Genomic DNA, 139,128 nt, shown 5'->3' with positions numbered 1-139,128 from the left:
GCAGGCTTCCTGGAGGAGGGGGGCTGGGCAGGAAGGGTACCAGGGAAGATCAGCCTGCAGGCTCTGGGATTCCTCCATCATAGGGACGAAATGGTGAGGGATTTGGGTCAGACTCCAGTTTAAACATCCACAGTGCCTTCAGCCTTCAGTGTCTAGTCAAGGGAATGGGGGCAGTGCACCAGTGGGTGTCCCCATAGCCTTGTCACCAGGAAGGCACAGTTAGGGACCTATCCATTGAGTGGGACCTATCCATTGAGTGGGAATTCAGCAATGTGGAGGAGGGCTGTTGCGAAGGGAAAGGGCAGCGTCCATACTCCCATTGCACCTCCTGCCCAGGGACGTTAGAAATGCCCCCCCCCCCCCCCCCCGCCAGTACACATACTCCCACCTTCACCCCCCAAATGACTTCCTCCACTGTCCCATCTTGGATCACATCACTAGCCCCAGCTACTACAGCCTTGGAGGTTAGTAATCTATCTCCTCGGGGACTGCCATGAAGCACTGGTGCCCAGCCCACGCCCCCAGCCACCTGCGCCCTTGGGAGCAGGCGGGTAGTGCACCTCTGTCCCGTCTACTCTCCTGGGCTGCCTAGCAAGCTCCTTTCTACCCTCCCCATCCTCTCGCAACTCTTTTTCCCGTTTCTCCCTGCCCCTTGTCAAGAAGTTTTATCCCGCCCCACTTCCAACCCGACTGGAGAGGGCCGCAGCCGTCCCTTGCTCTGCTCCAGCCACCCCTTCCCCCGCCACCCCCCACCGCACCTCCCTGTCCTTGCCTCGCCGCCCAGCGCCCCCTGCTGGGCCGCAGTGTCTTCTCTTAGCACGGAGCAGAGGGACCCCCCCACTCTGCCCCGGCCCTGTCCTGGGGAGCCTTTTGTCTGCGGGGCTCAGTCTTGTTTGTTGCCTCTACCTTCCACTTGCCCCTGGTGGCCACCTCCACGAAGAAGGAAATCCACACGCACACATTCCGTTTCAGTGAAATTTGCTCTTTATTTGGGGACCAGGGTAAGACCACACACAGCCCGCCAGCCCAGGGGCTGGGGACACGGAGAAGTGGAATGAAGACCCCATCCCCATCCCCATCCCGCACCCACACCCCAGGCGCAGCAGGCAGGGAGAGGAACCCAGGGTCCAGGGTCAGGAGCAAGCATGCAAATGAGGTCGGTGTAGTTAGCATATCTCCCAGGAGCCCTTGGGGTCGTCACCACATGTACTCGCCTCCTGGCCTGGAGGAGGGAAGGGAAAGGGCTGCTGAGAGCGCGGCCTCAGACCTGGGGTGGCGGGGCCGGGGTGGGGCTCCGTGGGGCGTCACATCCCGGACAGAGCCCGAGGGGACAGGATGTGTGGCCGGTGGTGCTGGCGTGGGGGGCGCTTTTACCATGACTTGGCCCGGCGGTCCTCGCCGTCGGGGAAGAGCAGTTTCGAGAGCACCGCTTCGGGGCTGTCGCGTTTCCCGTACCTGGGGGTGGGGCCATAGGGGGCGGGGTCAGGCGGGACACGCCCCCGGGCGGGCGGGGCGGGAGAAGGGGCGGAGGGCGGGAGCCCCGGGACCCCCGGGACCCCCGGGACCCCCGGGACCCCTGGGGCCCGAGCCCGCGGGCGCACGCGCTCACCGCTGCCGAGTGACCAGGTTGAGGTAGTGGCGCAGCGACGCGTAGTAGCGGCTCAGCTCCTCGGGCGAGGCGTCTTCGCCGGGAGCCTCGGGTTTGGCGGGGTAGGCGTGGACCAGCGCCCCCAGGCAGGCGAGCAGGGCCAGCAGCACTGTGGCCACGGCGGGCCACGGCCTGCGCACCGTCACCATCTGGAGGGGGGGCCGGGGTCGTGGGTCAGGCCCCGCCTCGACCCCCGACGGCGGGAGGCTGAGGCTGCCCTCGGGCCCACGCTCCCAGGCCTGTGCAAGGCTGCTACCGGATCAGGGCCCAGCGGCGGCCCGCTGTGTGTTCTCTGGCCCTGCACCGTCTCTGCCTCAGTTTCCCCATCTGTCAGAGAGGGCATAAGCCCTGTCCGCCTCCCCAACCCCCACTCGTACTGCCCAGAACCGTTGCTGGAGGCAGAGGGCTATGCTGGCCGCTCAGCCCCAGCTTTCACCATCCCAGCCTCAGTTTCCCCACAAAATCGCCAGGGCTCCCCCCGGTACCAGGCTATTCCCCGGCACTCACGGCGAGAGCTCCTGGAGCGGAGATGAGCAGGTAGAAGGCGAGTGGAGTCCCAGGGGCTGGGCTGCTGCAGGTCGGGCTGTGGCCTCCTCTGCTCAGCGCTGTCCCTGCGGGGCTTATATCTCAGCCTGGGAAGGGAGGGGGAGCTGCAGGGGGTGGGGAGGGCCCGTCCTCCTCCTTGCCTCCACCCCCGCGGATCGCTGAGCTTACACCCAGACAGTGCGTGACCACTCCACCTTGCAGGAGATGACGGGGTAGCCACCAGACTCAGACTCGGACTCTGGACAGAACTTGGACCCCATCTTCACCCCACAGCCCCCCAAGAGCAGCTGTAGCCTCCTGGGGAAGTGAAACATTTGTATCTAGACTCCTGGGGCAGCCCCTAGGACCAATGAGAAGATTCCATCTTCCCCAGCCTACCCATGGGTGGGGATGAGGGGCATCAGCGGGACACTACCTGCAGCCAGTGGGACCTGTGACCGTCCTATGGAAAAGGCGGCCCTTTCAGCCTTCACTCTACAATTCCTCGGAGACGGGCTGAGAAGTGGCAGGTCCTGGGGGAAAAGGCTCTTCCTACTCGAGGCAGGGTGGAAGCTGTGACTTTGGCTCTTGACCTGCTGTTTATGATGTCCTAGAGGAGAGGCCTCTCTCTCTGGGCCCTTCTCTGTTAAAGAGTTGGGGAGAGGGCTGAGAGGAGGCCGCGGCCAGGCCCCAGCCACAGAAGCAGCTGAGTCTGCCACCTGTGCCTCCAGCCTGACACACACAGACCCAGGCCCAAGCAGAGCTGGCATAGAGACCCCTTCCAAAGCAGTGCACCCCATCCCCACCCAGGTGTCACTCAGGGCACTGGTGTCTTCTGGGGTTAAGTGATGCCAGGGCTGCCCAAGCACGTGCCACTGTCCTCAGCCCATTGCAGTCTCTGGGGTGAAGATCCTCACTCAGGGCCTTTGAAAGAAAGGGGAAGGGACTCTGTTTATTAGGCACCTACTGTGCACTGGGCAGTACAGGATCACAACACAATGGGCTAGATTTATTCCCATTTTACAGATGAGGAAACTGAAGGTCTGAGAGAAAAGGGAACCCAGGATTCAAACAAGAAAGGGTAGGGGAGACCCCAGGAAGAAGCCCTCTCAACTGAGGGGCAGAATGGTTCACTACCCAGGATAACCATAGGGCTCAGAAGTCGGGCATGGGAGTAGGGGAGCGGAGGCTAATTGGGGGCCTACTACCCTCTCTGAGAGGCCAGCCACATCAGACCCACATCAGACCCACCTGTCCCCACTGGGAAAAGAGGGTTGTTGGGGGAGTCTCCCCATAAAGCCCTTTCCAGCTCCCTTTCCCCCAGCCTGGCCAGAGCCTCCAGTGCTTCAGAGCTTGCATCCCATCAGCACTTAAGGGCAGGAGGGGCCATCTTGGTTCTGGGCCAGCCCCTCCACCCTCCAGGACAGATGGCCCTGGGTGTTATTTTTAGAGCTCTCTCAAGGTGGAGAACCTAGGGCTCCCTCAATCATCTTTTTATAGGTTCAATCACCTGCACTCTCCGGAAATGGCTCCTTATCAACGAGTCAGGCCCCAGGGGCCCTGCATATCCCAAGAAAGACCAGAGCAGCATGCTGAGCATGGAGGCAGAAAAAGGGACATGGACCCTATATTCAGAGGAAGAAGAAAAATCATTCACCTGAGGGGCAGGACATGGCCCTGTTCTCCAGTAACCCCAGTCTCAGAGGAGAGTCATGGCCACATCACTGGGGAGCCCCAACCCAAGGGACGAGACACACCACTATCCCAGTAGAGCCCCAGTCTGGAGAGTTCCCAGGACATAGATACAGAAGAAAACAGAGGGACAAGCCTAGGTCCAGTTAGGGGAGCAGACAGCAAAAATAATAGGACACTCCTCCAGAAGCCATGGAAAGACAGAGGCAGGTGCCCACCCTCGAGATAGAGAGGACAGCCAGGGTGGCATTTTGGGGCAGTTGTGATCCCAGGGGTCAGGGCCTAGACAGGGACCCTGCAGGCTAAAAGGAACAAGGAGATCTGAGAGTGGGGGCCATTTGTTCTTCTGACACTGCAGCCCTGACTGGGGTGGTGACAGAGGGTTTCTAGTGTACTGATCCCAGACAGAGAGAGATGACAGGGATTGTGAAATGCCCAAAGGGAACTGGTAGCCTCCCTGGAACCTTCTCATGCCTTGGGGAGTAGGGGGTCTAAAGATAGATAGGAGCAGAGAAGCCAGAGTAGAGAAGCTAGAAGGCATGGGGGAAGGTCTAGATTCAGGGTACAGCCCCTAAAGAAGTCACTTCCCTATTTACCTTTAGAGCAACCATGAGAGGGACCAGGAGCCAGCCTCCCAGAGCTCACAAACCTCCCACAGTCCACCTCTCCCTCTGATTCCACTTCCCAATTATAGGGCAAGCTGATTGGTTCATTAATCACCACCTCCTCACTGAAGAGTTTATTAATTTGTTCATTAGTGGGGAGGATGTCTCAGCCCTGGATCAATGAGTTCAGTTACCCCCCACCCACCCACACAGCCACCACCCCTCATTGACTTGTGACTCAGTTGCCATTAGACAGGTCTAGAAGGTAGGGGGCCGGTATTTTCAAAGGATAAACTTCCAAACAATTGTTATTGTAGACTTGGGACCAGCACCTGCTTCCAACTTTTCCTCAAAGGGCAGGGGGGACAGAATCACTGAGGTTCCCTTGATCCCTATTCTCAGAACACTTAGCAAGGCCACTCCAGGGCTCAGGGAGGCCAGGAACTTGGACCCCAGCGGAGCATCCCCCTCGCCCACTCATCAAGATAAGATGGCCCGTGCCACGCATCCCCTGAGACTTAGTATTTTGTCCCCACCACCACGTGCCCACTGTCCCCCCCACACAGAGGCTCTCTTTGATATACCTACCATGCACTGGGCAGGACTAGACCACTGCCTTCCACCCCCAACAAGGCCTCACGCCCAAGGTCCTATGGGCAGCAGGCTGCCATGCCGCAAGAGAGATTCAGTCTCACTCAACAAGCAAGCACTCAGTAAGCCTCTACTCTGCCAGGTGCTATGCTAAGTACAGGGGACAGAGCCGTGAACAAACAGGCAAAACACTTGCCCTCATGGAGTTTACATTCTAATGGCAAGAAATAGAAAATCAATCAATAAATAAGGAAGCATGTAGCATGTGTGATTATAAGTGCTATAGGAAAAAGTCAGGGTAAGGGGGACCAAAAGTACTGTGTGAGGGGCTTATTTTAGGTTGGGCCTCATTTTATCAGATGGCATTTGAAGGAAGTGAAGAGGTAAACCATGAGGCTACCTTGGGAAGAATGTTCCGGGGGTGGGGTGGGCAAAAGCAAGTGCAAAGTCCCTGAGGTAGGAGTGTGTTTGGCAGTTTGAGGATGGCAAGGAGGCATGTGTGGTTGGAGTGGAGTGAGTAGTGGGGACAGTTAGTAGGAGAAGAGACCAGGGAGGCAACGGGGGACTGGATCATGTAGGGCCTTGTAGACTGCAACAAGGACTTTAGCTTTTGCTCAGAATGACATGAGAGCTTCAGTCCAAGGACTTAGGTGTTATTGTTAGGTGTTATTTTTTTCACTTAGTTTTAGAGATTTTTTTTTAAGTAATTTCCTCACCCAATGTGGGATTCAAACCCACAACCCCGAGACCAAGAGTCACATGCTCCACCAACTGAGCCAGCCAGGTGCTCCCTGACTTAGGTTGTTAAGGAAGCATCCTGGCTGCTGTGTTGAGAATAGACTGAAGGGGGGCAAGGTCAGAAGCAGAGAGGCCAGTTAGAAACCTACTGCAATAATCCAGCCAAGACATGATGGTGGTGCAGACACACATATAGACACACACGCTCACACACTCCCCACAGGTGCCGACATCCCACATATGTTTCACCCAAGTACAACTTCCACATATGTCCAGACAGTACTGACAGCCTCTCATCCAGCTAAAAAAAAAAAAAAAAAAAAAATCCCCTGGAGAAAACAGTGGAAAATCACTGGACATCCACCGTAGTTAGGTGGTGGATTTGTCTGCTCTCTGAATGTTAAGGCTGCTCATTTTTTAAGTCCACGTGAAACTGTCCATGCTACCTAGATTACTAGCCGCAGCCCAGAAAATACTGGCTACCGTGATGGTGCTTATCGAAATGCAAGCCTGTTCATTTCATCATGAGTATAAATGTCCTGTTACCTAAAAACACTGTGTGGCTCTTTGCATGGAGTGAAGCAGAGAATGGCGAGTAACCAGTTGACACCACTGAGAAATGGTCATCCCTCCAAAGGGATATTAGCCTCATTCAAGGGAGCTTTGTCATCTGCTCGGATCAATGGTAAGGAAGCAGACAGGGACACTCTGTTTCCCGTGATCTGTCATTGTGTACAAAGCACTGTGAAGGGCAAATGGGACCATGGGTGAATGAGGGAGGTCAATGAGAATGGCTCAAACTGTCACACCACGGATTCTGGTTATATCTAGGGGGTGGCTTTGGGAGGTAGTAATGCCAGGAAAGAAAGGATTTTCACTTATGGCAGGAGTTCTCCTAGGAAACCTTCCCTTACCCAAAGCTGTCGGTCCTTCTGCAAAACGCAGCAACAGATACCTGTGGCATGGTGCATTCCCAAGGTTCAGGCTTCTCTTTAGAACAGGAATCAGCAAAGGCTTTCTGTAAAGGACCAAACAGTAAATATTTTAGTCTCTGTTCAGCCCTTCAGCTTGGCTACTGTTGCACAAAATCAGCCATAGAACTATGGGGCGGGGGGGGAGAATGGATGTGGCTGTGCCCCAATAAACTTCATTGGTGGATATTAAAGATTGAATTTCACATAATTTTCACGTCATGAAATATTCTCCTTTTGATTTTTTCCAACCATTAAAAAACATAAAACCATCTGTTGTAAAACCATTTGTACCCAGGATGTACAAAAACAGGTTTGCGGAACCACGGTTTACTGACCTATGGTCTCAAAAAGCAGGTATTTCGGTTCCCCCTGGGGTTGGGTTGCCTGTTTACCAAGAGTCAGCTGGCTCTCTCGCCTGTTTCAGCCAGGTATACTTGTCATTGTAATCCTATAATCCTATAATCCTATTATCATGTAATTCAATTAAACATTACACAAACTGATGAAATCTGAGTGCATAGAGTCACTTCCTTGAAAACTAAGTTGAGTGCTTTGAATAGACTAAACAGAGAATTGCCAAAATGTTGAATTCGGTGTGAAGAATAACTATAAATTATTCGGAGAAAATTCTTTTAAAAATCTACGTGGATTTTACACTGGATAGTTTCACTTGTGTCCTTACTTTCTCACCCCATTTAATGAAACTGGAAATAACAGGTGATGGATTGTGGGAGTGATTAATGCAAAGAAGATAAGGACAACTCAAGTCAGGAGCCCAAAGAGTGCCTGGTGCCTAAATGTGTATCTATATGTTTGAAGTCAAAACAAAATGACAAAGGCATATGTTTCTATTTTTATGATTGTCCACTCCAGCCAACTTTTTGTAAAGACTGACCAGTGACCCAGTCCTGCTTATATCTAGACAAGGGCTTCTCCATCACTTTACCTATTTTCTGTATAGTTTGAATTTGAATGTTTTTTTTAATTTAAATGTTTTTATAGTGTGTATATACCACCTTAATAATTTAAAGAACTAATAAAGGGGGTGCCTGGGTGGCTCGGTTAAGAGTCTGACTCTTGATTTCAGCTCAGGTGATGATCTCAGGGTTGTGAGGTCAAGCCCCACACTGGGCTTGGTGCTGGGCGTGGAGCCTGCTTAAGACTCTCTCCCTCTCCCTCTACCCCTCCCCTCCCTGCTCGAGCTCCCTCTGTCTTAAAAAATTTTTTTAATTAAATAAAAAATAAAGAATTAATGAAGCTGGGACATCTGAGTGGCTCAGTTGTTTAATCATCTGACTCTTTTAAAGTTTTTTTTTTTAAGGTTTTATCTATTTATTCATGAGAGACACAGAGAGAGAGGCAGAGACATAGGCAGTGGGAGAAGCAGGCTCCGTGCAGGGAGCCCAACGTGGGACTCGATCCCGGGACTCCAGGATCATGCTCTGGGCCAAAGGCAGGCGCTAAACCGCTGAGCCACCCAGGGCTGCCCTAATCATCTGACTCTTAATCTCAGGTCAGGTCTTAATCTCAGGGTTATGAGTTCAAGCCCTGCACTGGGTTCCACATCCAGCATGGAGCTAAGAAAGAAAGAAAGAAAGAAAGAAAGAAAGAAAGAAAGAAGAAGAAGAAGAAGAAGAAGAAGAAGAAGAAGAAGAAGAAGAAGGGAAGGAAGGAAGGAAGGAAGGAAGGAAGGAAGGAAGGAAGGAAGGAAGGAAGGAAGGAAGGAAGGAAGGAAGAGCGAGCCAGCCCATGGGTGGTTCAGTGGTTGAGCATCTGCCTCTGGCTCAGGTTATGATTTCGGGGTCCTGGGATCGAGTCCTGCATCGGGCTCCCCACAGGGAGTCTGCTTTTCCCTCTGCCTAGGTCTCTGCCTCTGTGTGTGTGTGTCTCAAAAATAAATAAAATCTTTTTTAAAAAAAGAAGAAAGAAAGAGGGAAGGAAGGAGGAAGGATGTGATAGAGAGAATAAAGAATTTTCTAAATCACTAGGGAGAAAATGTGGGTGTGTTGTGAATTCTGGAAACAGGTAACTGTGAGGGGCCCTGGGCTCCAGCACACCTCCCCCCCAGGAAGACCTGTGTACACCCCCCCCCCATGTAAATGCTCCCATGCCCCCATGTAAATGTTCGTAGGGATGAACCTCCTGTCTGAGTCTGGAATGTTTCAGGGACCTACAGTCACAGAAAGCCCATGCTGCTGATACAGAAGCTCAGATTCTGGAAGTGACATGATTCTGGGGAGACACAATGATAAGCCAGGCCACTAGAGTCCTTGTATCTGTGACTCCGATGTCTCACGTGGTGCGCCAAGGATATGGTTGTCAAATCAGTGAACAAGTGAGAATGTTAGGTTCAAGTATTGGTGCAGCTGCCTTAATAGAGACTAAATAACAGTAGCTTCAGTGCCATTGAGGTTCATTTCCCGCTCATATAAGGGTTGAGGGGGCAGGTGGCCCAGAGGCAGGGGGCTCTGGTAGTGGCTCTGACCCCCAAAGAGCCCAGGCCCCTTCTATCTTGTTACTCCGAGATAGTTGGTGCATGGTGGAAGAATGTTCACTCCACATCCACATGCTGGCTCATGGGCATGAGAAAAGAGGAAGTAGAGGGCGAACATTTTCCTTTTAACAATCTAATGGGGAAGCTGCATGCACTACTTCTGCTCCTGCCCCAGCTTCCAGAACTTGGTCACATGGTCATTCCTCGGTGAAAAGAAGCCTAGGATATGTGGTCCCCACTATGAGGATATCGTCTTCCTCCACAGTTTTAGCCAACTCTGTGGTGTTTTCCAACCTCAACAACCAATTCTCCGGTTCTCCTGACACCAGGTGGGTACCTAACGATTGGATTCAATTCTGGCACTAACTACCTAAGGTTAGCACAGTACCCAGCACTTCTGGACCCAGTGCCACAGAATTGCCCCCTACTTCAGATGCCATCCAAGGTCCTGGGCCTCCTGTGCTTCTGACCAACTGGCTAGAAATCTGGGACTCCCACGACCTCATCCTCAGGTTTGACAATTTGCTAGAACATTTCAAAGAATTCAGGAATACACTTTCTTTACATTTACTGGTTTATTATAAAGGGTGTTCTAAAGGATACAAATGAACAGCCAGATAAAGAGGTATGTAGGGCAAGGTGCAAAACAGTCCTTCTGTCCTGTGGAACTATGGTGCACAGCCCTCCTTGGAGATGGAGGTGGGGCCGAAAGTTCCAGGTTTCCCATCAAGGCTTGGTCTTTCTGGTGATCAGTTCCGGTCCCCCTCCTGAAGCTATCTAGGGGCCCACTTACCAAGAGTCACCTCATTAAAACAAAAGATGCTCCTGTCACCCAGGAAATGCCAAGGGCTTTAGGAGCTCTGTGTCAGGAACCAGGGGCAAAGACCAAATATGTATTTCTTCTTATGCCCCAGTCCCCTATGTGAATAAGCCCCAAATCTCTATCACTTGCTCCTCTACTGAACTCCTGACCTATATCGTCCTCTTTCCCAGACATATCTATTTGGGTGTCTCCCAGTTAACTAAAACTCAATGTCACCTAAAGAGCAAAAATAATGAATCAACATTTCTCAAGTGCTTCCATTGTACCAGGTCTTTTCACATATTAACTTCATCTTCACTGCAAACATGATTAGTCCCATTTTTGCAGGAGATAGAATTGAAGCACAGAGAGCTTATATTTGTAGCTGGCCCTTGACTTAACCCCTACATCTCTGGGGATCTCTGGTTCCATGAACAAAACCTCCTCTTCTTCTGGTGGGTGAGTTGGAAATCTTGGTTTCATACCACAAATGACTTGAATCACTCTGCAAGTCTGAAGAAAGAGCAATGCAGATCTAAGAATGGGCGGCAGGTCTCAGAATTGGGGAATTCAAGGAATTCTTCAGAAAGGGTGTAACTTTATTCTGTGTATTCCCTTGAAATACAAGGGAACCATAAGAAATGCACAGTTGAGGAAGCATCCACCTTCTTAATACTTGGAGAACACATTTTTATCCATAAATATAAAGTGGGATATGCTGTATATACTGCATTTTGGCTTACATTTGTCATTCAGTGGTACCTCACAGGGCTCCTTCTGTGCCAATAAATATGCATCCAACCCTCTCCCTCAGCACTCCTGATTCTCCTTACCTGCTCTGTTTTTTTCCCACAGTACTTACCACCTTCTCTCATACTATACAATAACTTATTTGTTATGGTTATTATCTGCCTACTTGCAATAGACCAAGTATCTGTGACTCTTCAAAATTCATACATTGATGGGACGCCTGGGTGGCTCAGTGGTTGAGCGTCTGCCTTTGGCTCAGGGCGTGATCATAGAGTTCAGGGATCGAATCCTACATCAGGCTTCCTGCATGGAGCCTGCTTCTCCTCCCTCTGCCTGTGTCTCTGCCTCTCTCTCTGTGTGTCTCTCATGAATAAATAAAATATTTTAAAAATTCATATGTTGAAATATTAACCCCCAATGTGATGCTCTTAGGAGATGGAGACTTTGGTGGGTGATGAGGTTATGAGGACTCATGGAATACCAGTGAGCTCCCTCAGCCCTTCTACCATGTGAAGACATAGCCAGAACAATCTTTATGAACCAAGGAGGGGTTCTCCCCAGACCCTGAATCTACACACACATACACACATACATGTACACTCCTAAAGACAAAAGTGTATTTCTGCCCCATTGCATGCCCTGCAGGCTAGGTGTTGGATGATATATAGGGCCCTGACCACCGCAAAAGGGGGACCAGATCTCACTCCACAGAGCTAGCATGCACCTGCCTCTGAGGCTGCAGAACTAGGGGCTGAGAACACAGGCCAAGAGGACTGGGTTAGCCACTTTCAAGCTGTGTGACCTTGACCAAATTACTCACCCTCCATGTACTTCAGTTTTGTCATCTGTCAGATGCAGATAATGGTATTTTTATTTTTTAAGACTTTATTTGAGTTAGAAAATGAGAGAGAGAGAGAGCAAGAAAGCAGTAGTGGGAGGGGGGCAGAGAGAGAGGGAAAGCAGACTCCCCACTGAGTGGGGATTCCCAACTGAGGCTCAATCCCAGGACCCTAAGATCATGACCTGAGCCAAAGGCAGAAGTCCAACCGACTGAGCCATCCAGACGCCCCCAACTGTGACCATTCTAAAAGCGATTAGGTTCCAGGTGAGATGGAGTAAGCCCAGGCCACCCTGTCTCTCCCACTAAATGCAGCTTCAAACTTGAATGGTGGTGAATGGACAGCCATCCGAGTAGTCAGGAAAGCAAAGAGCACTGGACAAACTGAGGAAGAAAGCCAGAATTCAGAGTGCCACTGAACTGGCGGTGCCATCCCAGTTTCCTCTGGTGGCCCCCAGCCAGGATACAAGACAGCCGGGAATTCAGAACGGGCACTGCCGCGGAGAGGTTGCCAGCAGAACTGCTCTGGTTCTGGGTGGAGGATGCGAGAGGGGGGTCTAACCTCAGAGAGGGTAGTGCAGCCACTGGTTTTGCCTTCTGCATTTTGTCCTGCCTCGGCCCCCAGACAATTCCAAGGCAGTGGCAGTGGTGACAGTAAGCCCTCCAACACACCTTAAACTCTCAGGGAGCAGAATGTCCCCCTCTGATCAAAGAGCTGTGCTTCCAAGAGGTGGGGTGTGCAGCAGAGCAGGGTAACTCAAGCCCCAGTTTTCTCACTACAGAACAAAACAGGGAAGCCCTCAGGGAATGAGAAGCACAAAGGAAATCGCAGACAGGGAAAAGCCACCTCACACAGTGGCTCACAAACTCCTGAGCTCACCCCTCAGCTCTACCCCAATGGGTCTGGTAAACCTGAGCCGTAAAACTAAGGGCTGTTTAGTTTTGTTTTGTTTTTAAAAGATTTTATTTATTCGTGAGAGACACACAGAAAGAGGTAGAGATATAGGCAGAGGGAGAAGTAGGCTCCATGTGAGAGTCCAGTGCAGCAGTCGATCCCAGGACCCCGGGGATCACGACCTGAGCCAAAGGCAGATGCTCAACCACTGAGCCACCCAGGTGTCCCAAATTAAGTTTTTGAGACTGGACTGGAGAATAGACCACTGCTCAAGTCCCAGACCAGCCACTGGATGCTACACACATGCCACAGAGCTAAGCCACACTGCAAAAGCTTTGACGTTGAAATAACACTGGAATGGGATCCCTGGGTGGCTCAGCGGTTTAGCGCCTGCCTTCGGCCTAGGGCGTGATCCTGGAGTCCCAGGATCGAGTCCCATATCAGGGCTCCCTGCATGGAGCCTCCTTGTGTCTTTGCCTCTCTCTCTCTCTCTGTGTCTCTCATGAATAAATAAAATATTTTTAAAAAAAGAAATAACATTGGAACTATATAACCCACAGAAGTCTAGTCAGGATTTGCAGCCTGAAGCCACCTGGGTCAGTTGTCAGCTAAAACAAAATTGCCCACATTCTCTGAAGAACTAAAACAATAGCCAGATTCTTTTTTTAAATAATTATTTTGTTTTTTAAAAGATTTTATTTATTTATTTGAGAAAGAGAGAGAGCCCAAGTGAAGTGAGAAGCAGATGCCCTGCTGTGCCTGAAACCTGACATGGGGCTCGATCCCGGGACTCTGGGATCATGACCCCAGCTGAAGGTAGACCCCCAACCAATTGAGCCACCCAGGCGCCCCTACCCAGATTCTTAGAACATAATCTTTTTATTTTTCAAAAAAAGATTTTATTTATTTATTCATGAAAAACACACAGAGAGAGGCAGAGACATAGGCAGAGGGAGAAGCAGGCTCCCCACGAGGATCCTGATACGAGACTCAATCCCCGGGCAGGGATCATGCCCTGAGCCAAAGGCAGAGGCCCAACCGAGGAGCCACCCAGACGTCCCAAAACATAATCTTTTTAAATATTCAGGATACAAGTGAGCATTATGCAGCATACTAGAACCAAGAGATTCTTCAACTCAGACAAATGCAAATGCCAAGATGACAGAGGCTGGATTTCTCTGACAAAGACTTCAAAACAGCTATTTTAAATGCTTTGGGCAAATACTCTTTAAATGAATAGAAAATATTGAAAGTCTTAGCTATTAAATTAAATATATAAAAAAAAGAACCAAATGGAAATTTTAGAAATAAAAAAATAAAATAACCAAAATAGAAATTGCCTGGATGGGGGCAGCCTGGGTGGCTCAGTGGTTTAGCGCCTGCCTTCGGCCCAGGGCGTGATCCTGGAGACCCAGGATCGAGTCCCACGTCAGGCTCCCTGCATGGAGCCTGCTTCTCCCTCTGCCTGTGTCTCTGCCTCTCTCTTTCTCTGTGTGTCTCTCATGAATAAATAAACAAAATCTAAAAAAAAAAAAAAAAAATTGCCTGGATGGGATCAGATAGCAGAATGGATATTACAAAGGAAAGAACCAGTGAATGTGAAGATAGAGCACTAGAAATCATCCACTCCAAGTCACAGAGGGGGCACCTGGCTGGCTCAGTGGGTGGAACCTGCGACTTTTGATCTCAGGGCCAGGAGTTCAAGTCCCACGTTGGGTATGGAGATTACTTAAAAATAAAATCTTAAAAAAAAACAAAGAAAATAAATTAGTGAAAAAAGGACTAAGCGGGGACACCTGGGTGGCTCAGCAGTTGAGCATCTGCCTTCAGCTCAGGGCATGATCGAGTCCCACATCGGGCTCCCTGCGAGGAGCCTGCTTCTCCCTCTGCCTATGTCTCTGCCTTCGCTCTGTGTCTCTCATGAATAAATAAATAAAATCTTGAAGAAGAAGAAGAAGAAGAAGAAGAAGAAGAAGAAGAAGAAGAAGAAGAAGAAGAAGAAGAAGAAGAAGAAGAAGAAGAAGAGGAGGAGGAGGAGGAGGAGGAGGAAGAGGAGGAGAAGAAGAAGAAGAAGAACAACAACAACAACAACAACTAAGGGTATTTGCTGCCAAAAGATCTGCACTAAAAGAATTGTAAAGGAAGAGGCAGACAAATGTCTAAGGACATTGGCATTGTCTTCTGAAGTTCAACTTGAGAACCTTTCAACCCTGTATGACCCAGAAACCCCTCTTCAAGGCATTAATCCTACGGAAATGAATACAATGTCCACATGAAAACCTGTACATGAATGTTTATAGCAGCTCTATTCATAATTGCCCCAAGTTGGAAACAATCCAAATATCTGTCAGTGAGTGACCAAACGAATAAGCTATGGTACATTCGTATATTGGGATATTTACTACTTTGCAATTAAAGAGGAATGAACCATTGAGATGCAGAATAAATTGGATTAATGTCAAAGGCATTAGGCTGAGTGCACAAAGCCTATCTCAAAAGGTCATATACTGTATAATTCCATTTATATGACATGCTCAAAAAGATAAAACCATGGTTGATAAAGAACAGATCAGTAGTTGTCAAAGATAGGGGTAGGAGGAGGAATGGCTGCACAGGGATAGTGCCGGGGAGCCCCTCAGAGTGACGTAACTATTCTATATGATGACCCATGGTAGTGACCGCAGAAATCTATGCATGTGTTAAAAGTCAGAACTATAAACCAACCAAAAAAAAAGTCAATTTTACTGTATGTTAATTTTTAGAATCATTTCTTTAAAGCTACTGTGTCTATTAACACAGTGCCTGGTAAATAGTAAGCTTTCGAAAAGTATTAAAAATAAAATAAATTCCTGGCTTTGTGAACCTGAGACACCTACCTGTATAAGGAACATATGAGAACTGCCCGCTGGGGGGCTGCTCAAAGAGCAGGAGAATATCCTGCTTCACCAAGGTCTGTGCTTCTGTGAGGTCACCCCCTAGGTGGTGTCCCCAGGTTCTGTGCAAGCAGAAGGGAAATAGCACAAAAAGTCATGATCACTCAACACAAACAACTCCCAGGAGGGGGAGAGGTGGGAAGGGGAGGACTGTGGGGAGCAGGTCCAGATGCATTTAGAGAGCATGAGGTCTCCTAGAAGCTCAGAGTTCAGTTCTAGAACCAGATAAATCCTGGTCCAAATTCTGTTTCATCTGCTCCCCCAGCCTCTGTGGTCAAGTGATTTCATCTCTGAGCCTCGGCTTTGTCATCTGTGAAAAATAGATCATAAAACTGCCCGTAAAGGCATATGATGATTTAATGATATGGTGCTGTAAGATGCTCAGCACCGTTGCCACCTCATTGTAAATGCCCAATAAAATGCTACATTTTATGGTTATTCTTTGTAATGAAGACATTGGCAGGATATACCCTGAATGTGAACAGGGGGTTACCTTTTGTGGAGAGATTTTTTTGCGCCACCCAGGGATCCCTTTTAAGATTTTAAAGAAACTATACGCAACGTGGGGCTCAAACTCACAACCCTAAGATCAAGAGTCGCACGCTCTACAGACTGAGCCATCCAGGCACCCCTTGTTGAGGGTTTTTTTAATCTCCAACATTTCATTATGAAAATTTTCAAAGTTACATCAAAGTTGAAAAGATTGTTCAGCAAATGCTCTTCGTAAGATCCAGAATGCTTTTTCTTTTCTTTTTTTTGCTTATCCATAGTTTACATTTGTCTATGATAGACGTATATTACTTGGGTAATGGAAAATAAATACAAGGAAGGGAGGGACACCTGGGTGGCTCAGTGGTTTAGCACCTGCCTTTGGTCCAGGGCGTGGTCCCTAGAGTCCTGGGATCAAGTCCCATGTCGGGCTCCCTGCATGGAGCCTGCTTCTCCCTCTGACTGTCTCTGCCTCTCTCTCTCTCTTCTGTGTCTCTCATGAATACATTTTTAAAAAACTTTTCTTAATTAAAAAAAAGAATACAAGTAAGAGAAAAGAAAAAAAAGTGAAGTAGAACAGGACCCAGGTCGGAGTCCCTGGGCCAAAGTCACTGCCTCCCACTGATAGCCTTGGCTCTGCCATCAACTGTCTTTAGAATCAGCCCCACACCTAATTAGAAATTCTTCCAGCCATTGAGCTATTTGCCCATATATCACTCTTACGTCCACAGGATGTCAGGTGAGATTTTGCCAAGTGCCTTGCTAAAGTCCAGACACAAGGAGCCTGTGGCACCTCCACCTCTAACCAAGTAATTCCATTAATGAGGCAAATTAGATCAACCCAGAGTAATCCGTTCTTAATGATTTCTGATCATGTCTTCCTTTCCACATACTTGCAAACTGAGGGTGGTGGAAAAGGTGTGGATCCTGGAGACAGACCGTTCTGGGTTTGAATCTCACTTGCATTTCTCAGCTGTGTGACTTTGGGCAAGTTGCTTGATCTTTCTGAGCTTCTCTGCAAAAAGAGAATAATAAAGCCCATGTCACAGGCTTCTCTTGATAAATAAAATAGCAGATATATCTGGGTCTCCCTCCCCATCCAAACTGTGGTCTCCTCGAGGCCAAGGCCTGGGCTTCTTATCTTTGCATCCCACAGTGCCCAGCACAGAGGGGGACCCTCACCCCACCCCCTGCCCCCAATATCCCTTCCACTCCTCACTCTACTTCTCCACCCCCAGCATCTCCCCACCCCTCTCCACATCTCTTACTAACTCCCTTTCCACACATTGTCCTCTCCTCCCTCATCCAGAGCCTCTCACTTCTCCCTCTCCCTATCCCTTACCTCCCCTGCCCAGCCCAGGTGACAGGCTTCACCCCTACTCCACCCCATGTCCCCTGTGCAGCCCGTGGCCTGCTCCACGGCCCCCATGGAGTGATAAAGTGGTGTCAACTCATTTGCTCAATCACTTGTTAGCAGCTCCATTAGTTCTGAGGCTCCATGGAAAGCCATTACTGTGACTCAGTCTGTGTCATCCATGCCCGGAGCAGGCAGGTGACAGCAGACAGAGGAGAAAACACAACATGACCCACCATCCGCCCTCCTGGCGCCTCCCAGGCCAAGGCCCAGGCCGGCTGCTCTGAAACTAGGGCTCCAGAGGCCTCTCCCTGACATCCCCTTGCTCCCACGGGATCCAGGGAGGGGGTAGGCAGTGCTGCCCCCAGCTGGAGGACACTGGCCTGAGACGGGGCACAGGTGCCACAGACTGGTCCATTCCTCAGCATGACAAGTTCGTGGCCCTCCCTGCTTCCGCCCTCCTTCACCCCTCCAGCCACTTTCTCCCGCCTCCCTCCGCCTGCCTCTCTCCTCTGCTCAGCGCTGGGGTCCCCGGAACCACAGCCCAGCCATCCCTCCCCTGCCGCTGCCACAGGGGTCTTTCTGCTCGCAGGCCCCGCTCCAGGCTGGGGCTAATGGGGAAACCTCGTACAACTGCTGTCGCAGACCCAGGGCTCTTAAAAACCATCACTAGCTGAGAAGGAGATTCTCTCTACAATAAGCGTTCTTTATTTATTTATTTTTTGGTTTATTTACTTATTGAAGATGGAGAAAGAGAGAACGTGGAGTGGCGGAGAGGAGCAGAGGGAGGGGTAGAGAATGCAAGCAGCTTTTCCACTGAGCAGGGAGCCTGCTATGGGTCTCGATCTTATGACCCTGATCACAAGGAGAGCCAAAACCAAGTCAGACACTTAACCTACTGAGCCACCCAGGAGCCCCTACAATGAGATCTTGGGATGCCTGGGTGGCTCAGCGGTAGAGTGTCTGTCTTTGGCTCCAGTCGTGATCCCAGAGTCCTGGGATCGAGTCCCACATCAGGCTCCCCCCCGGGAGCCTACTTCTCCCTCTGCCTATGTCTCTGCCTCTCTCTTTGTCTCTCATGAATAAATAAATAAAATCTTTTTTAAAAAAGAGTTCTTAAGCAGGTCCTGCGATGGGCTTTAGGAATCTGTGAACCCCTTGAAGTTGCATGACAAAATTTGTGTGAAGGGACATCGTTCTGAGGAAGCCCATCGGTGGCTTCCAGGAATATTTAAAGCCCCTCCATGCTCTCCCCCCAGTCACCTCCCTCTCCTGCTGGTGAGGCCTGGCAGCATTGGGAATTACACCCCAGACACTTCGTTTGGGTTCGTCCATCAGAGAGAAATGCAACACGTCTCTACAATACTTTGCTATTTGTAAGTCACACACTCAGGATTTTTCTTTGCTCCTACAACAGTAAAGGTAGGAGGAAATGCTACTTGTAGAGGTCACCCCCATTCCCACTCTGTGGCTGGGCTCCCCAAAGCACAGCCCTCAACATCCTGCATCCGAAAGACAGAGGTGCTTGTCCGTCTGCCCGCTGCACTGTGGGCACCTCACATGCAGTGTCCTTGACTTACTTCTCTGCATCAGAGTCCCCAGTCGAGTGCCAAGCTGGAGAAGAATGTTTGTTGGACAAAGACATGAAAGACTCTCTATTTCACAGACAAAGATATGAGACACAAAGAGGTAAGGTAACTTGCTTCCATGAGGTCACCTAATCTTAGTCAGCTAGGCCTGAGTCTCTGAAAGGCCTGGCTCTCTGGTCCTGGGCTGATGGGGTGGCTTAGGATGTGTTCTCTAACTCTTGCTGGTTATCCCCAAATCTATTCTTCTCTTCTTCATTAGTCAGATAACCTCAGACTTAGCTGAAACCTAGCCATCCAGAATTAAAAAAAAAAACAAAAACAGTCCCAATCTCTCTTGCAATTAGTTATGTAGATGGGACTAAGTTCTGGCTAATGAATTGCAAATGAAAGTAATATTTATAATTTCCAGGAAGTGTCATTAAAGGCATTTTAAGACACCATAATAGTATGTGGTATGTTTTTGGGGTTTTTTTCTGCTTCATCCTCCTTTCTGTTTGCTGGAGAAAGACCAAATGGTTGGAGCTCAAGCAGCCATTTTGGACCATAAGGCAAAGGACACATCTTAGCCAGAGTGGAAATCCTGACAGGCCCTGGATACCTGACAATTCACTACCACACCTACCCTGGATGCCAACTTCTGGGTTTTATATATAAGACAATAAAACCTTGTATGTTTACAGCAATCATTCTCACCTCACAACTTGTTAGAAAGATACATTCTCAAGCCCCATCCTGAACTACTGAATCAGAATCTGGGGGTAAGGACTGGGTTTTAACAAGGCCTCTGCTTGATTCTGAAGCACACTCAAGTCTGAGAACCACCAGGTTGAGGCATTATAAATTTCAGTTTTTCTTTATTTTCAGCTGGACCTAATCCCCAGTGATAAAACATCCAAGGGGAAACAAGACTCCTGGGCAAGGATGGCATCTGCCTATACAGCATCTTTGTGGAAAAAAAAATTTTTAAGTACTCCCTTCTCTAATAACAAGAAAAATTGTAAATGTAGTTGACTATAATCCCATGACTTGAGCAACTAGAAGTAGGCCAAAGGGGAAATGAGGACGTTGGCATCCAGATGAGGCCTAGGGATGGGAGCGAGGGAAGAGGAGAAGAGGAAAAAAACAGGGCAGAGAGAGTTTAGTCTGTGACAGAGAGCTTAAATTCATCCAAATGGTAGTTCTATAAATGTGTTTTTTTAAGATTTATTTATTTGAGAGAGAGAGTGTGTGCATGAGCAGTGGGAGGAAAGTGGGGGAGGCAGAAAGAGAATCTTAAGCAGGCTCCATGTCCAGTGTGGAGCCTAACACAGAGCCTGATGCAGGGCTTGATCTCATGACCTTGAGATCATGACCTGAGCTGAAACCAAGAGTCAGACGCTTAACCAACTGTGCCCCTCTATAAATCTTTTGAATTTTTTTCAACTTTTTTTATTGGAGAAACTATACATTGCTGTGAACAAACTGCAACTGCTCAGTTCAATGGGTTTCCACTGACTAAACACACCAGTGTAACCAGCATCCAGTGTAAGAGATGGAACACATTGCCAGTCTCCCAGAAGTCCTCCTATTACCTATATGCTAGTACTTGGCGGCCTTGCTCCCAGGCAGGAGTCAGGCAAAAAAAAAAAAGGTTTAGCCAAGGTTCTGGCAAAAGCAGGAGTACTAAGAAATAAAGCAGATTTGGGCATGTGGCAGAAACAGGCATGACTGGACAGAACTAGACAGTCATTCAAGCTAATGAGATGTCAGTAAGGCTTAGGTTTGAAGCTGGGCCAAGCTGGATTCTGGGCTCCACTGGGAGCCTGGGCTCCTTCCCTGCTCTGGGGGCAGCTGTTCATTTTGTCTTAGAGAAGATGGTTTGTCCTTCAGAAAACCTTGGCATGGGCTATCCTACGAAGGAAAAGGATGGTGGTGGCTCCAAGTCTGTGGCCTCCTGCAGTATGTTGAGATCCTGAAAGCAGCTGGGAGGGGAAAGCAGGGATCTGAGGAGAGTTTGGGGGGCAGAGCTGACTGCCTTGGGATGAAGGAGGCCGTGAGAGGTTGTGGTCACATCCCAAGGGCTCTCCCAGTGAGGCCCCTCTCTAACTCAGTCCCCAGCTCTGGAGCCTGCTCGGTGTCCCACAGCCCCCAGCCCCACCGGGACTCAGATGGCCTAAGCCCCCACCCCCTGCTTCTGGGACCCTAGGAGTCAGGGAGCCTGTCCCCAAGGGAAGGAGGGTGAGAGCTGGTAGGGAGTAGGGGATAGGTCCCTGGGGCCTGGCTGGAGGCGACGCCGCTGGCTGGGAGGGCTGTTGCCCCAGGGGCTCTCATCACAGGAAGACTCCTTCCGATGCCCACCTGCACCCACCGCCCACCCTCCCGCACGGCGCGCACCCAGCTCTCACCCGCTGGGCCCTGGAGGCCGCAGGCGGACCCGGCGGGCAGGTCCGCCCACTCCGCGCCCTTTCCCAGCCCTGCCCCCACACCCGGGCGGCCCCTCCCGGGGTCCTGCGCCCGCGGCGGCGCGAGGCGAGCGGCAGGTGTTTGCACAGCTAAGTGGCGTCTGTGTACAGAGGCGGCGAGCGGCCGCGCCGCGCTTATCTCCCGCAAACACATTATCTCCCGCACCAGCAGCAGCGCGCTGCGCCGGAACCCCTCGCCCCGCCGCGCTCATCCGGCCGGCGCTGATAAGGACCGGAGGGAGCGGGGGACACCGCCACTTCCCGGCACCCTGCCCGCCTCCGATCGCCCCGCGGATCCGGAGAGGCGATGGGGTCGCTGCGAGGAGGGCCCCCCCCCCGGGGAGGCCGGAGAGCCCCCGCGCCCTGCGCCGCCGGCTGCCCGCCCCTCCCCCCCCAGCCCTGGCCCCTCCCCTCCCGGGCCCGGCCTCGGCCACCGGGCCTGGCTGCCCGTGCCTGTCGGTCTGTCTGTCAGCCCCGGCCTCCTTCCCCTGCTGGCGGCGACACTAGGGAGCCACCTCTACCACTACTACTACTAGTACTACTAGGATCTAGTTTGACCGAGGCTTAACTGGGGCGCAGGGCTGCCTGCGAAGCATTACAATCACCCGACTTCATTTTCCCAACAAGTTCTCCGCCTCTCGGCGAGGGAGGCACTGTTACGATTCCCATTTTGCGGAGGCGGAAACTGCTGACTTCAGTTGCAAACCTTAGCGTACAGATTTGAATCTGGCGCCTTGTGAACCCAGAGCCTGCACCGACCTCCTCCCAAGAGACCAGCGGGTCGGTCCAGCCTCCTCGGTTTACCGAGGAAGACACTGAGGCACAGCGGCAAAAGGAGCTGGCATCTGGGTGTCAAGGCACGGAGTCGGCTCTGAGGTCACTGAAATTGATTGCCTAAAGTCTAGACTGGGACCTGGCCAGATCGTTAAATCTCGATTTTGCTCTTAATTAAATCCAGTCTGGTTGCACGAGGCGGTCGTACTGGGCATGACTTTGTTCTCCTCCAAACTTGTAGGAAAGCAGTTATGTGACTTTTACGATAAAAGTGAAAAAGCCCTTCTAAATACATAGAAATAATATGACAATAAATGGAATGAATACATTAAAAATGTATAAGTTAGACTACATTAAAATATAACATTTCTCTATATAATAAAAAAACTGAATTAAAAGAGAGGCCTCAAACTCAAGAAACATAATTGCAACATATACAACCAAAGAAGCATTAAGATCTGGAATATGTGGGGACACCTGGGTGGCTCAGAGGTTGAGTGGCTGCCTTCAGCTCAGGGCATGATCCCAGGGTCGCAGGATCAAGTCCCACATGGAGCTCCCTGCAGGAGCCTGCTTCTCCCTCTGCCTGTTCTCAGCCTCTCTCCCTGTGTCTCTCATGAATAAATGAATAAAATCTTTAAAAAAAAAAAAATCTGTAGGGCAGCCCTGGTGGCTCAGCGGTTTAGCGCCGCCTTCAGTCCAGGGCCTAAACCTGAAGACCCAGGATCGAGTCCCACATCGGGCTCTCTGCATGGAGCCTGCTTCTCCTTCTGCCTGTGTCTCTGCCTCTCTCTCTCTGTCTCTCATGAATAAATAAATAAAATCTTTTAAAAAAATCTGTAATATGTGAAGAGTACCTATAGATCAATAAGAAAATGACCCAGACCCCAGTTTCAAAAAGTGAGCAAGGACAATATGCAATTGACTAATAACAGTGAGAAATATTTATATTATCACAATATTAATCAAAGAAATACAAATTAAAAGAGGTACTTTTTTCCAATTAAAAAATTGGGGGACAAAAATTTTGTTTTTCAACGATAACACCCAGTGCTGCCCAGGCCATGACCAGCCCCATCTCGAACACTAGAGAGGAGACTGTAGGAGAATTTTCAGAAGGCTGCTCTAGCATCATGAGCATCTACCTTTTATCCAGGTTCCCATTTCTGTGAAGGTAACCAGTAGATACATCCAGAGTAAGTACAAGAATACTCAGCAAAGCAGCATTTAACAAAATACACAGAAAAGGAGAAACAACCCAAAATCCCCAAATATCCAACAATTGGTAAATTATAGTATATATGAAAGATGTACTATATTAATGGAGCCACTAAAAATCACACTTTAGAAGATCACTGAATGACATGGAAATAATTAAGACATATGCCTACAGGTGGAAAAAGGCTGAGTACATAAAAATAGTACATACAGAGTGGCTCTGAATCTATACAAATATACATGTCTATGTCTATACGTGAAAGGAAATCCCTCAGAGAAATTCTGTACATAAAGATGTCAAGGATAGTCACCTCTTGGAATGGAACTACAGGTGATTTTTTTCTTTATATCGTTATGTTATTTTTATAGTTTGCAACAGATATTGCTTTTATAATCAGAAAAGTTTTAACTGAGAAAATTAAAAACAAGAAATAATTAAAATAAAATAATTAAAAATAAATATATAATCCATAAGACATTGTTCTCTTTATTTTCTTGGCACTCTAGCCCCAGCTAGGGAACGATATTTTTGAAATTTGCTCAGGGGGTGGGAGACCCCACTTCTTCCTCGTGGGATCCCCCCTGACTTCCTGAGAGCTGGCCCTAGGCTGGCCTGTCAGCAGGGACATCTACCCTAGTGCATGAGTGTGTCACCCAAACTCCACCTGCTGTCACCCCTTCTTTCCTGCCTGGCCTCTGCAGGGTGAGAATTTGTCCTGTCCACCAGCTCCCTGTCCCCTGTCTCCCTATCTTGTCAGAAGGCCCCAGGACTACAACTTTATGTCTTCCACTGTCACCTCCCTGCCCCAGAGCCAAAGCCTGGCCCCCTCTCCCCAACCCCTCCAGCCTTGATTCAGGAACAAGGTCCAAGGAAGGACCAGAGCCCAAAAGGGCTGTGGTCTCAGCAGGAAAAAAGCAGAGGCCAGGCTCTGTGCCTAGGAAGAGCAGAGATTCAAGATTGGCCAGGAGTAGGCAACAGGGAGGGCCCCTTGGCCCATAAAGAGAAGTGAGTGTCTGGGTCTTTTTCTCCTGAAGACACCCAAGTATATGTCCACGAGGTGAGGCATTTGGGGTGTCTAAGGAGGAGGCTAGCTGCCCCATTAGTACGCATGGTTTACCCCAAGACCGAGTTTCTTGCAGCATAAAGGAAAGGATCCTTTGAGGACTGTGGCCCCAGACAAGCCTAAACTGGAATCTCAGTCTTAAAGCCCATTGATTTTACCTTTCTGAGCCTCAGTTTCCATCATATGTAAATGGGAATAGTATCCTTGCAAGGCCATTGGAAGGAACACAGAAAATGGAGGAAAAAACTATGAAACCATACCTGGGGCTGTAATGCCTGCCCCAGGACTCGGAACCACCATAAGCCACCATCAGGGGAGCCTGCATGTTCCTGCCTCTTCACCCTGCCACCTGCTCATAAGTGGATGGATTCTCCAGCCCAGCTGCCATAAACCACTTTTTTTTTAATCCCAGCTCAGTGTGTCTGCTGCAAGCTGGGCACACTGCTAAGCATGTTACATTTACGCCCCATTGCAATCCTATAAGGTCTGCGTTATTAGCTCCATTTTACTGATAAAGAAACTGAGGCTCAGGGAGGTTAAGCAGCTTGCCACAGGTCCCACAGCAGGTAAGTGGATACCACAGCAAAAGCTGAGGCCAATCTGGCCCTTGGTCCGAGCTCCTTCCTCTGTCTCTGGCTACCCTCATGGAGCCCGATGGCTGCACACTCCTCGGGCATCAGTGTCCACTCCCCTGGTGGTCAGCACAGACGTGGGTGACTCTGAAGCCACATCTCTATTACTAATATTTCCAGACTGGGCAGGGCTCTCCCCTCCTCTGCCCTTATTAATTTTACCAGGAGGCTCTGAGAAAACCAGACCTCCCTCTCTCCCCGCACCCCTGCTGCTCTCTGGCTTAATTACTTCTCCTCCTGGCTGTAATGAATGTCTCTGAACCCCTGAGACAGGAAGCTTCATCAGGAAGAGCCGCCTTCATGATTCAGCCCTGCCTCCCCCAGCCCTGTCCCTTCGGACCCAGACAGAGGCCCAGCCTCAGCCTCATCTCCAACCCAGCCCCAGCTTCAGCTACAGAGGGCATCTCTGGCTGGGAGACTCCCTTGGCCCCTCAGCCTCCCTGCCCCCCATGGATTGCAGGCCCTAAAACTAGACCATAAGGGGTCTGCCCCAGACTTGGGGGTGGGGTCTAGATCGTTGAACCCTCATCCACAATCTGCCCGCAAACATTGGAGCTGACGGCTCAGCAAGGCAACTCCTCCTGGCTTCCTGTGTACCCACACCCCCAGAGGTCAGCACACAGAGGGTGTTCTTTCCTCTTATTCATTCACCCCATATTCCGGGAGCACCTACTCCATACCAGTCCCTGCTCCAGGCACCTGGGGATATAAGAAAGAGCAAGATAGACAAGAGGTGAGCTCTCTGGGGATTTATGGTCCAGCAAGAATACAGCCCAAAACAAGTGAACAAGCACAGAAATACAATTACCTTTGACCCTGGAACAACACAGGTTTGAACTACATGGATCCACTTATACGTCGGCTTTTTCAATAAATACAGTACAGTCCTGTAAATGTATTTTCTCTTCTTTATGATTTTAATAACATATTCTTTTCTGTAGCTTACTTTATTATTTTTTTTTTAGATTTTATTTATTCATGAGAGATCAGAGAGAGGCAGAGACACAGGCAGTGGGAGAAGCAGGCTCCATGCAGGGAGCCCAACGTGGGAATCGATCCCAGGTCCCCAGGATCACGCCCTGGGCCAAAGGCGGCACTAAACCGCTGAGCCACCCGGGCTGCCCTGTAACTTACTTTATTGTGAGAACACAGTATATAGTACATCTAACATAGAAAATGTGTGTTAGGGTATCCTAAGAGAGGGTCACCGGTGTGGGAACCCCAGAGCCTTCATGTCAGGGAGGAGGGAGGCAGAATGAAGACAGTATCCTCTGCAGCCCCCCGACATTCCCCTTCTGCTTCTCCACCCTCCCACTGGGGTCCCTTATCCTTCCTTCAGACTCCACACCCATCACCGAAGTAATTTCCAGGTAGACTAAAGAGTTACACATAAAAAATAAATTGAGCCACAGAAAATCAGGAAGAAAGCACAACCAGAACTCTTGAGGGAAGAGGTCTTTACAGAGGACTGGACGAAATCACAAGAGAAAGGTCAACAGCTTTGCCCACAGAAGCATTAAACGCATGTGCGTGTCATAAAAGCGCAACTGAAATGACGCATGAACACCCTCTTTTAGCCAGGCTCGCTCCTAATCTGTCCTATATGGAGCCCGGAGGAAGCTTCCCTCCCTCACCCTCAGCCCTCACCTTACCGAGTGTGGGTGGGCTGTCGCCCCTGAATGCTCCCTGGCACCCGGCTGCTGCTCCATCTTCTATCAGAGCCTTGTGAATGTTGGTTTCAATTTTGATCCTCATGGTCTATGGGCACCTTGACATCTTGTTTATATTTATAATCTCCACGCCCAGCACACAGAAATACTTTACGCAAACTAAAATTCATTAAGTTGTTTAGTGGATATCTGCTCTATTTTCTCCTTCTCTGGGTTGTTTTAATTATAGTAAAATATACATAACCTAGACGCGCCTGGGTGGTTCAGTGGTTGAGGATCTGCCTTTGGCTCAGGTCTCGATTCCAAAACTCCCAGGATCCTGGGATCGAGTCTATTATCAGGCTCCCCATGGAAAGCCTGCTTCTCCCTCTGCCTGTGTCTCTGCCTCTCTCTGTGTCTCTAATGAATAAATAAATAAAATCTTTAAAATATATATATACAAACATAGACACCAAAAAAATTTCACATAACATAAAATCTACCATCTTAAGTTTTGAGGAAATGCCATACTGTTTCCATAGCAATGACACCATTTTACATTCCCACCAACAGTGTGCAGAGATGCCAATTTCTCCATATCCTCACCAGCACTTGTTACTTTCTCGTGTTTTTGACCGTAGTCATGCTAACACATATGAGGAAGCATCTTATTGTTGTGGGTTTTTGGGGGTAGTTAATCTCTTTATTAATCTCTATGCCCAACATGGGGCTCAAACTCACAACCCTGAGATCAAGAGTTGCACACTCCACCTACTGAGCCAGTGAGGCTCCCCTTACCGTTGTTTTGATTTGCATTTCCCAATAAGTAGTTTTTAAATAAGTCAAGAAACTAAAAAGAAAAGAAAGAAATCCATATAACAGATATGACAAAGAGTAATAGCTTTTTTAAAAACATATTTTATTTTATTCATGAGAGACACAGACATAGGCAGAGGGAGAAGCAGACTTCCTCTGGGGAGCCCCAGGCAAGACTCGATCTCAGGACCCCAGGATTACGCCCTGAGCCGAAGGCAGACGCTCAGCTCCTGAGCCACCAAGGTGCCTTGACAAATGGTAATATCTTTTATATGTAAAATGAATATACAAATCTCTACATAAAACATTAGGATACAAAAAGATAAGTGGACATGAAGAGACAACTTCGAAAGAGGAAAGGTAACATAAGAACAGATGGCATCACTGGTCACCAAAAAAGACAAAATAGAATACTGTGTTTTACCTGGGAAGATTTCAAAATGTAAAAAATAAATAAAGAGATAAAACTCACTGCTGGCGAGAGTGCTGGCATTCTCAGACATACTCATCCATTCAGGGCGGATGAATGTGTGTTGGGACAACCCTTTTGAAAATTAATTTCCAAAGACTCAGTGGGAATTTATGCACTTTAAACTATGGATTCAGTTTCTGGGCACTTACCGAAATAAACTAATTTCAGCAATATTTGCAAAAATGTGTACCACAGTTTATTTACAACAGTGAAAACTTGGAAGTAGCATAAATCTCTAATAACAGCATATTCAATAATAAATTTTAAAATATTCCTACAGTGTAACACTGTGCAACTGTGCAGTTGATTGTGAAGTTTATGAGATGAGAAGCTGTTTGGGACCTTTAAGTGGGGAAAGCAGAATACAAAGTTTTACCTGCAATATGATCTCAACCCAGAAAAAAAAATAAAGGTAGTGTGTATAAAAATATACAGCAGGGGGCGCCTGGCTGGGGCAGGTGGTGGAGCCACTCTTGATCTCAGGGTGAGTTTCAGGTCCACATCAGATGTGGAGATCACTTAAAAATAAAATCTTAAAAAAAAAAAATACAGCAGACTGGTGGAAGCTTTCTCTGGCTGATGAGCCTGTGGGTAATTCTTTTCCACCTGGGTGCTTCATCTCTTCTCATCATATACCTCTCCCCAAATGGAAAATGTAATCACAATCTTTCATAAACTTTGATCAGATAGTCCCTTTTCTGAATATTTACCCTTAAAAAAAATCATTCAGCAATTTGAAGGAAAATGTTATGCGTGAAGTGCTAATTATGGGGTTGTTGTTGTTTTTTTTTAAGATTGTATTTATCCTTCTGAGCCGGGAGCCTGATGTGGGGCTTGACCCTAGGACCCCAAGATCATGACCTGAGCTGAAAACAGACACTTAACCAACTGAGCCACCCAGGTGCCCCACTAATTATGTTTATAATCACATAAAAGTTGGATGCAAATCGAATGTTTAATAACAGAAATTAATTAAATGAACAAGGGAATTTTACCCTTGTTGAAATCTTTGTCACTAAAAGGCACAATTGAGAAGTGTGACAGGTTGAATTGTGTACCTCTCCCCCCAAAAAAAGATATGTTGAAGTCCTAACACCTAGTACCTCAGAATAGGACCTTATTTGGAAACAGGATGTTGCAGTCTTAATTCGTTAAAATGAGGTCATCCTAGAGTAGGGTGGCACTTAATCCAATATGTCTGTTGTCCTTCTAAGAAGAGGAGACAAGCCCAGGGAGAAGGTAGCCATCCAACCCCAAAGACAGAGATGAGTGGTTCATCTATAAGCCAAAGAATGCCAAGGATTGCCAGCAAATACCAAAAGTTGAAAGAGCCAAGGAAGCATTCCCCCATATAGGTTTCAGGTGGTCCTGCAGTCGTCTGGATCTTGGACTTCTAGCATCCTCACCTGTGAGGCCATAAATTTCTGCTACTTCCAACCAACCAGTCTGTGGCACTTTGTTAGGGCGACCCTAGGAAACTAATATAGGATCTAATGTGAAAAACTTTCCTGACATCTTAAGTGAAAATCAGAAAAATATTTGTAGGTACACAATGACACAGCCAATGTTTGTTTGTTTAATGTACAAGAAGAGCATGGAACCACATGGACCAAATGCAAAAGCAGCTATCCAGTAGTAGGCTCGGTAGGTTTTATTTATCCAGTTTTATATTTTTATAATGGGAAAAAAAGGGGGTGGGTTTTTGTTGTTGTTGTTGTTGTTATTTTTTTAAGTATACCCTGAATGTGACCACCAGCTCCTCTTTTCACTCCCACTGTCAGACCCCTGGTCCTGCCTGGGATCCCCCATGCCCACCCATCCGACCCACCCCTACCCTTAACTTCCAGGAGCCCAGTTGAGATCGGGTCCCTCATTCCTCGAAGTCCTGCAGTGGTTCCCCGGGTCTCCTTACCCTGCACCCACTCCACTGGCCTCACGACCCACGGCGTTGCCCTTGCCCGCCCCTGCCCTTGCCCTGCCACACCAGCGGGTTCACGAACATCGGTACTTTCCCTGGGGTTTCTCAGTCTGACCTGCAACCACCAGTGAATCAGTAAGTCGGGAGGGAAGTCAGCTTTCTCCCCACGAACAAGACCAAAGGGAGAAAGAACCCCTGCAGTGGGAGTGGAAGCCAGTCTGTGAGGCTGGGACTGGAAACCCCGGCGTCCGACCCCACATCAAGGCAAGGGCGGAGCCTGCCCCGGGTCCACTGGCCCAGCACCCTGCCCGGTCCACAGTGGGCGCTCCCTTCGGGTGTCCCGACTCAGGACGCCTGAACCCCCTCCTCCCACCTTTGCCCCCCAGTAAAACCTCCCAGTCCTCCTCCTCCCCCTTTGGCTGCACCCTCACTCCCAGAGCTGGTCTACACGCGGGAGGGTTGGAGGTGTCAGGATGCGAGAGCAGCGCACGAAGAGGGGGTGGCTCTGGAAGGGCGTGGGCTGGGGTGGGGCAGCCAGAGTCCGGGGCGGGCAGCAAGCCTGGGCACGAAGGGACCAAGAGCCTGCCCCGCAACACGCGGCCCCGGTCCGGTTCTCGCTCGCCCCCGGCACCGAGAGCTGTAACTTCGCAAGGAGCGCACCCGGCCTCGGGCCGCCGGGCCGACACCGCCCTCTCGTGGCAATATAGGTGTAATTACAAGCTGCAGCCGCCCGCGGAACAGCGTCCTTATCCGCCAAGGACCGTAGAGCCTGACGGTAGAGCCCTGAGTTCCCGGAGTCCAGAGGGCGGGCTGTTCAACCTTAGGACAGTTTCCTAAGCCCTGATACTCCACAATCCCCTGCCTCCACAGCAGCTTCGCCTTGGGACGTGCACATATTAGGATGAGGCCATATGAAACTTCCATTTATTGACTTAACAAAAACACAAAAACATACGAAAGATACACATAAGCTCAGACCCACACCTCACCCTTCATACATGCCAAACCCCTCAAACACACACACACACACACACACACACACACACACACTCACACTCACCTCTACACATTCCTCTTTCCTCTGTGGAACACACAGTTGACTCTCTCCCCAGGAGCTCTCAGCCATGGGACTGACCCAGAAATACCACCCAGCACTACACCACCTTACCCATGAGTCCCACACGACACTCAGCCTCCATGGAGCAATAAACACAACACCCCTGAGTCCAGCTCCACCCCAGGGTCTTCACCTCTCCCTCCACATCTTCCCTGGCCTCAGACTCACTAGGGATATCCCCATATTGAATGCCTACCTTTCTTGACCTCTAGAGACCAGCCTACAGACCTGCTCCAGTACTTTTCAGATTTTAATGCCCATAGAATCCCCTGGGGAGCTCATTAAAATGCAGATGCTAATTCAGTAGGCCTAGAGTGGGCCCCAGATTCCGCCTTTCCAACCAGCTCCCAGGTGATGCTATGAACCATGCTTTGAAGAATGAGGCTGGTGGATCCCTGGGTGGCTCAGCAGTTTAGCGCCTGCCTTTGGCCCAGGGCACGATCCTGTAGTCCTTCCAGCATGGAGCCTGCTTCTCCCTCTGCCTGTGTCTCTGCCTCTCTCTCTCTATCATGAATGAATAAATAAAATCTTTAAAATAAAAAAGGAATGCCATAGTTCTCCCAGAAGTTCCTATGGTCTCATCCCAGGCCCCTCCCCAACCATCTGCCACTGGACTTTCCCACCCTACTCCCTCCCCCCACACACACATACACACCACACTGAAATGGGAAAGTCACTGATATGTGAAACCAAAGGCCTTTTCTCAGGCTCTGAGAGGCATCTATGCTGTGGGCTGCCCCTTTCTTCTTGAAACATCTCCACCTATGGATTCTGGGTGACTCCTGGTGGGCCCTCTTCTACCTCTCCATTGTGTTCTCTGCTCTCTCCACCCCCTCCTTGGCAGCTCGTGGCCACACTCAGGGCCTCTCCATCCCTGACCTCTCTCCTGAGCTCCAGGATCCTCTTCCCCTTGTCCACTAGGAAGCTCTGCTTGTACCCTGAAAACACTTTAACTCCACTTGTCTAAAATCTGTCTCCTTGGATCCTTTGTAATAATGGTAACACCTACTTCGTGGTGTTAGTCGGGAATTAAATAAGTGAATACATATCATGTGCTTAGAACAGTACCTGAGGAAGAATTTGCCATCAATTATCTTCAAGACAGTAAGTAGCCTGTCCTGGGACACCTGAGTAGCTCAGTGGTTGAGCATTTGCTTTCAGCTCAGGTGATGATCCCCGCAGGGAGCCTGCTTCTCCCTCTGCCTATGTCGCTGCCTCTCTCTGTGTCTCTCATGAATAAATAAATGTAAAAGTCTTAAAAAAAAAAAAAAAAAAAAAAGACAGTAGCCTCCCCTAAAGACTCCCAGGCCCTAAAGATTGTAGGCTGTAGGAAGACATCCTATTGTAGGGTTATGGACAAATTCTGCCTTCTGTGTATATGTGTCTTTTTTCTTCTGTCATTTCCCAGAGAAGGTCTCTATCAGACACTAACAGGTCTGCAGCATAGCCCTCACACTGCTGCTAGCTCCCTTCTTTTAAAACACTCCCAGGGCAGCAGCCAGAGGAAGAGGCGGAGAGAAGGGAGTCCCCTGCTGGACAAGAGGCTCATGGCAATACCGAAATTCTTAAATCTATAAATTCTATATTTGTGGAGTATTTACTGTTTCACATATTCATGCCTTGCAGGAAAACTACTCATGGAAGGGACGCCTGGGTGACTCAGTGGTTGAGTGTCTACCTTCAGTTCAGGGCCTGATACTGGAGTTCCAAGATCGAGTCCAGCATCGGGCTCCCTGCATGGAGCCTGCTTCTCCCTCTGCCTCTGTCTCTGCCTCTCTCTCTCTGTCTCTCATGAATAAATAAATAAAATATTTTTTTAAAAAACTATTCATGGAAGAAGCAAACTCGCTTTTATTGAGTGTTTGCATGTCAGACTGGTAACTGCCACCTATGGGGAGTTCATTGAATTTTCTCATTTGTCCGATCATACACAGCAGTGGGTAGATAGTATAATAAATCCCCTGTACCCATTGCCTAGCTTCAACAAATATCAACTCCTGACTCATAGTGAGCCTAATTGCATCTGTTTCCCCACACTGCTTTCTGCCCTCCAGGGTTATTTTGAAGCAAATGCAAGACATCTTATCATTTCATCTATAAATATTCAGCATGCACCCTAGAGTACATGGAATAATTTAAAAAACACCACACACAATCATAGCATACCTAAAAAATAATATATCAAATATCCTTTGTGCTCAAATTTTTCCAATTGTCTAATTTTTTAAGGTTTGTTTGATTCAGAATCCAAATAAGGATTAAAAGAGACTTTTTAAAAGATTTTATTTATTTATTTGGCAGAGAGAGAGAGAGCAAGGAGCAGGGGCAGAGGGAGAGGAAGCAGCAGGCTCCCTGCTCAGCGGAAAGTCTGCTGAGCAGGGAGCCCTGGCATGGGGCCCTATCCCAGAACCCTGAGATCATGACCTGAGCCGAAAGTAGATGCTTAACTGACTGAGCCACCCAGGCACCCCTAAAAGACATATATACTTTTGAGGCTAGGCAATGGGTACAGAGGATTTATTATACTATCTACCCACTGCTGTGTATGATCGGACAAATGAGAAAATTCAATGAACTCCCATAGGTGGCAGTTACCAGTCCGACATGCAAACACTTAATAAAAGCAAGTTTGCTTCTTCCATGAATATATACTTTTAGGGGCACCTGGGTGGCTCAGTCAGTTAAGCCACTGACTCTTGATTTTGGCTCAGGTCATGATCTCAGGTTTGGGGGATTGCCCCCCCACCCCCCGCCCCCGTGAGGCTCTGTACTAAGCACAGAATCTGCTTGAGATCCTCTCTCTCCCTCTCCCTTTTTCCTGACTTGCAATCCCTCTCTCCCTCTCTAAAATACATATATACATACATGCATCTTTTTGGGGCACCTCACTGGCTCAGTCAGTAGAGCATGTGAATCTTGATCTCAGGGTTGCATAGAGATTACTTAAAATCTTTTTTTAAAAAATACACCTTTTTCTCTAATTCCACCCTTCTCTCTCCTCCTCTTTTCCTTGTAATTTATTTGTTGAAGAAACCAGGTTACTTGTCCTATAGTTTCCCACGGTGTGGGTTTTGCTGACTGCATGCCCATGGAGAGCTCTTCATCTTCACTGTGATGCAATGAGATTAAGTTTTATTCTCTTTCCCCCTTTATATGGGTGAGAAAATGGGAGCTCAGAGAAGTTAAATACCTTGGCCAAACCTCTTTAGTCAAGGAAGTGGCAGAGCCAGGCCTCCTGACCTCCAGCCAGGGAAAATGGGACTACATCCTTAGGGCACCCTGATCACCACCTGGCACATGGTGTGTGCTCACAAAACTTTATAATCTCCCACTGGGCTCTTCCTCCTCACAGATGAGGAGGGCCACCTTGGGGCTGTCTGAGTAGTCGTAGGACCAATCCCACGACAGGGTCTACAGAGCCAGTCTTCCCTTTCCATAGGGCCCTACCTCTTTCTTGCTGTTTTCTCTTCATTCATTCATTCATTCATTCATTCATTCATTCATTCATTCAGTAAATGTTTACTGGCCACTTCTCCCATGCCAGACACCATTATGGCATGTGAATGAGTGTGGCTCTGGGCCTCTGTACATGGGTAGATGGGTATGATCTTAGGATGTATGTCTGCTTCTAATTCTGTATGTTGGGGATCCCTGGGTGGCTCAGCAGTTTAGCGCCTGCCTTTGGCCCAGGGCGCGATCCTGGGTTTCCCAGGATCGAGTCCCACGTCGGGCTCCCGGCATAGCCTGCTTCTCCCTCTGCCTGTGTCTCTGCCTCTCTCTCTCTCTCTGTCTATCATGAATAAATAAATAAAATATTTAAAAATAATAATAATAATTCTGTATGTTGTGTGTGTGTGCATGTGTGGGCATGTGCACACAGAAGTCTGTGCATATTCATGTCTCCAGATCTGAGTGCCCCCGTTGTCATCACTGACAACAGCTGGGTGTGTATTTGTGTGTTCTCAGTACCTGTTCATGTATATGCTGAGTCACTGCGCATGTAAACGTGCACAATTCTGCATGCCAATGTGTGTCTGAGTGGACCTGTGTCTCTCTGCAGACGTGTTGTGTCTATACATGTGTATCTCTCCATGTGTACATCTGTGTGACTTTGGATGGTGTGGGAATCCATGTATTCTGTGTATCTCTGTACACCCGTGCGTCTACACATCTGTGTTTCTGCATGCATCTTCATGGATGGTGTGGGTTGCTACATTTGTGTACTCTGTGTGTGTGTGTGTGTGTGTGTGTGTGTATCTCTTTGCTTAGGTGCTGTGACTGGAACTGTCAGCTGTCATCCCTGGACCATCACCTCCATGCCCACCTGTCCTGAGTGGCAGCCAAGGAGGGCTCTAGTAGGAGGGAAAGCCTTGGCCCTTCAAACCAGCTCCTGTGCTCAAGGCTGAAGCCCATGCTAAGCGGAAATATCTGGAGGGGTTGGAAGGTTATGTCTGTTCTCAGCATCTCCATGACCCAGGGCCTGGTGAAAAGACAGGAGCCCGATTCTGGGCAAACTGACAACAAGCTTTGCTCTGAAAAACAAAATAACGGCTTGCTTCAGAGGGGAACAAAGAAAATTCAAGCTAGAACCACAGACTGACAACAATATTATAGCCCCTCAATTCAGAGATATGGGGTCAGGTGGGGGTGCTGACCTCACACCCACACTCATCTCCTCTGTGAAGCACTGCCAGCTCTCCAACCAGAGGCTGGCCTTTCCCCCCAGGAGAGGCAGTGGGGACACAGTGGCCCTGGGGTCACTGGGTCTGGAGTTAATCATTTACTCAGGGTATTCCTGGGCCCATTGGCTGCGTGGGGACACGGCCCCCTGGGCTAAAGCCCAAAGCAGTGGGAAGCAGCTCCCCAGCTGGTGTCACCAGCCCAGGGGAAATGGGGCTGATGCTGTTGGCTTCTGAAAAGGGTGGGGCCTTGGTCTGTGGAAGGAGAAGTCAGCCCTGCCCTCACACAGGCCCCCAGTTGGCAGGAGGCAGGACTTAGCCACAGCTGTGGGGAGAGGGCCTGGAAGGGGCCTGCATTTGGGAGAGGAGTGAAGAGAGGCCAGGGCTGGGGCGGATAGACGGAGAGGGAGGAACCCCTGAGCTCAGAGGGGCCAGGGAAGGTGGGAGCTCGGATGAGGGGCTGGGACCCCCTCCTCTGGTAGATTCCGGGAAGTGCAGGCAAGAAGGGCGTGGGCAGCCCTATCCTGGAAAAAGAAGGCCCTAGAGGTGACCCCGCAGAGTAGGGGGTACACTTCCTGCTTTACTCTCTAATGGAACCCAGGATTTCTAAAAAGGAAAATGGAAAAGTCAGTGGCGGAGGTCACAGAGGTCAGCTCCCCCCACCCCCTCTGCCAGGAGTCTTCTGCCTGGGAGGGTGCATGCGTGCATGTGCTGTGGTTCTTGCAGGGGATCCCCAGAAGGGGTTGCAATCCTCACCCAGCATCCTCTGGGATACTCAGGAGAGAAGCAGCTCAGGCCACCACTTGCCATTTAGGCAGAGTCCTCAGGGTCCTGACTCCCCGCACAGGGAGCATAGAACTTTACAGAAAGAAGAAAAGAGCAGTGGTGAGAACTCAAGATACCTAGCATCTGGCCATAACACTAACAGCTATGTGACCTTGGCTGAATCACTGCTTCTCCTCTACAGCGACACAAGTTGGGACTCCAGCACAGTGTACCCAAGCGCAGGATGTGTACAAGTGATAGCATACAGGGTGCTTTTAGGCAGTGAGCAGATACAGTACCAAATAACAATGAATCACATCCAGTGAAAGTTTTCATGTCCTTTTCATTTTTTTAAAGATAATTTATTTATTAATGAGAGACACAGAGATAGGCAGAAGGAGAAGCAGATTCCCTGCAGGGAGCCTGATGTGAGACTCGATCCCATGACCCTGGGATCACAGCCTGAGCCAAAGGCAGACGCTCAACCACTGAGCCACCCAGGTGCTTTTCAAATTGTGTTTAAGAACATACATTTGGGGGCACCTGGGAGGCTCAGTAGTTGAGTCTGTCTTCAGCTCAGGTCATGATCCTGGGGTCCTGGGATCAAGTTTCATATCAGGCTCCCTGGAGGGAGCCTGCTTCTCCCTCTGCCTATGTCTCTGCCTCTGTCTCTGTCTCTCATGAATAAATAAATAAAATCTTTTTTAAAAAATGGGCATAATAATAATACTCATCCTGGCCTCATCGTGAGGATTAAATGAGTTACTATATGTGAAGGGCTCTGCACAGTGCCTGGCATTCTCCATGTATCAAGAGAAAGCCTCCCAGGGTGCTAGAGTAGCTGACATTGGGCCCTTACTGGCCTTATGTGTTACCAAGAGACCAGGCAACACTACCTAACCGGAATTTAATAACAGTTTGTTCTGGATTTATTCTTAAGGCTTTCTTCTGTTTATAGCAAGTGATATTGGTCTTCTAGTTATAATCTTGATAGGGATAAACTTTAAATTTGAAAACTTTAATACTAATAACGGGGATTCACCCTCTGGTTCCCTTCCCATTGGATGGATCTAAACACTGGTCTTGGTAGAAAGGAGCATACATTTTGGGAAAAGAAGGAAAAGGGACACTGAAGCTGTCCTCACAGCACTTTATAGTCTGATATATAGCTTATGGCCTAGTTTCAAATAAGGTAAAATAAAATAAAATAAGGGGTGATTTGTGAATATGACAAAATTCTTCAAAGTGGTACCCAGTGTCTGGAGCTTGGCAAACCCTGGTAACCTCATGATTCCAATCTTTGCGTTCAGATGATAGGAGGGAGGCATCCCCGCCCTCCAGTAGAGTTGGCCCGCCTCCACCCTCCTTCCACTTTTCCCCACCTCTCCTTCCAGTCTCCTCCCTCAATCCCGATAACCTTAACCGTCACTTGCTCTCCCCTCTTGACCTCCTCAAACTCCCCTTTAATCATCCAGAACCTAAGAGACCCTCAAAGCCACCCTGGGTCCCCTGGGCCCTTCCTGGAACCGGCCTTGGCAACAGATTAAAGACGCCCCGCACCCCTTATCTCTGCCTCGTGACCCGCGCGCGCTAGTGGGTTCCATCCCCCTTCCCCAGGGGCGGGGATACTGTTGACCCCGCCCCCTGACCCAAGGCCTGACCCTCTTCAAATGCACCCGGAGGCACTCAGGGCCCCCAGTTCGCGGCCCGCCCCGGCTGGTCCGGCCCCGCCTTGCAGCAGGTTAAGAGCCCCCCCAGGACCCGGAGCTCGGGACTGAAGCGCACTCGAGGGGGGGCCAGCCCGTCTGGTTGTCATGGCGACGGCGCGGTTGGCCTGGGCCCTGCGGGCCACCTCTGCGGGAGGAAGGCTGCGCGGTCCCCGAAGCACCGGGGACGCCCGGAGACTGAGCGGCAGCGCACGACGGCGGGCGGCCAGGGGCGCCAGCCCGGGGCGCCGGCTCAGCACCGCCTGGGCGCCCGCCCAGCCGGTACGAGAAGGGACCGAGGGCGCCGAGGACGACACCCACGCGCCTGCCGCGGAGGAGCCGGAGTGGACGCCGCCCCCCGCGCCCCCGGTCCCCCCCGAGCCCCTCGAGCCCCCCGGGCCCCCGGCAGGCCGCTCGCTGGTGCAGCGGGACATCCAGGCCTTTCTGAACCAGTGCGGAGCCAGCCCCGGGGAGGCGCGCCACTGGCTCACGCAGTTCCAGACCTGCTACCACTCCGCGGACAAGCCCTTCGCCGTCATCGAGGTGAGCGCAGCCGGGCGCCGGCCGTGTCACGGCGAGGGGATGGACGGGGGCTGTACGGTTGTACGGCGACGTGTCGCCAGGCATGGGAGGACCGGCTGCGGACTCTGCGCAGCGGAAGCGGGAAAAGGTGAGATGGTGCCCGGACGAGTGCCGGGACCGGGTGAGGCTGCGCGCTGCTCCAGTAGTCTCCCAACCAGCCCAGGTGAGGAGACTGGGGGCCCTGATCCGCCAAGTGTGATGCGCTGGAGAAATCCCCCCCGCCCACCACCACCACCGCCGCCGCAGTTAGGAGTTCCGATGGCAAGTGGGGAACCTAGACAGGAGCCGCCTGGCTCGCCCCTCCCCCCAAGGAGTCCTAGAGTCCAAGGTCGCAGGGAGGCACAGAGGGAGGAACACCAGTGTGAGATAAGGGGATGGCAAGACCCAATGGGGCAAAGGGCGGAGCAGGTGGGCGCCGGTAGCCAGAAATGGAGCCTGACTGTTCCTGGGGAGGGGAGGTGCAGCGACAGGGCCCTGCGGGCCAGGCTGCAGGAGCAAGCGGTTGTGGCAGGAGTCAGGGCCACTGAGGCCCCCTTCTGAACGCTCACTCCCGCGCAGGTGGACGAGGAGGTACTCAAGTGCAGTCGGGCCGTATCCAGCCTGGCCTTCGCCCTGGCATTCCTGCAGCGCATGGACATGAAGCCACTAGTAGTCCTCGGGCTGCCGGCTCCCACAGCGCCCTCCGGCTGCCTTTCCTTCTGGGAGGCCAAGGCACAACTTGCCCAGCACTGCAAGGTGCTGGTGGATGAGCTGCGGCACAACGCTGCCACTGCCGTGCCTTTTTTTGGTGGTGGGTCGGTGCTGGGAGCTGCTGAGCCAGCCCCTCATGCCAGGTTAGTGCCGCCCGCCCTGGCCCCGGTCCTTAGACCTCACTAAGCCACCTGCCCTGCCCCAGCCGGGCAGGCCTGGAGGGGGCCCTCTTGAGCATCACGTCTGGCCCACAGCTATGGTGGCATCGTCTCAGTGGAGACCGACCTGCTACAGTGGTGCCTGGAGTCGGGCAGCATTCCCATCTTGTGCCCCATCGGGGAGACGACCGCACGCCGTTCGGTGCTCCTCGACTCGCTGGAGGTGACCGCGGCTCTAGCCAAGGCGCTGCAGCCTACCAAAATCATCTTCCTCAATACCACCGGAGGCCTGCACGATGGCACTCAAAAGGTGTGTCCCCTCCTTCTGGGTCCCACTCCTGTGACTCTGTGCCTGGCTAAGCCCCTCTCATGCCCCCTGCTCACCTTCCAGAGGGCTTCAGTCATTCTCCAGCCGGGTGGGCCGGGAATGGCGTGGTGCCGGATCGGAACCCTCCCTGGGTGCTCGCTTCGGCAGCACATATACTAAAATTGGAACCCTCCCTGGCCGAGGACTCCGGGAGGAAGTGCGGGTAGAGGGTCGGAAAGGAAGGGTCGGGGAGGGCAGGGGCAGAGTCCGTAGCCAGCTGCAGGCCAGAGGCTCACCCCCTGGCCCTGGACATAGGTCCTGAGTAATGTGAACCTGCCCGCTGATCTGGACCTGGTGACCAACGCCGAGTGGGTGAGCACCAAGGAACGGCAGCAGATGCGGCTCATTGTGGATGTGCTCAGCCGCCTGCCCCACCACTCCTCGGCCGTCATCACCTCCGCCAGCACGCTGCTCACCGAGCTCTTCAGCAACAAGGGTGAGGGCCGCGCCTGGGGGCGGGGTGGGGGGGGTGGAGATCCGGCTCGGGGAGGTAGGTGGGTCTAGGGGAAGTAGGTGGGACTACAGGCGATGGACCGAAGTTGAGGGACAACAGCCAGCAGCCAGCGGAAAGCATCTCACTGTGTGAAAATCATGTACATATCTATGCAGACCACAAAAATCACTTCATTGTGTAGGTCTTCCAAAGAGGGTCACTGTCCCACCGGCCCCTGTTCCATCTGGACACTCCCCCGCCCCCACCAGGCAGGGCAAAGGCAGGAGCGGACGGGACCTGGCTCTCCGTCCCTTCCTCCTCCATCCTCCACCCCACCCCCAGGGTCCGGGACCCTGTTCAAGAACGCCGAGCGGATGCTGCGGGTGCGAAGCCTAGACAGCCTGGACCAGGGCCGCCTAGTGAGCCTGGTCAACGCCAGCTTCGGCAAGAAGCTCCGGGATGACTACTTGGCTTCGCTGCGCCCCCGGCTGCACTCAGTCTACGTCTCTGAGGGGTGAGCCTGCGGGCCCCAGGCAGGGACCGAGGGGCAGAGCTGGGCAGCTGGGGGCCAAGGAGAGGTCCCAGCCTGCCTCTCCCCTGCTGCGCCAGGTACAACGCGGCCGCCATTCTGACCACAGAGCCCGTCCTGGGGGGCACCCCGTATCTAGACAAATTTGTGGTGAGCTCCAGCCGCCAGGGCCAAGGCTCTGGCCAGATGCTGTGGGAGTGCCTGCGGCGGGACCTGCAGACGCTTTTCTGGCGCTCCCGGGTCACTAACCCCATCAATCCCTGGTAGGTCCCGCCCCTCGGGGCTCTGGGCTGCCGACCACCCCCCCCACCCCCCCCCCCACCCCCCCCACCCCCGCCTGCCCTTCACAGCCACGCCTCAGGGAGCAGACCACACAGGGAGCCTGAGATTTCCCCAGAAGCAGAGCACACTTAAAAGCACTGGGCCCCACAGCGGTGGATTCCTTGAAGACACTCCCCAACTCTCCCAGAGTCCTGAGAAATCCTGACCTTCCAGGCTCTATTCCACCCTCCAGAGTTGCTGAGCTCTGGCCCCCAGCCCACTGCATGTCTAGTTTCCCTCTGCAACTATCCCCTCACCCAGGTCTGTGGGGACCAACAAGAACCCCTCCCCTGAATGCACAGACAAGACTGGAGAGAGCAAAGGACGTCCTCAGTCTAACCTTCCTAGCTTTGGGACTCTGGCAAGTCAACTAACTTCTCTGAGCTTTAGCTGCTTCTCTGTGAAAAGAGCATTAATACTACCAGGCTCTTGGCTGCTGCTGTACGGATGAAACCAGATAATAGCAGGGTGCCTCGCATGTAGGAGGTCCTCAAAATAACCAGTGAATAATGAGCACTGGCCTTGCCCTAAAGGCACCCCCCTTTCCCCACCAGGTACTTCAAACACAGTGATGGCAGCTTCTCCAACAAGCAGTGGATCTTCTTCTGGTTTGGTCTGGCCGATATCCGGGACTCTTACGAGCTGGTCAACCACGCCAAGGGACTGCCGGACTCCTTCTGCAAGCCAGCTTCTGACCCAGGCAGCTGACCCTCACCACCAGCCTGCAGGCCCTGGGACAACCAGGGTGAACCAAAAGCCATGCCTGCTGGAGGAGCTCCCAGGCAGCCACAGGCTGGACCAGGCTTGATGGCTAAGTGATCTGCAGAGGAGGAAGCAACCCCTACTCTACTCTGTCCAGAGGGGGATGCCCAAATGGGCACAAGCACAGGAAGAAGGGTGTGCCAAGACACACACACACACACACACACACACACACACACACACCCATCACTGGCTCCAAAGCTATAACCAGATGGCCTTCAATTTTCAGTCTAGGGATTTGGGAGGTGAGGGTGGGGGGCTGGCCTTCTAGGGCTCTACTCAGGGCTAACCTTAAAGGTGGGCCAGTTTCTGTGGTCTCTGTGCTGTTTCGAGGCTCCCTTGCCCAAAAAGACCACCCCCCATTTGCTTGATATTCCACCATGTATTTTAATTCCTTCGGGTCTTACAACTTTTCAGGAGGCCTTGATTAAAACACAAATACTTGTCTGAGAGTCAGCTCACACTTAAGAGGAAATGAGCAGTGCCCTTCTGGGAGCAAGATCTTAAGGGCTGGAGAACCAGGGGACTCCTAGAGGGAAGAGAAGAGCTAAGAGATGGGAGTGCCCCAAAGATGTATGTTGTCACCGTCTCCCTCACCTGGGTGTCAGCAGCCCCGGGAGGGGCTCCCCTCCATCCCCCAGTCAGACCAATAGCAATTCCAGCTCTTTCCAACCCAGACCCAGACTTGGATGTTTCCCCCTAGGCCCCACTGGAAGCTGTCACCATCTGTGGGAACAGAATATCTCAGCCGGTGGGAGTCCAAAGCCAGAGGTTTCGTGTCGCATTTTTGACTCCCACCATGTGCCAGGCCCATACTGGCCACTGGGCTATTTTCAATCAGGAGGTGCATGGACAAGTAGGGAGAGGACCACCATGGCACAGCAGAGCCACAACAGAACCGACCCATGAGCAGCCTCTGACTTCCTCAGGAGAGGGGTGACACAGCTGTGCGTGGGCATTAGACAGGTCTGACCTGGAATCCAGCTGTGGCTGTGGCTGTATTTGCTATGTGGCTTGAAGTAAGCTGCTCGCCTTCTCTGAGCTTCCATTTCCTCATCTGTAAGATGTAAAACCCTCACATTGAACACTTAACATTAGTTCTCCCCACTAGCTGCCCTCACCAAAGGTTTCTTCCAAAAAACCAGAAGAAAAGGGGAGAAAAAGGCTAAGACACAGGAACTGGGGACAGATCAAAAGCAGACTATAGGGAGGATCCTCACTAGAGAGCCAAAGGCCTGTGGGAACTCCCAGAACAGGGCAGAGGTCACGGGAGGACTGAAGTAGGCCTTAACCAGATGTGGTCTTTCAAGAACCCAAGATCAATCCCAGCCAATGGCAACGTGCCTTGTGGGGAGAACAGAGAAGCAAAGCCAAATGTCTATATAAAATGTTTATTTTTGGAGGACTGTGTGGTCTGGTGTTTGGGAGGGCACTCACCCCAACCAGGCCAACCATAGTGCTAGAAACAGAATGCAAGAGGCGGGGAGTTAGCCGCTGCCTGCCAGACCCCTGCACACCCCAGACTGGGGCCTGCTCAGCTCTCAAGCTGGGGCAACAGGCTAGAGCTGTTTCGGCCCCCAGCATGCCCTGAGAACTCGTGACTTCTGTAGTGCCTGGCCCCTCAGCTTCTTTTGGCCCAATCCACATGTCAACACACATACTCACTCCCAGTCTCCAGAAAGCACTGCAGAGCCTAGCTGACTCGTCAGGCTCAAAAAGGAACTTTTCACATTTGCTCACTTCTGGTTCATGGTCTTCCTTCCTCTGTACCCCCACCCAAGCCCTGTCTTACTCCCTTCTCTGAAACAGGAGACCCAGGAAGCAGCTGGCCTTGGGTCCCTAATAACAAATGGGAAAAAACCCTGGAAGGCATCTTCATGAGGCCTCCCACCACCCCCAAGGGCTGAGCCCAGACCCGGGGAAGAGACCTGCCTCCTACCAACACATACACACAGCAGAGAACCAAACCAACAGAGCAGAAAGCATAAAGAAACAACTGGGCCAGCGAGGAGGAAGGCAGGGTGGCCCTGGGTGACCCCCTGCACCCATCTCAGTCCTCGCCATGCCACTCAGCCATCAGTGGCCAGGATGACAGCAGCCCCGAAGATGCCCACGCTCTCTCCAAGGAGCTTCATCTGGTTCCAGAACTCAACGCGCCGTGTGTTGTGCCAGTAGGCGACATTGCCATCAATGAGCAGCATGACCGGGGGCAGCAGTACAGCCAGGATCTGGGCAGCCAGGGTCACGTAGTAGCCTGACAGGAAGGCCAGGGCCAGGACGCCATACAGAACGAAGAACAGCTGGATCATCAGCTCCCCTCCTGGGAGATGGTTCAGATATGCCAGCCGGTCCTCCTTGCTGTGCTGCAGTGAGTAGGCCTAGAGACACACCATCCTCTAAGTCTCTCCAGCAGGCTGAGAGGAGCCGGTCTGGGGATGGCTGCCCTGGAGATGGCACCTGCAAGTCAGCCTCTGCAAGGTGGGCTTCTGACTCCCATCTCAGACTTGGGGGCTCTCTGAAAATAGGCCCTGCATCTCTCCCACAGACTAAGGAGCTCATGAGGCTAAGGCCTGTCTTTCCTCCCCTTCTAGTCTCAGAAGGAAGTGTGTCTCCACAGCCAGACTAGGGCTCTCACCTCTGAATACAGAACTGCACATGGGATACGATGCCCAGTAACGAAGATGAAGCCAAGTGACCTGGAGCCTGTCCAGGTCCCCATCCACACTGGCTCCCTCTAGGTCCTCCACGAGGGAGTACCATAACTGGCTACCCTAGACAACCCCCACAACTCTAAGTGGTAGATCCCCATCTGGGGTCTGAACCCCACCAAACCTCTCCTTTGTCCCCTCTCCCATTCCTCTGGGGGCTAGAGCCATGAGATGACCAGTCCACTCTGTTCTTCTCTCAGGCTTGGGACTGAATGGTCAATCCAACCTCTTTTCTCCCTGGTGGCAATAATGTTGGGAGAAGGAACTCTCAAGCAGGTCTCAGGAGACTGAAGGGCCCTTGAGGCCCCAAAACTGGCTGAGGAAACCCCAGGAGGTAGACCATCAGGAAGCACATGCAAGGCCTTATTCTGCCCACCTCCCTGGGTGCTGCCAAGCATGGGCTCAAACCTCATTCCCAAGCAAGCACTTCCAGCCAACGGCCCCCCAACCTACCACGCAGATGAGGTAGATGCCCAGGAACACCTGGCCGGTGGACTGGAGGGAGCGGCTGCGGGGTTTCCGGCGGTACAGCTCCCCAGCGCCGCTGGCCAGCACAAGAAAGCCGCCGATGATAGCAACTGTGCGCGAGTACATACGGACCTGGACCGAGGTAAGGGGACCCCAGTCAGGAACTGCAGCCACATTTCTCCTGGCTGTCCAGAGCAAAGAACGGCCCATCTCTACACATCCCATTCCACCTGATGAACCCTCTTACCATTTCCAAGTGTGGTAGACAGGTACAGCAGAGATAGATAATTTTTATCAGAAGTGGAAACTGAGGCCCAGAGGGATTAATAAAATTGTCCCAGGTCCTACAGAAAGTGGCAGAACCCAGATACCAAGAGTTGCCCCCTCTGTACCCCAGGTGTACAGACTCAAATCCCAATGTTCTTTCTGCTATATAAGACAGAGTCTGTCCCATAAAAAACAAACAAAACAAACAAACAAACAAACAAAAAAAACATTAATCTCATTGTCCTGTAGCTGTTCACTCATCTGCCTCCCCTACTGGACTGACAGTCCATTCCTTGAGGTCAGTGCCTTTGTTGAGGATTATCTACAAGCTTGCAGTGCCTGCCATAAGTTCTGGCACTTTCAGGTTTAAATGCTCCACTAGGGATCCCTGGGTGGCGCAGCAGTTTGGCACCTGCCTTTGGCCCGGGGTGCGGTCCTGGAGACCCGGGATCGAGTCCCGCGTCGGGCTCCCTGCGTGGAGCCTGCTTCTCCCTCTGCCTGTGTCTCTGCCTCTCTGTCTCTCTCTGTGTGACTATCATGAATAAATAAATAAAATCTTTAAAAATAATAATAATAATAATAATAATAATAATAATAATAAATGCTCCACTAAATTAAATTTCGTAAAATTGGATGGTTGAAACCGGTACTCTCCAAGGTCCCTTTTGCCCTATAATCTGACATTACTAAACTAATGGTTTAAAGGGTTCTGGGAACTAGTGACCCAGGTACTAGTCTCACCTGCAAGGCTGACTGTGGTGTGACTTTGAGAAAGTCTGTTTCTCATCTTCAGACCTCAGTTTTCCCACTCTGAAAGGCAGTCTTGTGTGGTCTCTAAGGTCCTTTCATTCTTGCAGTCTGGAATAATCTCCACAAGCCTGGGGGTTCTGCATTCCCAGGCTTCACACTATGCACGTGGCTAGCACCATGCATTACCCAACTGCCCGGGCCCGGGGCACTGGCCTGGGGCTCCTCCTCCCCTTAGCAAAGTCCCGCCTCGGGCCGAGGTGCTCACCTTCAGCCAGTCCCCGTAGTGAACGTAGCCCCCGATGTAGGCGGCGTAGGTGCTAATGGCCAGCTGGAGTGCGGCCCCCAGTGCGAACCAGCGCCGCTTCACCCCAAAGGACATGAAGCTGGCGCACAGCACGGCCGCCCCCAAGTCGAAGTACAAGTAGGGTACTGGGATGTCGGGCTTCCTGCGAGCCGGAGAGGGGAAGAAGCAACGAGGACAGAGTGAAGCGGGAGGAGAGCCTTGCGACGACCCCTTGAGTTCCCACAAGCTCCACTGCTCCCCCGAACCGGACGCCCTTCCACGGCCAGGATCCCTGCACTACGCTCGATGCCCACCTTGCCCCAGACCAGAGCCCCTAAAAAGCCCGAGGTCCCAACTCTTCCCCAGCCCAAGGGCCCCAACTTCTTCCCCACCTCACCGCACCCCGTTCTTGGGACGGGCCGTACCGCCCCCCACCGTACTCGGCGGCCGCGTGGGCCCGCTCACCGGCGCGCTTCGGCCCTCTCAGCGTACAGCATGAGCTGGCTGAAGCAGCCCCAGAAGGGGCAGCGTGTGAGCAACACCGAACCCAGCTGCATGATCAGCTGCAGCATCCACCGTCGAGAACCCATCTTCGACGCCATCTTGGGGAAGGGCAGTCCGCTGCGGCGTCACCCCCGACGGGGAGACCGGCGCGGGGAGGCGACACGCAACTTCCGGCTCTCGCGGAGCGGCGGGGGTGGGGGTTGGGAGCAGTATCTTTCCCTCCCGACGGGAAACCATGCTCTCGCTCTCTAGTTCCGGACCGGAGCAGGTGTTCCCTCTGCGGATTTCGACCTTTCCCTCTGCTCATGGCAGCTTAAGGATCCTTCCTCTTGGCTGCAAAATTGAAAACTAGACTAGAGGAAGGAACAGTGGGTTCAGCTTACCAGAACCATGGGCAATAACCTGATGCAATGAAGCTTACTAGTCTTTGCATGCTGCTAGACCTGGGCTCCAGGCTTCAATCCAACCCTAAGGTTCTTTGGGCATGTCACTACACTTTCCAAAACCCATCTGTAAAACGAAGAGGACATTTACCTCACAGTGTTGTTATGAGATTTAAATGTGGCTGTGTTGGTACCAGCTCATAATAGGGGGTAGATTAATGGTGTACACAGACACACAACCCCTCTGCGTCTGTTTGTTTTCAGAGTAAGGCGTTCTCTTGGCTAAGTCACTTGTAGAGAAGTTTGGTCTCCTTCGTCCCCTGAGAGAAGAGCAAGATTAGACCTGGGCACACAGGACATCTCAAATGAGTCTATCCTTTCCAGCTCCAATGCTCCCGCTCTAGCCTGAACTACCATCTTCTGATGGTTTAACCACATCAGGCTTCCAACCGGGTCCCCACCTTCTCCTTTGTCCTCCTTGTTTATTCTTAGCTCCCCTGGTTTATGTTTTCATGACATCAGGTACCCTTCATTTTAATCCCTCAGCACAATGGCAATTATGTATTTTGGATTCTTTCTTAATGACCAGATTAACCCTAGATTGTGAGCTAGGTGAGGGCAAGGATGGTGTTTGCTTTCTGTTTACTGTTATATCCTTGCAGCCTAGTGTACAGGATGCATTCAGGAAATACATGCTAAGTAGATAAATGAACAAAAGATGTTGTCACTAGGTCTTGTTCATAGTAGGTACTCAGTGATTATTTGTTAAATAAGTGGGCAAAAGTTCTGGGCACTCCAGGATTGCCACCACAAAGCCATCTCCACCTATCTTCCTGCACCACCCCCCACTCCTTGCAACACACAAACTCATCTTCCAATACTGAAGTTAAGACTCTACAGGCACGGGCAGCCCTGGTGGTGCAGCGGTTTGGCGCCACCTGCAGCCTGGGGTGTGATCCTGGAGACCTGGGATGGGTCCCATATCGGGCTCCCTGCATGGAGCCCGCTTCTCCCTCTCCCTCTGCCTGTGTCTCTGCCTCTCTCTCTGTGTCAATAAATAAATAAGATCTTAAATAAAAAAAAAAAAGACTCTACAGGCACTCCCACTAGGCTATTTAATTCAGGTCAGTTTGTTTCCAGTTCCCTGGGGTGGGGAAAGGAGCATCCCCACTTAAAAATTCCCACTCAGCTAGTAAAAGCTAAACAAAACACCTCTCACATCTTATTTTTCAGTCACTGGGATAAAGCCTGAGTATAACAGAAACCTGAGGGAGGCATAGATACATCCATACAAAATGTAGGAAATGGGATTGTGTCCATGTATGTAGGGGTGGGAGTGGGGGAAAGCAATCTTCAGATGAAGGGAATGAGAAAGGGCTTGGATTAAAGGCCATTTTGTCTACCTCCCCCCATGCGCCAGTGACAACCACATGAGGTAAGTTTTCCACAGGCCCATAGTACAGAATCATATTTTCAATTGGTTTTACTTTTCCAGTCTCTTCACCCATCCCTGATTCAAATGTGACAAGAACACACAGCCCTCACCGTCACCGGGACGGGGACAGTGTATGTCCATAAAATAGTTGTAGAAGCCTGACCAGGCTGTGCCCACAGGAGCAGTACCACATCCTCATGACTTTAGCAACAGCAGAGGCCAGGGACATGCGTGGGGAGAGGCAGGAGACTGGGATTAACCAAACTTTCCTTGGTACCCACCCTACCCTGACTCTCTCTGGTCTTCAATCTCTGCTTTCTAGTGCCCTAGGCCCCAGAAGATTGTGGAAAAGTACTAAGGGCCAAATCCCTTTCTTGGGTTGGGAAGGATGCAAGCATTGTACTGGGTCATAGAATAGGTGAGGGGTAGGGTCACAGGCCCTGAGAGAGGAAGACAGCCATGTGTCCCCCACAGCACCACCACCACCACCACTCTTCCCACTCCTGCCCAGGGGTGACAACCCAGCTGGACAGACTTCTGAAAAGCAGCCCTTTTCATCTTCTACATCTCTAGCTGCTCTCTCTGCTCCAGCTGCCTCCACTTCTCTCTGCAGCACCCATCTCTCCAGAGGGCTCTCACTGCCCAGCTCCTCTGGAGTTCCACCTGCGCTTGTTGGCTGCCATCTGACCAGCATGGTGCCCAGGATACCTGGCACAGTAGCTGCCTCGGGGTGGTGGGCAGAGCCGGGCCTCCGTACTGCTCAGCACCTCCCCCAATTGCTGAGAGCCAAAATTTAAGTCGGGTCGCCTACATCGGCCACCCACAAGTGCCACAGGTGGTCCAAGCTTCTGGAAAGCACCCCACAGGCCCAGGGCTTGCACCCAGGGGTTACTGGCCATCCAGATGTCCACCTTACCTTGAAACTGAAGCAGGGCAAACAGTTGTCTACAAGAGAGAAGATGTCCAGCACCAACAAGCCACAAAGACCCCAGCCTCCAGCTCACTGATGTCACTCCCAGCCAGAGGACCTCTAGGCCTGACACGGTGGCCAGGCCACATGAAGCAGTTCCCAGCCCACAAGAGGCAGCGTAGACAGACAAGGCCCTAAGCCTGGCTGTGCCCAGCTTGGTCAGCTAGTGGGACTCAGGTAGAGCTGCTCCAGGTTCCGGGTGCGGGTGAAGACCAGGGGCAGGTGGGCCAGTTGGTTGTGGCTGAGGTGCAGCCACTCCAGGAAATCCAGGCCCCCCAGGGCTCCACCAGCCAGATCCCACAGGACACCATGAGAAAGCAGCAGCACCCATGGTCCCCACAGGCCCTAGAAGGAGCCACCTGGCAGACAACTCAGATTATCGTGGCTTAGCTCCAAGAGCCACTCTGCCAGGGAGCTTGGGAGGGAGGCTGAGTGGGTGGAGGCCCCCACAGTCCACCACACTTCCTGCGGCTGGACAGATGCATAATGCTGGCCACCAGATTCTTGGGTAAGCCCATGGTCACACCTGCCCTGTCCTTGCCCCTAAGGGGCTGGAATGACAGTGGCATCAGGCTTGCAGCAGGCACTCATGGATACACAGACCTTCATGCCTCACTCCTCCACCCAGGACTCTGGGAAAGTGTGGGCGTGCTAGGGAGAGGAATAATAGATACCATTCAGGGGTCTCACCATTTGCCATGTCCCCCAGTATGGTCTTAAGGACACCTCATTCCCACAATTCAGCCTGCTATCAAGGCTCTGGCAAGAAGTGTCGCAGCCCGAGACCCCAGCATCCCGATCCCCTACCCCAGCCACCTCTCACTCCCTTATGCCTACCAGGATAAAAAGCCACTGGGGAAGATGGCCTTTTTAACCCCCGGCACCCCTTCTTTCCTCCCACTCCATAGCCACCCCCACTTATTTACCACACAGCCCAGGAGCAACTCTACTTCTCCTCCCCCTAAACATCCCCTGGGTCACTCAACCAACCAACATTTGCAGAGTCTCTGTGCCGCAAGAGGACACAGCCTTGACTAGATCCTGGCCTAATATGGCCACTGAGGTTAGGGCCTCAGGCCATGAAGTTCAACACACTCACCTGTATTCCTGGCATGACCTGCCAAGTACAGCCCCGGCCCAGGAGTGGCAGTGGAAAGAATCTCAGTTCTAGTTACTTGCACTCCTGGCTGCCTGCTGGAACCCTAGCCCCAAGCAGTGAAGAGGTCAGCTCTCAGAGAAGCCACAGCACTGAGGGTGGGATAGAGGGGTGGGGTGGGTTGGGGAGGGTGGGCGGGTCAGATTGAGGACATCTCCAAGGCCTTGTGGCCTTATAACCAGCAGAGCAGAATCCTGCTCTGCCTTTCTAAGAACACCACTCCTCACCCCACCATGGCCTTCTTTTGAGCCCCACACCCTGTTCCATTGCTTGTCAGGATGGCAGCCTTAGGCCCCTTGGAGGTTTCAAGTCACCACACCTCACATCCAGAAGTCAAAAAGGAGCCAGGCATCTTCTCTTTCATCCTATACTGCCTGCCTAAGAAATCTGCCATCATCTGTAATTCACTTAGGTCTTCTCTAGACAAAGGAAGGAAATGCTCTTTCTTGTCTCACTAAGCCAAAGGTCAAAATACTCTGTTCTGGCCTTTGAGGAATGTCCAGCATTGCTGTCTGACACAGTGGGGTCTGGAGCCAGGGTTTCTGTACCCAGCATTTCTACCTTGCCCTAGGAGGCCAACCAAACAAGTTACTTTCTAGGTTCCCCTGTGTGCTCCCCAGCCCCATCCAGCAAGACTCTTAAGAGAATCATCATGGCCATATGGAAGAGATGGTTACCAAGGGCCAGGCACCTCATTAAAGACTTCATTTAATCCTCTACCGAGACACACATTTTAGAGGAAACTAATGGTTGGCAAGGATACAATGGCTGCCAAGTCACCCAGTTAATGAGTGGCAGAGATGAAATCTGACATAACCTAGACCTGTTGGAATCCAGCCATGCTCCTAACCACTAAACCACAGTGCCCAAAGATAGGGCCTACTGTCCCACATGCCAGCCAAACACCCCTCAAAGAAGTTAAGGTCTACAGGTGAGTAACACAGATTATCTCCAGAATGGGAAGAGCAGATGAGCCATCAGCAACCTAGGATATGAATCTGAGCCTTTGATTGATCAGACTTGAGCCTCCCACCTAGCTTTTTTTTAGATTTGAGCCCCTTTGAATTAATTTAAGGGATCTGGTTCAAGGAAATTATAGTGAAAAATATGAAAAATCACTGTCAATAATCTTTGAGGGGTGCCTGGCTGGCTAGGTCACTGGAGCATGCAACTCGTGATCTTGGGGTTTTGAGTTCAAGCCCCACATTGGGTGTAGAGATTACCTAAAAAAAAAATGAAATCTTTTTAAGAAATTATAATAATCTTTGAGACAATATTGCAAACTGAAGGTTGCCAGAGACTTCAGCTCAGTAAAAGTTCCAATTTGCAAAAGTCAGACAAGTGTTACAATAGTTAACAAAACTCAGAAAGTTTCATTGCTTATGTTGTGTTACCTGGAACATGGCATCCGCTAGGAGCTCACATGAGCAGACCAAAAAATATACTCAAACAACTTTAATTCCTTTTTTTTTAATTCCTTTTTTGATAGGGTTACTAGATGAGTATCATAGATAAATATCTGGATTTTTTTAAGATTATATTTATTTATTCATGAGAGACAGAGAGAGAGAGAGAGAGAGAGGCAGAGACACAGGTAGAAGGAGAAGCAGGCTCCATGCAGGGAGCCTGATGTGGGACTCGATCCCGGGTCTCCAGGATCACGCCCCGGGCTGAAGGCGACGCTAAACGGCTGAGCCACCCAGGCTGCCCAACCTCTGGATCTTATTAAAGTCTCTCATCACATCCCTTCAGATAATGAGAACACAGAAGACAAATTGGAAATAATACAACACTGGAGTGGCTAACTATTGGATTAGAGTATCAAGATTTTTTCAAAGCTCTCAATAATTCAGAACAGTTGGCCGAAAAAAGCCATTTCACTGGAGAAGACTAGACAGCTCCCAGTCATATCTATGTGCCTCTCACGAAGGGCTGCAAGGAAAAGGAAACATCCCGAAGAGCAAGGACTAGCATTCTGGAGACCTGAGCTCTAGCCAGTTCTAGAAATGAGCTACTGGTTAGAGGACAAAAGGGCACAGTACCACATGTTGTTTCTCAAAGCAAACAGCTCCCCATCAATGAAAGTGTTCAAGTAGAGACAGTCTGTCAAGGATGCTACATAGAGGGTATTTAAACTGAAAGACAGGGGATCCCTGGGTGGCTCAGCGGTTTGACACCTGCCTTTGGCCCAGGGCATTATCCTAGAGTCCAGGGATCGGGTCCCACGTCAGGCTCCCTGCTTGGAGCCTGCTTCTCCCTCTGCCTGTGTCTCTGCCTCTCTCTGTCTCTCTCATGAATGAATAAATAAAATCTTTTAAAAAATAGAATTAAAAAAAATAATAATAATAAATAAACTGAAAGACAGGGCACCTGGGTGGCTCAAGTTAGTTGGGCATCTGCCTTTGGCTCAGGTCGTGGTCTCGGGGTCCTGGGATTGAGCCCTGCATTTTGCTCCCTGCTCAGCAGGAGTCTGCTTCTCCCTCTCCCTCCGACCCTCCTCCCGGCTTGTACTCTCCGGCTTGTACTCTCTCTTGGTCTTAAATAAATAAAAATCCTAAAAAGACACAAAATAAAAAACTGAAAGATGGGGGCACCTGTGTGGCTCAGTTAAGTGTCTGCCTTTAGCTCAGGTCATGATCCCAGGGTCCTCCTGGGTTCAGAGTCCCGAATCATCAGGTTCCCTGTTTAGCGGGGAGTCTGCTTCTCCCTCTCCCTCTGCTCATTCCCTCTCTCCCTCTCTCTCTCTCTCATTCACTTTCTCTCAAATAAAGTCTTTTTTAAAAGCTGGACTATTTCCATATGAGCTGCAATATCCCTGGCATTTCTAAGTCAGGATATCTGTGCTGAGCTTCTGATACCGCAGGGGCCATGCCTGGCACTGGAAACATCCTCTATTTACACACTGTTCACATACTGACTTCTGGCTTTACATGGCTGCTTATCCTTCCCATAGCCAGGACATCAAGATGACAGCAGGACACTTTCAGAAAGGCTAATCCAAAACAAAAACCAAAGTGTATTTTGATGACAGCCTCCATCTGTATGGGGTAAAGGGTCCATTACTAGGCTCACTCCCTCGCAGACATCCTCAGCCAAATTCCCTTCTCCTCCATAGTACACACCTGATAAATAGCCTTCATTGCACCCAGCTATCTTGATCTATACCTCAGTCACTCGACAGGACTACCACAAAATCACACAATGGGCATCTGGTTACACCCTGAATGTATGAGTACGGACCTCAGCAATCACGGCATTTGCCCCGTGGTTTACTGAACCACAGGACACGTATCCTTTTCACCCTCACTTTCCTGTCAAATCTACGAACTCACAGCAACTGTACGGCCTTCTCCTTCCTTCCTCTTTATACTGGAAGGGCTCCCTCCTATCAGAAGCCAAAATATCCTCCGTGGCCACGGATCTCTTTTCCCATCTTCTTGGAGTTCACGATTAGGTAACAAACTCTTAAACATCTAGCTCCAGCCCGGTCCTCCCCACTGAATCCCAGGCTTGTCATCCAGCTGCCCAGCTACCATCTGCTCTTCAGGGTTTCACAGGTAAGACAAACATGGCAAAACAAGACTCGATTTTTCCACAAACCTCTTCCTCTCCCACTGTTCACCATCCACACAGAAGCCACTCTCAGTTCCTCTCTCCCCCTCACCACCTTGGCCCCAAACCTTACATATCAGCAAGCCCCATCCCTCGTCATTTGTCACCACCGTGTCCTTCCTAGATTACCGCAACAGCCTCTGAGTGCAGTGGTCTTTCTGCCTCTACCTTGGCCACCCAACATCAGACTAAAAGCCCTCACCAGCTTACAACCCTCAAATGGCTCCCCATTGTGGCAAGAATAGATTCCAGTCCCTATAGCGCTGACAAGATCCTGCGTGATCTGGCTCCTGCTCATGAGGCTTCAGCCACCTATCTTCTAGTACTTCCTAAACACTCCAAGCTCTTAGCACCTCAACTTAGCACTTCCTGTTCCCTCTATCCAAGCACTCTTGGCTAGCCCCTTGTTCAGATTTCAGCTTAAATGACATCTCAAGAGACCATCCCAAAATATTATCTTCAGAGCAGTACATGTACCTCCCCATAGTTAAGCATGAACAGCTACTTGAAACTAGGGCAGAGACAAGAATAAAGGGGTGCCAGATGAGAAAAGCCATTACCCCCTCCACTAAAACTAACTGCTGGAGTCAGCATCAGAAGGGTTAGCAGAAAGGAAGGAAAGGTTAGAAGTAGGCCTCACCCTCACCTTACTTTGCCTGTTCAGGAAGATACTTAGTTCTCCTTTAGCCTTTTCGACAAAATTGAAAATGACAAGAAAATGGGACAGGGAGGCCACAACCTGACCAGGGTTGGTCCCTGCTGTCAAAAGTTTGCTCTCAAGAAAACTGAGAGCCCCATTGCTCCCCACTTGCTCATCTCCCATGTCCTCTACCAATCCCTTGTCCTCTTTCTAAGCTTGATTTCAAGTTGTCCTCAAATCCCACTCAAGTCCTGGGTCGCTTTTCATCTGGACTCTGGAAACTCATCTAGTTATTACACTGGTAACTTTCAAATGTCTGCATTCAGTCGTGTTTAACCACTGGGTTGCTAGGGAATAATACAAAAATGAGTCGGTCATTATCCTTGCCCTCCCCATCAGACTGCTCCAGGGAAACCTACACAAAGAACTATAATGCAAGTCATACACACCACGTGATATGAGGGATCCAAAACAATTCTAGGAATTGCCTTCCACTTTGACGAGGATGGCTTCGCAGGTGGCTTTGAAGCAAGGCACTGGAGGATCAGACAGACGAGATAAAACAAGATAGGCTGGGAGTGATCTGAGATCACCTAGCCCCATACCTCTTCTATTATAACAATTCCAAGATGCTAAGATTAGAGTGCACTTCGTCAGCTGGGGGTGAGGCAACCAGTTGGCAAGTATCTTTCTTCTGATATTGTGAAGTACGCTGCATTGAAATACACTGCGTTGTCAGAAGTACAAGGAGTGGGAAGAAGTGCTTTAGAATCTAGAGGGTATGAAAACTGTTAGCCCCAGAGGGTGGGAGGGGGGGGAAACGTTTGCCTTATTTTCTAGCTTTCCTATAATGAGCCCTGTAAGGCTTTTATAATAAAACAGAACAAACTCGTTGTGAAACTTTATTACCCAACAGAAGTCTACGACCAGTGGATGGCAGCCTAACAGCATCCTTTTGTCACTTGTAAGGTACCTGGTACTACTATGTCGAATCTCTTAAGCTTGGGCAGTACACACTGGTGGTTTCGTTTCTCAAAGGGGAATTCTCTGGCATGAGCAGCCTCCAACGGTGATGAAAAGGCAAACCCACCATGTGAACAATGACCATCATCCAACCCAGATGACCAAGCCTAGTTCCCAAACCTACCCCTGCCTCTCTCCCCACCACTACTCACCCCGCACATTACAGGTCCTCGTCTTGTATGTTCTCACCATGGGTCAACAGGATAGTAGACTCTATCCCCATATAGGACTGAAAGCTCTCTACATTTTCCTTTACTAACTAGTATGCCTTGTGGAAGAACAGATTGCAACACACACATTTTTGACTTCAAAAATGTCAAGGAACCTTTACCCTAAATCACTGGATCCCGGCTGAAGCCCCTGACCTAACCCTGAAGGGCCTGAGTAATTTTCAAAGCAAGAAGCTGCTCAGACTCTGAACAGCACTATTTAGTATCAACTCACTGTGGGAATGCTCCTTATACCCTGACTCCACATTCTACCCAGCAGTACACCCAAAAGCATGTGGCAGTGGGGAGGGAGGTCATTGGGTGCCAGGGTGGAGGTTTACGTATACTGGGGAAGAGAAGGCTGCAAGACCAAGGAGACACTATAGAACTACCTGCGCGTGTCATCAGAGATGCAAGCCCTCCGAACCACACTCTTCAGCACCTCAGTGCTCTTCCAATCTAGCAGGAAATTCCTGCGCCTCTCACCCATCTATGTTGCACTCCACACCTGGCAAACAAGTGAGCAATGCACATGCCATTAGTTTAGAAAGTCACAGAGCAGAATTAGGAGCCTATGGGAGGATAAAAGGCTGGGGTTCCATTCCAGCTCTGCCACCATGGGTAGCAGGGGTTCTCAGGACAAGTCACTTAGCCCTGTGGAATCCACTCTCCTTCTGTGAAAGGAGTGGTTTCCATATTATAATCAAAGGAATTTCCCAGGACTCCATGGCAGAGGTAGAGGTGAGATCAGAGACAGAAGGCAGGACTCTTGAGACATCCCCATCCTTGCCCGTTTTATGTTATCGGCCTCACTTAAAACACAATCTAGAGAAGACTTCTGAAACAAAGCCAGAGTTTCTGCTGACCATCTAATCCTAATCTCATCCCCAGAGTCAACCACCCCAGGACCAAGCTAACACTGACAGAGCACCTTCTAGGTATCAAGCATTCTAAAGATATTTAGCCTTCTACACCAACTTTAGGAGATGGGTATGGACTCCATGTTGACAGTGGGAAGCGAAGGCTCACGCTGGTGAAATGACTTACCCACAGTCTCAAAGTGAGGAATGGGAGGTGTGGGGATGTGAGCCCAACTATTTATGCCTCCAAAGCCCTGGTTCTTTCTTCTTCACCGGCCTTTCACACGGTCGTAACTCCACCTCTTGAAGTGCTTAAAGTTCCCCCACAACATTTTATAAACGAAAACTAGAGTCAAAAGTACTCCTATCAGAGCTTACAAGGTCTCTCTTCTTTCTCCCTTTTTTATCTTCTTCAGCAGCTTACACTTCTGTGCAAACTAAATTGAAGGCCTGGTATTTTAAATCTAGCTCTGGCCAATAGCAGGTGGATATAAAAGTCTTCTCTTGTTTTTTTTTCTTCCAAACAGCCCATAACAAACGGCCTCATGTGTGTGTCCATCCCTCTGCGCCCCTACCCCACTCACACATACCTCCCAACCCTGAATCCCTTTCTTGAAATTATACACTTTGCGCTATATCCCTGGGTGAGCTCCAGGGGTAGGAGGAGGAAGGGTAAAGAGTAGGAAGCAGAGAATCTAAAGGGAAAAATTACCAAACACACTTCCCCTTACATCCCCTCCCTCTGGGGTCTCTAGAGCATGTACAAACCTGACACATGAGTGATGGTTAAAAAAATTTGGGTTTTATTGTTTTTGCTAAACAATACTAAAAAAAAATTCATTTTGAAGGCAGGGCTTGAATTATTTAATTTTGATCCATTTATTTAATTAAAAAAAAAAAGGAAGGGGAAAGAGATCATGGCCAAAAAGATAGTAGTTAACCCCCACCCCACCCCCAAAGCTCCAGCCAGTCACATGAGCATCACCCACTTCCCACTAGGTGCCTGATATTCAGCTGGTGGCACACTCTGCCCCACTGGACTGCCCTGAAGACACAGGGACAACGGGTGCCAGTTTTCGTGCTCAGCAGGTTAGTCAAACCAGACAAACTGGTGGGCTAAAGTCCAGAAGTTCTCTCCAGGTTTTCTGCCCATCGGCTGAGCATATACAAACTATCGTTAGCTTGTAAAATTTAAGTGGGGTGGGGAAGGGCATAAAAGCAGGAGGTTGGTGGGAGAAGAGAAACTACAGGTCACCCAAGCTTTCTCCTGGGCTAGTGGCTCTGGATACAGACTTCGAGAGACTGGGAGAGGTGGGCTCCAGGTTTCTTATGGAAGAAAATCATCCTTCGAGGAGGAGCTGAGACGTGCCATGCAAAATAGTTCTTCCTGCAGAGGGCACGGGAGACAGGGCAGCTGACTCTCCCATCTAGGAGACGGGAGAGTGGTGAGAAGTTCTTCTAGTACCATGAAGTAAGACAAAAGGCAGAGGGAGAATCCTGAGGTTCTGGCCAAATCTGAGACTGGTACACACACACAGACTAAAAAGCCATCAGGAACCCTCACAGCCGAATCCCACCTGCAAACACTGGCTCTAGAAAGTGCTGCAGAAGATTCTTGCTGTGAACCAAGTCAAGTTAGTTGCCTGGCTATAGGTGGTGGGGAGGGTAATACGTTTTTATTTTCGAAGGGATGAGGTGGGAAGAGCGGCCATGATCTAGTAAAAAGAGACCTGCAAGAAGCAGAAAATATTTAGAGAACATTTTAATATATATTTTCATATATATATTTAAAGTTAAGAAAAATAAAACTAATTCAAGCCATGCCCTGTGCAAAAAAAGAAAAAAAAAAAAAAGAAAAAAAAAGACAAATTTAAAGTGAGACCTCTGTCTGCTGCTCTAGTCTCAACTTAAGTATCACAGTCAGCTTGTTACTTTTATTTTGGAAGAGAAGATGTAAAAGTTTCTTTCGATCACTCAGAAGGCAAGTGTAGCCACTTATAAAAACAGAATGGCAGGGACAGACTAGGAAAGTGAGAGGTGAAAGGGCAGAGCAGGAAAGGAATTTTCAAAAATAAAATTAACAAGGTGACTGTTCCAGAAGGGGCTGTGAAAAGGACATGGTGGACCGAAGTCTGTTAGTCAAGTAATGATTCAACTTTTAAATTATTCTCTTGTTCTTTTTTGTTGGGTGTTTTGTTTGTTCAAGTCTAAGATTTGGAAATGCTGACTCTGTTAACAAGAGCCAACAGGAAATATAGGATCCCTTCCCTCCCCCGGCCTGCCTCCGCCGAAGCCACCACCATCGCCTCGTTGGCTGGATGCTGGAAGAGTCCTCCATGTGTGTGGACTCAGGATGACAGGGCAGCCTCCTTCTGTGGTTGCTGGGCTTGTGAACGCTGCAGTATCTTTTGGCTTTCCACGTCTCTAAAATGTTTTTCAACCTGAAAGAGACCAGTTCAGCCTAGGTCAGAACAGGAGATGGGCACCAAGGCCTCCCAAACAGTTCACTCTGGGCATCCACAGCCCATCCTGGCTGTCCATCTCATGGACCATTCAGGCACCTCTCCCCTTGGTGTCTGCGGGCCTTCCCAGACAAACGTAGGCAGGGGCCTCTTGTTTCAACCACATATGCTACAGGTTCAGCTAAGACTCTCTAAAAGAAGGTGAACCTATAAACTAAAACACAGCATGAAAGGAGATTATTATGCCCAAACTCCCTCCCCCCTCTTCACCTAAGTGCAGAATAAAAAGCTGACAAGGTATTAACAGTATTAGAATGTTTACATCCACAATGATGGTCTCTCAATGCTTAGAGTGTTCTCACAAATGCTGCCACTCAATCTAGACAGTCACATGATATATGCAAGGTCAGAAATGCCAACATCAACTGATTTATACCAACCAGCCCTTTCTGAGAAGAACCCAGCCTGGGATGAGAGGAACTGTTCAGGCTCAATACCATGGAATGGTCTGGTTAATTCCAAAAAGCCACAGTGCTGAGGACATGGGGCCAACCACTCACTTTATTGCACGCTGCCCAGTGGGTTCCATCCCCACAGGCATGGCCAAGCCACAGTTGCAGAGCACTGAAGCGCAGGGGGCAGGGGGCTAGGCAGAGCTACCCTCAAGTTGGTAGGTCGCACCAGGCAGGGATTAAAGTACAAGGTCCTGCCCTGATGCTGTAGGGGTAAAGGCCAAGGAATCATCCTTTCTCTAAAGGTTCACAGCTCCTTTACTTACTATTTTGCGTACATGGCTCAGTGCACTCCCCTCTTTGCCTTTACAGTTTTCCACTTGATATGGGGGTGTAATAACAACTTCTTCCATGACTACGATGTTTTTTTCTTGCCATTTACAGTCTTTAATGCTGGAAGGAGAAGAGAGCAGGTGAAAGTTGCCTCTTGCAGGCATCCCAAACCTCCTGCCTGATGAATAAATAACTCCAGAAAATTGACCCCCCACTTCTCAGCTCACAGCTCAGGCAATAACCAGATGCCAGCAGCCCATTGGGTGTAGTAGCCAAGAAATACTTCCTGGGCACCACTGGCTAGGAAAAGCAATGACATGACGCATATTCCATTCCGAGGAGAGCCCAGAAGAGTTACTCTGAAGCATTAGGGACAGCCTATATTGGTGGCAGCCTCAGAAGTCTAATCCAAATTGAATTCAAATGAACAGCTAGGAACAGGCCACTAGATTCAATTTAAGTAGCAGCCTAGGGTAGGGGTTGGCAAACTTTTTCTATACAGAGTCAGACAGCAAGTATTTTAGGCTGTAAGGGCCATACAATTTCTGTCACAACTACTGAACTCTGCTGCTGTACCAAACTACAAAAACAGTCACAGATGACATATAAACAAACTAGCAGGGATCCCTGGGTGGCGCAGCGGTTTAGCGCCTGCCTTTGGCCCAGGGCGCGATCCTGGAGACCCGGGATCGAATCCCACATCGGGCTCTCGGTGCATGGAGCCTGCTTCTCCCTCTGCCTATGTCTCTGCCTCTCTCTCTCTCTCTCTCTCTCTGTGACTATCATAAATAAATAAAAAAATAAATGTTTAAAAAATAAATAAATAAATAAATAAACAAACTAGCAGATTTGGCTAGAGTTTGCCAACCTCTGACCTAGAGGGAAATAGCACCTTTAGAAAGACAGGAAAAAGAAATTCCCCATCTTACTGTGATCTATACTCTGCCTCCCACCTCCTAAAATGGAAACTGCTCCTCAAACTGGCCCTTCTCAATTTTCAGACAGCTGGGCACTTGCCAGACTGGGAAAACCCATTCCAGTTCACACTTGGGGAAACGCAGGGCAGCTGATATTCTTCAGAGTTCCTTCACATACCTGTAAATGTTCAGATACTCATTCCACGGCCTCAAACAGCTCTGATGCCAGCTGCCATCTGTGCACCAGACCCAGGTGGTTAAATAGGGTAACAGAAGGCAGCAGGGGGGAGGGGGAGTGTCAAATGTTTCAGTTTTTCAGCAGCTAGGGAAGCTAGTGGAGAGTCAAATGACTTCTGCTGTGACAAAATGTCTTTTAGGAGGTGGTAATAAGGTGGCCTTCTGCTCTCCCTGACTCCGTATATACACCCCAATGTACAATTGGAGAGAGACAGAGACATGTAACTTTCCTTTAATAAAACTGCATCAGCTTCTGGAGAAAGGTACAAGAAGATCAAAATAATGAAAGAGAAAGAAGCCACAAGCTCTAAATTATTGAACACCAGCTCTAAAAGGGATCTTTAGGATAATCTAATCCCAAACCAAATTTTACATATGAAGAAAGTGAAGGTAAGAGAAGACAACTTGTCCACAATTACACCATTTTCCTGTACAGAAAGGTAATAGACACCCGCATCCCTGGACACAGAGGTGCTGCGGACACACTAACCAGCATCTCTACTGACTTTCAGGAACACAACTACCCAACAGCTGGCTACCACACAGCACAGCCAGGCAGCATCACCCCCAGGACAAGGGACCCCTATGCTCCCCCAACTCACGTCTTGTGTATGGTCTGGAAGAGCTGCTGGCCCTCTAGGGAAACACCAGCGCTGATTGCATAGGCCTGGCTCAGCTTCTCCTCCTTCTCTGTCCGTGCTTTGCTGGCAAGCTAGGGTAGGGGAGAGGAAAGAGACTCAGAAAAGCATTCACCTTCATTATTCCCAACAGTCAGGACCTGTTTAGGAAAGGAGGCTGGAAAAGACTGGTTTGGTAGATTCCGTTTTTTTCAGAGTTTATGGAACACATACATGATATACCTGAGAAGTTACTGCTACAGTGGCAAACATTCCTTCCACCAGTACTTACTGAGTGCCCACCAGGTACCAGACATACACTGTGCTAGACTTGAGATAACAGCACTGAAGCAAGGACTGGACACAGACTACAAATAAAAACACAAAGTAACTTCAGACAGTACTAAGGAGCTAGGAAGAAAACAATGCAGGGCAATGTTACACAGCGGGACTGGGAAGTGATGATCAGATAAAAGATAACACACACATTTCTATGAAAGGAAAAAATTAAGAATTTTTATCAGCCATTGCTAGAGTTTAGAAATTAATATCTACAACACTTTCAAAGACCAGAATTTGAGGTTCTAAAGACTACCTTCCTGATACCACTATCTGTACTCACATGGGGAGCCAAGACTCAAGTAAACCTAACCCATGGATACTGCCCACCTTCAATGTGAGCTACTACTATCCTGCTCTTTAGAAAATGGAATGGTCTGCCTTCTACCTTACATCTGTTCCTTATCTGCCCTCTAGTGGAACACTCATAAACTGATCAAAAGAAATTCTAATAAAATCTATAGTATAGTAGTTCCCCCCCCCCCCCCTTATCCAGGGTCGACCTCAGTCTGAAAGCAGATGATCCTCCTCCTGACATATCATCAGGTCAGGTTAACAGAAACCTACTGCTACATCACAGTGCCTACATCATTCACCTCATTTCATCTCATCACGTAGGCATCTTATCACTTCACATCAGTACAAGAAGGGTGAGTAAAAACAATACAATGAGATATTTTGAGACAGAGACGGTGTTCACATAACTATTATTACAGCATATTGTTGTAATTTTTCTATTATCGTTGTTGTTAATCTTTACTGTGCCTAACTATAAATTAAACTTTATCACAGTTATTGATCTACAGGAGAAAAATTAGTATATACAAGGCTCGGTACTATTCATGGTTTCAAGCACCCTCCACGGTCTTGGAATGTACACCCTGCAGATAAAGAGGGGGACTACTGTAGTCTACTAAAATCTAGTTAAGTCCCTCCCAATAGGGGTGTGTTGCCGTATCAACCTCTACTGACCCTCTAATATACTTCTAGTCCCCACCCTACAGTATTTGGTGCTAGAGACTCCAGGAATACAAACTTAAGGGTAAGACAAAACAAATATGCTGGATTAGACGGCCAAAATGAAAAGTCGATAATGCATCTGAAAGTCAAACAAATGATTTGGGAGATTTTTCAGGCCCACAATCATGAACAGCCTAGTATAATGATGCTGCAGCTAGTATACTAAAGACATATACAGACACACACGTGAGAACACATAATTTGTCCCCAAATACCAGTTCCTTAAAATAGGGAGATCATACCTCACACACATCCCCAAAGTACCTAGCTATTAGGAATTCTTTTTTTTTTTTTTTTTTTTTTTTAGATTTTATTTTATTGGGACGCCTGGGTGGCTCAGCGGTTGAGCGTCTCTGCTTTCAGCTCAGGTCGTGATTCCGGAGTTCCAGGATTGAGTCCCACATCGGGCTCCCTGCGAGAAGCCTGCTTCTCCCTCTGCCTGTGTCTCTGCCTTCTCTCTGTCTCTCTCATAATAAATAAATAAAATCTTTAAAAAATTTTTTTTATTTCTTTGAGAGAGAGCGCGCACATGCTGGAGTATGAGCGGGGGGAGAGGCAGAGGGAGAATCCAACTCCCTGCTGAACAGGGAGACTGACCAAGGACCTGATCCCAGGATCTGTGACCTGAGCCAAAAGCAGATGCTTAACAGACTGAGCTGCCCAGGTGCCCCAATATTTGGAACTCTTAAACATTTATATTCCACTGTAACAGTGACCCTTCAAACCAGAGATCAAGTACAGTTCTAGAGGCAAAGTTCTAATTGTTAGCAAAATGAAGCACTCTATTAAAGTGTGGGTTTGACTATGAAGAAGAGAAAAGGAGACCTTCAACTGGGATATGGGGAGCCCTACCTCTGAGTTTCAAAGATCATCTGAGGGGTGAGGGGTGTGAACACAGAAGAGAGAGGTCATGCACACTGTCATTTCAGTGTCCCTAGGGGCAAGAGGAAAGAAACACCAAAACTGCAGTGATTTGAAGCCAGAGCTCATTTTTCACATGGTCCCCAGGACATGAAGAGATAACTACAGCAGCACTAAAATAAATAATCTTTCAAGCCTGGTCCCGCTATGCTGGCCCCATCAGGCTGGAACTCCACAGAGAAATACATGCATAGGGCTGACAGTATTCCCATGAGCCTTGGCAATCCCAACTGCAGTAAGAAAGCATTCAGTTTCTATGGAAAGAGAACCACTGGTGGTGTATTTTAAGCAGCAAAAAGCAAAACTTAGTCACCAAAAAAACCCTGATAACAAGGAGTTTCCTTGAGTCTCACTGTTCCAAACAACCCTGTAAAAAATCTGAAGTCTCCAAGGAAAGAAGGAAAAACTAGGGGACAACAGAGCTCCCCTGGATTAATCATGCTCTTGCAGGGTTCCTACAGAGAGCAAGTGACCAGGTAGATGTTTACCTTACCCCATGAACAGGTTCGAAGGTCTCATTTGGAGGTCTTTTTATTTTTTTATTTTTTAAGATTTTATTTATTTAATCACGAGAGACATAGAGAGAGAGAGAGAGAGAGAGAGAGAGGCAGAGGGAAAGGCAGGCTCCATGCAAGGAGCCCGACACAGGACTCGATCCCAGGATCACGTCCTGGGCTGAGAGGCAGCGCGCCAAACCGCTGAGCCACCCAGGCTGCCCCAGAGGTCTTTTTTAAAAATGTTTATCCCTGAAAACCAAAAACATCTCCCAGTATTGGGTCAGACCAAACTGCTTCTATAAAGCTTGTGTTGACTAAATAATACAGGATACCCACAGCAAAACATCCTTGTCACCTACAGAGATTAAAAACAGAACATCACCCATTCAATAAGAGAAGAAATGGCTCAGGGAAACCAGGCACCTATGCAGAATATTTAAGAACAGAACTGACAAATTTAAGCTAGAAGAAGAGGGAAAAAGGCTGAGAGAGGAGTCACTTTTGAATTTTTGCCAGAGGTAGAATAATATGCATATAAATCTCAGCCAGAAGGGATTTGTTTGGATAGCCTGAGTAACAGCAGCACAACAGTTAAAGAACAAGAATTTCAAAGTACATTTCTAGCCCCCTAAAATACGAATTGTACAATCTCCTCCAAAGACTATCCTGAAAGCAAAGGAGAATAGACTAGATGATTCTCCATGTGAACTCATAGTGCAAACAGATCCCAAATGCTAAATGATAAAGAAGAGCCTTAGATAAGGGGGAGTCTGGGTAAGCTCAGTTGGTTAAGCATCCAACTTTTGGTTTCAGCTCGGGTTGTGAGATCAGGCTCTGTGTCAGGCTCCACACGGAGTGTGGAGTCTGTCCCTCTCCCTGCACCCTGCCCCCGCCCATAAATAAATAAATTAAATCTTTACCCCCCTCCAAAAGGAGAGGTTCTTAGAAAAGTCAACAAAAATCAGAGTAAACTGACTGTATTTTAATTTGCCCCAATATCCTCAATTACTCTACCTGTACCTGCAATTTTGCTTTGGGGGATCTGGACACACTGCAAACCTTGATACCTCCAGCTGTCAGTTTATGAATTGCATTTTCATGGCATCTGAAAAATGTTTAAATCTGATATCCAGCTACATAGATCTGCTTTCACCAGGAACTTGTACAAAAAGGGTAAATTTCTCCCACAGAAGAACCTATCAATAAGGCACAAGGAAGGTTACCCTCACAAAAGGAATCTAGCAGTCTTCTCTCAAAATTAGGAGTGAGATCACCTTGCTCTTTTTAGGAATGTTCCCTGAAAACTCATGAAAAATGTAGATAATCACCTTTTATAAACCCAATAACTACCATTCTACCCTCAAGTTAGCAGTTACACAGATTTAAATTCTCCCACATATTTTTGTAAACTCATACATATGTATAAATGGTCCAGTTATTCCAAGACAAGTTTAGTTATTGTCAAACCACTAGAGGGAACCAATAAAAGCTGCCCTCAGTGGAGGTGTAGGGGTGTGCCTTTCAAGCTTGGGAGGGTTACCACGATTACAATTTTTTAAATTCAGTGACTACAACCGTACTGCAACCATTTTCAATGTAAACATGCTAGCTGCTAGCCTCGCTTCCAATCAAACCTGAAACACTAACTGGTTAGAATCTCAAAGAGTATAAAGGCACCACTTTACAAACACATGGGGTTCAGGCAAAGTGAGAAACACAAACCTACAAATATTTGTTACTAATGTGTATGTGGCTTAAATGAAATGAGTGCACAAGCCAACCTGTACTTACCTGCCCTTTCTCGAAACTCAGTGAAAATAGCTATTCCCTGTCTACTAACCAGTGCTTCCTCCCATGGCCATTTTACATATAGCAACTTGAGTGGGCACTGAAGAAAAGTACACAAACTTGATACCAAAGCACATCAATATTAAAAGGCATCTAGTCATGCCTGCTGTTGGGTAACCCTTGAGAGAGTCAATTAACAAACATACTCATCTCCTCCTGTGCTCAGTGACATGGAGAAAAGGGAGCAGCCACAACAACAAAATCCAAGCAATATGCACTTCATCTTGTTATTCAGTCACCAGCTGGGCCATCTTAGTCCCACACACCCAGACCAGGAAGGCACAGGTGCTGTGGGGAATCCAGAGGGATTCCTACTTCAAGTATTTAACAGGCTGTGACAGCTGATACAACAAGGGAAGCAGAGTCCAAAGAGGAACATGCTGGATGTGACCTACTGACTCCAATGAGCCACTCTGAGTTTGTCTTCTCTGTGTATGCAGGCTGTCCAACCAGCTGCCCTCATAGAGAGGTTAGGAAGCACTGCAGCTGCTGCCCAGGAACTGCCGGCACTGCCCGCAAGGCCTGGTAGAGGCGGAGTGGTGACAGACCAGGGCAGCCAAGAACCATTGGCATACTGAGGGCCAGTGCTTCTTTTTTTTTTTTTTTTTAATATATTTTTTAAAATTTATTTATTCATGAGAGACACACAGAGAGAGACAGAGACACAAGCAGAGGGAGAAGCAGGCTCCATGCAGGAGCCTGACCTGGGACTTGATCCTGGGTCTCCAGGATCACACCCTGGGCTGAAGGCAGCACTAAACCACTGAGCCACCAGGGCTGCCCACCAGTGCTTGTTTCTGATGTTTCAATTGCAGGGTGTGCTCTTGGAAAGCCCTCCTTCCTAGCTAGCAACAAGCAAGCTCTGAAAATATTTCTTCCAGCTATCAAATCAGTATCCCCAAGTCTTCCTGTTCCCTAGCTGAAAGCTCCTGTCTGACAGTTTCACTAAAATACTGTTCTTTCCAACTCCAGATAGTTGGGAACTCCAAAAATAGAGTACCCCACTTGTCGTTGTGTCTTAGAATACATAATAATGAATCAAAACATTGAATCAAACAGGAACTGTAGAGCCTAAGAGGCCTGGTAGTGAATATTAAAATTTTGGGCAGCCTGGGTGGCTCAGCGGTTTAGCGCCGCCTTCAGCCCAGGGTGTGATCCTGCAGTCCTGGGATCGAGTACCACATTGGGCTCCCTGCATGGAGCCTGCCTCTCCCTCTGCCAGTGTCTCTGCCTCTCTGTTTCTCTCTGTGTCTCTCATGAATAAACAAAATCTTTTTAAAAAATAATAAATAAATATAAAATAAAATTCTAAGACCCAATTTGTTAAGCGAGAGCTTACTCCATCCTAGGCACCAAGCTACATACTTTACATGTATCAAAATATTTAATCCATACAACAGGGCACCTGGGTGGCTCGGCTGGTTTAAGCATCTGCCTTCAGCTCAGGTCATGATCTTGGGATCCTGGGGTTAAGCCCCATGTCAGGGTCCCTGTCTGCTTCTACTTCTTTCTCGGCCCCTTCCTCTAACTTGTGCTAATAAATAAAATCTTAAAAAAAAAAAAAAAAAAATCGAGGGGTGCCTAGGTGGCTCATTCAGTTAGGTGTCTGCCTTCAGCTCAGGTCATGATCCCAGGATCCTGGGATCAAGCCCCACATCAGATTCCCTGCTCAGCAGAGAGTCTGCTTTGTCCCTCTCCCTCTGCCTGCCACTTCCTCTGCTTATGCACATGCTCTGTCAAATAAATAAATAAAAACTTAATAAAAAAAATCCATACAACAAGCCTATGGAATGGGGACTAAAATCCCTCCTACTTAATAGATGGAGAAACTAAGTTACAGTTGTTAAGAAACTTGCCCAAGTTTACCAAGCCACAAGTGGGGGAAACTCTGGATTTCAACCTAGTCTGACTCCAGAAGCTTGCATTCTTAACCCTGTACTACAAACAGTTCCACCTAAGAGAAGTCAGTCTAAATTACTGGTGAAAATATAAAATTTGAATGCAAAAGAAAATATTTTCAGAAAGGAAAAATTTTTTTTTCCAAAAATGAAAAACTCAGCTGCCATCTCCTCTTTTTGTCAGTTCATTCTGGCATTCCCACCAATGCCCCCAGTGCAGAACGCAGCTGTCTGCATTCTAGTGAAGGACCGCTCTTTTCTGAAAAGGGCCCCAGTCTCCCCCTGAACCTCAAGGACATTTCTTTTGTTAAAAGTAAATCACGGGAATGCTTTTCAGAAAACAGATCTTGTGTGGAGAAAGCATTTCAGTCCAATAATGACAGGTACCCCCTGGACCTATCAATTTTTTTTTGTTAATATTTACCTATTTAAGTAATCTCTACACCCAATGTGGGGCTCAAACTCACAACCCCAAAATCAAGAGTTGTATGCTCTACCAACTGAGCCAGTCAGACGCCCCGTGGACCCGTCATTTTCTGATTGGTCCAAGACTAGGGAAGCTAAGTCAAGCAAGTTTCCTGCACTTGAATGTTAAGATATGTTGAGTGCAGGGGAGCCTTGGGTGGCTAAATTGGTTGAGCCTCCGACTCTTGGTTTCAGCTCCAGCTGTGATCTCATGAGTTGTGGGACAGAGCCCTGTGTGTAGGGCTCTGCACTTAGAGGGGAGTCTGCTTGAGGATTCTCTCCTTCTGCCCCTCCCCTGGCTCATGCTCCATCTCCAAAATAAATAAATAAATCTTAAAAAAAAAAAAAAAAAAGATACATTAAGTGCTTTGAGCTATGATGAAAAACACCCTGCAAATCCAGGGGCCATGGTGACATGATACTTAAATCATCATGTTGCTACTACATAATATAGACCAGCCTCAAGTCACAGCCAGTCCAGGCCAAGGCAAAGGTTTTTCTCTCACCTATTTTAAAATAAAAACTACTTGTCATTAAGTCAGTAGTTTGTTAGCTATTTGTAATTATATCACTAAACACAATTCATAACTACAAGAGAAAACTAAACTTCCAGGACACTAACTAATTCCCTACTCCTAAGACCCTGAAACTAGTACTGCTGTGGAACCTCTACACAGCCCTGTCAGAAAGAGAAATTGCTGAGATACAAGCTGAAATCTGACCTCAACAACCTATCTCTGAGAGTGTCCACTCAAATTAGCTCACATGTAGCTGCGAGGATTAGGAGAGATACCCCAAATGAAAACACTAGGTGAGCTGTAAAACACTGTACAAGTATTAGCTGTCAACACTATTATTATAACATCCTTATTATTAGCACAAAGAAGGTGGCTTGTGGGTCATTTCAGAAAAATCCATACAATCCAACCTTCCTTTAGCCAATGGCTCAGTGCCCTCTCCTTTCTGGTTTCTATATGAGCTGCTAGAGAGGCTAGAAGTCCCAAACAGAACATCTTCCAAAACATAAATGGAATAGTAAGTTGGAAATGCCTTTATGTGCCAAAACGGGGGGACTACTTAAGGAATAAAGAGTTGACTTGGGGGCACCTGGGTGGTTCAGTTGGTTAAGAGTCCAATTCTTGATTTAGGCTCAGGTTAGGATCTTAGGGTCCAGAGACAGAGCCTGCTAAGAAACCACACTGAGTGTGGAGCCTTAATATTCTCTCTCCCTCCCTCTGCCCTTCCCCCACCTCTCCTCCCCACTCTCACCTTCCCTCCCCTGCTAGGGATAGGGAGCACATGCACTGCTCGCTCTTTAAAAAAAAAAAAAAAAAAAAGTTGATTTTATTCAGTGATAGTCAAAGAGCCATGCCCTGTTTCCTGGGCTCTGAAGAGAGAAAATAAAACAGAAGAGCCACACACACCCCTTACTCCCTCAAAAAGTAATTCTGGCCCAAACCCCTGCCTACCACACACTAGCTGCATGAACCTGAACATGATGCATAACCTCTCCAGAGCCTCAATTCATTCATCTGGGGCCCATCCTGAAGGGTTATTGTTGGAAGTTCAGTAAGCATGTAACACCTAACACCATTATCAGCACATAACAAGTCCCTTCCCTCCCTCTGAGAACTAATAACCTCCAGGTTAGCTTACTGACAGAACAGCAAAAGTTTCTAAATTGCAGAGATGGGCAAATGGAGCACCTTCCAAATTAAAATTAGCTTGATTCCATTTAGCTTCCTTTTATCTAATTACTTATTCTTCAAGACCCTACTCCACTATTACATCAGGAAAGCCTTCCCTAAAATGTTTAACTACTCTATGCCAAGGGTTGGCAAACTACAGCCTGTGGGCCAAATTTGGCCAACCACCTGTCTTAGTTACGCTTTATTAGAAAAACCATGCCCACTTGTTTATATATCATCTATGGCTGCTCTTGCTACAAAGGCAAAGTTGAGTAGTTGTGACAGAGAATGGACAGGCCACAAACCTAAAATATTTACTATGTGGCCCTTCACAGAGAAAGTTTGCTGGCCCCTGCTCTGTGCTCATAGCATCTTGCTCATACCTCCACTAACACTAATCCTGCCATACGGTCAGCACTGGTTAAACAATGCTCTCCCCTTTCACTACCAACAAACACAAGATTCTTGTGGGCAAAGGCGTCTTCATCATCCTAACATTCCCAGCACCTGGAAAGGAGGGGGAGTGAGAAGAGGAGGATAAGAGGAAAAGAAACCTCAACTATTAGTTTCACAGAACAGTTCCCAGTTCCAGTTAAATGACTAACATACGGTCACACAATTCATTAACAGCCCAGCTGTTAAAAAAAAAAAAAAAAAAAAAACCTAGTTCTTCAAACTCCCCACAATCTACCGCAGACACTGTTAGCTTTTGGCAGATCCTTTCATTTTCCACTTCAGGTACGATTTGCTTGTCTCTCCAGGGTAGTTTCTGGTATTTACCTAAGCTAGTCTCAAAATTCCAATGCTAGAACTTGACTGCATCACCCTTTTCCCTCCAAGTCTGTTCAGTAGTGGAAAGGCTAAACAGAACGCCCCTTAACAGAAGAAGTAATACCACCATTGACTCACCAGTGAAGTCCTCATTTTGAATCGACTCCATGTCAGAGTGCAGAGGTAGCTTCAATAACACACTGATGCACACCTCTGCCAGTCACTCAGGCACAGCAATTTGTCTTTTCAGGTGGACGGGAACTGCCTCCACACCCCATGATGTTAAGAAAGCCCCCTTTGGAACCAAACCCTTAACCTAATGAAGGTTCACAGGGTCAGCTGGCTGCCATGCATTATGGCTTGAACTGAGTCATGAGCCCTAGCCTGAAGCACTGCATCCCCCACTATGGCTGTCAGTTTCAATGCCACTGAATGTGACATCCTTCAAAAGGCTAGTGGATTTTTTTTTTTTTTTTTAGGCTAGTGATTTTTTTAAGTAGGCTTCCTGCTGAGCATGGAGCCTAATGTGAGGCTTTAATTCACAAACCTGAGATCAAGACCTGAGATCAAGAGTCAAGCGCTTAACCGACTGAGCCACCCAGGCACCCCCAGAAGGCTAGTGATTTTTTTTTTTTTAATTTTTTTTTTTTTTATTTATTTATGATAGTCACACAGAGAGAGAGAGAGAGAGAGGCAGAGACATAGGCAGAGGGAGAAGCAGGCTCCATGCACCGGGAGCCTGATGTGGGATTCGATCCCGGGTCTCCAGGATCGCGCCCTGGGCCAAAGGCAGGCGCCAAACCGCTGCGCCACCCAGGGATCCCCAAGGCTAGTGATTTTTAAAATGGCAGTCAGTCAGGGAGCCTGAATGGCTCAGTCGGTTAAATGACCAACCCTTGATTTTAGCTCAAGTCATAATCTCAGGGTCCTGGGATCCAGCCCTTTCTCAGACTCCCTATTCAGCAGGGAGTCTGCTTGAGATTCTCTCTCCCTCTTGCTCTGCCTCCCCCACCAAAGTAAATAAACAGGGGCATATGGGTGGCTCAATCAGTTAAGCATCAGCCTTCAACTCAGGTCATAATCCAGGGACCCTGGGATGGAGCCCACCAAGCAGGGAGCCTGCTTCTCCTTCTCCCTCTGCCTGCTGCTCCCCCTGCTGTTTTCTCTGTCAAATAAATAAAATCTTTAAATAAATCTTTAAAAAAAAAAAAAAAAAAAAACAGCAATCATTCTACCTAATTTTTATCTGATACTACTTGCTACTTAACACATCCCATCAGTTGACAGTAATGGGCTCATCATCATCACCCCCAACCTGTATCTTCATGAGGAAACAGCTGTGTCGGGACGCCTGGATGGCTCAGCAGTTGGGCTCTGCTTTCGGCTCGGAGTGTGATCCTGAAGTTCAGGGATCGGGTCCCACATCGGGCTCCCTAAGGGGAGCCTGCTTCTCCCTATGCCTGTGTCTCCCACCTCTCTCTCTCTGTGCCTCTCATGAATAAATAAAATCTTAAAAAAAAAAAAAAAAAAAAAGGAACGAGCGTCTGCTCACATCCAGGTACAAAACACTGATCTCTAAACTGGTATTGGGACCCTGACAATATACTCAAATCAAGTGAGCCAATAGGTTATATACAGCTTCTAGAAGCTAGAAAAATTTTACCTGACAAGAAAACCTTTTTTTTTTCTTTTTAAAGATTTTATTTATTTATTCATGAAAGAGACAGAGAGAGAGGCAGAGGCAGAGGCAGGCTCCATACAGGGAGCCCAACGCAGGACCCGATCCCAGGACACCAGGATCATGCCCTGAGCCGAAGGCAAATGCCCAACCGCTGAGCCACCCAGGCGTCCCAAAAAAGCTTTGCTTTCTTTGGAAAAGGAGTTATTTCCCTTCCCACATTTACACGTATTATTAACTCCTACCAATATACACACAACCTAAGCATAGTGTGGTCAGGCCATCTGATTCTATTTGGTGATAACACCATACCTCAACACATTAGGGTCACAATATGGTCAAGGGCCAGCTAACAAGATAAATCCATGAACAAAGGCCACAATGCAGCAGCTATTAACTACCCCAGGAGTTTACTCATACTTTAAAATTAACCTTCAAAAAAAATTAAATTAACCTTCAAATCACTGGAAAGTCTACAGTTATGGTAAATCTTAACTTTGAAATTGGGAGACCTCAACACACACAAAAAAGTCAGCTCTTCCCTCAATGTGACATCATACCTAAAGGTGAGCAATTGAAGTTAGTTTTTTTAAAAAGTGAAGTCTGACTCTTCCATTTTCTCAGCCTTACCAGAACCACCCCCTGCCCCAACCGATCTCCAAATACTCCTTTTATCCAAAGGCAGCCAACTCTTTCTTCATTACCAGGGGCTAACGATAAGCCTTTTGAATCTCTTCTTCCTCATTGCAGGTGATAACTCACGGCTTGTTACTAAGATATACATGGGTAATAAATAAATACAAGAGGCTGACAAACTAGTCAGTGGTTTGGTAAGGGAGGTGGACACCTTATCTGTGGATTTCAATTTTCTATGCTTTGTCACTTTTCCTGCCTTCCCTACAATACACAAATATCTCAAGAAAGTCTTCTCCAACTCAACAAAGAGAGAAGACAACTTAAATGCATTTCATTCAATGCATGAAATGCATTTATCTAAACAAATACAAACATTTGCCTTGGCTGTGTCCATGAGTTCTTTCCTAAGAGTCTCAGAGGTTGAAAGCACAGCCTCCTGGGTTCTGTGACTGCTCACTCTAAACCCCAGTACTCAGCCAAGTGTTCACTTAACTACACCACCTGATAACATTGCTCTGGAAGTTCAAGTTAATTCTGGTCACCAAGAAGAGATCTCCTTAATACATTTAACTACACTACATATTAACAGTATTCAATACAATTTTGATTTCCCCCAATCTTGGGTTGGCAAATTTGGATATCTGGAATGAATGTCAGATCCAAAGCCAGGAGGCACTGACATAGTAATAGCATTCATGTTCTTGGCTGCCTTCCCTCAGTCATTATGCCCCTTTCCCCTCATCTTACCCCTATGTCTATTCAAGGAACATCAGTTAGCCACACATAGCTAATACAGAAATAGAGAATATCTGCCAATTCTAGTCAATTGACCTAATCCCCACAACAAACTCTATGAGATAAGTACTAACATCATCCCATTTTTACAGTGAGGAAATTGTTGCTTAGTAACATTAATAGGCAGAAAAGTGACTTTTAAAAACTCACCTTCTTGGTTTCTGCTTTTTCTACTAGACCACAATGCTCCTGACCACACAGTACAGAGATTTCTATGTAGAAACATTATTTTACACAAGACTTTGGCAGTCAAAATATCAGACCTGAGTTCAAATCCCAGCTCTATGACTTAGTTGCATGACCTTGAAATACTAACTCATTGTCTCTGGGCCTCAGTTTATTCTATGAGATGTTGATGGTACCCACACCATAAAAACTGTTGTTAGAATTAAATGTCTACCAATTTCTAGTTCAGAGAGTGGCTCATGAAAGCATTAGTTCAAAAAAAAAAAAAAATGAAAGCATTAGTTCCCACACTACCAGCCATATAACCTAGAACAAGTCACTTAAACTAATAAGCTTGTCTTCTCACCCATTAAATGAAAAGGAAAATAATACACTCTAAAGATCACATGGTGTGGTTGTGAGAATGGAATGAGAGGTGTCAAAGCTCTTTTGTAAATTGTAAAGCACATGAAAAATGTAAAATGTGGTCCCCAGCAGAGCTTCCACAACACATTGCACAAAACAGATTTTCAGGAAATGTTTTATAATGCTACACAAGAGAGAACCTTGCTAATGTTGACATGTCCCAAATCATCTCCTGAGAGCACTAGTAACCCACAGGTAGTCTTTATCCCCAGAGAACCAGATGCAGAGCCAATTCAAAGGAACCTGTTAAGAAACACATTTCATTCTGCCTCGTGGGCCCTAGGGTTCTTCTCAGCCTAAAGCAACATTTAAGCCTTTCTCATGGCGGAATAAACTAATAAGCCACAGGGTGAGTAACCTGAACCTCGCTTATGACTGGTTTTGATGTGCTTTTGTAGTTTTATCGAAATGCTTCTGTCTTAGGAGTCAGAAAATCAGAACACTTAAACAGGATACAATGGTACTGTGGAGAAGATCAAATGATACTTATACTTCCACCTTCAGCAAACCCACTGTCCTCTTCCAAGCTGCCTCTCGCATCCCACAGCTGTAGACATAGGACTCCCTAGCCTGCAGTGAACTGTCAACAGAAAGCACAACACACTCATCTCTAAGAACTGCTAGTTCATACCTTCTCTAGTTGGGCTGGAATTAAGCATTTTCTTTAAAAGTCTTTTTCTTCCATTTCCTGCTGGGTCAGAGTAAACAAATATCCAATTTATATCAACAGGATTAATTAAACTGAGCACTCACTATATCAGCAACATGAGCCAACATGTGATGGTATCTTCCACTGGAAGTAGAGCACACAGGTGGTGCTCCCCCAGACTGTGAGCAGCAACAGTTTTATTCCAGGGATCTCTGAGCACTTTAGTTCCCTTCTAACATGCTTAAACAATCCTCCACCTTATTTTTTTTAATGTTTTTTTTTTTTTTTTTTAGATTTTATTTATTTATTCATGAGAGACACACGGGGGGGGGTGGGGGGGGGGTGCGCAGAGACACAGGCAGAGGGAGAAGCAGGCTCCATGCAGGGAGCCTGACATGGGACTCGATCCTGAGTCTCCAGGATCACATCCTGGGCTGCAGGCAGCACTAAACCGCTGCGCCACCAGGGCTGCCCCAATCCCCCATCTTAAAAAAAAAAAAAACAAAAAAAAAAAAAACCCAAGTCCATGCTCTTCAGTGGAATGAACTTTTCAGTTCATTCAAGCAATATGTAAATAGTTGCCCAGATGAAATTTTCAGTAACAGTGCAACAGGCTCTCTAAGTCTAACCAAATTCAGAGAGGACTCTCAAAGCATCCTCAAACAATGGCTTCAAGGCAAGGCCAATATAGCTTACTCCTAAACATCTCTGCAAATGAAACAGTGGGTAAATGAAGTCCAAAGATAGCAGCCCTCCAACCTAATTTTGGTTTTTAGTTTCTGACTCTTCTACCCAGCAAACCTTTTTCAAGACTTGGCAAGCAGGCCACAAAGTAAAAAAAGTAAAAATTTGGTCTTCCCTAACCTATTGATTCCTGCTGCTTTCTTGAAAGAGTGGGTAGAGATCCTTGGGTGGCGCAGCGGTTTGGCGCCTGCCTTTGGCCCGGCGCGATCCTGGAGACCCGAGATGGAATCCCACGTCAGGCTCCCTGCATGGAGCCTGCTCCTCCCTCTGCCTGTGTCTCTGGCTCTCTATCTCTCTCTGTGTGACTATCATGAATAAATAAATAAAATCTTTAAAAAAAAAAAAAAAGAAAGAAAGAGTGGGTAAACAACTAATTTACAACAATGCTAATAAATTAAAACTGATCAGCAGAAAGCAAAACCCTAACAGCAAAGATAATCTGCAAACTCAATAGCCAAGAACTATTTATATTTGAGGTCAAACATAAGAGAATTACCTCTTAACAGCACCTACTTAACAGTTCCACTCAGAATATTCCAAGCCCTCTCAAATAAATGATGGCATGTATTGGTCACAAGAACAGAAACTTAGTTTTTTATGTTTGTGAAAATCATCCCTCTTTCAGATAATCTTTCCTCTGCTACTCACTAAAGACCCAGTTGTTTAGTAACAAACTTCTCATACCCTATAAACACTAAAGGATAACTTAAAGCCTATTTCCTCTTTGACATACTAGTAAGAATAAACTATTTCACTTGAATCTTTTAAAAATCTCTTGAAGGTGGAAAAAAAAAAAAAAAAGACAACCACTCAAAGGGCTCCTACACTCTAACAAAAAAAGAAGGTACGTAAGCCAGAGTTTCAAAAATCTATAAGTTTCTAAGAATGGGACATTCTATATTCAACAGCCTTTAATATGAAACTCAAGACCATTCCGAATCTGTCCTCAGACATCACTAAAACACAAGTGGCATTTCCCTGGAATCTGACAAGAAGGGAGCTCCAGATCAGAGGTAACTATATTCCACCAGCCTCAGTTGCCCTCTATTGTTTCAGCTGCCTGTGTTTCCTTGCTTTGCTGAATTGTAGCCAACATACCATATTCCAGAGAGGCAAAAAAATATGTTATTACAAGACTCCCCCAGAAGGAGAAACTTCCACCACACTAATTCAAGAAACTTAAGGAAAGGCACCTGCTACTAAAATCGAAGGTTTAATATTATATTCAAAGAATATTAAGCACTTACTCTGCACAAGGCTCTGTATATTCAGCCATGAACAAAACAGGTATGGTTCCCATCCTCACAGAACAAAGTTTGGTGAGACAGAAAAGCAAACAAATGATACACAATTATAATTACAAAAAGGCTATGAATAGGGCAACCTTAAGTTCCAATATGCCCAGGACACACTGATCTACACTTGTTCAGTGTAAAACAAAAGCACTCTGCTTTATTCTCAACAATGTCCCAAGTTGTACTATAAACACTATGTCATCTTAGCTCTAAAGGATAAGGTACTATGAGAGAATAATGGGGGCAAATTACTTTACTTGGATGATCAGAGAAGACTTCCTGGAAGAGGTGCCATTAACAAAGTCCTGAAAGATGAGGCTCCATACATTCTGGAAATAAGAGTGTTCAAAGTACAGGACAGCAAAGACGACAGGACATGGAGTAGTATTATTTTTATAATACATGAAATTTTGCCTGATAGAACTCATGAGCCAAAGTGATTTGGGGGTGTAAGATTAACATGTAAGATACCAACATGTAAGATACCAACATGTAAGATTACTCTAAACATCTAATTCTGTCAGACCTCAAAATTCAAACATAAAGACAAAAATGAAGCTTTAAGGCAGTAGTTTTCAAATTTTTGTAGGTCATGAATCACAGATCTGCAAAATACTCCATATGTTCACCAAAACCATATATATTCATGTGTGCACACATACACACAATTTCAGGAGGTTCACAGACATCACCCCTACCCAACCCCACTAATACCAGAAGTTCACGCACGGACTCCAGGTTTTTAGAAAACAAAACAAAAAAAAACAGCCCTCTTTCACTAAGGACAAAAGTAAGTTTGCAATTTTATTTCTCTATTTGGGCATTAGAAGGTTTCTTAAGTCTGAAGGTACGCAGAAATAAGGAGAAACCTAAACCGGTATGTTTTTCAAAAAGGTATCAGAACAAACAATTTTATGTTAATGGAAAAAATGAAAAACAACAGACAATGTATGTATCACCAAGAGCCAAGGAGTCTCAATGTTTCCCATTTTGGAGCCAGAACTGCCCGCAAGTCCTTACCTTACTAACATTGAGTGAAGCTAGGGGAGGAGGGGTTTCTGTTCGGTCATTAATTATTTCCACTTCTGAAACATACTGTAAGTTTATGAGCAAGATATCTGCATGGTTGGGCTTTCCACTGGAAGAGGGACATTCTGGTGAAAAAAATAAAGTTAAGGAAAATAGAGGCAAACAGCACTGACGCATCCCAAAAGGGGCATGGAAAACAACTGAAATGAGGCTGGTGTAACAGGTGTGCCACGAGCAAGAAGGGGGAGCATTACAAGAATCCTAGCTCTCCTCAGGAAATCTCTGCCTGTCACCTTCCACCCGCTCAAAACCCCAGAACCAAAAGATCTCAAGCTTTTCAAAGCCAAATACCATCCAAAATTGGAAGCCTCAGAAAGGGTTTCCGTCACCTCTCTACTGGTTGTATGGAAGCATAATGCAGTGTTAATGCCATATATAGAGTTTGTCTTGGACCTAAGGAACCACACAGAAGAGGCATTACTCTCTGTTCTTGGTATAATACTTTCATCTATATACTGCTCTTTTCACTTTTTTCGATTTCAGATTTCCCATTCCGCAGAGGAGAAAACTATAGGACTGGAAAGGAGGCTCACTCAAGGTGAACCCAGCTACTTAACCCATTTATCTATATATGTATTTATTCATTCATTCATTCACTCACCCCTCCTCCAACTATTTATCAAGAGTATATTATATGCCAATTAAAAATAAAGTAATTCCTCATTCCAAAATCCTTCCAACTAACCCACTAATGTAAAAGGTCTTATTTGGTCCAGGTCTGAGTTTTTACATTTTACCCAAAAAAAGCAACAGTTCTTGCTGTAGAGGACATCTTCCTAAGCTAAAAATATCTACAACTAGTGGTTAAATAAATTAAAATACTTGCCACTCAAATGCAGCATTCAGTAGAAAACTTCCTTTTGAAAGATGCCATAAAGGATTACTCCTCAAAAAAATAAACCCACCTGTGGCTCAAAAAGAGGGGAAGGGGTGGTACATTTATTACAACCAGGAACTATTTTGTTTCCAAGACTGAGTTTCCTGGAGTAATTCAGAAATCATTTCCACCCCAAAGAAGCAGGCCTTCTTTTCCATTCTGTTAATCACCACCACTTCCAAAAGGGGAGGCAACTACTATGGAAAAGTCAGGACTCCATGTGCTGGGCTGAGCAAGGGAACGTAACTTACTCTTTCACCTGTAACCCACACAACCCTACACGAGCCCCTAAAAACCGTGGCCTTCTCTCTGGGACCAGGTTTCCAATGGAAACATTCTCAAAACAGCAATTTTCAAATGACTGAGAAACCTCATTCAGTACTCCCCGCCCCCAACAGCACCACGCACACACACACACCAGCAAAATAAGCCCCTATCCCCATTTCAGATACAAACTGTCCTGCAGTTACTCTCCCCCCAAAGCAGGCGAGGCCCATTTGGTCACCACCCCACCGCCGTTCCTTGAACCAAATCCTCCCAGCAGACACCCCCTCCTAAACTCCATACCCCAGCCCTACTAGCAGCTCTTTACTCTACACACCCCCTCCCCACATGATTCTACCCGCCCCCCTTCCATCCGGGCTCCAATCCACCAGCCCCCTCCCACGACCACCCTCTCTCTCTCTGGAGCACTGTATCGCCTCTCACAGCGTTTCCCCCGAAAAGGCATCCGCGTGTCAAGCCCCCCTCCACCCACTGACCCTCGCTCGGGGCCCAGCTCCCACAAGGGATGGGAGACAGGGTCCCCAAAGCGGACCGAGGGACACGCGAAGAGGGGGAGGGGAGCTCAGGGCCGTGCGCATGCGCTCCGGGCGCCGCGGTAGCCGGTCGCCCCTAGGCCCGGAGAGGGCCCCAGCCGCCGCCGTCGTCCCCCACCCCCCCACCACCACACATACACGCCGGCCCGGGCTCGGGCTCCGCGCAGCGAAGGATACTTAAAGCCAGCATTTTGGACTGGTAGTCGAAGGCTACCACCTCGCCCTGCAGCCGCTGCTCCTGGCACGTCCGGCACGACACCTGGCTCCCAACGCTGAAGTACTCGCCCGGAGGAGCCGCCATCTTGGGAGAGCAGCCGCGGCCGGCGGCGGCGGCGGCAGCAGCGGGCGAAAGCCGGGCCCCCAGTGAGCGCCGCGACGCGACGCACGAGGCGTGCTGACGTCACACGCCAGGGCGTGGCCTGGCTCTGGGTGGGGCGGGAGCCTAGGTGGAAAGGGAAAAAAGAGGAAATAAAGGGGATCTGAATAAGTGTTTGTGCAACTGCGCCCGCTTATAAAGTGCTTGCAGAGTCCATTTTAGAAGTTAAAGATAAATGACCTACGTGGCATGAAAAGAGGAAGGAGAAGGGAGCTGCAATCTCTATTATGTGCACACCTTGACACAAGACTTTAATGAATGAACTCTATTTTACATAGAGTAATCTGAGGCCCAGAGGTCTTAAGGAAACTTGCCCAAAACGATTATACCCAGTTACAAAGTACTAGTGGGAAGAACATGGCCTATAGGATTAGCTAAACTAGGATCGGAGTCCCAGGTCTGCCACTTAACTAAGTTCTATAACCTTGAGCAAATTACTAACCCTGACCCTGTATCATTACTTTTTCTATATTATTACTTACTGAGCATCCAACAATCTATTGAGGTGAGAATCAACATCTTCAGTTTACAGATGAAGAAACAAAAGTCTTAGACTAAACTTGGCTGAGGTCGCACAACCGGAAAGAATTCGGTCTACCTGTTTCCAAAGACGGTGCAATTTACTGCATTAAATAATACCTCCTAGAGTATTAGGAGGTTAAGTGAGATAATGTGTACAAATGAATGCAGTTCCTCCATGATCGCTCATCACCCTTGGAACTCAAGATGCTTCCACATCTCCTCCCATCTTGTCCTCTCTAGAAAGCCAGGCAAAGGGCAGGAATGTGGAGCAGTGGTAGTGACAAAGGTGGCCTTGGGGCAGTTTTGGCCCTCCCCCATTAGTGTCCATCTGATATACGAAATCCACCTGCTCTCATCCCCCATAGAAATTCTGGAGCCTCATTTATGAGTAACAACAGGTTGATCTTTCTCTAATCCAGAGGGAGGCAAAGGGCCAGCCTTGGCACTACCTAACCTGAACACAGTTCAAAAGCGTTTCCTTACCCTGCAAGAAACATCAACTTCCTAATGTTGGGTGTTTATTAGTACAATCATTGTAGTAGGAATAAAAGTACTGCTTGCTCCCTCTTAGTTGTGTTTTTCCAGGGAACTTTCAAGTCTGACCCCCACAAGTCACATGTAACTCCCGCTCCACTTTCTACATGGCATTGTGATTACAGTTTTTCATATATATGACTGCCCGGTACTGTTAGGAAAAGCTTCCCGGAGGAAGTGAAAAAAATCTGAGACCTGAAAGACAAGCAAGATCTCTATAAGGAGAAAGAGCTTGGTGATTTCAAGGAACATAAAGCAATTCAGAAATATTATGAAATGGAGTTGTGGGGGTAGGCTGGTAAGGGTTGTCTCACCGGAGCCTGAACAAACTTTGAAAGACCTAGAAAATGTAGGCTTTCTCCTTGGGGCAATTGAAAAACATTTAGCAAGGTAGTACAATAACATATCCAGCTTCCGTTCCCCACACCTTTTTAATTAGTGAAATTAATCTCTTTCCAAGAACCATATTTACATTCTCCTTTTCATCCACCCATCAGAAAACTCTCCAAGAACAAAGTTGCTGGAGGTAGGAAGAAACCGGGGAGCCACTCAACAGTCTCCTCCCACCCCAACTCTGCCTCCAGGCAGGATCTCGCCCAGAATAGCTGAGGTTTCTATTTTGTGTGTGTGTTCCTCGAGAAGATATTTCCAAATTTTGTCGTGGATGTGTGCCCCTCCTCTTCCCATTCCAACCCAGCTGCTACCCCATAGTTTACCTGACCAACGGGGTTTTGGGAGGCAAGAAAATGGAAAGAGGGAGAAAAGCAAGCCTAAAAGTGAGAGGAAGTGTGACTTAGACTGCTACGTGTAAGAATTCTCAAGTGTTTAGGGAGGACTCCTCAAGATGAAGAGGCTTATCTGTCAGCATCCGAATCAATAACCGATGGATTCGGGCCGGAGATGCTGGGGCTGGGGGCGAAAGGCACGGATTGATTAGCGGTGTACGCAAATCTAGGGTCCCGCTTCAGCGCCACCGGAGATGCCGACGAGGGAGTGTCCGTAGCCCTCTCTCCAAGAAATCTCGGGATATCTTTGGAGGGTAGCGGTACGGGAGAAAAGAGGTCTGGTCTGGAAGGAATCCTGACACTGATGATTACACATCCATCTTCGCAGCAGCACAGCAAGAAGCCCGGGCGCGTCGCCGACCCCTAGGCTTAGTCCTTCCCTTGACCCGGAACAGCAGCGAGAGCCGCCTCTGCGCCCAATGCCCACGTGCCGGCAACAGCGGCCACGTGGGGCTCTGCGGAAACGCCCTCGCAAAGGTTTGTCCCCTGCGCTGCCCAGTAGAAAGGAAGGCCCGGGAAGAGCACAAGAGGAAGCGTACCGGCGAGAGGCCGGACTCCCGCGAGTCTGGGACTGCCGAGGGGCGGGGCAGGGGGCGGGGCCTTGCTGGCCGCTGGCTGGAGGCGGAGCCTGGGGCTCAGAAAGGTGGGCTTTGGACCGCCGTGGGGAGCCGCTTCCTGGCTTCCGAGACTCCCCGGCTTCCGCCTTACAGCAAACCCCCGCCCGGCCGGCCCCTGGGTCGCCATGGAGTCCCATCTGGGCGCGGGCATCGCGATGGCCGAGGCGCTGCAGAACCAACTGCCTTGGTTGGAGAATGTGTGGCTCTGGGTCACCTTTCTGGGCGATCCCAAGAGCCTCTTTCTTTTCTACTTCCCCGCGGCCTACTACACCTCCCGCCGCGTGGGCATCGCAGTGCTGTGGATCAGCCTCATCACCGAGTGGCTCAACCTCGTCTTCAAGTGGTGAGACAGCGAAGCCCTCGGCATCCTGGTCCCCCACCCCCATGGGCCCTGAGTCCTGGGCAAGCCCTGAGCTCTCTCAGCAGGTGCCTCAAAGGCTCGCCCCCCCCCCCCCCGCCCCAATGAACCCCATGGCCTTAAGACCTCCTCATCCCTACCCCGTGGCCCCTGACGTTTTTCCTTTGAGCATCATTGTGCATCTTGGTCTCAGACCTCAGACCCATCTTACTTCATTAGACCAGTGTTTCTCAAACGGGCCTGATCAGAGAAATCACCTAAGAGGTGTGTTTAAAAAATGCAAGTACTTCATCCCACCTCAGACGTGTTGACTTAGAAATTTCAGGGGAGGGGTTGGGAAAACTCTATTTTAAGGAGCATCTATGGCAGCTTAGGTAGCAAAAGGTCCTGCTTCTCAAGTCATTCTTTCATTCATCTAGTCATTCATTTATTTGACATTAAGTTGTTAAGAAGCGTGCTTTGTGCAAGGCTTCACACTAGTTGCTAAGGACAGAGAAGGCTGGAAAATTAAGGTGCGTTTTCCGACCATGACCAGCAGAATAGGAAGCACTTGAAAACTTGCTAGAAATGCGCCATCTCAGGGCCCAGACCAGAGCTCCTGAGTCAGAATTTGCATTTTAACGAGGACCTCAGGTGTTTGGAGTAAGGCTTGAAAAGCACTGCTTTCCAGGAAACTCTTCTTCCTTTTCTCCTCCATTCACTAGTGGGCTCTTCACACAGACTTAGAAGCCAGGCAAGGGAGTGGGGCCCTTAGGGGTTATCTCTTTGTGCCACCTGTTCTCTCTTGGGTGAAGAGAGGAGTTCTGCCTCCTGCTGGGCGTGAGCTGCTCCTCCCCTCACCTCAGCCTCCGTTCCCTGCCTGAACCCTGCCTGGACGAGGGAAGGGAGTTCAGAGGAGACACTCGAATGGGCTGAAATGACTTGCTGAAAGACAAAATAGGAATTACCTTCCCCCCCACTCTTTTCTGCAAGGGCTTCATCCCTCCTGAAAACGGAAAAGCAGCAGTCTCATCATTTCCTTCTTGCCTAATTGCCCTTTACTTTGTGCTGTCTCCCCGCTCAGAGTCTGTGTGAGCCTCCCTCTCTGCTGGTCCCTACAAGACCACCACCACCGCCGCCTTGACTAGACACTCTCAATGCCCCCTCCCAAGTAACAAAGCAAAGCCCCTATTCATTTCCTAAGTGTGTTTTGAACACGCAGTGTGTGAACCTGGTGATGAGGGGAGGCGGTTCCCTTTTGTGTCCCTCCCCCGCAGCAGCTTTTCTGCTCTCACCTATTCTCATTCTGGCAGCAGTAGCCTAGCCTCTTCAGGGTCCAGCAAAACACCTGCTGGGCCAGGGGACTTTGAACTTTTGGTCCTCCTTGTCCTTTCTCACCCTCTGTCCATTTCCCACTCCTGATTTCAAACACAAGAGACTGGCCTAAGGAGTTCACCTGTAGATAATTCCGGCTGGAGTTTAGGAAATGGGGAGAGAGGGAGAAGCAGGAGGGTCAGTGGAGGTCTGGAAGCAAAAGAAAGAGGCAAAGCCTGGGCTCTCTAGGAATGAGAAGAGCAGGGCCAGCCCTGTAGTAGGATGGATAAGAGCAGGACCAAAGAACATTTAAGAGCGTGTAAGTGCACACACACAATCTCTTGTCTCTTTATCACTTAAAAAATAGCGCGTGTTCTCCTGTTCCAAGGCAAAAAAAAAAAAAAAAAAAAAAAAGTCCTTTCAAGGTAATGCACAGAATTGGAATCTCTTTCTAACCTCTTTCTAATCTCTTTCTAACCTGCAGGCCCTCCAGTGTACTCCAAGGCATCCTTCTGTTCCCCACCTGTTTCCTTGGCTGTATGTGCGTGTAATGTCATCTTGCATCTGTTCTCTCCTAGGTTTCTGTTTGGAGACAGGCCCTATTGGTGGGTCCATGAGTCTGGGTACTACAGCCATGCCCCAGCCCAGGTTCACCAGTTCCCCTCTTCTTGTGAAACTGGTCCAGGTGGGAAGCCCCAAACCTCCCTGTCCCCGTGTGGTTGGGGTTTGGTGAGTGTTTCAGAGTACTTTTTAGCTAGGGTGGTCTAACCGGAGGCCCAGCCTCTCAGTTACTAACCCAGAGAACAAAGAAACCCCAAGAAGACTGAGTTGAATTCTGGGAGGGAAGCACCCATACCAGAGTGCCAGTTGCCCACCTTGTTTAGAGTAGATCCAAGAGATACTGGGCAAAGCAGAAGCCTGAGAGCAGTGGCCTCAGGCAGAAGTGAAGAAGGCTGTAGGGTGGAGAGAGCCATGGACCAATGATGGAGGGGATGAAGGGGTGCAGTGATGGCAGCTGTGTCCAGCCATCACTGGAGGCTCCTGAGTTCCACTCTCATCCTCTCACCTCAAGCTTCTGGATTCCCCGGCAGGCAGCCCTTCTGGACACTGCATGATCACAGGAGCAGCCCTCTGGCCCATTATGACAGCCATCTCTTCCCAGGTGGCCAGTCGGGCCCACAGGTATACCTTGGCATTGCCTACCAATGGGGGCAGGGGGATGGTACGCTGGATTCAAAAGACGCAGCAGGAGGGCAGCCTGGGAACTGGAGTTCTGGGGACCCTGGGGCATTTGGTCCAACCATGAAATACTTGGATGCTGAGAGAAGCCATGCTGTGTATGGACACCTCCTGAACCATTTGCTTTTCTTTGTAGCCGCTGGGTGAGGGTGATACCTAGCCTGGCTTACTGCACCTTCCTCCTGGCGGTCGGCCTGTCTCGGATCTTCCTATTAGCCCATTTCCCTCACCAGGTGTTGGCTGGCCTGATAACCGGTGAGCAACTGGGGCAACAGAGTGGGCCTAGGGGTTGCCACTGGCAGTGGGAGGACCAGTGTAGGTTCTTTCCATCGTACAGCAGGCCCAAGGCCCCCTTATACCTCAGTCTATTCTGCCAAACTGCCCTACAGCTCAGCGGGGCTCATATCCCCAAACTCCTTGAAGCTGCTGTCACCCCACTTCACTAGGTGCTGTCCTGGGCTGGCTGATGGCCCCCCGGGTGCCCATGGAGCGGGAGCTAAGCTTCTACGGATTGACCTCACTGGCCCTGTTACTGGGTGCCAGCCTCATCTATTGGATCCTCGTTACACTGGGCTTGGATCTTTCTTGGTAAGTCCTGCTTTGAAGCTTCAGCACGCTGGGGCCTCTTCTGCTTTGCCCGTACCTAGCCTAATGGGTCCCTGGTTGGCTATAGCTAAAAGGGGACACCTGTTCACACAGACTCTCCTGGTGTCACAGCAGAACGTGGGGGTAGACCCCAAAGAAGCTAAGAGCCATTGGTCCTCTTGTTTCCAAGGGAATGTGTCTCCTGGCAAAGCCCTCTCCTCCCCACAGGTCCATCCGCCTGGCCTCCAAGTGGTGTGAGCGGCCCGAGTGGGTGCATGTGGATAGCCGGCCCTTTGCTTCCCTGAGCCGCGATTCAGGGGCTGCCCTGGGTCTGGGCATCGCCCTGCACTCTCCCTGCTACACCCAGGTACGGCGGGCACAGCTGGGACACGGCCAGAAGATAGCCTGCCTTGTGCTGGCCATGGGGCTTCTGGGCCCCCTGGACTGGCTGGGCCATCCTCCTCAGATCAGCCTTTTCTATATCTTCAATTTCCTCAAGTTCACCCTCTGGCCATGCCTTGTCCTGGCCCTTGTGCCCTGGGTGGTGCACATGTTCAGTGCCCAGGAGACACCACCCATCCGCTCTTCCTGACTTCAAGTGCCTCCCGTTGCCACTTGCCCATGACAAAGCCAACAGTCCATGACCTCCACACTCCAGAAAGTGGGCCTCATCCCCTTCCAGCTCCCAGCAGGCCCTGTTCATCCTCAGTCTCCCACTGCTCCACCATCTGGTCTTAGCCCCCAAAAAGGGCCTTCTCTCTCCCAGAAATGCTGGTCCTCCTGCCTTCTCCCCCCTGAATCCCCAGGGAGCTAAGGCAACATCAAGACCTATGGGCTCCTGTAACACTGTGAGGGGCTCAGAGCAGCCCCAATAAAATTCTTGAATAGTTCTGGATTTCTTTCTTGCCTGTGCACACATTTCCACTGAACTTGCCTGTGTGTGTGCAAGTGAGACCCTTGCCAGGCCACCTGTTCTGCACTGTCCCCCACCACCACCACAGTTTCCATGGAGACCTTCAGCCTGGGCCCTCTCCCCAGCATCACCACCTAGGCCACAAGAGAGGTCCTATGAGATGCTATGGCTACATTCAGTGAAATCTTGTCTTTAACCTACAAGGACAGAGACTCACTCCCTCCCACCCCAGCCTTGTTTCCTAAATTGGCTAGTTCAGTGGCTGAAGAAAAGAAGAGCAGTTTTTTCTTCGCCAGGATGGGGAATGAGAACCTCTACTCCATTTGGAAGCCCAGAGAAGAGACATCAGCCCCAGAAGGCACTGCCAGAAACAAGTTTATTTACATAAGGACACACAGTGTAACAGATTACAAAATCCTTAACTGAAATCCATATCCAGGGAGACAAAGCAAGGAGTGGGTTTACATGAGAACCAGACTGGCCATGGGGAGAGGGAGGGTTAAGGACCCGGAGCTGGGGCTCAGCACGGGGAGGCTTGGTACACTGGGCCTGGCCCCATCTGCATCCCGCAGGAGGATCTAGAACACACTAACAACACACAAGACACAAGCACATGATGAACCAATGGTGGTGAGACTCCTGCCCCTCCCCTGGCTCCCTCAACCCTACTCAGGCCCCCATTAGGGAAATAAATATGTAAACAGATTGGTGAGGCCCGCAGGACAGAGTGGAAAGAAAGTATATGTGGTATCGGGAGGAGGAGGGAGGCAGACTCAGCCCCCTAGGAGTCACTTCCCATCTTTGGTTTCCTACAGGCTAGACAGCATTCCCTAGAAGCCTTGTGGGCCCCCAGCCCCAGAAACGGCTGGGCTGGGCTCCTAGGAAAGAGAAAGAGTGGTGCCCAGCCCCTCCTGGTCTTCGCTCCCTTGGGCCAGTGGCCAGCAAAGGAAGCACAGGATGAAGGGAACCTACAGCTAAAGGCAGACTCCTGGGTTCCTGGGTTCTGGCCCTGCCCCTTCTAGAATCCCTATTCTCACCATCCCCAGGCTTTACAGTAAAAGGCCCCAGGAGGGAGGTGGGCCACTGACCCTTCTCATGGCATGCTGGATGGCTAGGGAAATGTGGTCCTGAACAGCAGGGGGGCTCTCACCAGCCTGGAGTCCCCCTGCAGGGACCACCTCCCCCTCCCCAGGCCGTACCAGCAGAGGGACAGGGAAGCCAACAGAGTAAGGCAGAGAGCAGGCCTGCTTCTACAGCTCCTCCTGGTCCCTCAGAACCCAGGAGTGCAGCCCCACCACTCCCCACAACTGTGACCCTCTCCAGCCCCTAGGAAGGGGAAATAGGCCCAGAGGAGTGTGAGGCAACACAGCCCTGCCTACAGAACATAGGCCCACATTCTGGGGCACTAGCTTTCCCCTCACTACTGAGGCCCAGAGAAAGGAGAAGGGTTCTGTGCAGAAAGGATGAGGACAATGAAGAGGGAAAAAGGTAAAGTATCACAGGGTGGGAGCCCCCCTCCCCTCCATTCTGTATCTTAAGACTGTAGAGCAACCTTCTGGATCTTCCCCTGAGGTTGGAGAGGGGAGGAGGCTGAAATTAAGGCATTTCCCCCCAAGTCAGCTGAAGCCAAGGCACCAAACTTACTGCTCCCTCCTCTCTCAGGGAGACCCCAAAACCAGACAATACTGCCTGGACCCCCATGCCACCCTAAGCTGGCCCAGGCTCCAAGGGGGAAAAGGACAGGATGCAGGAAAGTGGGCATGGGACACAACATGGAGGGTGGCTGGAAAGTCCCCCCCCAACCTTCCAGGGGAGCAAACTTCTAGAGTGGAGACCTGGGCCACACTGAGAGAAGCCAAGGGGGAGGCCTGAGACAGCTTTGAGGAGCAGGGAGGCAAGGCTGAGAGACCCACACAGCACACGTTGTTGAATGTGTGACTTTTTGTTTTTAATAGAAAAAATAAACAAAATCACAATGATGAAGCCCAGAGGGATGGGGGCCAGGGCGTCACAGGGCAGGCTCCTGTTCCATGGGCTCCTCTGCTGGCCTGTGGGAACAAGCACACAGACGGGGGATTGTTGAGGTGGGGGCACTCACTTGAGCATAGGCAGAGGTCAGGAAGGCGGCTTACCTGGGGCTATGCTCCCGGGCAGCAGCAGCCTGGGCCTGCTCCGCCCCCACCGACAGCAAGGCCATGGCGCTCACAGTCTCTGCCTCCTCCGTCTCACCTGCCTGGGCCTCCCGCAGGGAACGGCCTAGACCAGCAGCGAACCTCTGGACGCAGCTCCAGTGCTTGCCTGAGGACGAGGAGTAGGCAGGTGTCAGGGAGGACAGAAAGCCCAATGCTACGTCCCCAACCCTGGCAGACCCATAGGCTTCTGCCCCCTTGGCAAGCTGAGGGCTGAGCCTCTCTGCCTGTCCCCACGCACTCTGGATCTCGATGACTTTCTCTAGTGTGGCCACTGCATTGATGTTAGGCTTTTGTTGCAAGACTGCCTCGTCCAAGGGCTGCAGCTGGTAGGGGAAAGAAGAGAAGGCTTATGGTAGGGAATGGCTGGTGGTGCCTGGCCCTCTAACCACCTCATTGAGCCTCAGACATCTTCCATGACAGGGGCAAACCTAGCTTTCTGGAGGAACTCTGGGTCAGAAAACCCTCCCTGGCCACCAGCTGTCTTTAGGACTCAGGAAGACCTTCCCACCTTCTTGGTCAGTGCCACTTGATCAAGAAAGGGGCCCTTCACCCCTAGTGCCTCCTTGCATCCCTTACCTCCACGCTGAGCAGAGCTGAGACACAGGCCTCAGAGGCATCACAGATGGCGGTCAAGTCGTGGCCTCCCTCCAGGGCCAGCACCACCCGGCCCCCTGCCAGCGTCATCAGCTGCCTGGTCAAGTGGCCAAAGCCTTTAGGAGGATGAGTGAAGGGAGGAAGAATTAAAAAAAACAAAAACAAAAACAAGAGGCGTAACAAATAGCACAAAATAAAATGGTGAATTTAAACCCAAATATATATCCTTAATGAAATTCAGTATCAACAGGCTAAACGCTCCATTAGAATAGATGGGCTAAATACATTCCAATTACATGTCATAAGGAGCACCACTGAAACGAGGGATCTACAAACTCCATCTCTAGGACTCTGGAAGGAGATATACCCTCTGCTACCCCACAGCCACCTGCTCCCCACCCCCCCAAGGCCAAGGTCAGCAGAAGGAGAGGGGGAGGCTCCTGCCAAGATGATTCCAGGTTCTGGACCTGCCCCCCACCAGCCCCCACTTCCCTCCTCCCAATCTATGCAATACCAGTCTATTCCTGCCCCGTGCCCCCACTTAACCCCATCCTCACTGCTCCACAGCCTCCCTCAATCCCCCAGCAGCTCACATCTGGCGGTGACAGAGTAGCCACCCAGTGGAGACAGGTGTCCCTCAACAGCATCAAACCCGGCAGAAACCAGGACCACGTCAGGTGAGAACTCGTGGGCAATGGGCATCACCACTGTCCTGCAAAGGGAGGGCCCAAGCTAACCCGGGCAGGTGGCTAGGCCAGGCCTCACCTCACTCTGTGTTCCCCCCAGAGACAAGCCCCTCCACCCACACCAAATTGAGTGTTTTCTGCCCCTCCCATGGCAGGGCCCAGGGTCTCCCACCCCTCCCTCGGCCCTTCTCAGTCCCCACCTGAAGGCCGTTAGGTACTCCACGTCTCCGATGGGGGGGTCCACACCTCCCGTCCATGCCACGTTCACATTGTACCCAATGCCCGGCCCTCCGCCAACCTAGCAGCGTGGTGGGGGAGGGGTTATTCTCACTGCCTAGGGACCCCAGACACTGCCCCTGCCCTCAGCCCTGATTCCAACCCTTACTCCCACTCACTACTGCTCTGCACGGAAGGGCAGTTGGCCTGCATGGTCCTCCCACTAGGAGCCCAGATTCCCCAGGGAACCAGCACTACCACAGGCATCCGTGGCTCCCTGCTAGGTCCCCTTCTGCCACCTCCCCACGGGGCCCCATATTTGAGCCCAGGAACTATACCTCTTCAGGAGCCCCAGAGCCTGGAAAGAAGTTCCCATTGTCATAGCGGTGCAGGGAGATGTAGAGCACAGACGGGTCATTGTAAAATGCTTGCTGGGTGCCATTGCCATGGTGAATGTCCTAGTGCGGAGGGGTGGAAGCATTAGAAAAAAAGCTCTGGCTCTGGCCCAAAGGTCAAAATTCCACTCACCCCCACCTCCACCCTATGGTGAACTCTGGGCATGCAGTCCACCACAAGCTACAGGGCATCATGCTCCATTCACAACAGTATCGCCCCCACTTTCCTACCCAGGGTCTATGGGTCAGGATATGGCACTGTGCAGAGGAGATGCAAAGCCATGGGATAAATATGGGGGATCTACCTGCAGAACCCATTCTACTCAACAGTGTGGAGAGAACATTAAAGCTAGTAAGAAACTGAAAACATACATTCTGAAGAACCCAAATATTCCATGAATTTTTAAACTAAAGTTGGACTTCAAAGAGACTTCATCTTTGCTGAGGACTGCTCCTGGGTACTTCCTTTTCCCTCTGCCACAAGAGGCAGGGTTTGAGAAGCAGTGCCCAGCAGCAAGACCAGAAGTGTTAGGGGCCAGAGACCTGATCTGAAGCCCAGTGCCAATATCCCAAACTATGTGACTTTGGTTGGCTACATCACCCGACAGCTTAGTGTCTCCATTTCTAGAAATGCACATCCTGACTTGTACTACTCGAGGTGGCCATGAGCAGTACCGTGTGTCCCGGCACAGAGTGAACCCCCAGTCAAGAGTGGCTCTAGGGGCACCTGGGTGGTGCAGTTGGTTAAGCAACCAACTCTTGGTTTTGGCTCAGGTCATGATCTTGGGGTTGTGAGACTGAGCCCCACATCGAGCTCTGTGCTTAGCACAGTCTGCTTGGGTTTCTCTCCCTCTGCCTAACCCCCATGTGCGTATATGCATGCACATGCATGCTGTAAAATCAATCAATCTTTAAAAAAAAAAAAAAAGAGTGGCTTTAGCAACGGCGGTAATGGTCTCTACTGTTCAAGGTAGAAAATCTCGGTTGCTTGAGGCTACAAGGTGGGGGCCAAGAGGGACCAGGGCTAAAACCACTTTCGAGTCTTAGTGAGGAGGGAGCCCCGTGGGAATAGGAGGGCTGAGCTAATGCTCCAGCAGGAAGATATCTGGGAAGCCACCAGGCCCAGCAGTGGTGCAGGCAGCTGAGGAAGAGGGGGCAATGTTGGGGTGGAGCCTTCCCGAAGGCCGACCCTGACCTCACTAGCCCACTGCTTACCCAGTCCACGATGAGAACCTTGCCCACATTCAGTTTCTGCTGCAGGAGTTTGGTTGTGATGGCTACAGAGTTGAAGAAGCAAAATCCCCTGGTGGGTGGGGAGAGCAAAGGGTTGGGGAGGTCAGCTTCAACAGATGTTTGCTCCATGAGCAAAAGATACATAGCAACTCGGCTGAGAGGGAAAAGGGAAGGGAGGAGGGCAGTGGGTCTACTGCAGGGCTGAGGTGGCACTCACATGGCTGTGGATTCCTCTGCATGGTGTCCCGGGGGCCGGATGATGGCAAATCCATTCTGAAGAAGGGCAGACATAGGGGCAGAGATGACAGACCGACAGGCAGGCAAGGTGGCCACAAAGGGGGTGGACACAAAAGAAGAGGAACACAAACAAGGCAGGGAAGAGAACACAGATCAGAAACATGTCTTTCACACCCTAGGAACACAGCTGCAGGCCATGTGGGCAGGCAGGCACCACCTCTGACCTCACCATTCCCACGAGCATCACACAGTAGTGCCTCTTCACCAGTCCCTCTTTACCCCTTGCTCCCAACCTGGCCCAGGAGCTATCACCTCCTCCCCACTCTGCACCTGAGAGTGAGGCTTGCAAGGGACAGTGCCTTGCTCAAGGGGAAGGCAAGGCAGCACCCATCCTCCACCCCTGAGGATGCAGGGCCAAGCCTCGTGGTGCCGAGGCCTAGGGCACAAGCTCACCTTGAGCTCTCCTGCGGCCACCTTGAAAGCAAGCTCTACCAGGCAGCCCACTGCCATGCGCACGGCACTGGAGGAGTGCATCTCATTCCACACGGTGTCACTGTCCACCTGCGGGGGCAGGAGAGCAGGCTTCAGCGTGCCCCCTGCAGGGGGAGGGCAAGAATGGGGGTGGGCACCTAGACAGTGGACCAGCAGCCATGCTGGGCAGGAAAGGAGGGGCAATAGCTGGGAGAGCCAACCGCCCATCCCTACTGGCAGGTGCCCTACTCACCCCAATGCCCCCACAAGGCAGCATGGCATACATCTTCTGGCTGATGGGGCCTGCAAGGAAGAGAGACAAAGCTACTCTGGAAGTTGCCTCAACTGCCAAGACTACAGGTTAGGTCCTGTGGAGGGTGGCGAGCCCCATCACAGAAAAAGGAGGCCAGGCCCAAGCATAATAGAGAACTTTACAGCCTACTCCTCTCCAGTTGGAAGAGGTCTGTCCCCTATTCTGGGGCAGCAACACCTTACTTCTGCGGCAGATGGCAGGAAGAAAGGGGCACAATGTGTTAGGGAGAGAGCAAAGCACACTCCCCCATCTCTAAGCCTGACCTGCCACCTCTTACTCTCCTGCAATGCCCCCCACCCGTGTGGTACTCTATGTGCATGGCGCGCCTGGAGGTGTGCAATGTGGCACTGTACCACCTCTGCCCAGGGGATGACCTGTGCCTACTGGGACCCACTTGCCTACCCTGACAGTTTCCTATCCCACCAGGGCAGTGGACGTGGCCTGGCCCACGCCTGCCAGCTCACCGAGCAGCTTCTTGCTGTCCAGCTTCTGTCGGTTGAGGGGGCTGGTCCCATAGAGCAGGGTGTGGTATTCGGAGTGCACGGTCTGGATCTCATCCAGCGTGGCTTTGCGACCCCGGATCCGCTGTGTGAGGAGAGCAGGAGGAGAGGCCAGTGAGGGGATGCACCGAAGGCCTAGCTCTCCCTGATGCCCAGGCCCTCTCTGCCCCACAGCCTGGGACACATGAAGTCACTTTCTGGCCTTAGAAGAATCCAAAGGTTTTTGTAAAAAGTATGCCCCAGCCCCAAGGCACCCCAGTCCAGGACCACTCCTATACAGTTAAACGGGCTGCAAGGGATGGAACAGAGAGGTGGCTAAGGGACTGCCCCTGAGGTCAGGGGTTGAAAGAAGGATGAAGAAAACAGAGAGGCTTCATGCACGGGGATATACAAAAGCTTTCGCTGGGTGTGAGTTGGGGGCTGGAAGAAGGAGGGGCTCCCTTACCTCACACTTGCTAAGCAGGCCTGTCTCCTGCAGCCGGGACCAGATGCTCTGGATCCGGCCAGCATGTTCAGGGTGCACGTGTGTGTTTCCACACATGCACTGGTGCTTCAGCATGAACGTGTCGTAGACCACACCTGGACCAGAGACACACCTGTCAGCCAGCACCACTCTGGGCCACAGCAGCCTGGCCAGCCGCCGCCATCCTCAGCAGAGCTCACTGAGCTCTCCCTAGCCACTCCTGGCCCAAGGACCTATGGCCAGCCTAACCGCCTTCCCACGCACCTACCCCTCTTCTCCTGTGGTTCCCTTCTTCCGTTCCTGCTGGTCAAAAGCCTCAACTAGGCTGCCCCTGAGACCCCCACTGGTTTTCATTTCTGCCCACCATGCTCTCAACATGGTACCCCCCTTCAGGGCACATCGTCCTTCCCCCTACTCTGTCACAGCCCCTGTGTACTGATCCCCTGAACCCCTACACTCCATGGGTGAGGCAGGACCATTCCCAGGCATCTATGCCCCCTGAGAGCACAGCAAGGGCAGCTTCATGAGGAAAAGCTTTCTGGAATGGGCTGAGGTCTCACTTTTGAGCTCAAAGAGAAGAGAACAGGAAGCTAGAAGGGTAGGGCCCAACTGAGATAGTGAGTTCTCTTCACCCAGGGCCCCAGGTTTATGCGGTCCCTCAACAGGTTGCACAAGGCTAGATACCATGCATAGGCACCTGGCACATGGTAGAAGGACAGCTGGTGGGGGGGGGGCTCACCTGTGGTGAAGAGGTGCTTGGCGGGCTGGTCTGGGGGGCTTTTCATGCCCCCAGGGGCAGCAGGTGAGGACTGGGTGCGGCCCAGGGCCTGGTGGGGCACAGTGGCCAGGCTGAGGGGGGCCTGGTACACCTGAAGTGGCTGCAGCTGCTGGGCATCGGAGAACACCTGGGTAGGAGGAGAGTGGGTGGGAGCGGGCATGAGATCAAAGTGAGGACGAGTGTCCTAGGGCCTCCAAGGGGGCCCATATTCCAGTCTTTCTCTTCCAAACCTCCTCTTTCCCCATATCCTTCTACCAGGAACAGGAGGCACTCCAGCCTTCGCCATCTCCACCTCCCAGGAGATGGGGGTGGGGGGCCAAGGGATGTGATGAGTCACGCCAGAGTAGCACTGAGGTAAGAGGCTGGGAGGGATGGGGGCGTGGGAGGGGGCAGGATGAGTCAGGCCGGGAGGGCTCAGTAGTGTCCGCAATGAATGGAGCACAGCTAGGTGCAGGGCAGACTGTAGTAACAGTGGGGGCGTGTGTGTACACATGCGCACATGCACGCACAGACCAACGCACAACCGGCCCTATCCAGGCAGAAACGCAGATACCCAGGCCATGTGCATGCACAGGTGTGCATCCGCGAGTGCACAAGCACATGCATGCGCACGCGTGCGCACGCACACACACACACACACACACAGTAGTCTGGAGGGGTGGGCGGCTGCGTCAGAGCCACAGCCACAGAGAGAAGCAGGCAGGCTGTGGCCAGCTCTGAGGCCAATGCAAGCACACACAGAGCCCCCTTCCACAGCCAGCGTCTCCTTCCTACTCTGCTTTGGCTCTCTCCAGAACCTGCCCCTGTGCAGCCAGAATGGGGAGAGGGAAAGGCAAGTGTGGAAAGGGGTGCAGGAATCAAGGGCTGGGGTGGAGGGGGCACCTTTTTGTAACCAGCACTGGACTCATCCAAGTCAGGCCCCTCCTCAGCGCCACTCTCGCCCTCCTCATCCTTGACCTGGATGCACTCCTCCTCCTCCTCTTCCTCCTCCTCCTCTTCTTCCTCCTCCTCTTCCTCCAGGTCTTCCTGCGTGCTCTCACTCTCCGTGGAGCCTTCTCGGGGGATGGTCAGGGCTCCCTCCCCAAGCAAGGCCTCCTGCTGCTCAGTCAGCTCCTCCTCTGTCTCCTCAGGGTGGGTGGTGGGCTGCCGTGGCAGCTCCCCAGTCTTGGTGAGGATCTGGGAGCAGAACAAGGGGGCACACAGGCTGGTGGGGAGGGGCACAGCCATGCAGCCTGTGGCCCCAAAGGGTCTGTCCTTCCCTGGCCTCTCTCTCTGGCCCGCCCTGCCTGTATAGAGCTTCTCCAGGAGGCAGGCTGGAGCAGAAGCGGCTTGGGGGGTGGCCTAGGGCATTAGCCCCCATCCCCTTGTCTGTCAGCCTAGCCAGTGCCCTGTTGTACCTGGCACCTAGCACCACCCTGGCCCTGGGCTGCTCCTGGCTCACCTTGCCCAGCTGCAGCTGCTGTTGCTTCTGTTTCTCCAGGAACTGCTGGTGCTGCTGCTGCATCACAAGCTGCTGCAGGGCCTGGGGGCTCTGGGGCAGCGGGGAGGACTGAGTACGACTCAAGGGCCGGTGCCGTGGGAGCTTGCCCACTGTCCGCATGCTGGTGGCCACACGTTCACCTGTCACCAGCGGGGACTGCCCATGGAGTGGCACTGCGTGGTGGGAGGAGGGAGTCACCATCACTGACAGGGCACCGGGTACCCCCATCCCACCCCAAGATCTCCCCCTCCTAGAACACCACAACCTACATAATCAGGAAAAACCCAGGAGAAGCCTGGGGCACCCTGCCCCCAAACCTGAGCCCCATTCTTCCTCTTCCTCACAACAGAACAGTTCTGCAGCTTAGAGCCACTGCCATCAGCAAGCCTTCCTGGATTCACCACTCTCTTCCTTTGATTCCCTTACTATTGCACATACAGTCATAGGCCTTCAGGGTAGCTGAACAAGACCTAGTTTTCTCCAACTGCAACAGGATCTCCCTGATCATGGACATGGATGCCAGCAGGTGGGGAAGCCTGGGGCCCACGGTCACGTGTCTTTGAAGCCAAACCTCTTCTGATGCCACCAGCTGCTTAAGGTCTGACTCTCCAAAGCTATGCTGTCCAACTCCATAGATGCCAGCCACATGTAACCACTGAGTGCTTGAAGTGCGGCCTGGCTAGGGACGCGTGGGTGGCTCAGCAGTTGAGCATCTACCTTCGGCTCAGGGCATGATCCCAGGGTCCTGGGATCTAGTCCCACATCAGGCTCCTTGCATGGAGCCTGCTTCTCCCTCTGCCTCTGTCTCTGCCTCTCTCTCTGTCTCTCATGAATAGATAAGTAAAATCTTTAAAAATAATAATAATAATAATAAAAGAAATGCAGCCTGGCTCAATTGAGATGGGGGTGCCTAAGTGGCTCAGTCAGGTGGGTGCCTGACTCTTGATCTCAACTCAGGTCAGGATCTTGGGGTCATGAGGTAAAGCCCCATATTAGGCTCCACACTCAGCACTGAGTCTGCTTGTCCTTCTCCCTCCCCCACTCACATTCTCTCTCTCCCTCTCAAATAAATAAATAAGGGGTGCCTGGGTGGCTCAGTCACTAAGCATCTGCCTTCAGCTTAGGTCATTACCCCTGGTTCTTGATATCGAGCCCCAGGGGATCCCTGAGTGGCTCAGCGGTTTGGTGCCTGTCTTTAGCCCAGGGTGTGGCCCTGGAGTCTCGGGATCGAGTCCCACGTTGGGCTCCCTGCATGGAGTCTGCTTCTCCCTCTGCCTATGTCTCTGCCTCTCTCTCTCTCTCTGAATATTAAATATGTTTAATAAAATCTTTAAAAAAAAGAAAAAGAAAAGTCCTGATATTGAGCCCCATATCAGGCTCCCTGCTCAATGGGAAGTCTGCTTCTCCCTCTGCCCCCTTCCCTACTCAAGTGCACTCCCTGCCTCTCTCAATAAATACAATTCCAAAACCTTAAAAAAATAAAAAAATAAATTGAAAACTACTCTAAGTGTGAAACATACATTGGATTTCAAAGACAGTATGAGACACAAAGTAAAATGTCTCAATGATAACTCTATCAATTGTATGTTGAAATGACAATACGGCAAATCTAAGTATACCTCTTTTTCTTTTTAAGATTTTATTTATTCGTGAGAGACACAGAGAGAGAGGGGCAGAGACACAAGCAGAGAGAGAAGCAGGCTCCATGCAGGGAGCCCAATCCCGGGACTCCAGGATCACGCCCTAGGACAAAGGCAGACGCTCAAGTGCTGAGCCACCCAGGCGTCCCAAGTATACCTTATTAAAGCTAATTTCATCAGTTTATTTTCACATTCTTTTTAAGCATTGCATCTTTATGTAATCTCTGCACCTAACCTGGGGCTCAAACTCACAACCCTGAACCAAGATCGAGAGTCATATGCTCTACCAACTGAACCAGCCAGGTGGCCTGCCCTTCCTTTTACATTTTTTAATGTGGCTCTAGAAAACTTTTAAGTTACATATGCGGCCTGTGTTGTGTTGTCTGTCCACTGGACAGCATGGCTCTGGAACATGAGCACATCACAGCAGCAGACAATGTCGAGGACAGCGTCTGGTAGGCTGTAGGTGCTCTATCATGTCTGTAGAACACACAAGATATCAATGATGCCATGGAGGAGAGCTGTGACAGAGCTGGAGTGTCCCTACCTATTCCCTGATGGCTGGCCTACACCCTCTGAAGAGGGGCCTGATACCCACTCCCTTGCACCACTGCCCGCCAGCTCACCAGCAATGAGGGTGCTCTGCTGCCGAGCCTGCTCCAGCAGCAACACATGCTGCAGCAGGGAGGCGTGCCCATGGGGGCTAGTGTCGCCCTCCAGTGCCACGCCCAGTAGACAGCCGGGGATGGAGGATGTGCTCATGAACTTGCCCGTCAGTGCGCCGCCCTGCCGCAGGGACTGGAGGGCCTGCCTCTCGGCCTCCTGCTGCGTGGACAGCTTCGGGGAGGCCTGGCAGTGGGGAAGGGAGATGGAGATGAGGGAGGGGATGCTGGCCCCAGTCCTGCCACTGCTGTCCCATGGTCAGCATCCCTCACCTACCCTCTGCCCACCCCCCAGCTCTGAGGAAGGCCATGTGATCTCCATCAGGGTCTGGTGAGAACAAGAGCCCCAGCTGGAGGCATCCAGAACCACAGACCTCAACACCAGAGAGAGGATGGGGCCCGTGCCCAGACTTACGGTGAGGTGTGAGTTGGTGACAGTGACTGTGGCCTGCAGCCCTAGGGAGATGTTGGGCAGAGAGGGAGACGTGTAGAGGCTGAACTGGTTGGGGGAGCTGTCCAGAGGGAGGGCCCGGTGCTGGGGGAGCATCTAGGGAGCAGTTGGGAGACACAGGCATGAGAGCAAGCAAAGGGGGGGCACCTGGGGCAAAGGGCTCTGAATGGTGCCTCGTGCCTCGCTCCCCGCTCCCCACACCAAGCCCCACCTGGGGGATACTGAGAGCTCACAGTCCTTCAGAGGCCCGCAGGACAAAGCCCACTTAAAGGCAACAGGTCCCTGTGGCCTGTCTACATGGGCAGAGAGTCTGCTGAATACTCTCAGCAAGACACACATACAGGAAGGAGCTGCCTTCCGTCTTCCAAGGGAAACGGAGCAGTTTTGGCCCACCCACCCAGCCCTCTGCAGGCCTGTACCTCGGTGGGGATGTTGGGGACTGAGCCAGTAAAGCCATTCTCAGCAATGGTGCTGTGGGAGCTGTTGGGAGAGCTGGGGCCGGAGCCTGGTGCACTGTTACACACGGAGGACACTATGGGAGAATGGGCTGTCACCTGGGCATGCTCAGAGCCACCCACCCACTCCCAGGACTTCCAAACAGGAACAAGATAGGAGCCCTTACCCCCAGGCCCAGCACCGGTGATCTCAACAGCTCTCTTCTTAAAGGTGCTAATGACTGTCCCATCTTTGCGGCGCAAAAGGGGACTACTTCTCCGCTCAGCCACCTTCTGCTTTAGCCTCGAACGTACTTTCAAGTTGGGTTCAGAGGCTGGGGCAAAGGGAACCAGGGCTCAGATACAGCCACAGGAACAAGGCACACACCCGTAGCCTGGCCCTCTGAATTCCAACCCCTACCCCTAGGGAGCCATATTCTGGAAAGCCAGGTCAGGCACTACACACCTGTTTTGCGGAGGGGGAAGTCATCGCGGCTGTCGTAGGGCCCAAGCAAAGGCAGTTTGTAGGAAGGAGGCGTCCCAGGGGGGCCACTCTGGGGAGGGGAACTCTGGTCCAAAGAAGCATGGTGGGCTCCCCTGGAGGGTGTGGAGTGGGGACAGAGACAGACCAAGGTTATCACCCAGCCAACTGCACCTGCCTCCAAGCAATCCCATTGAGGAGCTGCCCACTACATCAAGGGACAGGAGACGGGTCCTGGGGCAGGAAGCAAAGAGAGAAGCCAGGGTGGGGGGTGGGGGTAGGGGAGGAGTTCTACATCCTCAGAGAGACTGTGGGGGCCTGTCTCTGGCTCCGGCCAGGAGCCCCCTGCTGTCCTGGCAGCCACGCAGCTGGAGCAGGGCGCCTCTATGACCCGTGCCTGCCAAGAGCCATTACCAGCATTTGGGGTGCTGTGGGAGGGAATGGTTGAGGCCGCCGGGCGTGGGCTCCTTTGACTTCGACAGAAGGAATTCCTGGAGCCTCAGCTTCACCTCGGTGCTGGCGATGGCACCTGCGGGACAGGGTGCAGCTGACCTGGTGCTCGGGGCCCGAGGGTGCTTGGGGCAGGAGCCCGCGGCCAGGGGCAGAGGGGCAGGAGGCGGGAGGCGTGAGGCGTGAGGCGGGCCTTACTCTCTTTGCTCTTCTCCTTGTTCCGCAGGCTGATCAGCTGCTGCTCCAGCCGCTGCTTCTCCAGCTCCTCCTGCCGCCGCTGCTCCTGCTGCCGCTGCTGCTCCAGCTCCTGCTGCCTTTTGGCCGCCAGCATCTCCTGCTGCTGCTGCAGGGGCATAGGGGGAGGCAGAGTGAGCCAGCTCCAGGCGGGGGGCAGAGGTCTGGGCGCCCCCACCCCCACCCCGCACCCTCCTTGCGCACCTTGAGGTGCTTCTGCAGCTGGACCTCGTGCTGCCGGGTCAGGTGGTCATGCTGTTTCTGGAACTCGGCGAACAGGAGCTGCTTCTGCAGCTGCTGCTGCTGCTTGAGCGCCAGGAGCTCCTGCTGCAGCTGCTGCTCCCTCAGTGCGGGGTCCACAGGGCCTGCCAGAGCCCCCCGTAGCTCCGCGGGGCTGGGGCTGCCTCCTCCCCCACCCCCTATGGAGCTGGGCATGGCTCCAGGCAGCACCGGCTTCACCTCCACTGCGGGGACAAGAGACAGGCGTCAGAGAGCCTAGTGCCAACGCCACCATGCCCTGGCAGCCATGCCGGGGGCCCAGAAGGCTACCAGGCAGGACCGCCAGACCCAAAAGAATAAATCAGGAGGGAGAAGGGTAGGCAAATCCCTCTGCTCCACAGAACTGGGTTCTATCTTAATCATGTGAAGTCAAAGCCGTGAACTTCAATAAGAAAATATGCATAAGCTGGGGTGCCTGGGTGGCTCAGTCGGTTAAGCATCCGACTCTGCATCTGACTCTTCGTTTTGGCTCAAGTCATGATCTCAGGGTCCTGAGATGGAGCCTCACATTGGGCTCCACACTCGGCGGGGAGTCTGCTTGTCCCTCTCTCCCTCTCCACCTCCCCTACTTCAAGCTCTTTCTCTCTAAAATAAATAAATAAACCTTTGAAACAAAAACAAAGGAATAAAAAATATGCATGAGCATGAAGCACACTCTCTGGAAGATTGTGAGTGCTCGACACATGACTATATTGTCATTGATCATTAACACCACTAGGTGTTTTACTGATGAGGACACTGAGCTTTAGAAAGGTTTAAGTACATGACCAAAGACATCTGGTCAGGTGATCAATGAACCCAATGTGAATCCAAACCCTATGCTACTTAAACCACTGCCCTTTCCTTGCCTCCTCCCCACCACTCAACATGACGAGAAGCCTATACTACAAGAGAAACTGAAGCAGATGTTGGTTCTAGAACTGAGGGGCCTGACAGCCAGGGCCCTTAGTAAACCCAGGAGAGACCCGTGGGGCCCTTCCCCCTACCCTCTCCCCTTTTCTCTGCCCCATGCCCAGCTGGGGCAGACAGGACCCAAGGGAGAGGCTGTGATAAAAGGGAGGGAGTGGGGGGAGGGGCAGGAGGCCCCAAGGAAAGGGGGTGCAGGGCTGCACCAAACCAGGGACAGGAGGGGGCTGGGAGTCAGACTCTGCTTCCTTTGCTGGATTATCTCCTTTCAACAGTTTTATTGTAATTACCCTGAAAATGCCGCTATATATAGAGTGAGCCAAACAGCAGCTGTGCCTGGGGGGAGGGGGAACGAGAGAATGGGCGGGCGGCACAGGGAGGAGGTGGGAGGAGGAGACAGGAAAGGAAAGGGAATCAGACAGGAAGAAGGGTAATGCATGGGAGGGCGGGGCGCAGAGGCATGAGCTCAGGCAGAGATCTCCTCAACTCTGGTCTCCAGCCTCTGGGAGAACTGGCAAGGAAGAGAATGGGGGGAGGGGCCTGGTGGGGACCATGGGCTCAGGGGTCCTAGGGAGAGGCACATGTTCCAATGGGCTCACGCAAAGCTCCGGGTCTTAACCTCTTGATCCCTGTACGCTGTCCTCTGGTCCCTGAGTGTCACTCCCCACCACTGCCCTGGGGTTGCCAGGGCAACTGGGCATACACCACACCAGCAGGGAGCCCCAAGCCCAGCCCACACTCCACAGAGCCGCCCAACTCTAGCAGGAAGGGGAAGGCAGGCTACCCACCGCCTGGGAAGGAGGAAGTGAGAGAGGCAGGGCCAACCCACCTTGTTTCTTTTCCATTTCTTTCTCCAAAGAAAGCCCTCACTTTTCTCACTCCAGCCCAGGGAGGCCACAGGGAGCTGGGAAGACCTTCCTGTGGCAAGGCAGCCCACTCCAGCCTGGGCCTGGAGAAGGAAGGACCCCAACATCCTGGTGGCTACCAGTGTCTCCTGCCCTCGTGAGCAGAGCCTCTCTCTGCCCAGGCCCCCACCATCAACCCACCCTGGGAGTGGACAGGGAGTTGGGAGGGGACTAAGGGCTGAACTGGGAGGCTCCCATACCCTGTGCAGTCAATGGGCCTGAATCTCTCCCAGGAACCCATGTTGAATGAGTGTCACCTAGGCAGGGGCTGGGCCTGCTGAAGGTGAAGGCCCTGCTACTACCCTTGTGCCCAAACACGGCCCCTGGGACCCGCCAGAGATGGGGGGGGGCAGGTAAAGGCTGAGCAGAACAGCTCAGTCCCCACCAGCCCCTTCTCCACCCAGCACTGCTAGGCACATTCCTCTGTGGTTTGCCCGCCAGCCACACTGACGACTCTGTGGCCATGAGGCCAGAGCCACATCTGCAGGAGTGGCCAGATGTGGCCAGGAGGGTGGGGTTTCATACACAGACACAAGTACACTCACTCACTTTCCCTCCCAGCCCGTGTCCTCCCCCGGCATCAGGAGGAAGGGCCTTTGGAAAGGCCCTGCAAAGGGCTCCTCTGGAGGTGGCCGACCTCGTCCAGGGTGCAAAGCAGGGTGACAGCAAGGAGGGAGCAGTCAGCCCCCAGTCTCCCCAGCCCTGGAGATGCTCAGCAAAGCACCGGGCTGGCTGGAGAGTTATCTATTCCTCGGCAAGGATGGCTTGGCCTGTGGCACTCTGACCGTTCAGCCAAGAGAAGGACAGGCTTCAACCTGCTGCTCCCGGCAGTGCTGGGGCTGCAGGAACCGGATGACTGCCAGCCTGCCCTCCCAGGGAAGGGCAGGGGTCCAAGTGCTCCTGGCTCCCAGCAGATAACCCTGCCGCCAGCAGTGCTGGCTTCCCTTGCAGGAGCCCTGCAGAGAGGGCACGGGCTCGGGCGATGGGAATCTCCCACCGGGGCTCCCACACAGCCACCACCGTGGCAGAGAGGCTAGGCCCCGGCCACAGTAGGAGCCCCAGCCCCACTGGTACGCAGGTGGCAGGACTCCGCCACATAGCCTTGTTCCCATGCAAGCAGGAAGCACAGCTAACTAGAGAATATTAGTCTGCAGGCTCTGTGGGGGCCTGGACAGCATGCAGCACCCCAGAGGCCTGCCAGGTCATAACCTGGCTCTAAGATGGAAGGGGTGACAGCTGAGCAGCTGGAGTCAGGGAAAGGGTGAGGGGAAGCACAGAGTCTCCTGAATGAAGTTTTCTGGGCACAAAACCCAAAGCCTGGCTGGCCCTGTACCCCCTAAAGGATCTGTGCCCTCTGCCAGCCTGGCATGAACAGAGCAGGTGGCAGTAGCCACCATTAGAATCAAATACCTGGAAGGAGAAATGGGTGTGTGAAGATTAGAGGAGGCTCTCGACCGCCTCCTGGTGGACCAAGAAAGGGGGAGGACCTCTGAAAAAAGGAAGCGAGTAAGCTGACACTGCTCCCTAGGAGGAAAGGCTGGGAACTCTAGCTAGCAAAGAGTCCCCAAAAAGGCCAGGAGAGAGGTCAGGTAGGAGGGCAAGGCCCTGGGTCCCACCCTCAGCCCCCATGCCTCCTTCTGACAGACAGCTAGAGAGAATAGAGAGGAAGCTAGGCAGCCAACACAGTAATCTCCTAGAGAGGGAATGAGGAGCAGGTTTTAGCAGCATGTTTAGGAAGAAGAGTTCAAAATAAAAAAAACATGGGACACCAGAGTGGCTCAGGGTGTGATCCCAGAGTCTGGGGATCGAGTCCCACATCAGCTCCCTCCATGGAGCCTGCTTCTCCCTCTGCCTGTGTCTCTGCCTCCTCTCTCTGTGTGTCTCCCATGAATGAATAAATAAGAAATCTTTTAAAAAATTAAAATAAAAAAACAAATCTGGTTGCCCAAGGGTAAGGCCAGGCCCTCCCCCTGCTTGGAACATCCTGCAAGCCATGCCCCAGCACCGTACCCTCAAGTGAAGAAATCACCAGTTCCAGAATCCCTGTGCCCCAAACCCTGGCAGCAGGAAAATAGTACTTTTAGTCCCCCCCACACACCTCCCAGAAGCCCTAGATGGAGGGGGTCGACACAGCATGTGGACCTGCCCAACAGACCTAGAAAGCTTAACACCTGGCTCTTAAAAGACCCTGCTAGGGACACCTGCGTGGCTCAGCAGTTGAACGTCTGCCTTTGACTCAGGGCATGATCCTGGAGTCCGGAATCGAATCCCACATCAGGCTCCTATAGAGAGCCTGCTTCTCTCTCTGCCTATGTGTCTGCTGCTCTCTCTCTCTCTCATAAATAAATAAATAAAATCTTAAAAAAGAAAAAAAAGATCCTGCTCCCAGGAGCCACCAGCCACCGAAGGCTAGGGGAGAAGTAAGAGACCCAGGGTACGCAGAGTATGAGACAGGGGTACACTGTGCTGTCTGGAACATCTATGCAAGATAAAAAATGAGGCCTCTGCAGCTAAGTCCTAGATCAAAGGAACTACCTTACGAAAAAGAGGGGAGAGGGTGAAGAGGGCCTTTGAGATCACCCGACTAGGCCGACTCTTTGCACCGATGAGGAAATCACACCTCTTAGGCTGCTGTGCAAAAGATCCCACAAGCTAACTAGCAGGGACTCACACCCTCTGAACACTAACCTGAGTACCCTGGTTCCACTGTAGGGCATCCCAGGCCCTCCACTCCAGCCAGCCTCGGTAACTGGCCCCTCTGGAGAGTAATGTGCTGGCAGCCCATCGGAGAGGGCAGCACCTTCCACCAGAACCCGTGCCCTGAGGAGCTCCCTCCCCAGGCTGGGCAGTCAGCAGCTTCCTGCGATGTCTAACGACCCCGTTCTGTCCCTCTAGAGAATGGGAAAAGGAGCTTGTCCCTTCCTCGGCCTTGAGGGATTCAGGAAGGAGGCAGGCAGTAGCATTTCGCACTCCTCCCCATGACGCCGATGACCCCTCCCCACCAGGGACGGGTTCCCATGATCTATTTCTGTGCTCTTACGTGACTAGTGAGGCCAATTTAGGCTCAACAGGTTCTACCACAATTCAGACAGTATTTCCACATGTGCAAGCTGGGGAGGACTCTCACCTAGCAATTTTCACAGCTCCTCATGTAACGCAAGCGAACACACATCACGTAATGGTTAAGAGCCTTGGCTCTGGGGTAAGAGAATGCCAGGGTTCAAGTCAGGCTGTGCTACTTCCTAGCGCAAGGTGCTCAGTACCTATCTGTGCTCCATGCAGGTCTCTGTGAAATGGAGTAAGTACCTTCTTCCCAGAGCTCTCAGGCTCTGGAGAGGACTCACAGATGAGCTTGGCACTGGGCCCAGGAAGATCTCAGGGGCTGCTAGTGAGGACTGGTACTAATGGCTCCTGATATATCTGTGTGCTGTGTGTGTCCTGGACTCCTCTGTCAGTCTAGCTAAGACTTTAGACCACTTCTCAGAATGCTTCTAAAGTGTGTGAAATAAAATACTTAGAACCCAGGGTGTCTGGGTGGCTCAGTCAGTGGGCATCTGCCTTCGGCTTGGGCCATGATCTCCAGTTTCTGGGATCCAGCCCACATCAGGTTCTCCACTCAGTCGGGAGTCTGCTTGACCCCCTCCCTCTCCCCTTAGCCCACTTGTATGCTCTCATGTTCTCTCTTTCTTAAATAAATATTAAACAAACAAACAAATAAAAAAACTTAGAACTGTGCCAAGCTCAGACCACTACGAGAGGGAGGCCTTAGCTCTCTCGTTTCAGTTTGCTTCAAGGTTGCTCTGTGGTCCTGTCCCCATCAAAGCCCTGCCATGGGCCCCACACAACACAAACAGGAGTTGCCAGCAGCTAGATCCCAGCACTCGAGAAGGAATCGCTGGGAACAGCCTCCTCCCAACCACAGCACATCCAGGCTGTCTCTCCCACCTCGCTGCCTCCAAGAAGGGCTGCTCTGTCCTCTGTGGTTCAGTCCACGGCTGTGGCATCCCTCCGGTCCCTCAGAAGCATTACTTAGCACAGACGAGCCCAAGTTTTGCTCCATGTTCTCAGGGCCCCAACTCCAAGTGGTTGGAAAGTCTCCCCTGGTATCCAACCTCGAAGTGACAGCTCTCTCCCCAGTACTATCCCACATGATCTATCCACATTTCTGAGCCCCTCTTCTTGAAAGGCAGAAGCAACGTGCAACTGACTTCAGGGGCTTTTAGAACGTTAGTGCAGGAAGGACCTGCAAATCAGCAACTCAGCTTCCCAAACTGAGAGAGGACGTGAGACCACAGCTGAAAGAGACTTGCCCAGTGTCATCTGGAAAGGAGGCAGAGGAGCTAGGGCTTACTCAGGGTCTTCTGACTCTCTGCCTCCCACTAAAAACAAAATAGAACAAAAACACAAACCAACAATAACCACCACCACCAGGAGAAACTATGAGGCCCACTCCTGCACTTAATGAGAGAAGGATGCAAGGATCTAGACAGGGCATCCAGTTGGCCGTCCGGCACACCAGAGCCCAGGAGCACAGGCGAGAAGGGTTCAGTGGTTAGAGTCCCCAGAAACCTTGAGGCCGACTGTGCCTCTGAAGGACCTTAAGACTAGCAGGTGCAGAGGCCCGGTGGAAGGCACAGTGTCTCGCTGGTGAAGGGAGAGCTACTCATTGATCTCTCAGTTGCTATCTGGAGGAGAAACAGACTCACTTCTCACAGCCCATTTCCAGGAAACACTGGGGCACCAAGCTATAGGCAGCTCAAAGTCACACTAATCATTCAAAGCCTGCAGCTGTTGCTGGGCCTGTTCACTCCACACCTGGGGTGGACAGCAGGGGCTCCGGGGGGGGGGGGGGGGGGGGGCTCTGCTTCCACTCCCGAAGTGCAACCCAGCCCTGAGCATAGCATCCAGCAGGGCGCACTGCCCACCTGCCCACCTGGCCACTTGCCATAATCCCCCACCCCAGCCGGGGTTTAGACACCTGCTGACCAGTGTCTCAAGGCATCCTCCCTCTGTAGACTGCCAGGCTGCCATGGGCTGGGTTTGCCTCTGACTGGGGCGACAGCCTTCCCCCCTGCTGCAAGGAGTCCAGAGCCTGCTGAGGCCCTCCAGAGTTGCTGGTGACATCCACTGCAGACTGAGAGGCCCCATGATCCCGTCCACACAACTTCTGTCCGCAGAGCCTAAGTCTACTCACATCAAAATCACCAGAGATGCGTCAAAAATGCCCTACAGAATCCGAACCCTTCAGGGGGCTAAGGCTTGGAGCTCTGCAAGTTAATATATTCCCTTAGTACTTCTGATACAACTGAAAGTTTGAGAACTACTTTCTCATGGTCTGGCTACACTCATTTCTGCTGCCAACCTGACAGCTGTTACAGCTGTGTGTGTGGACACAGTTAATCTGATTTCCTGTCTGGCAGCTGTGTAGCAGGGAAGGGACAGCTGAGGGTCTCAAAAACAAGAGGAGGGGATGAAGGAGGAGGGGATGGGGGTAGGGAGGCTATCTGAATGGGATAGAGTGTTCAACTTTGTTCCTGAGTGCCCTGCTCCCCTGAATTCCCTGCAGGGAGGGAGAAAGCTGACCCACTATTCACAGAAAACAAAATCTCTTGGAAACCTCAGGAGCCCCCTCTTCCCCCCAAAGCCAGACTGGTCTCTATTCTCTAGAAGCACAAACAGGAGACACAAAGACAAGTTGTGCAAATTGTATACTACATAAGAGCACCCAACCACAGGGGCAAGTTGGGGCTGAAATCTAGCCCACGTTCCAATTGCTAAGCCACGTGCTCTGGCATGTAGATGTATCCACCCGGAAGAAGGGCCACCTCTCAAAAATGTATACAAAGGAACGTTTGTATGGGTTGGCAGTAGCCCTACAAAGAGACCTGAATCCAAATCCCAGCTGTCACTTACCCTGTGACCTTGGGCAAGTTCCTTTACCTCTCTGATCCTTCTCAATTATACAACATGCCTAATAATACCTTACTAAAAGAGACAAGGTAAGGAAAGCATCGGATACTTTTGTCACTTAGGACATTATTAGTTCCTGTCCCACCTGAGCCTCGCCCTTTCTACCTTCCCCACACCCCTACACCTACACACCCACACACCCAGCCAAGCTTAGAATGGTGTGAAGAACACGAATAAGAATATCCAGGGGAAATCCCGATACCAAACCCAAACCCCATGGCACTTCCCAGCATACGCAGCATCCTTCCTGGCACAAGCAGGATTCACACCCTCCTTCACTGGGGAAAGGAGACTCCTCCTCCATGCCTGCTCATAAAATCCTACACAATGCCTAAGCATCAGGTCTGCCCAGTCCGGGCCACAGGGGAATCCAGGGCCCACAGAAAGGAAACGGGATCCCCCAGCACTGTGTCCTTGGGAATCCCACACACGAGTTGGAGCTCTGAGGCTCCCCAAGCTGCAACGATGCCTGAATGCTCGGGGTGGCCACTGTGTGCCAGGCTGTTGTGCAGAAGCCAGGCAGAGACCCCGTCCATCGAGGAAGACCTCTGATGGCACTATCAGAAACTATGGCTGGTTCCCCTCATCAAGCAGGAACAGCAGAGTGCCCTGCATCCCCTGTGGGCTCCCCCAGCCAAGGCTCTGGCTCACCCACTGGGACAACTCACCATATCTGTCTATTCACCCACAGGCCAAGCCCCAGAATAGAACCCAGGAATCCTGACATCAGCCCTGGACACCAGCCCCTCCAAGCAACATTCATTCATCCATGCGCCAGGCACTGTGCTACAGAATGGCTGTGAACGAGACACCCAGAGAGCAAAGGATGGCCCTAAAAGAGGGTTCCAAAGACTTGCTGCTGGAGTAAGTAAAGTCCAGGTTAGACAGCCATCCTGGCAAGCCCTGTTCCCCAACCTCTTGGGCTGGGGAGGACTGGCGACACATACTGCCCAAGAAGCGTCCTTGGACACCTGCTTTTTTAGCCATAGGCTTTTGCATCCTGTCTGGAGACTGATCAAGAGATGGGGAGAGGAGGCAGGCGGGGGTGGGGGGGAACACCAGGCTGCCTGAGCCCTCATGGCCGTGTTTATCCGGGGTGGATTTTTTTTAACCCAAAGGTTAAAGCGTTTCTATTTGAAACATCTATTTACATTCCAGAGTCCAAAAAAAAAAAAAAAAAAAAAAAAAACAAGGCATCCGAGCTCCAGGCCTATATCTGTCCCTAGCCGCGTCACAGACACAGCATCAGAGCTGCGCAGGGGGAACATTCTTAGCCCTCTCCCCGAGCCGCTGAGGTGACTCACGCCTCCCTCCTGCCAGCATGGACCACACCACCGATCAGAAGGCTAGGCAGTGTGTGTGTGGCAGGTGGGGGCAGAGGGATCTGGAGAGAGGGGCTGGGAGTGGGGAGGTCTATGCAGACAGGCAGCCTTAGGGAAGGTATGGGAGTAGCAGGATTCCATCCTGCAAGGATTCTAGGGTCTAACTTGAAAGAAGGTAAGAGACCATGCTGAGGAGAAAACTTTAGGCCAATTGCCAACTGCTGCCGAGAGGCTAGGGACAGAGGGGGGGCGAGGAGGGGGGCAGGACGGGTGGATCGGTATGGCATCTGCCTGATAGGGTTGAGCTGCCTGCAAGAAATGCTCTGCAGTCAGTCCTTTGCTCTCCAAGAGATGGGCTTGACTCAGAGGATTCAGGGCAGAGTCATTGAGCAGGGTCTTCAGTTAGAGCTTCTGGCTCTACCAGACCAGGGCCAGAGCAGCCCCCTGTGTTTATACTCCCTCCCGGGGATACTGCATAGGTCCTCTGCACAGCTGGCATCCCAGGGACCTGTGTGAGCATCCTGCAGGGCTAGCCCCTAGGGGTATGCCCTGACCCTAGGAGACTATGTGGGCATCACTGTCCAGGCAGAAGGCAGGCCTTATTTTAAGGATCTTCCAAAACTTCCCCAAACATTCATCCTCTGATACATCTTGGTCCAGCTGCAACCTTAGCTCTGGAAGGCTTCTAGAGCCAAATCACAGGTACTTGTATAAGCAAACAGCTCCCACCTTACAGTTCAAAGCCTGGGACCCACACCCACGTATCCAGAGGGAAAGACTCCCGATACATATGCACACGGATGCCCACACCCAAGTGCAAAGCCACTGCCAGGAGGGGCCAAGCCGGCATGGGTCCAGCGGGCCCCTCCCTAGAAGAAGCATCTTGTGGTGCCGGCCTGGTGGGAAGGCTGTGCCAGAAAGGCCTGATGCTGCCAACAGGTTCCTGGGAGAGAGGAAGAGAGGGAGTGGCCCAGCTCTGGGGGACCCCACCCCCAGCCAAGAGCCAAAAAAGTCCCTGCTAAGGTGGCAGGACTGGGGGTCCTCAAGCCCAAAAGAAGCAGAGTAACACTCCTTCACCATCACGAGATGGGATGAAACCAAGGCCTGAGGGAAGGAGAAGACAGATGGGGGAGCTAAAGGAGTCGGGACCCCTGACATCCCAGCTGCCAGCCTCCACCTGACCCTACCACAACTGCATCACATCTGACTCTCCGGGAACTCCTGACTGGGGACTTACAAAAGCTGTTATTTCCAAGAACCTGGCCAGAGGAGCTGGGGTAGCCTTTATTCTTGTAGACACTTGGCTATGGCTTATTCCCCTGCCCAGACCTGGGGAGCAGGCCACTGGAAGGCAGGTCACTGACCCACTTCCTCCCCTCCCACCACAGTGCCAACTAGGCCAGGATCCTCTAGTAATCCACAGCCCCCAGCAGCTTACGCAGACCCTGCCGGAGGCCAAAGAGACTCAAGAATGCAGCAGAGTGCAGCTGGAGGGCATAGCAGGAGGCTTGGGCCACAGAGAGCAGGGAAGCCCACCTCAGTGAGCATGGCTCCCCTGACCACCCAGATCTCAACAAAACCCTCCAAAAAGATCCAGGCAGGATCCCACCTGGGCGATTCCTGGAGCCAGATACTCAGCCCCAGGGACAAGGATGCTCAATGGCAGAGGGCAGGCGGGGACACCGAGGCACTTACCTGCCACAGGGATGCCGTGTAGAGGGGTCCGAGGCAGGATTTCCAAGGATGGTTCCCGGCCTGACATCCCATCTGCTGAGAAACAGGATTCTGTCTCATAGATGGTCTGCAGCATCTCCACGAGCCCCTGAGCCTTGGGCACCAGCAGCATGCCAGGGAGGGGGCCGCCGGAGGCGTAAGTCGGCCAAAGGAAAGGTGGTCGGGCGGGGCCCTCACTGCTCAGGGGCTCCCTGAGGCCACTGCCGCTGGGACCCGTGCTATAGGGAGGTGCCTCATCCGGCCTGGGCACTCCTGGCAGCAGGAGGAGCCAGGAGGCCCCGGAGCTACAGGCCCAACTCTCCTCTAGAGGGGCATCGGACCCCTGGCCTTTCCCCAGCTCCCAGGAGCTGGGGTATGGCTGAGCACTCAGGGGACAGGAAGGGGAGCTCAGCAGGCAGGCGGGCTCTCTGTGTTCCCTCCCAGCCCTGGGTGACAGCTCTGGGCCTGGCTCCCTGCTCCTCCTTCCCGAATGAGCCGCCGGCAGCTGGCAGGAGACTGAAATAGCAGTTGGGGGAGGGCCCTGTCTATAAATAGGTGGAGCATGCTCAGGGAGCCGCCGGCCGGCTGCCAGGAGCCCGGGCCTGGCGGAGGCCCCATGGGGGGGGAGGCGCGTTCCACCCCAGGAGGAAGCGCCAGGCAGGGGGATGGGGAGAGGGGAGGGCCCGAACTCAGGGCCAAGGCCACAGAGCCGGGTGGCCAGAGTCTGGGCTGGGGAAGGGCACAGGCCAGAGGACCCATGTGTCTGGGAGCAGCTCTGGTGCTATTCTTGGCAGGCAAGGGGCCAGAGACCCAAAAGCCAGATTCCATCTCTATGTTCCCCCTCGCCATCGGAGCAGGTAAAGAAACCAGAAGGGTCTGGAGAGGGTGGCAGACAGGGCCACCTGGCCTAACCTCACATCTTCCCTGGAGTCCTCCTAACAGCCAGATGGGAGTTTATTTAACTTCCGCCCTCCCTCAGAGCTGGAAGGTGCCTCCCCACCCCCTCAACCAGAAGGGAGACCCCTGAGCAGCAGCGAAATGGCACCTCCCTCCTACCCATTAGCGGTGTTGCCTCCAGGGGCTGCTCAGCTTCCTTCCAGGGAGCAGGGAAAGAATCTTCCTGGATAGGCCTTGCCCCTAACCATGAAGGGGACCAGCGAGCATCTGCCCACTCTAGGAGCACATGCAGCTCCTCCCTGGCAATGTACCAGGTGCAACGCTGGCAACAGCACATACATCACCTCATTTACTCTGCACGATGACCTCAGGAGATAGGTGCAGGTGGGGAAACTGAGGCAGCAAGATGCAGTCACTCTACATCATACAGTTGCTTAAACGGTAAGGCCGGGATGTCTGAGGCTCTAGTCTGAGTGCTAACCACCACAGCCCACTGCCTCCTACACAAAGGAACACATGAAGCTGTCATAGGGTTCCCATTGATAGGTAAGATGACCCCCAGGACCCTGAGAGAAACAACCATGAGGCTGGAGCCCCTCTAGGAAGACTCAAGCAGCTGTCAGGCTGCAGCCCTTCTCTACCAGCACAAGGCTTGGCACAGCCGCCCATGCTCCTGGGGCCCTGATGGGACCTGGGGCTAGTGCACCACGAGGACTGGTGACGTCTGCCCCCCTGCCCACTGCTGGCTCGTCCCTTCTCAGGTTGTGCCTCCCAATGGTACTGAGATTCCACTTGGCCCCCTGACCTCACTGGAGCCTTTTAATAGCCTGGTTATTCCTGGGTCTGGGTCCCCCCTCCCCCTTCCTGATGTCACAGTTGCTATTTTGGAGCCCCCCTCCTGCCCCCTCCTTGCCCCCAACTCCAGGCATGGAGCCAGGGACACCTGTCCTCTCCCTGGACTGGATGACCTCACCCTCCCGTCAGGAGCCCTGGAGGACCTGGCCAATCAAGGACACAGTAGCCATGGCTCCTGCGGCCCATCTTCTCAGCCAGCTTCCACCAGGCAGGGAGGATAGCAAAGGGGCCTCCTGTCCTGAGGGGGGGGGGGGGGGCACACACAGGGTTGGTGGTAGAAGAGGTTTTTCCAAGGCCCTGGACTAGTTGATCTTATACAATAAGATGTACATTGGGGTGTGGGATGGGAAAAGGACCCGAACAAAGATCTGGAGCTTCAGCTTCTCTCTCAGGGCAGACTCTAGAAAAATGGTGATGGAGCAGTGCTCCCCACAGGGGTTTGGAATTGGGAGACACCTCAGTGTGGGCCTGGGAAACTCATTCACCACCTCCTGCTCCAACCTCATCCTGGCCAACCAGACTCTTCCTAAAGAGGAAGGGAAGAAAAGACCAAGGTCCCCCAGCCACAAGCGGGTGATGGACAGTAAACTCAAGGCAGCCCAAAAACCAAAAAGCCGGGGGCAGCAGCCCCTCCCAACTCAGGACTCCACCCACCCACGCTGGGAGCAACCAGAAGGGCTGGCTAGCCCTGTCCTGGCTCTCTCTGCCTGCCTCAGGCACAGGAGAGTAAGGTAGGGGAGCCCTGTTCTGGAGGAGAGGAAGTCAGCAGTAACAATGACTCAAAAGTAGGGCCCCCAGAACCTGGAGCAGCCAGAAACCAAAAGAAAGAGAACTTACTAAGGGAAGACAGGAGCACTCAGCAGACTGGGCACCCAGAGGTTAGAACTTCCCATAACAGCATGAAGTGGGAACCAAACTGTCAGACAGCCGGACAATCCTCAATGCACTTCCCAGAGTCCCCTAGGGGAATTAGAGACAAGGCCTGGGGTGGGGACCAGTGTCTTCTTTTCCTCTGAGACTCAAGTGATACAACAAGGTCTTCCTCATGTCTAACCTCAATCCTTCATGCTTTCTGGCCCCTCTACTCATGGTTCATTTCTCTTCTCTATCCCAACCTATCCAGCTCTCCCATGAGTTGTCCCACAAACCTTCCAGAGCACCCACCAAGTATAGGGCGCATGAACTCCACTGGGAGCCAGCACCATCTTCTCTGGGTCACAACCGGAACGACCTTGTTCCCTTCCTCAGAGGCTGGCCTCCGGCCCCTGAACCTTCAAGGTCTGGAGGAGGAAAAGAGCCCAAAGCTGGCTCCTTGGGCTCTTCCAGGCTCCCATTTCCAGGGCACAAAAGTTTGGGATTAGGCCCTGACCTAACAGAAGAAAGCAAGTCCTCTCAGTGCACAGGGAAAAAAATCCAAGGGCTGCCTCAGGAGCACCTCGGATGGGGGGGGGGGGGGGGGGTGGTGGTGGTGCCAGCTGCCCCAGGGCCCCAGAAATATCAGGCCTGCCTGCCCTCCAGTTTTCTCCTGCCCTCAGAGGCCCATCATGATGGAGTCTATCAGCACTGCCTGGAAGCTGCCATGTGCCAGGTTCCATGCTAGGTGCTGGCTGAACCCTCTCGTTTGAATCCAAAGTCCCAGAAAAACGTGAACACCTACTTTGGCATCTTTCACATCCCCTCAGGGTTGACCCTGCCTCTGACTGCCCCATCTGAGCCTTCAATCCCTTTTGACTGATGAAGTAGGGAAGAGGAGGGCGGAGCAGATCCCAGTCTACAGAGAGCACAGGTGCACTGGGGGCATCTAAGTGTAGAACGGACACCAGGAGTCCACTTCCCAGACCCTCGCCCCACGCCCACACTGACCCACTTTCTCCTCCTCCGGGCTGGCTGCCTGCCTTCCCCGGGGGCTCAGAGGCAGAGCATGAGCCCGAGGCTGGGAGGCAGGACGCCGAGGTTCCTGGCTCCACCCCACACCCATGCCCCAGTTTCTCTGGTCACCCAGAGGGGGCAGCTGCTTTCCTCCCTCCTTCCTGGGAAAGAGAAATAGAGAAAGTGTGGAGTGTGCTGGGAGGTGCTGGGCAGGCAGGTGTTGTCATGAAGCTTGTCTCCCCTCCCACGCTGGGGATAAGGAACCTGGCTGCCGCCTCCTGTCGCCATCCATACTGGCTCCCACAACAGGCCTCACTTTTGCCCTCCCTTCTGGGCAGCAGCACAGAGGACAGGGCAGAGATCAGAGCAGGCCTAGGTCCTGGGTCCCAGGCCAGCTCCTCCAGCCTGGCCAGGCCGAGCCCAGACAGGGGGCAAGTTCTGTGAGTCCTTCAACCCCACTGAGGGGAGCAGAAATGATCAGCCCCAGAAAAATAAAGAAAGCCTCACTCCTTGAGCCCTCTTTGGCCTAAAGAGAAGCCAGATACCAAAGAGTGGTATCCTCAGGGAAGCAGGCAGCCCCATCAGTGGCCTCTGCCTGTACTCTCAAGGTGGCAAAAGAGGCAAATCAGGTCAAATGCTGGCGTTCAGCCCAGCCCAGACCAAGTCAATCAGCCCCCACTCCCTGGGGAGGAGTGAGCCCCAGAAGTAAACTGTTTGCCCTGCCTGCTGCCCCTCACCCGAGACATTCTCTCTTCCTAACTCATTTGCTAGGAGGGGAGGGCTGGACCATGTTCTATTTTTCTTCTGTTTTCCTGCAGGCTGAGCTCAGGGTTGGGCGTGTTGGGGATACTTAAGGACTTGCCAGATAGGAAAAGCTCCCACCCCGGGAGAAATTGAGGGGGCGAGGAGACAGCACTGTTCTGTGCCCTGAGGAAAGAGGAATGAGTCTTGGGGACTCAAGAGAAGGTGAGAGGTACTCAGGGGCCAGGGCACCCAGGTGCTGGGGACTACTCCTCATCACTCTCACTCCTCTCCCCAGTTCCAGGGCTGCACGCTCTTCCTGGGGCTCCCTTCAGAGTATCCACAGCAAAGTGAACACCCACTTGCCCAGCTACAGTTTCATTTTACTCCTATGGAGTCCAAAGGCACATGGTCCCTGGGCTTGTGCCAGACTCCAAGCACCAGCAGCCCCAGCCCAGATGCTACTCTCAGCTCTGGGAATAGCAGGTGCTGGGCCCCTCAAAAAAGGAGAGCTGTGCGGAAGCTACCCATCTCCTTGGCCCAGAGCAGCTCTTTCTCCACAAGAAGAGGCTGCCCCGGAGCCCCAGGAAAACTAGATGGGAAGAGTCTCCCGGGGGTGCCCTCGAGAAATGATAGCAACTCTGAGGCCTCTCCATGGTCCTAAAATGCAGTTCCCAGTATTTGGCCCCCTCCTCCTCTCCCTCCTCTCCAAACGTGAGAAGACAGCATCTCCCCCTGCTGGGGGGAGCTGGAAAGCCAGCCAGGAAGTGAGACAGCCCTCTAAGCCCCACTCCCACGGGCCCCTCCGGGCCTGGCTCCTGGCTCCCTGGCTCCATAGCCCTTCCCAGACTGCCAGCCTCCTGCGCTGGGGGACACCTCCATCTACCACCACACTCCTTCCAGCCCTGGCTGAAGTGGCTACAAGACAAACTTGGACCACTGGCATCTGGAAAGGCAACTTCGTGACCTCCTCCAGCCAACGTTGATCATTTGAGCCTTTCACTGTAAGGGAATAAAAGCCCAAAGCTGGGAAATGTCCTTCCCAAGCCATCATCAGATGCCTCTGGGCAGTTTCTGTTCCCTTGGCCAACAGTTTGACAACCTAGGCTCGGTGTGACCGTATATGGCCCCTAGATAAGTCAGCATAGTAGCTCAGAAGAAAGGAGAGGTTGGCACATGACCCTGCTGCAGGAGGGTCCAGCTGAGGTGGCCAGGGACTGGGGAGAAGCCCCCTCAGGTGGTTCTCTCCCTTCCCTTGGCCAGCCTAGCCTCAGAGGAGGAAGCAGGAAGTTGGAGCTTGACAGTCACCCCCCACCCCAGCACCAGAGTCCCATTGACCTCTCTCCATGCCTCACTCCTGCCACAGCCCCTACAGGTTGAATGAAGGCAGGGACAGAGGGAGGAGGCTCTGAAGGGGAAGTACAAACCCTGCAGGAGGGGACTCACCAGGCAAAGCTGACCTGGTGAGCCTCAAGAGTCCGGCCCTCACCAACTGGCACTCTACTCTGCTTGCAGCCCGTGACCTGAGTCTATCGTGCCGGAAAGAGAAAGAGGGGCAAGCACAATGTTGACCAAATCAAATGGAGCAAAGACGAATAATCCCACCAGCTTCCAGCTCCCCTGGGTCTACTAGAAGCCCCAGGACCTGAGTCAGGACCTTTGCCATAGAGCACTAGCATTGGGTCCTCAAGAGAAACCATCAGGTCCACCAAACTGATAATAAGCAACAAGATGGGAGGTGGCCAGGATCCCTCCCATCCCAAAGATGCTGCATTCCATCCAGTAAATGGGTTTTCATCTCTAGTTCCTAATTCCCCTAACCCTAAAAGAAAGGAAAATATCCCTCTACTCCTACAGAAAAATATGTGGGGGTTAGGCTGGGCTGTGGGGGTTAAAGCCAAACAAGATAGACTCTGACCCTCTAAGACTGTACAGAAGAAGACAGCCAGGGACAGAAGGCAGTTATTACTCTGACCACACTGACCCATGACCCTCCTGGGAAACTCCTGAGGGTCTGGCTCCGGCCACTGGGACACATCCTCACGGGCATCCACCCAGACCCACCCATACATAAAGCTGCCTGGAGTCCCACCCAGAGACTATTTCTGGCAGCACTAGGCAGCCTCCTAGGAGCAGAGGGGAATAGGACATCGCAGAGTCAAAGACCCCAAATTAGGAATCCACCACATCCAGGGCCCAAAAAGAGAAGGGGGAGTCTACCCAGGCTCAAAGAAGAGAGCCAAGACTCCTCTACCAACATGTCACCGCACCCATCCCACTACCACATGTTCCCAACAAAGCCTGAGGCTAAAGGCCCTGCAAACCTCCCCTACGAAAAGAGCATGGAAGGCAGAGAAACTCTCCACCAGGAAGAGAAGCAACCACCACAAAAAGGAAGCTGCATTCAGCTATTGCAGGAAACCTTCCAACATCATCCCCAGCCGGCCCAGAGACATTCGGGGACACATATTCCCTCTCAGGCCTGGCTGTCTTGGCAAATGGGGCTGGGCAGAACTGGAACTGCAGGCCCTCCGAGTTGAGAGGGCCAGCGTGTGGACAGAGTTGGACCCATGTCCTCCCAGGCCCAGGCTGGCCTGGCAGCACATCAATCTCCAGTTCTGCCCCATAGTCGGTAACTTCAGGTTTGCCTTGGTCCTTTTCTCGATGCTTCTCTGTTCCTGACCCCTTGTTCCCTTATGGCTCAGACCCCCCAAAGGTCAGCTGGCCTGGGCTAGAAACTCATACAGCCCACTCTAGCCAAAACCACCCCAGGGTGCCCTTTCTCTGGCCTCCCAGCTCTTACCCGACTCGGTGGGAGAGTTCATGCCGGCTCTGGGCCCACAGGAAGCTGGCGTTGGGGGCTGGGATGGGAGGGGGTGGAGCTGCGGTGATGTCAAGAGGGACAGACGATAACAGACAGACGGACGGGACAGGAGCCCGGGGCTGCTGTGCCTCTAATGCCCATCAGAGGCCATCCTTCGGGGCGAGGCAGTCAGGCACTCAGAACGGCATCCCTAGGGAGAGATGGAGCAGGGTTAGAGGCCCCCAGCTCAGGAACCCGGAGAGTTGAAGGAGACCTCAGGGCTGGTCAGTTGACACCTGGGGAAGAGGAGGACACTTGTCTGTGGGGGGGTGGGGAGGCCACAGAGGAAAACAGCAGCGCTGGCCAGACCCTGGCTGCTTCTCTAACGGGTGAGGCTGCCAGCACTCAAGGAAAGGGAAATGGCTACACTAGCCACACCCAAACTCCCTTTACAGGTGACAGTGTCCACTGCCAGGTGGGGGGAGACCTTACAGACTCGCTTGGGTGCCTGATGTGGGACTGGGTGTACATGAAAGGAGAAAAGCACAGGAGATTTGAACTCTGTCTGTGGTAGTGGGGAGATGCAGGGCTGGAGTCCGTGGCAAAAGTTAAGGGAGAAACTAGTATCCCAGCCCCAGCTGGCTGAGCCGGGACTCTTCTGCACCATGTTACTTTCTTCATACTCCCTAAGCCCTGTGCCACCCAACCCTGGAATTGTGACATACTTCTATCTTAGTATCCCCTGTTCAACAGTAGGTCCAGGAAAGACGATAAGAGCCTCTCTTCTACTGATAACCCATGCTGTTTTCCAGGAATTTGGAAAGGCAGTGACATGCACACACACACCCCCCCCCATCTAGCACTCCCCAGACGAGGGTTCAGGGCCCAAGTCCAGGGCTTTATGTGTGTTGTACAAGTTGTGCCCTACGTAAGGAGGTCTGAAAACCAGCCTGTGCTCTGCCTGCCAAGCCGCTGGTCATCCAGGCTGAGACCACCCAGAATAAAAGGACACCTTTTCCCGGTTTGTACAAAGGCCCCAAAGACTCCAACAGTAGGTTTGCCCAGACCAACACAATAATGGAGGACATCCCAGTATTCCAGGACTGTAAGTTTGCCAACCTGTCCCCACCCCTTCAGCGCCTTGCCTCCCTCCAGCCCCATGGTTAGTCTTCAAGCCTCAGACACTACGCAGGCACCCACCTGGGCCCATCCCTACACGGCCCATGATCTACCCCAGACATGACCTCATTCATTCTCTTTCAAATGAAGGCAGGCCCTCCAATACCCAGTGAAAGCAAGGGAGCAGGAGTGAGCCAGGAGGCTGAAAGAAGCTAGATGTGTAAGCCCTAACCCTGCTCCCTCAGCCAGGAAAGGGCAGTCAGCTCTACCCCATGGACAGCCCCACCTCCTGGCAGGATTAATTCTCAGTAAGCCTTGCATTCTCATCAAGGATTCCCAGGAGTGTTGTCCATTTGGAACCAGTAGCCAGGGATTCAGGCATAGCAGGGACACAGGAACACGAATACACAAACACACATATACATACACATACACACACACACACACACACACACACAAGACCCCGAGTCTTCCTAGGCCTGCTGCCCCCTGCTTTCACCCACAGGTCTGGACTCTGTAGCTGGAGGAAGGTGTACTCAGATGGGGAGTTAGAAGGAGGCAGAGTCAAGGGGCTGAACTGCTCCTGGCAGGCACAGGTGTGGGGCAAGGACAAAAGAAGCTACGCAGAGCTCAGGCCAAGCTCAGGAATGTGGCAGGTGGGGCAGCTGGTGCCCTGGCAGGGCCCGCGTGGGCAGGCAGCTCAGCCCGTGCCCACCCCAGGGCTGGCGCCCAGTCCTGCTCACACCCTTTCCCGTGGGCTGGGGAACACAGGTTCAGAAATTCCCACGATTCCCAGCAGCCAGAGTGGCCCAGCCCATCTCCTTAGTGAAAGGTGGCTCCACAGCAGGGCACTCAGAAGGGGCAGAGCTTCAGTGGTACAAAAAACATTAAAATCAACTTGGAGCCCCCATCATCTTCACTCACTGGAGAGAAGAGGAAGGGAGGGGCCCCTAGAACTCCATTTGGCTCAGGACTCAATTAGGCCACACTCCTCCCCAGCTTGCCGGGTGCACCAAGACCCCAGGGGCCCCTGTCCACCTGCAGAGGGTGTCTGCCAACACCTCTATCAAGCCTCCTGAGTGAACAGGGGCCTCCCTGGGAAACAAAGCAGAGTTCATTGCCTGATCAGGACTGACATGGATTATTTTCTGGGGTGAGGTGTCAAGGGGAAAAAGGACAGGGGGATGGTTAAAAGCTGGTTATTTGGTCCATCCTCTGTTGCAAAAATTCCACCGTTGCCTATAGCGATAGGAGGGTCTCAGTGGGCAGTCAGGGGCCAAGAGCAGTGTCAAATCTCCAGGATGGCAGGGCACGGAATGAGGGAGACCAGGTGTCCCTCTCCCCCCAAGCTCATGGCCAGACCAGGGGAGATAAGGCAACTCCCACCCTGCCCATTCATGAGAAATAAAACTCTGGCATAGAGTGGGAGAAAGGCCGACAAGGAGGGAGACATGGAGCAACGTGATGCCCCCAAAGCCACAAGTTCACAGTACTACCCTGCAGCTTATCTGTCCCTCAAAAAACTCCCTTGGAATTCCTGGGGAGTCAGGTGTCCCTTTGAGGGCCTCTCAGGAACCTGGACTCCAGTACCACCAGGTAGCCTTCTCCCCAGTCCTGAGCACTGTGGTCTGGGGTACCCTCCCCAGGTCCCAGATGGTCAGGCAAGAGGTCTGAACCAAACCCTGTGAACCTGACATTGCCTGGAATCTGAGATCTGTTGCAAAGATCTCATCAGAAAGCTGCAAACCCATGCGTCCCGTCCCAAGGCTCAAAAGACTTCTCATCTTGCCCCCTCCCGACGGTGACCATGGCAGATCACAGTTCCCCGACGCCCAAGAGCTTTTACCACCTTGTGCCTCCCCCAGGCTGGGGCGCCAGAAGCCTGGGGTTACCAGAGCCAGGAAGGGTAGCCGACTTGGGATGTCCAGGCCCCAAACTAAGGGGAGGGGGAGAGAACAGGAAAGGAAAAAAGGCACCAGGCTGACAAATTCATTTTTGCAATCGGCCCATTTCTGTTTGTCTGCTCAGACGCAGCTCCAGGCATCTGCACAAGCCAGATGGAGGAGGCTGCTATTTCTAGAAAAAAAAAGGGGGGGGGGATGAGAGGGGAGGGAGGGAGGAGGTGGAGGCAGAGGGCAGAAGACCAGGGTCTGTCTGCCCTAAAACCTCAGGCAGACCCATACCCCCTCTCCAGCACTACCAGACAGGGTCCCCATTCAAAAAAGGACTGGGGGGGGGGGGTGCCTGGGGTGAGGTGGGGTAGGGGAGAAGAAAGGCAGAGAAAGTTTAATTAGCCCAAGTCGACTACAATAGGCCCCCTCATGGGCCGCATCAGGTTTTCATTCATGAGCAAGCGACAGTGCTCCAAAAATGCCAAGAACCGCCCCCCCCAGCAGTCTCTCCCCCACCCCCCCCAACAGGAGCGCGTCCTCTAGCAGGCTGGCTGAGCCCGATGCTGTGTTCCAGACATCCCTCCTCAAAGGGATGTGAGTAGGAAGAATTCATTATTAAAGAGCAGCTGGTACTTCGGCACCGACTGCACACTCCCCCCGCTCCGAGAGCCGATCCCCCTCCCCCTTTATGCAGAAACACAAACTACACCCCCCCCCATCCCCAGGCCCCATTTCTAAACACACAGCTAGGATGCCACCCCTAGGGAAGGGAAAGCAAACCTTTGTCTCTCCAGCTACTTGAAGTGGGTGGGGCATGTGATACTGCTGCCCCGCACCCCCATTACTCAGTCGGGCTACTCTGGCTACTTGGGGAGGCTAGACCAGGAGGCTAGACAGGGGAGGAAGGGAAGGCTGGCACGCAGCTAACATGGCCTCCATCCTTGCCCTCAAGTAACTTGCACCCCGTGTCTGTATCTCAGGCCCCTGGTCTCCAGACAGGACAGAGTGGGGATACTGGGGGCCCACCCCTCTAACTCGGAAAGACCCCTACCAGATTTAACAGCAAGAGGAGACAGAGCAAAGAGAGGATTCAAAAGAGGCAGGGGGCAAACTAAGATCTCCCAAGCTTTGTGTTTAGGAGGGAGAGGGAAGGAGACTGGAATGAAGAAGCAGGCGGCCCCCAACATGGCTCACCCACCATCCACAGCCCAGCCCAGCCCAGCGCAGCAGCTCAACTTATCCCCCTTCATCTCAGGGACCCTGGTGCCTGGAACTCAGACTGAGGACCCTCTCTGCCTTCGTCCTCTGAACCTGAAGGGGCCCAGGGCGAGACCCAGTCCCCGGCACCGGTCCTGCAGAGCAGTCTGGGTCAGGAGCCCCTCTGGCCAAGACCCCTGGATCTCCCAACCTCTGTCTCCTTTTGTTCCTCCGACCTGGCACCATCCTCCCCTCCCAGGTAAACCCAAGCATCGCCATCATCACCCCCAATCACCAAAACTAATCCCAGGTCCCAGAAGCACAGTGGTCACCATCAGAGTGGTGGGTCTCTTGAGCACCCCCTCAAAAGTAACTGCAGCTGCTACCCTTCCTCTCTGGGGACACACCTAGTTTCAGAAGGCCAACAGTGGGGGGATCAGGTGGTCACCTCTTCCCCCGAATGGGGCACCCCCACTTTCCTCTCTTCTCCCCCCTCCCCAACAACCAGCCTCCCCAATTAATTACTTATCACTCAGACAGCTCCTCATCTCCTCCCCCACCCCCCGGGGCCCCAGAGGAGGGTGGGGTAGGGAAGCAGCCTCCCTCAAGTTAAAAGGCACAAGCAGTGTCCCTGCCTTTATGAGATACAGACCCAGGATTAAAAATGGGGGGCATCCACCCCAGACAGGAAGGAGGGGAGCCTTCATCTCTCCTTGGCTCCAGGGTGTCAGACAGAGAAGAGGGTGGGAACGCAGTAACGCCTCACCGGCGAGGGGGTGAGAATAAATGGGGGAGAGAAGTAAGGTGGGCCCGGAGGCCCCCTCCTCACGCACGTAAGTCAAGGACACAAAATCGAGGATGCGTTCCTAGGTTTGGGTGGAAGCGCTGTGGGGTGGGCAGCGCCCCTCACCTCAGAGGACCAAGAAAGGAGTTGTCCAGCGAAGAGGGGTCTGCATAGAATCCGGGTGCAGGGCTCGAATCGCTCTGCAACGCAACAAGCGCCGCCAGGGAAGGGACACAGCGGGCAGCCTCCGCCGGTCCCCGGGCCGTTTGCGGGTGCGGGTCGCGGGCAGGCGGGCCCCTCCCTCACCTGCAGGGAACGCGCCCCTGCACGGGAGGGGCGTGCGCCATCACCCCGAGGCCCGGCTCCCCGGCTGGCGCGGCTCCCGGGGGGCGCCGGCGGGCACCGGGCGCCGGGAGGAAGGAAGGGGGGCGCGGAGCGCGGCGCGCGCGGGGAGCCCGCGGGCAGCGACGGCAGGAGGAGGGGGGCGCCGCCTGGCGTCGCGGGGTCCCGGGGGAGAGGGGGTCTGGGGTGGTGCGGCGCGCTCACCCCCTGCGGCTCGAGCTCCGGCTTCGCGGGCGGCGGCGGCAGCAGCGGCGGCGGCAGCAGCGGCAGCGCCTCCTCGACGGCTCCTCCATCTTTGCGGCGGCTCCTCCGGCTCCGCTCGCCGCCGCCACCAACAACAACATTTGGAGACGTCACTCCCGTCACGTGACCCGACCCAGAGCTAAAAATAGACCCAGACCCCCCCTCCCCTCCAGCTTCAGCCACCACCAACTCCTCCCCTCCCTCTCGGCCCTCCCCGCCGGGCGGGGCCAGCGGCGCCACCGTGACAGCTTCTTAAAGGGCCGGCACCCAGCAAAGGGTTGGGCCGGGGAGGGGGTGGCAGGCGAGGGATCAGGGCCCGGCCAGTGGCGGTGGAAGGAGCGTCCCGGGGGACCCGGTCTGGCTGCTGCGCCCCGGCCTTTGGGACGCTCCACTTTCCTCCCTGCGCTTCCTCGACTTCCTATTCAAACCGTGGATGGTGCAATCGTTGCCTGCTTAAGCTTCTCCCTAACACGTCCTCCTGCGGTGGGGGAGGGCAACTGGGGATGGACTCCTAAGGCCTGGGAGGGCCGCGGAGGCCCCATCTAGGGGGCTAGGCTGGGGGCGGATGACTGGGACGAGGTCCCGAACCCACCAGAAGCGACCGCACACGTTGCATCCTTGCCAGGGAAAGAAAGGACTGGGATAGGCCAGAGAGCATGGCTGTAACAGTTCAAGGCCTTCCAAAGGAAGACTTCCGGTTCCTGACTTTGATGCCATCCTCCTCTACAACTCCCCTTAGGACCCAGTATGAAGCTATGTGATTGAACCTAGACAGTTTGTCAAAGACCCAGTCGTTTCACTAACAAAAATTTATTCTAAGGAAATAAGCATTGTGTTCAAAAATAAGTGTAGACGGAAAGAGATTGTTTATATTGATGTGAAAAGTTGGAAGCAAACTAAATAGTCATCAGTAGGGAACTGGCAAATAAACGAGTGTACATTCACTTAGCAGAATACCATCCAGACATTAAAAATTATGTATGACTATTTTGACCTGAAAGATGCTCATGGTTCGTTTTCTTGACAATCGAGAATCAGGTATTACAGAATTGTTCCATTATTATAAACAACTACAAACTAGATCCATGTGTCTGAATGCATATGTATATTAAAAAGCCTAAAAAGATGTACACCAAAATATTTACCTTTTGCTTTCTTCATCTTTTTCTGCATATCTGAAATTTTGCAACAATCATGTATTACTTAATCAGAAAAAGTAAATGACATAAATAAATGTTTCCGTAATGAATGATAAAGGTCCTTTTTACAAAGTATCTCATGAATCAGTCCACTCTGGCCAATCCCTATCCCCACCACATGGTCTAAACCAAATCATCCCTTGCCTGAGATACTAGCTGCCTTGGTGACAGGTCCACTCCTGCCTCCATCCCAACATCCTTCCAAAGCCAGAGTGACCCTTTTGGAACACAAATCTAATAGGCGGAGGGCTTAAAGCCTTTCCAATTTTGTCACCGAGATCTGTATCTGGACCAGAAAAGTGGTTTCCCAACTTTAGGGTACTCACAAATTACCTTTTTCAGCAGAGATGGGGCCCACAAATATTCATTTTTAATAAGTACCCCAGGGAATTTTGCTGCAGCCAATCCTTCCTTCATACTTGGAAAAAAGCAAACAAAAAATGTAGAAGCTTCTGTGTGATCTGGTCCCTGCCCACCTCACCTCTCTTCCTTTAGCTGGCTTTCTCTTTTGTCCTGGAACTGTGTGTCCCTTGCTCCTAAGGGCCTTTGCACGGGCTGGTTTTGTTGTTGTTGTTGTTGTTGTTGTTATTCTAGAATGCTCCCCTCCCCTTCTTCCCTTTACCTGGCTAACTCTTACTCATCCATAGAACTCAATTAAATATCACTTCCTGAAAGTGGCCTTCCTTGGTTCTTTAGCTAAATTAATTCCCCTTATTATATATATTTTAACTGACCCTGATAATAACTTATAAATATGCACCTATTTGTGGCATTATAGGTTCAGTGTCTGTGTATTCCTCTGAACTGCGAACTTCTTGAGTGCAGAAACCACACATCTCCTCCCAGCACAGTGCCTGGAACAATAGCAGAAAGACTTCATGACTATTTGTTGAGTGAAATGAATGAGTATTAAAAGATTAAGTCGGGAAAAAAAAAAAAAAAAAGATTAAGTCGGGGTGCCTGGCTGGCTCAGTGGGTTGGGTGTCTCCCTTTGGCTCCTGTTGTGATCCCAGGGTCCTGGGAAGGAGCCCTGCATTGGGCTTCCTGCTCCACAAGGAGCCTGCTTCTCCCTCTTCCTCCTCCCCCCTGCTCATTCTCTGTCTCGGTCTCTCTCTCAAATAAAAAAATAAAAATCCTTTTGTTTTTTTAAAGATTAACTCAAAGTGAGTACTTTCTGACTAAACAATGGACTCTAAGCAGAAAGACCACCCCCACAGAGTCATCCCAAGTCACTTTAAAACAGAGATCCTCTTGCCTTCACCCCATAATGATGGCACCACCCATTTGCTTTTACTCTTGGTCAACTTTATGTTGTACCTAGGGCGGTTGGGTTGGGATTTTGCTTTCTCGGTGCTTGTTTTGCCTCCCCAAACAGCATATGAGCCACTTGAGAAAAGAGATAAGATCACATTTCCTTTTGCCTTTCCAGCACCTAGCACATCACCTTGCACATCACCTTGCACGTAGCAGGTACTCAGACAAGATCCTACAGACTCTGGAATTTCTTCTCTCAAGATCTCAGAAACTGGGGAAAGAATCCCCCACAATGGGATGATAGATGCCAATCACTGTCATGGAGAACCTTGGCTAGGCACTTCCCATTCCACAGATGAGGAGACTGAGGCTCAGAGAAGCTAAATAACTTGCCCAAACTCACTGGGATTCAAACTCAGGTCTGTCTCCCAAACACAAGGGACAGGGCCTGAAGGGGCTGGGCTCCCAGTCCTCTAGCCCTGTCCTCCAGAGGTCCCTGAGATTATTACCTCAGTCCCCCAGGGGCCAAATGCCCCAGAAGTTATAAGAATTCACCATGTGGGGGGACACTTGGGTAGTTCAGTGGTTGGGCATCTGCCTTTGGCTCAGGGTGTGATCCTGGATTCCGGGGATCGAGTCCCACATCGAGCTTCTTGCATGGAGCCTGCTTCTTCCCCCTCTGCCTGTGTCTCTGCCTCTCCTCCTGTGTCTCTCATGAATAAATAAATAAAATCTTAAAAAAAAAAAGAATTCACCATATGGGGCCTGATGAGCCTTCAGATTTCCCTTTCTCAGGTAAGTGGGGGTTAAACAATCATTCACTCCCTCTACATATGTTTTCAAGTACCTGTGGTAGGTATTGGGGATACAGAAATGAATTGCCTTTAAGGAACTTAGAGTTCCTCACAGAGTAAAATTGTCTTTTGTTTTGAGTTATAGGCCCTTGCTAGGACCATTCACCATGGAAACAAGGATCATGGGGCTGTCTTGTTAAACACTGCCTCAGTTTCCCAATGTAGAGTAAACCTGCAGATAGAACCTAGTAGCTGATTAGGTAACTTCTGCCCCAAGATCCAATAGTGAATTTGGCCTCTAATTTTGGAGGAGAGCTGGCATTGAACAGCTTGATAAGTTGTCAGCACTACTGGACTTTAAGAAGAATGCATCAGGGGAGAAGACTAAGGACGCTGAGCAACATTGCTAGGGGCTCTGGGAGTTGCAACTGCTATATGGCCAGTACCTGGCACAAAAGAGAGAAGGAGCTTCCTCTGTGCTCAGTGGACACTGCTGAACTGATGGCACCTGTCGCTGCCACACTCCCTCTAGCTCACTCAGGCCTAGGCCCGCTAAAGTTAGTATTGCCTAGGGATGTCTGGCTGGCTCAGTGGGTAAAGCATGTGACTTGTGATCTCGGGGTTGTGAGTTCAAGCCCCACCCTGGGTGTAGGGATTGCTTAAAAATAAAGCCTTTTAAAAAATTAAAAATTAAAAAAATAAAATTAGCACTGCCTGCCGAACAGACAACGCACCCAGTTCAAATGTGCCCTCTCTTACACACTCTGACCCAGAATTTCTTAAACAGCAGAAATCCTCAGATCCATGGACAGGATTCCAGAGGCTCTGGCCAGAGTGGTGGAGCCTATAGTTCCAACCTCTGGTGGAGCAACACTTACATGGTCCTGCTGGCCTCCAAAGAGTACCTGGGGGTGAAAATAGTCCAGTTATGCCTAAATATAGCCTCAGGCAGAAAAGACTATGGAAGAAGAAAAACTGAGCTGATAAGCCCAAGCAATAAGCATTTACTACATATTTATCAAAGGAAATATGCATTCTTTAAGTCTTTTATCAATTACCAAGGGTGATTTGTACACATGGTATCTTGTTTCTGTTCTATCCAGCAAGAACTTACTGAGCATGTTGAAATGTTAGGAGGTCAACACAACACAAGGTACTGTGGAGACTGCAAATAAAAGAGAAGAAGAAGAAGAAGAAGAAGAAGAAGAAGAAGAAGAAGAAGAAGAAGAAGAAGAAGAAGAAGAAGAAACAAAAATAAACAGGATAGGAAGTGGGACAACCTGGGTTCTAGGATCAGCTTTATCCTGCTATGTTGTTGGATGAGTCATTGAGTCATTTTCCCTCTGGACCTTGGTGTCCTTATCTGAGAAACAAGGCTTGGACTTCTGTTCTCTGAGGTCTCTTTCAGTTCTGACATTCTGTGAATTCCAAATTAGATGTGATGGCAGATGTGACCACATCCAGCATAGTGCTGGACTTCAAAGTTTGGGCTGGACCTTCATTCCTTGAGATGCTTTAAGGTCCAGTCCTGCCCCTGGGCTGTTTACAATATGTTCCAAGAGCCAGAAGAGGGTTTATTTCAGGGCAAACAATTCATATGCCCAGAGGCACAAAGCGAAGGCCATCACTGAGGGCTGAGATACTCAGAGTATAATGAAAACTGCCCCCAGGATGCCTGAGTTAGGCTCAGGTCGCCCTGTGTGACCCTGAATAAGTCCTTTCCTCTCTCTGGGCCTCTGTTTCTTTACCTGTAGGATGAGAAGGTTGGACTGGATTTTCTTCCTTCTAGCTAGAGACATTTCTGGGTGGTCCAACAAGGTAAAGTTGTGAAGGAAGGGTGGAAAAGGGGTTCCTCCTTGCTTCCCTTCCTCCCTTCTTTCTAGAGTCCTCTTTGGGCTTAGGGCTAAAGGGAGCTGGTCTCAGGTCAGCATCCAACAAGAATCATCTTGACTGAGATGTTTGGGGGAAGAGTGACAGACAGGTATCTAGCAAGCTACCATTCTTCTACTGGTTTCCTCATCTGTAAAATGGTATGTTTGGATGGATAACTTTTTTTTTTTTTTTTTAGATTTATTGATTTTATTAAAGAGAGAGAGCTTGAGTAGAAGGTGCAGAAGGAGAGGGAGCGAGGGAATCCCAAGCAGACTCTTTGCAGAGCCCGACACAGGGCTCAATCCCATGACCCCGAGATCATGACCTAAGCCGAAACCAAGAATCAGACACCCAACCAACTGTGCTACCCAGGCACCCCTGGATGGATAACTTCTGAGGTTTTTTTCTAGCTCTGCAAGCCAACAATTCTAGAGTTGTAGCTCAAAAAACCAAAACCCAAACCAAGAAGGCCTGGCTGGAGGCGAAGGGTCTCAGTCATCCACTTGAGTGTTACCTGCCCTCCAACACCTCTGTCCCTTCCTAGGCTTCCCAGTTCCTGCCTTCCAGGATCAGAGATTGGGAACACATCCCTGTCTCTACACTCAGCAATGACCAATCCTTGGGAAAACCAGAATCATGGCTCATAGAATAAGCTATGAATTAATTTAAAAACAGACTGTTCTAGGTACAGCTACCATCATTTGTCATAGCTCATTTAAAAAGATACATACGCACATACACACTAATACATATTTACAGAGAAAGCGCAGAGAAAAGCTGCCAGTTTTCTGATCTGTAGGTCCCAGGTCCCACAACCACCAAGAGCGTCTCATAGCAGCAAGTACCTGCTAAAGAGCAGCAGGTGACCAGAAGGCCTAGGACAGAGGACAATGCTTCTTAGCCTAAATCTCCCCCAGGAGCCTGGAGTGTTTCATATAGAACCTTCTTACTGCGCTAGCAGCAAGAAGAGCAGGAGGTCTAGGGGGATGACTGAAAAGGAAGCTTATCCTCTCCCCCGCATCCCTGCTAGGACCTGGAAGTGAGGCCCAGGATTTCCTGGACTGTACAGGGTTCCTCCCTGCCTGCTCAAGAGTCAAGGCCACATGAACACAAGAGCACAAGTGACAGCTGTGGCTGGTCACGTCCCACATGTCTGCAGGTTCCTCCACAGTGTCTTCTCTGGGCAGAGCATGCCTGCGGGGAGGGAACAGAGGATGCAAGATCTAAGTGTGCCTGCCCACTCAGAATTTATGATCCTTTGGGGATGCCTGGGTGGCTCAGTGGTTGAGCAACTGCCTTCGGCTCAGGGCATGATCCTGGAGTCCTGGGATTGAGGCCCACATCAGGCTCCCTGCATGGAGCCTGCTCCTCCTTCTGCCTATGTCTCTGCCTCTCTCTCTCTGTGTCTCTCGTGAATAAATAAATAAAATCTTAAAAAAAAAAAAAAAAAGAATTTATGATCCTTTGGAAAAAAACAGAGCCCCCCCAAAGCAAGATGGGGCAGTGGAGAAGGAGGGAGCCTGGGCCTATAGAAGCTCAGGCAAATCATTTGCCCTTTCTGAGCTTCAGTTTCCCCTCTGTGATTAAAGGATTGAATCCTCTAATTCAGGAAGGCCCTCTTGGCCCTGAAGTCATGAAACAATAGAGAACAAGACATAGTGGACTTACCTGCAACATGGAAGGACATGGACTGTAGCCACTCAAAAACTGGCCTAATTGCCCTCTCTCCAGCAAGTAGTTCTTCAGGTGACATACATTTTGCCCCCCTTTCTTTGTACATTTATGGAGCAATGTCCTTTTGAAAAGCCTTGTCTTGTATATCATCGTTCTCGAATACAACTCTAAAATAACTCTTCAAGGTAGATATTATGCACTTCATCTTCTATGTAAGGAGAAGCCCTGGGACATTAAGTAATCAGTAAGTGGCAGGGCCAGGGCACAATCCAGGCTCTCTGGATATAACACAGGTGAGGTCTCCCCAGCTTTGTGGGAGTCTTCAACAAATAGGCAGAGACAGCTATGTCCTCTTTCTCCAGGGAACTCCTTGAGGACCAGGACCTCCAGAGGAAGTCCTTGATTCATGTGTCTAGAAGGCATTTTCCAACACTTTTAAGCAGCAGGGTCTTTGGCACATCAGTCCTGGTCAGTAGACAGCAGCAGACAACAGACTTCACCAGTACCATTTCATTTCATCCTTTAGCCCACGAGATGGGCATTATTACTATTATCTCACTTTTAAGATGAGATTCGAGTGACTTAAACCTGCCAAAACCCACAAACCCAGTAATTAAGATACCTTCCTGGCCCAGACATCAGGAGCAGGCCCCATCACTATATTTAGCAACATCAGCACCTGGGGAGAGTCAGCATCAGGGCTCCTATGACAAGCTATGAATTTGTTTAAAAACAAAGATTAGGGGATCCCTGGGTGGCGCAGCGGTTTGGCGCCTGCCTTTGGCTCAGGGCGCGATCCTGGAGACCCGGGATCGAATCCCACATCGGGCTCCTGGTGCATGGAGCCTGCTTCTCCCTCTGCCTATGTCTCTGCCTCTCTCTCTCTGTGACTATCATAAATAAATAAAAATTAAAAAAAAAAAAAAAACAAAGATTATTCTAGGTGCAGCATAGCCCAGGTGAGCAGGGCTCAGAGCCTGCTTGGTTTAACCACTGGATTCTACTGTCAATGAAAGGGTAAAGACCCAATCAGGACCGAAGCTCTGCCATTTACTAGCCTTGAACTTAAATATTTACTTAAACTCTTCAAATCAATTTTCTTATCCCTAAAAATGGACAACATCCTCCTCACTGAATAGCTGGGGCATGACATGGGCACTTGTGTGAAACGCTAGCTTGGGGGTCAGCAGAGGGTAAATCCCTCCCCTCCAGCTTCTGTATTACCACTCCAGAGTTCTGGGGTGGTTGAGGTGCTACTGGCCACTCCCACTCCTAGAGCAAGGTACTCACCTTCCACACCTGAAATGACTCCTGTCCCCACCTGCTCTCACCTTGCTCTTTCCAGCTCTTTGAGTTCCCCATCCTACTCTCTCAGGCTTTGTACAATTGCCCTGGGGATGGGTGGAGATGCAAGCCCAGATGTCCAACGCCCCCTTCCCTTTCTCTACTCCAAGAATCCTGCAGGACCAGGGACTCCAGGCTGGGGTAGCCAGATTTAGCATATAAAAAGTATGCCCAGTGAAATCTGAATTTCAGATAAGCAAGGAATACTTTTATATACTTATATTAAGAGTTCATGACTTTAAAAAATTTATTTATTTTTATACTTATATTAAAAGATTATTCCTTATCTGAAATTCAAATTTAAGTGGGTGTCCTGTATTTTATCTGGCATCCATACCCCAGACCCCTCCTTGGAAGACTGGCCTTAATGGTAGACAGCCTGGCAAATGGCTTTTATTAAGAGCTTTTAAACAATTTTAAGTATAATGTACGTAACATAAAATTTGCCCGTTTTAAGTGTACAAGTCAATGTTTTTTAGTGAATTTACCAAGTTGTACAACCATCACAAAATCCCGTCTTCAGGAGCACCTGGGTGGCTCACTGGTTGAGCATCTGCCTTTGGCTCAGGTTGTGATCCGGGGTCCTGGGATTGAGTCCCACATCAGGGTCCCTGCAGGAAACCTGCCTCTCCCTCTGTCTATGTCTCTGTCTTTTAATAAATAAATAAATAATAAATAAATAAAATCTTTTTAAAAAATCCAGTTTTCAAATATTTTCATCACCCCAATAAATGCCCACTTATAAATTTTTTTTTAATTTTTATTTATTTATGATAGTCACAGAGAGAGAGAGAGAGAGAGAGGCAGAGACACAGGCAGAGGGAGAAGCAGGCTCCATGCACCGGGAGCCCGACGTGGGATTCGATCCCGGGTCTCCAGGATCATGCCCTGGGCCAAAGGCAGGCGCCAAACTGCTGCGCCACCCAGGGATCCCTAAATGCCCACTTATAGTTAATTCCCATTACTGCCCCCACAAATTGCTTTTTTAAATATTTAATAAATAATTGTTTCTTCTGCTGTAAAAAGTCATACACTCTTAATGAAGAAATTCTGGGGGGAAAGACAAAGAAGAAAATAAAATTACTCCTAAGTCCACAGTCTCATGGAGAATATTGTTATAATTGGATACTTTTCTAATCTCTCCATGCTCATATTTTTTCAAGAAAAGTGGTATCACACTGTACACAATATCTTACAATCTAATTTTTTCTGTAATACATCATGAAATTGTTCCCATGCCATCAAATCTTCTTCCACATAATTTTCAGTGGTTACATAATATTCTGTTGTTGTTTTACCACTTTCTTTATTCAATCCCCTTTTGATGGACATTTAAGTTGTGTCCAATTTTTCACCATTTTTTAAAGATTATTTATTTATTTATTTATTTATTTATTTATTTGACAGAAAGAGAGAACACAAGCAGGGGGAGCAGCAGAGGGAGAAGCAGGCTCCCCTCAGAACAGAGCGCCTGGCTTGGGGCTCAATCCCAGGACCCTGGGATCACAACATCAGCCGAAGGCAGACGCTTAATGGACTGAGCCACCCAGGTAGGTGCCCCTTTTCATCATTTTAAATAATGCTGTGATGCATGTTCTTATAGCTGTATCTTTGTACACATCAATTATTTTTCTTAAGATAAATTCTTAGAAGTGGAATTGTTTTGTCAAGGGTCTATATGTTTGTAAAGCTTTCAATAATATTTTCTGGCCCAGTAAGGGACACAACCATGGGACCAGTTGTCCAAGTCAGAAGCCTCAGGTAAGGCTCAGTCCAAGAAAAGAATGCTGACTGATGGGAGGCATGGTGTATAGGTGGTGGAGGGGAACAGGTGGGGTGAGTGCCAAGGAGAGAAGCCACTAGGCTTCGAAGATTGCCTGGTTCTGGGGAGACATTATCTGGGACTTCCCTGGAAATCAGAGGAATACTCTTGTCCCCTCCTGGTCCCCTCCTGATCACCAGCCACAGGTGCTCTAGGCAGCACGCTTCAGGACCTCTTTCCCTGCCACCCACTGCTCCTCTTGATGCTCCTCCAAACAAGCTGGATGACAGCTCCCCAAGATCCAGCCAGCTGCAGCCTGCCCTGAGCCCTAGCCAACCCCACAGCCTTGAGTGGGTCAGCCTGGCTTCCAAAGGCAGACCCTGGCACCTCACCAGGGGTCCAGCCTCTCTGCCCAGTCTGCCCCGTGCCCCCCCACTTTCCCAGCCCTGGAGGAAGACCAACTAGGAGAGAGGCTAGAGCAGGTGGGTGTTGGATTGGGGGCGTAGATCTTGAGATGACTCATGCAGCCCGAGGGGAGAAAGGGGCTGGGGGGATGAATGGATTGCAAACCAGAAGGAGGGGCTGCGGCGATGAGCTTTGGTGCCTTGATTCGCCGCGTCAGTTTCTTCAACATCTGCAGTGCGTGGGGTTTAGCGATCCCACTGGGGGGTTGTAGGGGGTAGGGCTGGGAGGCTGGCTGACGTTTGCTTCCCGCCTGCTGGGTCGGCCGAGCAGTTCATGAATGACTCACCTCATTGTCAGGCTGATTCACTGCTCTCCTGGGGACTTGGAGGGCGGGGGGAGGCTGCAGCAGCCCCCTCTGAACGACTCATACTGTCGCACACACGCGCGCACACGCGCACACACGCGCGCGGGCGAGGCTCCAAGTGTCCACTTACCTGCTGGGGTCAGGACCCCATAAACGGGTTTCGGGGGTGGGAAGGGGGAGACGCAGACCGCTTAGTCTGTGGAGAACAAGCCTGAGTTTCGGTCTTGTTTACCCGTGGGTATTTACATTTAAATTAATTAAAATTAAATACAATTAAAACTTCAGTTCCTCAGTCTGACTAGCTACTTTGCAAGTGATCAGTAGCCATTGTGTGACTAGTGGCTACTCTGTTGGACAGAGCAGATAGAAAATACTTCCATCAACACAGAATGGTCTATCAGTAGCGCTGGTCTACAGAACCTTCACACACAAAGCTGCACAAATAGATCAGCCTTCCCCCAGACACTCAGCACTACCCTCTATGCAGCTCACAACAGACATTTAATTCCACACACTCAGTCACACAACACCCACCGAATAACAAGGCCGTGCAAGACTCTCAGTGTGTCTACACATTTGCAGTGTATGCCACTGTCCATACCAAGGCAAATGTAAATATAAACACATAAACACACATCATCACACTGAATCACATGCAACGGCTCATACAATAAAAATACAAATTAGGGCAAAATGCATTTGCAAATATGCTGAAATAGATACAAACTCAAACCATGTGGTTCTCATAACAAATCTCAGCACATGTTCCCAAACTCAAGTAGGGGGGAAGGGAACCCACATTGCTGAGCCCCGGCCAACATCCCAGGCATGGAGTTAGCCATTTCAATGCATTGATTCATTTAATCTCACAGCAACCTTGCAAGGAAGATGTATTATTCCATTCAATGGATGAGACAGTTAAGTTTCAGAGAGGTAAAGTAAATTATTCAAGGTCATGCAGCCAGTTAGCAACAGGATCAAATATAAACCAAGATTTGTCTAACTTCATAGCCAATACAGCATGCTGTCTCCAAACATACATGCACAGGCATGCATGTGCATATACGCACACACACACACAGATACTCAATGTGTACCCTCCTTTGTACCTAAGACAGTAAATCTTCTCATCCAGCAACTGCAGGGATTTTTGGAAGTAAGCATGGAGTTGCCCAAATTAATTTACATTCCTTCCTGAGAAATGGCATTAAGTCATTCAACAAACACTTGCTGAGTGTCTTCCATGTGTCAAGCCCTGTGCCAATGCTGGTTCACAAAGGAAATGCCACAGTTGTTGCCCTGAAGGAGTTCTATGTCCAGGAGGGAGGTGTGAGGAAAACCTAAAGATAATATAGGATGCACAAGAGACATAAGGTATAATGGAAGTAGTCCAAAAATGCAGAGAACCAAGAGAAGCTAAGCTGGGTCTCCTGGAGCAGTAAGGAAGGCTTCTTAGAGAAGGCAGCCTGTGAGCTGGGGCATGAAAGAGGAGTGGGAGGGAGAGGGATTGGCATTGATTGGGAGAGTGGTTGAGAGATGAGCTAGGGCAGGGAGGCAAATGTCAGACACTGCAGGCCCTGGGGATTTTATATGTCATCCCCCAGCAACTGGGGGAATTGAACATTTTCTTTGGTGGGAAATAGTATCCCATTTGCATGTTAGAAAGAATGGACAGAAGGGAGGAGATCTTAGACTAGAGAGATCATGCAGGAAGCTACCACCATAGCCCAGGCAGGAGTTGGTAAGGCCTGATGCACAGTGGAAGGCATCTGGGCAAGGTGAGGGATAGACAGGGATGGGGGAGTTGGGGTATATCCTGTTGCTGAGAAAGATCAAGGCAACAGATTACTGACCCATGAAAATGTGATAAAACACATGGATTCTCTCTCAGAACAAGGCATATATGCATATGCACACTATCTTTGGCACTTAATTATAGGGGACTTTTTTTCAAAAGACTTTATTTATTTATTCATGAGAGACACACACACAGAGAGGCAGAGACACAGGCAGAGGGAGAAGTAGGCTCCATACAGGGAGTCCTATGTGGGACTCCAGGATCACGCCCTGAGCCAAAGGCAGATGCTCAACTCAACCGCTGAGCCACCCAGGTCTCTCTTATAGGGGACTTATATTCCCTGATGCCCCAGGTTAGGAACCCAGTGTTTTGGAATTCTAACAGGCAAAACAACATGGTGGTTAAATCTGTGGAGGCTGGAATCAGACAACCTGCTTCCTCATCTCAGCTCTACCACCTATTACTTATATGAGCTTGGGCAAAACATTGACTCTCTCCTCTTCTGTAAAGCAGAAGTGATCCTAGCACCTATATCGAGGTTTATTACAATGATCAAGTGAGCCACTACATGGAAAGTTCCAGAACCTTGCCTGGAACACAGAAAGTACTCAGGAAGTTCTGGCAGCTATTATTATGGGTTAAATCAGAGTGTTATTAAGACCCTCCCCGCTTCATGGAGAGCCTGGGTGCCTCAGTCTGTTAAGCATCTGACTTTGGCTAAGATCATGATCTTGGGGTCCTGGGATTGAGACCTGTGTTGGGCTCCCTGCTCAGCAGG

At 50.8% G+C, this 139,128-nt stretch overlaps 6 protein-coding genes across 13 annotated transcripts; 2 read left to right on the top strand and 4 right to left on the bottom strand.

Annotated features, from left to right (window-relative positions):
• Nucleotides 1-966: 966 nt before the first annotated feature.
• Nucleotides 967-2,278, bottom strand: PYY (peptide YY). Its single transcript, XM_038546096.1, has 4 exons — nucleotides 2,156-2,278; nucleotides 1,610-1,797; nucleotides 1,375-1,455; nucleotides 967-1,222 (listed from the first exon to the last, which is right to left on the bottom strand). Exons 2-4 carry the CDS (start codon nucleotides 1,795-1,797, stop codon nucleotides 1,198-1,200), a joined length of 294 nt encoding a protein of 97 aa, XP_038402024.1. The 5' UTR covers nucleotides 2,156-2,278; the 3' UTR covers nucleotides 967-1,197.
• Nucleotides 2,279-38,085: 35,807 nt separating this feature from the next.
• NAGS (N-acetylglutamate synthase) lies at nucleotides 38,086-43,412 on the top strand. Its single transcript, XM_038547149.1, has 7 exons — nucleotides 38,086-38,711; nucleotides 39,309-39,583; nucleotides 39,695-39,908; nucleotides 40,221-40,401; nucleotides 40,741-40,912; nucleotides 41,008-41,190; nucleotides 41,803-43,412. Exons 1-7 carry the CDS (start codon nucleotides 38,277-38,279, stop codon nucleotides 41,954-41,956), a joined length of 1,614 nt encoding a protein of 537 aa, XP_038403077.1. The 5' UTR covers nucleotides 38,086-38,276; the 3' UTR covers nucleotides 41,957-43,412.
• Nucleotides 43,386-47,170, bottom strand: TMEM101 (transmembrane protein 101). Its single transcript, XM_038547150.1, has 4 exons — nucleotides 46,952-47,170; nucleotides 46,469-46,649; nucleotides 45,172-45,318; nucleotides 43,386-44,388 (listed from the first exon to the last, which is right to left on the bottom strand). Exons 1-4 carry the CDS (start codon nucleotides 47,086-47,088, stop codon nucleotides 44,080-44,082), a joined length of 774 nt encoding a protein of 257 aa, XP_038403078.1. The 5' UTR covers nucleotides 47,089-47,170; the 3' UTR covers nucleotides 43,386-44,079.
• Nucleotides 47,171-58,133: 10,963 nt separating this feature from the next.
• On the bottom strand, nucleotides 58,134-81,329 carry LSM12 (LSM12 homolog). The gene is made up of 5 exons (XM_038547147.1): nucleotides 81,093-81,329; nucleotides 79,152-79,285; nucleotides 62,282-62,391; nucleotides 60,519-60,645; nucleotides 58,134-59,719 (listed from the first exon to the last, which is right to left on the bottom strand). The coding sequence occupies exons 1-5, from the start codon at nucleotides 81,214-81,216 to the stop codon at nucleotides 59,627-59,629; spliced, it is 588 nt and encodes a 195-aa protein (XP_038403075.1). The 5' UTR covers nucleotides 81,217-81,329; the 3' UTR covers nucleotides 58,134-59,626.
• Nucleotides 81,330-83,673: 2,344 nt separating this feature from the next.
• Nucleotides 83,674-88,119, top strand: G6PC3 (glucose-6-phosphatase catalytic subunit 3). Of its 2 annotated transcripts, none has more exons than XM_038547145.1 (6): nucleotides 83,674-84,092; nucleotides 85,979-86,129; nucleotides 86,473-86,582; nucleotides 86,776-86,894; nucleotides 87,086-87,227; nucleotides 87,453-88,119. In XM_038547145.1, the coding sequence occupies exons 1-6, from the start codon at nucleotides 83,875-83,877 to the stop codon at nucleotides 87,814-87,816; spliced, it is 1,104 nt and encodes a 367-aa protein (XP_038403073.1). In that variant the 5' UTR covers nucleotides 83,674-83,874; the 3' UTR covers nucleotides 87,817-88,119. The 2 variants fall into 2 exon arrangements, with proteins under 2 accessions (XP_038403073.1, XP_038403074.1); XM_038547146.1 differs by having other exon boundaries at nucleotides 83,682-84,092; nucleotides 85,979-86,085; nucleotides 86,492-86,582; nucleotides 87,453-87,816.
• A 1,944-nt stretch (nucleotides 88,120-90,063) lies between these two features.
• On the bottom strand, nucleotides 90,064-126,002 carry HDAC5 (histone deacetylase 5). Of its 7 annotated transcripts, none has more exons than XM_038547142.1 (28): nucleotides 125,846-126,002; nucleotides 120,308-120,518; nucleotides 115,732-115,854; nucleotides 113,125-113,199; nucleotides 102,252-102,511; nucleotides 102,012-102,156; nucleotides 101,778-101,892; nucleotides 101,349-101,479; nucleotides 101,071-101,217; nucleotides 100,868-100,980; nucleotides 100,413-100,544; nucleotides 99,962-100,184; nucleotides 97,657-97,868; nucleotides 97,098-97,391; nucleotides 96,177-96,342; nucleotides 95,420-95,553; nucleotides 94,939-95,059; nucleotides 94,415-94,464; nucleotides 94,144-94,251; nucleotides 93,671-93,726; nucleotides 93,436-93,523; nucleotides 92,164-92,283; nucleotides 91,810-91,907; nucleotides 91,517-91,635; nucleotides 90,906-91,039; nucleotides 90,568-90,652; nucleotides 90,270-90,435; nucleotides 90,064-90,185 (listed from the first exon to the last, which is right to left on the bottom strand). In XM_038547142.1, exons 4-28 carry the CDS (start codon nucleotides 113,189-113,191, stop codon nucleotides 90,146-90,148), a joined length of 3,324 nt encoding a protein of 1,107 aa, XP_038403070.1. In that variant the 5' UTR covers nucleotides 113,192-113,199; nucleotides 115,732-115,854; nucleotides 120,308-120,518; nucleotides 125,846-126,002; the 3' UTR covers nucleotides 90,064-90,145. The 7 variants fall into 7 exon arrangements, with proteins under 7 accessions (XP_038403070.1, XP_038403071.1, XP_038403072.1 ...); XM_038547143.1 differs by lacking the exon at nucleotides 115,732-115,854 and adding an exon at nucleotides 104,062-104,181; XM_038547144.1 differs by lacking the exon at nucleotides 115,732-115,854 and adding an exon at nucleotides 104,062-104,181 and having other exon boundaries at nucleotides 113,125-113,196.
• Nucleotides 126,003-139,128: the final 13,126 nt, after the last annotated feature.

The sequence above is a fragment of the Canis lupus genome, chromosome 9, assembly GCF_011100685.1.
Source record: "Canis lupus familiaris isolate Mischka breed German Shepherd chromosome 9, alternate assembly UU_Cfam_GSD_1.0, whole genome shotgun sequence".
Taxonomy (NCBI): domain Eukaryota; kingdom Metazoa; phylum Chordata; class Mammalia; order Carnivora; family Canidae; genus Canis; species Canis lupus.
The sequence above is the reverse complement of the archived record's forward strand: the minus strand, read 5'-3'. Positions and strand labels throughout refer to the sequence as shown.

What these genes read in the sequence shown, in the direction of transcription:
- HDAC5 (XM_038547138.1), bottom strand. Translation starts at nt 113,275, where the DNA reads ATGCTGCTGGTGCCCAAGGCTCAGGGGCTCGTGGAGATGCTGCAGACC. An exon ending in CCAGTGCTGGTTACAAAAAG is followed by an intron (nt 96,343 to 97,097) that starts GTGCCCCCTCCA and finishes CCTCCTACCCAG; the next exon opens with GTGTTCTCCGATGCCCAGCA. An exon ending in GAGTACCTAACGGCCTTCAG is followed by an intron (nt 91,636 to 91,809) that starts GTGGGGACTGAG and finishes CTCCCTTTGCAG; the next exon opens with GACAGTGGTGATGCCCATTG.
- PYY (XM_038546096.1), bottom strand. Translation starts at nt 1,797, where the DNA reads ATGGTGACGGTGCGCAGGCCGTGGCCCGCCGTGGCCACAGTGCTGCTG. An exon ending in AACCTGGTCACTCGGCAGCG is followed by an intron (nt 1,456 to 1,609) that starts GTGAGCGCGTGC and finishes CCCCACCCCCAG; the next exon opens with GTACGGGAAACGCGACAGCC. An exon ending in GACCGCCGGGCCAAGTCATG is followed by an intron (nt 1,223 to 1,374) that starts GTAAAAGCGCCC and finishes TCCCTCCTCCAG; the next exon opens with GCCAGGAGGCGAGTACATGT.
- LSM12 (XM_038547147.1), bottom strand. Translation starts at nt 81,216, where the DNA reads ATGGCGGCTCCTCCGGGCGAGTACTTCAGCGTTGGGAGCCAGGTGTCG. An exon ending in GTCCAAAATGCTGGCTTTAA is followed by an intron (nt 79,286 to 81,092) that starts GTATCCTTCGCT and finishes TTTTTTCACCAG; the next exon opens with AATGTCCCTCTTCCAGTGGA. An exon ending in TGAGCCATGTACGCAAAATA is followed by an intron (nt 59,720 to 60,518) that starts GTAAGTAAAGGA and finishes GGTCTCTTTCAG; the next exon opens with GTTGAAAAACATTTTAGAGA.
- G6PC3 (XM_038547145.1), top strand. Translation starts at nt 83,875, where the DNA reads ATGGAGTCCCATCTGGGCGCGGGCATCGCGATGGCCGAGGCGCTGCAG. An exon ending in GTTGGCTGGCCTGATAACCG is followed by an intron (nt 86,895 to 87,085) that starts GTGAGCAACTGG and finishes CCACTTCACTAG; the next exon opens with GTGCTGTCCTGGGCTGGCTG. An exon ending in CTGGGCTTGGATCTTTCTTG is followed by an intron (nt 87,228 to 87,452) that starts GTAAGTCCTGCT and finishes TCCTCCCCACAG; the next exon opens with GTCCATCCGCCTGGCCTCCA.
- NAGS (XM_038547149.1), top strand. Translation starts at nt 38,277, where the DNA reads ATGGCGACGGCGCGGTTGGCCTGGGCCCTGCGGGCCACCTCTGCGGGA. An exon ending in AGCCCTTCGCCGTCATCGAG is followed by an intron (nt 38,712 to 39,308) that starts GTGAGCGCAGCC and finishes ACTCCCGCGCAG; the next exon opens with GTGGACGAGGAGGTACTCAA. An exon ending in TGCACGATGGCACTCAAAAG is followed by an intron (nt 39,909 to 40,220) that starts GTGTGTCCCCTC and finishes CCCTGGACATAG; the next exon opens with GTCCTGAGTAATGTGAACCT.
- TMEM101 (XM_038547150.1), bottom strand. Translation starts at nt 47,088, where the DNA reads ATGGCGTCGAAGATGGGTTCTCGACGGTGGATGCTGCAGCTGATCATG. An exon ending in ACTACGGGGACTGGCTGAAG is followed by an intron (nt 45,319 to 46,468) that starts GTGAGCACCTCG and finishes ACCTCGGTCCAG; the next exon opens with GTCCGTATGTACTCGCGCAC. An exon ending in GCATCTACCTCATCTGCGTG is followed by an intron (nt 44,389 to 45,171) that starts GTAGGTTGGGGG and finishes GTGTGTCTCTAG; the next exon opens with GCCTACTCACTGCAGCACAG.